At 42.4% G+C, this 144,179-nt stretch overlaps 1 protein-coding gene across 1 annotated transcript; it reads left to right on the top strand.

Moving 5' to 3' along the window:
- The first annotated feature begins 33,238 nt into the window (after positions 1-33,238).
- LOC128740086 (allatostatin-A receptor-like) lies at positions 33,239-104,277 on the top strand. The gene is made up of 5 exons (XM_053835598.1): positions 33,239-33,242; positions 38,837-39,009; positions 39,069-39,199; positions 39,257-39,404; positions 104,155-104,277. The coding sequence occupies exons 1-5, from the start codon at positions 33,239-33,241 to the stop codon at positions 104,275-104,277; spliced, it is 579 nt and encodes a 192-aa protein (XP_053691573.1).
- Positions 104,278-144,179: the final 39,902 nt, after the last annotated feature.

Below are 144,179 nucleotides of genomic sequence, written 5' to 3'. Positions count from 1 at the left end.
CGAATTATAACAACAACAATAACTACAATAATAGAAATAATTTTTACGAATATGAGGCGCAACAGCCACAACAAAGAAGTTGCGGATTTAACAGTTGGCAGACAAACCGTGCTATATGTTTAGCCGGTGTCAAACACCAAGAGACGATTACAGAAGGAAACAGGTTAGAAATCCTCAATTCATAGCCCAAAGAAGGTATGAGCAGTAGCCATATAACAAATTCAATCGAGGGCGAAACAATTATAATAATAATAATAATCAAAGTAATTACACTCGTAACAATAATTATAATGAAGATAGATACTATACGGAAAATAACAATAGAAGATATGACAATGATTTCAAGAATAATCAATACCAGGGGTACCACGAAGAAAACTGCCGTCAGCAGCAGCGACAGCACGGTGGACGATTTAGTAATTGGCGTGATCAACCAGATCAATACGCACAATATAATCAAGGGCTGCGCCCTCAACAGCTGCAGGCTATATGAGAAATAACCCAAAAAACTAGACCAGCGGGTGTTCACCAGTAGAGTGGCGAGCACCACAAGATAACAACAGCAATGCAATAACCACGCAATAATTTAATAGACCCACAATAGGGCGAAATATCTGCCAGTACACAGTGGTGCACAACAATGAAACCAGCAACATTAATCATGATCGACGGGTACATTTTGCTCAGATCATAGTTCACAAGACGAAAAGGGCTTAGGGAGCCTGCCAGCGTGTTTTCAAAATAGAAAATGGAGCAATAGCGAGTTTCAACGCCACAGCTACGAATGTATACACTGTGGAAAATTATATAAAAAACCTATCGAATATGATCAATGGCACCCAACGGGAGTTTTTTTTTTTTTTTGTATTGTTTATGCAGGGAGAAAATCTTCATAGACAGCACCTTCGCGGTGCCGAATAGGATTCACATGGTGCCAACATGCGCCTACCTACTAAAAACTCTCCTGCTGCCCGTTCCTGAACCCCTCCCGGAACTACCGTTAGGTTTTACTTCAGGAGGGAGGACGTGCCGAAGCACTCCGACTTGTCCGTTGCGTGTGTGGGTCCACACAACACCCTTGCCATTTCATACCGCCACTACCCTTCACCTAGGGCCTGGGCTGCCCAATCAGCCCGTTACTGACCCTAGCAAGCTATGTCGGCCCTGTCGTTGCAAACGTTCTAGCCGTTGCAACTCCGTTATCACCGCGGTTACCGCCCTATCGACGGCACCCCATGCACGCTGCTCAGCGCACATTCTCTGCACGATGTTGTCGGCGTTGGTGTCTTCTCCAACGACCGCAAGCATCACCTGCCGAGTGGACGTAAACCGCGGGCAGTGAAAGATCACATGCTCCGCCGTTTCCTCGGCTACCGTGCAAACGGGGCAAAAGGGTGAATCTGCCCGCCCGCGCGTATGTAGATACTTCTTAAAGCATCCATGACCCGACAGGAACTGGGTAAGGAAAAAGTTTACCTCACCATGACCTCTGCCGATCCAGGACGATATGTTCTGGATCAGCCTATGGGTCCACCTACCATGGTCGGTGCGATCCCATTCCGCCTGCCAACGCCTAATAGAGTCCAGCCTAACTCTGTCCCTAGCGCCCCTGACGTTCCTCTGCCTATGGCACTCGATATCCTCACCTAGGAGTATGCATATTGGAATCATGGCTGCAATAACCCCAATCGCATCCAACGATATGGTACGGTAGCCGCACGCAACGCGCAATGCTAACAGCCTGAACACCTTGTTCAGGCATGCCTGATTGCGCTTACTCTCCAAAGCCGGGGCCCACGCCGGTGCACCGTATCGTAGCACCGACATGGCAACGCTGGCCATCAGGCGTCTCTTACTGCTGCTAGGACCGTAGCCGTTCGGCATGATCTTAGACAGAGCAGTGACCGCCGTTGACGCTTTACCACAAGCATAATCCACATGACTGGTGAAGTTCAGCCTGTTGTCTGTCATGACACCCAGGTACTTCACACTTCGTTTGGAGACAATCACCTGTCCCCCCGCGATTATTTTTGCCTCTATGGCCGACTTTCGGTTGCTGACCATCACAGCTTCCGTCTTATGGTGGGCCAATCGCAGATTGACGCCCGCCATCCAACCCTCTATTATGCTTATGGCGTCTGATGCCAGCATTTCCACCTCTTCTAGAAACTCGCCTACCACCGTAAGGACGATATCATCGGCGAAGCCAGTAATATCGACCCCGGTGGGTAGTTCAAGCCTCAGCACCCCATCGTACATGGCATTCCAAAGCGTGGGGCCGAGAATCGAACCCTGTGGAACACCCGCTGTCACTTTGTACCTCTTCGCCCCATCCGCCGTGTCGTACACTAGCGTCCGGTTCTCGAAGTAACTCTTAAGCAACCTGCATAGATGATCCGGTACCCTCATCCTATGCAGCGCTAACGCAATTGCACCCCAGTTAGCGCTGTTAAAGGCGTTTTTGACATCGATTGTGACTATAGCACAATACCTGTCGCCTCGCCTTTTCCGTTTCATAGGCTTCTCGGCCCTCTCCACTACGGACTTTATGGCATCTACAGTGGACTTCCCCTTACGGAAGCCAAATTGCGTGTTTGCCAGTCCGACATCACTTTCCACTACAGGCGTCAGCCTGTTTAGGATTACCCGCTCTAGCAATTTGCCTAGCGTGTCCAATAGGCAAATTGGCCTGTACGACGAGGGATCACCAGGCGGTTTCCCCGGCTTTGGCAGCAGTACCAATCTTTGGACTTTCCATTTGTCTGGAAATTCGCATACCTCTAGGCAACTCTGAAGCGTCTCTCTAAACATATCGGGATACGCTTGGATCGCCGCTTTGAGTGCCTCGTTCGGAATCCCGTCAGGACCGGGCGCTTTCTTCGATTTCAAACCCCTGGCAATTACGATGAGTTCCTCATTCGTGACCGGAGTGAGGACATCATTCGATTGACCGTACGGGGTCGGAGGCCACCAAACTGGATCGTGTTGCGGAAAGAGCCCTTCCACGATGACTTTCAGCTTTTGGGGGCAGGTTTCCTGCGGCGCAGATGTACCCTTCATCTTTTTCATTACCACCTGGTATGCACCACCCCAGGGGTTTGAATCCGCATCGCGACATAGCTCCTGGAAACAGGATTTCTTGCTACGCCTAACCTCTTTCTTAAGCGCCGACCTTGCCGCTCTAAGATCAACTCCCCGAGCTTCAGCATCTGCATCGGTCCGGGCCCTCTGCGCTAGCCTTCTCGCTCTGTGGCACCTGGAACGGAGCTGGGCAATGGTATCACTCCACCAGTATTCCGAGCGACGACCGTTCATTGGCTGCCCCGTCCTAGGCATAGTGGTATCACATGCCCGTACTAGGACGTTGGTCAGCTCACGAGCACTCAGGTTCGAGCGGGTGCTCTCTGCACTGAGTGCTTCAACGAACAGGTCTTTGTCGAAGGCCTTCACTTTCCACCTCCTCCCTGTCGACTTCGCCCCGCGTGGCCGTAGCGCCCGTCGTTCAATCGTGTACCGTATAGCTTGGTGGTCACTATGCGTGTACTCATCTGACACCCTCCAGCCCATGTTGTCAAGCAACGTTGGGCTGCAGAAGGTGATGTCGATGATCGATTGTTGTACCCCCCTACAAAAGGTACTGACGGATCCCACGTTAGCCAGACTTACATCTAGCTTGGACAGAGCTTCCAACAAGCTTTGTCCCCTCGGAGTAGTGCACCTGCTACCCCATTCGACAGCCCAAGCATTGAAGTCTCCTCCAATGACAACGGGCTTGCGGCCCGTGAGTTCGTCGGTGAGCACGTCCAGCATCCGGTCAAACTGCTCCGGCGACCACCTAGGTGGAGCGTAGCAGCTACAGATGCAGACGCCATCGACCACCGCGATCACGAACCCCTCTTGGTCGGACGACACCACCTCCTGGATCGGGTATCTACCCATCACAGCGATCGCTGCCATCCGACCCTTATCGATAACCCAGTTAGCGCCTCCACGGGGGACCCGGTAGGGATCCGCGATAATGGCAATATCGCACCCCGTCTCGGCTGCCGTTTGCCAAAGCAACTCCTGTGCCGTTTCACAGTGGTTTAGGTTAATCTGTATAACCTGCACCCTTATCGTTGCAATGCCCGCCTATAAGCCGCACACAGTGGACCACCTGTGGCATGCTTATTTCCCGCATCGACTGTGCAGAGCATGCATCTGGGGGGTTTGCTACATCCCCTGGCGAAGTGGCCATCTTCGCCGCACCGCCTGCACAGCTTGGACCGATCGGGGGCCTTACACTTGGCCGCCCGATGGCCAAAGCCCATACACCTGAAACAGCGTTCGATACGCCGTTTCGACACCAGTGTACACACTGACCATCCTACCTTAATTTTGCCAGACGCCAACATCTTGTTGGCGATTGCCTCTGGCACGTTTAAGGTCGCGGTTTGCATATCTCCATATGCCTTCCGCAAGCGGATGTCTGCGGGTGCCACATCAACCTTAAGCTGATCCCGCATAGCCTCACTCAGGTCAACTGTCGTCGTAATCTCGTCGAGGTTTTTACACTCGACCAGAACACGCTGCGACAGCGCCTTGACCTGGCCCGCTTCGCCCAGGGACTGCTCAACCAGTTCCTGGTAATTCGAACTCTGGACCGTTGGGTCCTTTCTAAGTTCGAAAAGCATATCCCCTGCCTGGGTTCGGCGGGTCTTTACAACGTTGGCCCCAAGCTCCTGCAACTTGGGGTCCACACGAACCTTGCGCAGTAGATCAGCATACGACAGCTTGCCTGTCAGCTTCACTACTAAGGCGTCGCCCTTATGGACGCGCCTTGGCTTTGGCTTTGCAGCCGCAGCCTCGCTCGGTTTCGGCCTCGGCGGTTTAGGCGGTTTACGCCTAACCACCTGCCAATCCTCTTCCCCGGTCCCGGAAGCACCATCCGGGACCGCCTCCGCACGTTCGCTGGTAGAGGCGCGAGCCGAAGTCCGCTGCCTCTTGGCTACCAGCGTTGGTCCATGGTCGGGCGTAGCCGCCTTGCGCTTGGCAAGCGGCGTACGCGCCTGACTAGGCATGGCCACAGCCTTAGCGGCTATGGCCTGAGCTTCGGCGATTTCGCATCGCTGCAGAAGCTCTTGCCTCTCCACCTCGGCAGCTATGACGGTAGAGCGGAGGCTCACCGCCAGCTTTTTAATGTCGAGGTGGACATTTGACCTAGAGTTGATGAACGAGTACAACTCGTCCACCAACTTTTTGGCTTCCTCCAGCTTGCTACTGGCTGGAGGAAACCCGACTTCGCCCTCAGGAGGGTGCACCATGCCCTCCGTTGACATTTGCCTACCGCTGTCGCTCGCCTTCTTGGCTGAGCTGGCAGCGATGGCCACCGGCGTTCTAACTGGGGTGTTAGTCCTAGGTGGTGTCAACTTCCTCTTCGGTATCGCTCCCGTTTTCGGGGGGCTTCCCTGTATGGGCTGTGCCCCCGACTTCGGCGGGCTTCCCTTCTTGGGTCGCGCCCCCGATAACGGGGGGCTACCTGTCTTTGCTGTTGGTGACCTAGCCAACTTACTACTTTTGGCAAAGATATCATCTTTGCCACTAGTAGCACCCGTATTCGATCCCTCTTTGAAACTTAAAAATTTGTCCATTCGAAAGGGTCCCAACTCTAGGCCGCTATCTCCACTCGTAATTGTGTAGTCGCCTTAACGATCCCATGGTGATCTATGCAAGCAGGGAGGCCATGGCTAGGGACACTCCCCCCTACCCTTCATGGGGGCAGGGATGTCAGCATCCGATCGGCGTTAGTCAGGAATGTATCATCTGAGCCTACACCACCGCACTTTGACGTGAGTGACGAGCTTTGAACGTACCTAGAGACCAGCCACGGTTTTAACGGGACGGAAGGCAGCTGTACCATTAGCCTACTCGCCGTTTCGGGAAGGTATCACCCTTCCTTACATAAGGTAGTAGAATAGCACAGCCGTCAGCCCTGTAGCGCCAAATCCAAACGTTTATTCCCGCCCGTCCAGTACACCGTAATTAGGATCTTCCTGGAACCGATCCTAATGTGCCCATGGCACTCCTGACCTGGCTTTTTTGCTTAAAGTCCTGAGCTCTAACAGGACGCTACTACGTCCGCAGCTGGCTTATAGGAATTGAGCTCCGCTCGCCTCTTTACACCACTGCGCCACGCTAACCGCAAACACTACGGCGCCCGCAGCTGGCTTATAGGAGTTGAGCCCCGCTCGCCTCTTTACACCACTACGCCACGCTACCCTCAGGCACAAAGTGCCCCCCTTTCCCTGTTAGCACACAACTGAGGGTGCAACCAAAGACTGGTATTTGGTTGACCCTAGGCCCAGTTGCGTCCCGGCCGGTACCGCGTGGAGGTAGGGATAAGAGTTCCCGCTCCCATCGTAATGGCTATTCGGAGTCGCGCAAAGTCGAATGCGACTTTGTTCGGCGCCTTAACCTCGCTGAGTTAGGGCCTTAACCGGCCACCCAACGGGAGTTTTTTTTTTTGTATTGTTTATGCAGGGAGAAAATCTTCATAGACAGCACCTTCGCGGTGCCGAATAGGATTCACATGGTGCCAACATGCGCCTACCTACTAAAAACTCTCCTGCTGCCCGTTCCTGAACCCCTCCCGGAACTACCGTTAGGTTTTACTTCAGGAGGGAGGACGTGCCGAAGCACTCCGACTTAACCGTTGCGTGTGTGGGTCCACACAACACCCTTGCCTTTTCATACCGCCACTACCCTTTACCTAGGGCCTGGGCTGCCCAATCAGCCCGTTACTGACCCTAGCAAGCTATGTCGGCCCTGTCGTTGCAAACGTTCTAGCCGTTGCAACTCCGTTATCACCGCGGTTACCGCCCTATCGACGGCACCCCATGCACGCTGCTCAGCGCACATTCTCTGCACGATGTTGTCGGCGTTGGTGTCTTCTCCAACGACCGCAAGCATCACCTGCCGAGTGGACGTAAACCGCGGGCAGTGAAAGATCACATGCTCCGCCGTTTCCTCGGCTACCGTGCAAACGGGGCAAAAGGGTGAATCTGCCCGCCCGCGCGTATGTAGATACTTCTTAAAGCATCCATGACCCGACAGGAACTGGGTAAGGAAAAAGTTTACCTCACCATGACCTCTGCCGATCCAGGACGATATGTTCTGGATCAGCCTATGGGTCCACCTACCATGGTCGGTGCGATCCCATTCCGCCTGCCAACGCCTAATAGAGTCCAGCCTAACTCTGTCCCTAGCGCCCCTGACGTTCCTCTGCCTATGGCACTCGATATCCTCACCTAGGAGTATGCATATTGGAATCATGGCTGCAATAACCCCAATCGCATCCAACGATATGGTACGGTAGCCGCACGCAACGCGCAATGCTAACAGCCTGAACACCTTGTTCAGGCATGCCTGATTGCGCTTACTCTCCAAAGCCGGGGCCCACGCCGGTGCACCGTATCGTAGCACCGACATGGCAACGCTGGCCATCAGGCGTCTCTTACTGCTGCTAGGACCGTAGCCGTTCGGCATGATCTTAGACAGAGCAGTGACCGCCGTTGACGCTTTACCACAAGCATAATCCACATGACTGGTGAAGTTCAGCCTGTTGTCTGTCATGACACCCAGGTACTTCACACTTCGTTTGGAGACAATCACCTGTCCCCCCACGATTATTTTTGCCTCTATGGCCGACTTTCGGTTGCTGACCATCACAGCTTCCGTCTTATGGTGGGCCAATCGCAGATTGACGCCCGCCATCCAACCCCCTATTATGCTTATGGCGTCTGATGCCAGCATTTCCACCTCTTCTAGAAACTCGCCTACCACCGTAAGGACGATATCATCGGCGAAGCCAGTAATATCGACCCCAGTGGGTAGTTCAAGCCTCAGCACCCCATCGTACATGGCATTCCAAAGCGTGGGGCCGAGAATCGAACCCTGTGGAACACCCGCTGTCACTTTGTACCTCTTCGCCCCATCCGCCGTGTCGTACACTAGCGTCCGGTTCTCGAAGTAACTCTTAAGCAACCTGCATAGATGATCCGGTACCCTCATCCTATGCAGCGCTAACGCAATTGCACCCCAGTTAGCGCTGTTAAAGGCGTTTTTGACATCGATTGTGACTATAGCACAATACCTGTCGCCGCGCCTTTTCCGTTTCATAGGCTTCTCGGCCCTCTCCACTACGGACTTTATGGCATCTACAGTGGACTTCCCCTTACGGAAGCCAAACTGCGTGTTTGCCAGTCCAACATCACTTTCCACTACAGGCGTCAGCCTGTTTAGGATTACCCGCTCTAGCAATTTGCCTAGCGTGTCCAATAGGCAAATTGGCCTGTACGACGAGGGATCCCCAGGCGGTTTCCCCGGCTTTGGCAGCAGTACCAATCTTTGGACTTTCCATTTGTCTGGAAATTCGCATACCTCTAGGCAACTCTGAAGCGTCTCTCTAAACATATCGGGATACGCTTGGATCGCCGCTTTGAGTGCCTCGTTCGGAATCCCGTCAGGACCGGGCGCTTTCTTCGATTTCAAACCCCTGGCAATTACGATGAGTTCCTCATTCGTGACCGGAGTGAGGACATCATTCGATTGACCGTACGGGGTCGGAGGCCACCAAACTGGATCGTGCTGCGGAAAGAGCCCTTCCACGATGACTTTCAGCTTTTGGGGGCAGGTTTCCTGCGGCGCAGATGTACCCTTCATCTTTTTCATTACCACCTGGTATGCACCACCCCAGGGGTTTGAATCCGCATCGCGACATAGCTCCTGGAAACAGGATTTCTTGCTACGCCTAACCTCTTTCTTAAGCGCCGACCTTGCCGCTCTAAGATCAACTCCCCGAGCTTCAGCATCTGCATCGGTCCGGGCCCTCTGCGCTAGCCTTCTCGCTCTGTGGCACCTGGAACGGAGCTGGGCAATGGTATCACTCCACCAGTATACCGAGCGACGACCGTTCATTGGCTGCCCCGTCCTGGGCATAGTGGTATCACATGCCCGTACTAGGACGTTGGTCAGCTCACGAGCACTCAGGTTCGAGCGGGTGCTCTCTGCACTGAGTGCTTCAACGAACAGGTCTTTGTCGAAGGCCTTCACTTTCCACCTCCTCCCTGTCGACTTCGCCCCGCGTGGCCGTAGCGCCCGTCGTTCAATCGTGTACCGTATAGCTTGGTGGTCACTATGCGTGTACTCATCTGACACCCTCCAGCCCATGTTGTCAAGCAACGTTGGGCTGCAGAAGGTGATGTCGATGATCGATTGTTGTACCCCCCTACAAAAGGTACTGACGGATCCCACGTTAGCCAGACTTACATCTAGCTTGGACAGAGCTTCCAACAAGCTTTGTCCCCTCGGAGTAGTGCACCTGCTACCCCATTCGACAGCCCAAGCATTGAAGTCTCCTCCAATGACAACGGGCTTGCGGCCCGTGAGTTCGTCGGTGAGCACGTCCAGCATCCGGTCAAACTGCTCCGGCGACCACCTAGGTGGAGCGTAGCAGCTACAGATGCAGACGCCATCGACCACCGCGATCACGAACCCCTCTTGGTCGGACGACACCACCTCCTGGATCGGGTATCTACCCATCACAGCGATCGCTGCCATCCGACCCTTATCGATAACCCAGTTAGCGCCTCCACGGGGGACCCGGTAGGGATCCGCGATAATGGCAATATCGCACCCCGTCTCGGCTGCCGTTTGCCAAAGCAACTCCTGTGCCGTTTCACAGTGGTTTAGGTTAATCTGTATAACCTGCACCCTTATCGTTGCAATGCCCGCCTATAAGCCGCACACAGTGGACCACCTGTGGCATGCTTATTTCCCGCATCGACTGTGCAGAGCATGCACCTGGGGGGTTTGCTACATCCCCTGGCGAAGTGGCCATCTTCGCCGCACCGCCTGCACAGCTTGGACCGATCGGGGGCCTTACACTTGGCCGCCCGATGGCCAAAGCCCATACACCTGAAACAGCGTTCGATACGCCGTTTCGACACCAGTGTACACACTGACCATCCTACCTTAATTTTGCCAGACGCCAACATCTTGTTGGCGATTGCCTCTGGCACGTTTAAAGTCGCGGTTTGCATATCTCCATATGCCTTCCGCAAGCGGATGTCTGCGGGTGCCACATCAACCTTAAGCTGATCCCGCATAGCCTCACTCAGGTCAACTGTCGTCGTAATCTCGTCGAGGTTTTTACACTCGACCAGAACACGCTGCGACAGCGCCTTGACCTGGCCCGCTTCGCCCAGGGACTGCTCAACCAGTTCCTGGTAATTCGAACTCTGGACCGTTGGGTCCTTTCTAAGTTCGAAAAGCATATCCCCTGCCTGGGTTCGGCGGGTCTTTACAACGTTGGCCCCAAGCTCCTGCAACTTGGGGTCCACACGAACCTTGCGCAGTAGATCAGCATACGACAGCTTGCCTGTCAGCTTCACTACTAAGGCGTCGCCCTTATGGACGCGCCTTGGCTTTGGCTTTGCAGCCGCAGCCTCGCTCGGTTTCGGCCTCGGCGGTTTAGGCGGTTTACGCCTAACCACCTGCCAATCCTCTTCCCCGGTCCCGGAAGCACCATCCGGGACCGCCCCCGCACGTTCGCTGGTAGAGGCGCGAGCCGAAGTCCGCTGCCTCTTGGCCACCAGCGTTGGTCCATGGTCGGGCGTAGCCGCCTTACGCTTGGCAAGCGGCGTACGCGCCTGACTAGGCATGGCCACAGCCTTAGCGGCTATGACCTGAGCTTCGGCGATTTCGCATCGCTGCAGAAGCTCTTGCCTCTCCACCTCGGCAGCTATGACGGTAGAGCGGAGGCTCACCGCCAGCTTTTTAATGTCGAGGTGGACATTTGACCTAGAGTTGATGAACGAGTACAACTCGTCCACCAACTTTTTGGCTTCCTCCAGCTTGCTACTGGCTGGAGGAAGCCCGACTTCGCCCTCAGGAGGGTGCACCATGCCCTCCGTTGACATTTGCCTACCGCTGTCGCTCGCCTTCTTGGCTGAGCTGGCAGCGATGGCCACCGGCGTTCTAACTGGGGTGTTAGTCCTAGGTGGTGTCAACTTCCTCTTCGGTATCGCTCCCGTTTTCGGGGGGCTTCCCTGTATGGGCTGTGCCCCCGACTTCGGCGGGCTTCCCTTCTTGGGTCGCGCCCCCGATAACGGGGGGCTACCTGTCTTTGCTGTTGGTGACCTAGCCAACTTACTACTTTTGGCAAAGATATCATCTTTGCCACTAGTAGCACCCGTATTCGATCCCTCTTTGAAATTTAAAAATTTTTCCATTCGAAAGGGTCCCAACTCTAGGCCGCTATCTCCACTCGTAATTGTGTAGTCGCCTTAACGATCCCATGGTGATCTATGCAAGCAGGGAGGCCATGGCTAGGGACACTCCCCCCTACCCTTCATGGGGGCAGGGATGTCAGCATCCGATCGGCGTTAGTCAGGAATGTATCATCTGAGCCTACACCACCGCACTTTGACGTGAGTGACGAGCTTTGAACGTACCTAGAGACCAGCCACGGTTTTAACGGGACGGAAGGCAGCTGTACCATTAGCCTACTCGCCGTTTCGGGAAGGTATCACCCTTCCTTACATAAGGTAGTAGAATAGCACAGCCGTCAGCCCTGTAGCGCCAAATCCAAACGATTATTCCCGCCCGTCCAGTACACCGTAATTAGGATCTTCCTGGAACCGATCCTAATGTGCCCATGGCACTCCTGACCTGGCTTTTTTGCTTAAAGTCCTGAGCTCTAACAGGACGCTACTACGTCCGCAGCTGGCTTATAGGAATTGAGCTCCGCTCGCCTCTTTACGCCACTGCGCCACGCTAACCGCAAACACTACGGCGCCCGCAGCTGGCTTATAGGAGTTGAGCCCCGCTCGCCTCTTTACACCACTACGCCACGCTACCCTCAGGCACAAAGTGCCCCCCTTTCCCTGTTAGCACACAACTGAGGGTGCAACCAAAGACTGGTATTTGGTTGACCCTAGGCCCAACCCAACGGGAGTTGAACGTTGGGAAAAGTATATGGCATTCGAGACGGTGGATCATCGAGATTATACCGATGAACCAAGCAGAATAAAAGTATTAGATGGAAAATCGGCGCATCATGGCGTAAGAGATACAAGCATGTGCGTCGCAAAACGTCTTTATTATACAATTGATCGTCAACTGATGATGACCTTTCTTGGGGGAGAAAAAGAGCGAGCAATCCTGAACATGATTTTGGACTCGGGAGCTTGCGGTAATGTGATTACCATTGACGCCGCATTGCGGGTAAATAGATTACCGAGGGCGCAGGAAATCACTGTTTTTAACGGAATTGGTGGCGGTAACGTCAGAACACTAGGCACTCTATGGGTTGACCTGATGCTCGGTGAGTTAACCTTATCAACCAAATTTCACGTAGTCAGCAGCCTACCAGGAGAGGCAGATGGTACAATTGGCGCAGGTTTTCTAAGAAAACATACCCTGCATGTAGGCAGCAACTTTGACTATATAGTGCTGCAGAGGGAAGTAAACGAAAGAGAAGACCCGAGTCCTAAGGACATGAAAGAAGCCATGGATCGGTGGGGTTTAACAGATATTGAGGTGGAAGATACCCAACATCTAAACTCATTTACCTAACTACGAGACCGGCGCATTATGACGAGCGCGCCCGCGGGGAGACCTGCAGTACCAGACAGCACGTGTAAATAGAAATACGGACGTAATTTACGATAGCAGTAGTAATAATGATAACAATAGGATTCACAATAATAATACCAACATTGCTGGTGGGAGGATCAATACCCCATTCAGACAAATCTTTAATATAAGTTCGTGCGAGGACGCAAGAAACTCGATGAACAATATTTTTGATAGCAACGAGGAGGCTGAGGCAACCCTCGAAGGTTTAGATCTAGATTCTAGAATGGATTGTGACCTTCTAGAACACAAACAAACTTCGAGAGCAATCGGAAGTGACAGAATTAAGAAGTTACGGGAGGTGATAAACTTAGCGCACCTACCGGACAAAGATTTCACAGAAATAAAATCAATTTTAGAAGATTTTGTGGACCTATTTTTTTCAAGGGAGGTCCTCCTCTTCTGTTGGGTACTCTCACCACTGCGTCCATTATTTTGAACTATTGTGGTATGCCCCATTGTTTCTTTTGCTGTACGCTTCAGGCTTACCCATCACTTATTGAAGAAGTGGTAGGCTGGTAGCTGGAGCGAGACAGGTGCCAATCAGGGATGACTTGGTTTATAAACCTTATAATCCTGATCGGCGACGCATACCAGATCTCCCTAGGCTATAGTAGGGCTTTTTTCTGCGTCCTATTAGTGCTCCACAATTGCAGAGTAAGTGTTTCGAGGTTTCGCTCTCGGTATTACACAGGCGACAAATATCATCTTGCTCGAAACCGAGATTCCGAAGATGATATTTACTCGGGCAATGTCCTGTCACCAGACCGGTAAACGTGCTGAGATCTCTCTTATTGAGACTCAGCAGCTTCTGAGTAACCTTAATACTAGGCATTACAAATTTCTTTGATTGTTTGAGCGACTGTACAGCCATCCAATTGGCCATAATCATTCGTATTTGTTTTTGAAACGATGGTTCTACAATTGATGAAGGGACGGTAGGGGAAAGAAAATGAAAATTTTTGGTAAAGGAGGGGGAAGAGCGGAAAGGAAGGGGGGGGGGGTATTGGTAGCTATGCTTGACAAGTAGTCATTTTGACTCCTACCTTTTGTCCAATGCTGGAAGGTGCATGAGTCGAACCAAGCTGTAATCTGAGATTATAACCGGATTCGAACCCACAACACCCTCCAGGGCATGTGGTTCGCTGGTACTTGTACCTTTGAACCATAGAGGCGCTGGTTTAAGTGTTAGGGCGCTTTTCTTAGCCTCTAACTGAACGTGTTGATTCAGAGGTAGCAGGTGGAGAATAGCTTCTAGAGCCTTCGAAGGTGTGCTTTTCATTGCTCCGGTTATGGCCATGCATGCTAATCGTTGAAGTTTTTTCAACTTTTGACGTAGGACTACGTCTTACGGCAAGTTTTGAGATAGGGTGTCATTCCAAAAAATCGAAAAATGCGAGCGTCACGAAAAATGAAAGATTTTGAGCGCTAATAGCTCAGCGGGTTTCCGATCGATTTTCAATATTCTTACACCAATCGATCGGAAAATCTTCTATGAATTGACTCAAATGAAGAAAAGTATGGATTCTTGATGCTGAACTATTGAAAAATTTAAAATAATGCACCTATGTTTTACCAGAATTCTCGCTTCGTGATTGGTTGGAAGATTCTTTACGATGATCTAAACCTATACCAATTTGATATCTGTGCTTGGGAAGTAAGCCAAAACAAGTGACAAAGGTCCCTCATTTCAACAAGATTTCTTAACACCGTGGTTCAACCTAGACCATTTTGATGTCCTTGCTTGGGAAGTACGCCAGAGAGAGTGGCAAAGCCCCCTCGTGCCAACAGATTTCTTACGAACGCGACTAAACCTAGTCCAATATGATGTCTGTGTTAGGGAAGTGTGCCAGGAAAAATGACACAAGTTCGTTGTCCTAACAGATCGCAAATTCTTTACTGAGAGACGATTAAACGTAGGCGAATTTGATATCTGTGTTGTAAAAATGTGCTACAGCTGTAGTGTTGTGTTATAATACGACTCTGTATGAATATGCATGCTTGCCGTTTCATTAGAAATGTAGTGAAAAGATGTGCTGTTGATAAAATAGGATTGAATTGGTAAAATCTCTTCAACATGGGAAACCATGGATAATAAAAACAATCTTTAATTTCAGTAAGGTAGCAGGAAAGCAATAGTTTGTGTTCTTGATTTTGTTAAACTGTTTTCAAATGCACAATCTTTTGAGAATTGAACGTATGCAATGTTACTACTTCGATAAATGTAACATACAACGTATAGAGCATGCATATATGTTGCATATAGCATGTATACTTGAAGAATCGAATGATTACAAGCATGAATACATGCTACTATCACTACAAAGAGACTTACGTAGTCCTGCGTCACCTATATATGCGGTCGTGTCTTGTACACAACCCCTCTGATTTTTAATAGCCGTGGCTTCTGAAGTTTTTGGCCACCGTACCAACGAAGCATAAGCTATCCTAGGTCTCACAATGGCGGTGTAGACCCACAACACCATTTTTGGTTTGAGGCCCCATGTTTTTCCCACCATTTTTGAACATACCCATAGGGCAGTGTTTGCCTTGCTGATTATTGAATCTAAGTGTGCGTTCCAAGATAATTTAGCGTCTAGGATTACTCCCAGATATTTAACTGAGACGCTACATTTAATTTCTTCTTCCCCAAGGTGCATAGACTGTAACTTCAGTTTCCTCTTCCTAGTGAAAAGAACAATTGTTGTTTTTGAAGGATTAATGCCCAGGCCTTCTTTACTACACCAAGATAGTGTAAGGTTTAAGGCCCTTTGCATTCTATCCGATATCACGTCGTCGAATTTTCCACGAATCATGATGACTAAATCATCAGCAAAACCCACAACTTCGAAACCTTTTGCCTCTAAGCTTCTCAGAAGATCATCAACTACTAATGACCAAAGAAGGGGTGAAAGAACCCCTCCTTGTGGGCAACCTTTGGTTGCAGTCACCGTTGTTGACAGCCCTCCTAGCTCCGAGGTGATTTGCCTATGTGTGAGCATACTGTGGATCCATTCGACTATACAGTTATCAAACTGTCTTTTCTTCATCGCATTTACCATTGATAAATAAGAAGCATTCTGGGGCGAAACAACCAACGGTTGAAAGCCCCATCAAATAGTAAATAAATAAATAAGAAGCATTATCAAACGCCTCTTCGATGTCGAGAAACGCGCCTAATGCTGTTTCTTTCGTTGAAAGAGACTTTTCAATTTTTGTCACGAGTGTGTGTAGTGCTGTGATTGTAGATTTCCCAGCTTGGTAAGCAAACTGGTGTTTCGATAACGGATATCTAATCATGTATTCAGACTTAATGTATTCATATAATACCTTCTCCATAATTTTCAACAATACTGATGATAAACTAATTGGTCTGAAGGCTTTTGGATGTGATTTGTCACGTTTTCCTGGTTTTGGTATAAATACAACTTTTACCAATCTCCATGAAGACGGAACATGATTTAGTATCAGACTTGCCTTAAAAATCTCGATTAGAGATGGAATTAGCGCTGATTCTCCATTTTGAATCTGCGCTGGGAAAATCCCATCTGCACCTGCCGATTTAAAAGGTTGAAAGGATCTCACTGCGTTTTCCATCCTAGTCCTAGTGAACGCCATCCCTGCGACTCTGGTTGCGATCTCTTTTGTTCTCTCAGATCCCGAAGAGTTTCTTTGAGAACATCCTATGTCACAATCAGAGTCCGAGCTGGCAGCAGCATGAACTGAGGAAGATCCCGGAAAGTGAGTCCCCATCATCAAGTCTAGTACTTCAGTCGGAGATTTTGTGAACGAACCGTCATCTTTCTTGAGAGTACCGAGTCCGTTCGAATGATCCTTAGCAAGAGTCTTGTTAAGTCTTGCCACAATTGGAGTACTTTCAATGCTTTCACAATTGTGTACCCAAGATTTCCTTTTTGATCGTCTTAGTTCTTTGCTATATTCGGTTAGAGCTCTCCTATATTGAGTCCAGTCCGAAGTAATCTTTGCTCTATTGAACAGTTTTCGCGCCTTTTTGCGAAGCCGTTCGAGTCTTCTGTTCCACCAGGGAACATTCCTAGTTGAAGCAACCGTTCTTTTAAGTGGACAATTTCTGTTATACGCAGAGACTATTGTTTGGTTTAAGACCTTTGAGGCCGACTCAAGTTGTTGAACCGACCTAATTCTTGTAGTGAGGTTTTTCGTTTCGAGCTCAAGCGCATACTGATCCCAGTTGGTTTTCCTAGGACTCGATATGCGACCTGTGACACTAGGCCACCCACCCATTCGAAAATAATGTGCCTATGATCAGACAGCGATGCTTCGTCCGACACGTGCCAGTTCTGTATTTTCTCCGAAATTACTGGACTGCACAGGGTCAGGTCCAAGACTTCCTCCCTGATAGCATTTATGAATGTTGGTTCATTGCCTCTATTAGCAATATATCGATATTGTTTGACCAGAGAAATTCTAAAAGGCACTCACCTCGATTGTTGATGTCAGTACTTCCCCACAGAGTGTGATGAGCGTTGGCATCACAGCCGATGATAAAGTCTTTGTTGACTTCTCTGCAGTATTTTACAAACGCCGCAACCTCTTGAGTGGGAACCTCAGGACAATCACCAGGAAAATAGGCCGATGCTATGATAATATCGGATTTTCCCCTGGTGGTAGGTACCTCAACTCTGATCGCGACGATGTCTCGTTTAATGAACTCTGTAATGGGAAAACAATTAATATTTGCATTAACCAGGACAGCAGATCTCGGAGAGTCATGCTTGTCATCATAGTATAACTTACATGTTCTTGTTTGAATACCTTGTATTCTTCCTTTGTAGACCCAGGGCTCTTGAATCAAGGCCAGGTCCACAGTATCTTTGATAAACCTCCTGGAAAGTATGCCCGATGCAGCTTTCGCATGATGGAGGCTTATCTGCAGAACCCTAGTGTTCTGCATTTTTGTGAATTTTCCGCTCACTAGCATTTGGGAGAGACGGATTCCCTGGAGGTTTAGACCTCATGGTGGCAGTTTTCTTACTGCCAGTACCCGAACTCGGTTAGAATCGAGGGGGGAGCTGGCTTCGAGTGGTTTCGCTTTTCCAACGGATCTTACAGGAGTTTCCTGGGCCACTTGTGGAGACCACTGTTTTGGTTCCACTCGACCCTGTCACCGCTACACTGTCAAGATCCATGGGCGTGGGAGACACACCTCGATGAGTCTTCTCTTTACCAGAATCACTGTTGGGAGCCATTTGAGCATTCTGTGGAACCTCCTGTTTGGTTCTACAAGCTTCATGGATCCCCTGGTTGTTATGATTCTTGGAGTTTTGAGACTCAGCGCCAGCGGACCCTTGATTCACTTTGACTTCGCTAGTACTGGCCTCAGAGATTTTTGCCTCCATAGGCTGACTTGTGATTTGACGTTGCCTCGGAGTTGTTTTCTTCAGCTGGGTTTCGCCGAACCGAAAATTTATGATGAAGTCCCTATTCACGATTGACGCATAGAAGCTTCATCAATTGTTAGCGACCAATCCGCATGTTTCCCATTGGGATTAGTTCGCTGCAGAATTCGCCATTTGTCAGTAACTAGATTTCATTCTGACTCTCTATGAGTCTTCTGATTCTCTCGTTATCGAATAACGCGCTTTGTGGGAAGAAAGCATGATAGATTTCTGGACGCGGAATGTTCTTTGCATCCAGTGCAACGAGTCTTGATCCTTCCCATAGTGATAAGCCAGGAACCACTTCCTTTAACCACTCCGAAGTTTCCTGGTCTTTATCCGAACTTGTACGAGCAGTTAAAGAACTTTGGTTTAACCTGCTCGTTACGTTGTTGCTCTATGGCTGTTAGTAGAGCATCTTGTATCGAATCCAGTTGTGCCGTACTCAGTTCAGTGCTGGGATAGTCCTCAGAGAGGATCCCAACTGTGATCTGACTTGCGGCCTCCCTGTAGGAGACACCAGTAGTGGAGTCCGAGGAAAGCTTGGGTGCTTCTCTCGTAGACCTCACTCTTGTTCCTCCCCTTCGAGCGGGATGGGTGGTTTGCTTTTGCACGACCTGTCCCACTCGCTCTCTAGGGTTTAGAATTCGCTTCTGTTTTTTGGGGATCGGTTTTTCTCCGCTGCTAGGCAGCTCCGATCCTCGTTGCCTTTTACCTGACACAGAAGCAGATTGTGCTAACACTTGCTCCCGTGCCTCCTTTGCAGGAAGCCCAGAGGCAAGCAAACTTTTTAACTTCTTTTTCTGAGCGTTTGTCAGGTTCCGTTTCCACGGAATGTCATTCTCAGCTAGACCTTCCACTTTAGGTCCAAATCTGATTGTGACGGTTATTCTGTCGCTTTCGTCATCCGTCGACTCACAACGAGTCGGCGTGTTGAGAATAGACGAGGAACAAGACGGAACCTCTGCTAACGCATCATTCAATTCCTGATCCTCCCCTATGATCATCTCTTCTTCCTTCGTTTCCGGCAGAGAGAGGCTGCCGGAGCCTTGTGTTTTATTTATATTCAGACTCCATATGAATCCCGGCTGGTAAACGGCTGAATAATGCGTACCGTCGGTGCCTTGTGCACGTGTAGGCATAAAATAGACCCTACAGTGGTTCATAGCCTCTTATTCAGCAACTCCTATTCCTACCGCCTCGTGGTACCAGCCGGGTTACGAGCAACTTTGGTGGAGATCGGGTAACCAACCCCGGTGGAAGCCAAGGTCGTATGCTGACAGGAAAGGAGGGTTCTTTCGAGCTTCGCTGGCCCTCCGGCGAAACAGGGGGTTGGTGTAGCAGGCTTTGCAAGCCGTCACCACCAAAAATACTAAAGCATGGAACGAAGAACAAATATATTCTTACTGGAACAATCGGAATAGACCCACGCGACGAAAAAGGACTATGGATTGGAAACTCGGGACGTGGAACTGCCGATCTCTCAACTTCCAAGGGAGCACTCGAGTGCTCTCCGACGTATTGAAGAGCCGCAAGTTCGACGTCGTAGCGCTGCAGGAGGTGTGCTGGAAGAGCTCAACGGTACGTACGTTCAGAGATGGACATACCATCTACCAGAGCTGCGGCAACACACACGAGCTGGGTACAGCTTTCATAGGGCGAGATGCGGAAACGAGTGATTGGGTGGTGGCCAATCAATCCTCGAATGTGCAGGTTGAGAATCAAGGGCCGATTCTTCAACATAAGCATCATCAACGTGAACAGCCCTCACCTCAGAAGTACCGATGACGACAAGGATGAATTCTACGCGCAGTTGGAGAGTGAATACGACCGCTGCCCAAAACATGATATCAAGATCGTCATTGGGGATTTCAATGCTCAGGTCGGCCAGGAGGAGGAATACAAACCGGTGATTGGAAGGTTCAGTGCACACCCACGGACCAATGAAATGGGCCTAAGATTTATCGACTTTGCCGCCTCCAAGAATATGGCCGTACGTAGTACCTTTTTTCAGCACAGAATCCACCATAAGTACACCTGGAGGTCACCAAATCAGACAGAATCACAGATCGACCACGTTTTGATCGACAGTCGGCACTTCTCAGACTTTATCGACGTCAGATCCTATCGAAGCGCTAACGTTGACTCGGACCACTACCTAGTGATGGTTAAGATGCGCCCAAGACTCTCCGTTGTGAACAACATTCGGTACCGACGCCAGCCTCGGTTTGATCTCGCGCGGCTGAAGCAGCCAGACGTCGCCGCAAACTACGCGCATTCACTCGAAGCTGCGCTGCCGGAAGAGGACGAGCTGGACGAAGCCCCTCTCGAGGACTGTTGGAACACTATCAACACAGCCATCAGCAGTGTAGCGGAGAGCTCCATCGGGCATGTGGCCCGGAATCAGCGGAACGATTGGTTTGACGATGAATGTAGGAGGGTGATGGATGAGGAGAACGCTGCGCGGGCGGCCAAGATGCGCAGTGCCACACGTCAGAACGTGGAAAGACACAAACAGAAGAAGATGCAGCGAAACCAAATCTTTCGGGAGAAAAAGCGCAACCTGGAAGAGCAGGAATATGCAGAGTTGGAGCGGCTGCATCGTTCTCAGGAAAGGCGGAAGTTCTACCAGAAACTGAACGGATCCCGCAAAGGCTTTATGCCGCGAGCCAAAATGTGTCGGGATAAGACTGGCAGTATTCTGACGGACGATCGTGAGGTGACCGATAGGTGGAAGCAGCACTTCGACGAACATCTGAATGGCGCCCAGGCGGAAAACCATGGCGGCGGGGAAAGCGATTTCGAGGGTACAGCAAACGGGGAAGAGGTGCCAGCCCCAACGATAGGCGAAGTTAAGGAGGCCATCATGCAGCTAAAGAACAACAAGTCAGCTGGAAAAGATGGCATCGGAGCGGAGCTTATTAAAATGGGACCAGAAAAGCTGGTCGTTTGTCTGCACCGACTAATTGTTAGAATTTGGGATACCGAACAGCTACCGGAGGAGTGGAAAGATGGGATTATCTGCCCGATCTACAAAAAGGGCGACAAGTTGGACTGTGAGAACTATCGAGCGATCACCGTTCTCAATGCCGCTTATAAAGTGCTGTCCCAAATCATTTTCCGCCATCTATCACCAATTGCGAATAGATTTGTGGGAACTTATCAAGCCGGCTTCGTCGAAGGTCGGTCTACAATGGATCAAATATTTACTCTGCGGCAAATCCTCCAAAAGGGCCGAGAATACAGAGTTCCCACGCATCATTTATTCGTTGACTTCAAAGCCGCATATGATACCATCGACCGGAAAGAGCTATGGAAAATCATGGACGAGAACAGCTTCCCCAGGAAGCTCATCAAACTGATTAAATCTACGATGGATGGTACACAGTGCTGTGTTCGGATTTCGGGTGGATTGTCAAGTTCATTAGAATCACACAGAGGGCTTCGTCAAGGTGATGGTCTTTTATGCCTGCTGTTCAACATAGCGCTACAAGGTGTTATGAACCGAGCGGATATCAACACGCGGGGCACGATATTCAACAAATCTAGTCAATTCGTCTGCTTTGCCGATGACATGGATATTATCGGCAGAACATCTGTGGCGGTGGCTGAACAGTACACCAGACTAAAGCGCGAAGCAGAAAAGATTGGGTTAAAGGTAAATACGTCTAAAACAAAGTACATGCTGACCAGCGGAACCGAGGCCGAACGACACCGCTTGGGCAGTAGTATATTGATCGACGGCGATGAGTTTGAGGTAGTCGATGAATTTGTCTACCTTGGCTCACTGGTAACGGCGGACAATGATACCAGCCGTGAGATTCGGAGGCGTATTATCAGCGGAAGTCGTGCTTACTATGGGCTCCACAAGCAATTGCGGTCGAGCAGACTAAGTCCCCGTACAAAGTGCACCCTGTACAAGACGCTTATTAGACCGGTTGTTCTCTACGGGCATGAAACATGGACAATGCTCGAGGAGGACCTGCGAGTGCTCAGAGTCTTCGAACGACGAGTGCTAAGAACGATCTTCGGCGGCGTACAGGAGAACGGAGTATGGAGGCGGAGGATGAACCATGAACTCGCACAGCTCTATGGCGAACCCAGTATCCAGAAGGTAGCTAAAGCTGGATGGATGCGATGGGCAGGGCATGTTGCAAGAATGCCGGACAACTACCCTGCAAAGATGGTGTTCGCCTCAAATCCGGTAGGAACAAGACGACCAGGTGCGCAGCGAGCAAGATGGTTAGACCAGGTGGAGCGAGATCTGGCGGAGAGTACTCGGTGTCCGAGGAATTGGAGAGCGGTAGCCCTCAACCGAGTTACATGGAGAAATTTTGTTCAACAGGCTTTGTCTTAGGACGGCAAGCCACCTAAGTAAGTAAGTAATATGAATCCCACGAGTAGCTCGGTAAAAGATGGTCCGCTGCATCAGTGACCGGCTTAATGCAGTAAGGGCAAAAATACTGTGGAGGGTGCCCTGGTACTCCACAGGCTCCGTTAGCGGCTGAGTATTTCTAGAACCCCCTCCACCATTCATCCCTCGGCACGGGTCGCATGACACCTTGGATTAGGGGTTTATCCATTTAGATTTTTACGTGATAGCCATGGATAACAGCTATTAAAACCATCCTTCTTAGGGGCTTTGGACCCTCTGCTCAGGTTCTTAGTATTTCCAGGTTCATTGAACATGTTACTACCAAGATCCGTCATTTGCAGGCGAAGGGAGATAGGCTGACCATCACTGATATAGCAGTGCATGAGATAGAGACCTCTTCCAATATCCCTATTAACAAAAGATAATACCGATTTCCAGAAGCCACAAAGAGGCACATTAACAAAGAAATCGAAGAAATGAGGGCGCAAGGCATTATCAAGCCAAGCACAAGCCCATGGAATGCACCAGTGCTGTGTGTACCAAAGAAACCAGATGCGGATGGTAACAAAAAGTACCGCATTGTGGTAGACTTCAGAGCCTTGAATGAGGTTATAAAACCATTTGTTTACCCCATTCCGCTAATAAACGAAATACTAGACAATGTAGGTGACGCCTACTATTTTTCTTCTATAGATTTGAAATCGGGTTTCTACCAAGTCCCGATTCATCCTAGAGACGCTGCGAAAATAGCATTTTCAACTCCGATGGGGCATTTCGAATTTACAAGAATGCCTATGGGTTTGAAAAATAGTCCATCAACATTCCAAAGGTTGTTTTGTTTTTGTCGGAAGATTTGACCACTGCTCATCCAAAGGTTGATGAACACAGTTTTATTTGAGATCGGACAGGTTAAAGCGTTCGTTTACCTCGACGATATAATCATATTTGATGGTAGTGTACAGGAACACAACCAAAGTTTATACAAAGTACTGGAAGCCTTACGTAGGCATAATTTAAAAATAGAGCCGGGAAAATGCCATTTTTTACAAACCGAGCTCGAGTATCGAGTATCGAGTATCACTGATGCAAATGTTAAGGCAATTCAACGTCTAACACCACCTACTACCGTGAAAGGCGTTAGATCCTTTCTTGGCACGATAAATTTTTATGAAAAATTTATACCCAACATTGCTGAGATTCGTAAACCTTTAAACGATCTACTTAAAAAGAATGTAAAATTTGTGTGGAGCGAAGAACGTCATCAGGCATTCGAAGAATTGAAAAAAGCACTAATTTCGGAGCCTCTTTTAGTAAGGCCGAACTATGAAGACACGTTTGTGCTCACTACGGATGCTAGCAAATATGCTATTGGAGCCGTACTATCAAACGAGAAATCAACAAACCAACCAATTGCTTCTGCGAGTCGTGCACTTATAGGTCCCGAAACTCGATATCATATAATAGAAAAGGAACTACTTGCCATTGTATGGGCAGTAGATTATTTTAAACATATTTACAATCAGCGATTTATAGTGTATACTGATCATAGACCGCTGGTGTGAATCTGGAGATTGAAAGAAACCTCTCCAACACTCACGCGATTACGCCTTAAACTTCAAGGGTTTGAATGCGACATACGCTACAAGCAAGGCCGCGAAAATATTGTTGCCGATTTTTTATCTCGCCCGTATGCAAACGAGCTTGAGGCAACAGAACAAAATAAAGTGAATAAATTTGCAGCCGTAACCAGGCTACAGCGCCGGCAGCAAGCCGCGCAAAGTGCGCACGTTAGGATTGGGCAAAATTCTCGAAAGTATCGATAATTGAATATCAATATCAAATCCGCCGCTTTATCGATACCGTCGATATATCATTCGTGAAGCATCGATATTAGATTTATCGATACTATTTAAGGCGGCATTCTGGGATTAGGAAATGCTGCACAAAAACAGGGATTCATAAAAATTAATCAATAATAAAACATGTTGAGCAAAGAGAGTGCCCCCAAAACACGCACGTAACACATCACTCGCTCCATGGCAGCTCTATTTCGGACACGTCGCTTTGTACGGAAAACCGCACCACCTACCAGAGCTGTTCGCATCCGACTGAATTGTATGTTGCCCCAGAATCCACAAAAATATGATGGGTTGTACTTTCGACACATCTGGATGACCTGCCGAAGAGTAAAAATTTGATCCGTAGTAGCACGGGCCTCCATAAAGCCCACATGGTACTACCCTACGAACTTTCCTGCCACTGGGGACAGACGACGCAACAAAATCTGATGATGGCTTTGACCAGCGTTATGCTACGGTAATTACAGCAATCTATTCGATCGCCTTTTCTGTAGATAGGACAAACTACACCCTTAATCCACTCGTCCGGCAACCCTCTCCCAAACCCCTGAAACCATCCAGTGATGTGTCGTTGCTGGCGGTTCTTGGCTATTCCTGTAGAGTTCCGCTGGGAGTTGCTTCTTCCCAGTTCTAGTTCTTCTCGATCTCTGTCCCACCTCTGCCACTTTCACTACTATTATGGCGCGTAAAAAGCTGGAAAGTCTTTGTTAATGCCGCCAACGCCCAATACTACTCTCTGTGCTCTCTGGTCAGTTCTAAATTGCTGAAAATCGCGTATCGTACACTGAAACAAGGATCATGGTAATTGTTACCATATTAGAGGGTAAAATTAAGAGGACACACCAGTGAATTTTTGCAGAAAAGAATTCTGTTTAGCTTAAGCTGTGTTCTGGTCAAAATTACTATGTGTTACCTTCGGCGTTACCCCGAACACAAAAAATAACAGAATCGTAGTCAAAATTACTAGACATTACCAGGAAATGTGGTAAAATTATCTGAGAACATGTTACTTGTACAAGAATCATGGTAAATTTCAATACTTTTTCATGGTACTTACAAAAAGCAAGCGTTTTCTGCAAAATGGTGCGAAATACCATGGTTCTTGTTTCAGTGTATGCACTTACCGTTCAATAAGCGTTAAACATGTAGGTGACATTGTTCAAGGTTTTGCATAAGAGTCAATTCCAATAAAGTAAATTTGAGAATTAAGCTTAGTAGATACCTGAAAAGAAAACAGCGCGAAAAAAAATGCTTAAAATATTGCTTTCTTGAGCATTTCCTGGCCTAGTTTTAGTCTATATTTTTTCAGCATGCATATCCCGCTTTATCAAAACAGTATCGGGATTAAATTATCGATTTAGCATAATATCGACGCCGTAAGTATCGATGAAATTTATGGAAATATCGGCCTTCGAGTATCGATATCGCGGGTATCGATACGGTATCGCCCAATCCTAGCGCACGTATGCGGCAACGCCGGGGGCATACAAGACTTGGCAAATATCGATATTTCAGATAGCCAGAACATAGATACTGCGATCAACGACGTATAGGTATTACATTTGAGGAGTATAAGGAAATTTTGACGCAAAAACCATTTTGTGAAGATAAAATAGAATTTACGCGCACAATTGTAGGGAAAAACGCAAACAATCCCAATTTCGTAATTTTAAACAGCCGTACAGCCCATAGTGAGCTGTCAAAGCTTTGTGATCTACCGCACGGCATGAAAGACTACATAAAAGACGATGTAGTGCTTATCTCAGATAAGAAAATATGGGGCATGATTTTAGAGGGAAAAAGCAACTCCATGACAGAGTGCAACAAATTTTTCGAAAAATTTGCACGAAGTATCCAAGTAGGGGAAAAATTGTATGATCAATGTATGTATCAGTATCACCTCGTTTAGAAAAATTAGACAACAAAATATTATAGATGTAATAACGTTCTTCGCTGGGCTGTTTGAAAAAAAATTTGTACTATTCAACGCCGATAGTGAACGAATTAATGTATCAGCAGACCAGATCGAAACGGTACTGCATGATTTTCATGATAGTCCACTTGGAAAACATGTAGGCGCTAAGCGGATGCGTTAGAAAATTGGATCCTTGTATACCTGGGCGAATATGCGCCGGAATATTGAGAATTACGTAAGGCAGTGTGATTCCTGCCAGAAAAATAAAATTTGTAAATCAAATAAAATTCCAATGAAAATAACAACTACGGCCGCAGAACCGTTTGAGAAATTATTCATGGATATTGTAATATTACCCGAGTCAGATTGGGGTAACAAATATGGCCTAGTCATGCAAGATGACCTGACTAGATTTTTAACAATTGCGCCGATGGCTAATCAAGAAAGCATAACGATTGCACAAACTTTCGTAGAAAATTTGATTTGTAAATTTGGAGCTCCGGTGGAAGTAGTCACCGATAATGGAACAAATTTTGTTAGCGCGCTAATGAAAGACGTGTGCAAAATTTTGAAAATTAAGAAAATAATCCCAAGTCCGTACCACCCACAGGCAAACTTAGTGGAGCGATCAAATCGCGAGTTAAAAACCTATTTAACCTTCCGTTACTCGCGCCAACTTTTGTAACACGGATACTCGCGCGTTGTATTTTGTACAACACTTTTTATCTCGGAATATCTCGGAATTCTGGCTATATAGAAAACTACTGTCTTCAGCAAAGTTAATCGGTAGGTCAATACCTTTCATTTGGGTGATAATATTTTATAAGTTTGTCACCAGACGGCGCCCAAATGCACTGTAAATTGTACATCCTACAATTGCAGCCATATACAGGTTGTTGCATTAGGAAAGATCATTTTATCATTCCTAAATGATGTAATATTCTATTGAATAGAGTTTTTTCTAGTAGTTATCATGTTTTCTTAGATGTTTTGCCTTTCTACTATATAAATATATAGTATAAAGGTATAGAAATCACTTGGAAAACCGGAAATGGAAAGAAGGTCCTGCGGGCCGAATGTTATATACCATTCGACTCAGTTTCGAAAACTGAGCATTTTCTGTGTGTGTGTATGTATGTGTGTGTGTGTGTGTGTGTGTGTGTGTGTATGTAACGCTTTTAATCTCACTCACTTTTCTCGGAGATGGCTGGACCGATTTTTATGTTCTTAGTGTCAAATGAAAGGTCTAGGTTTCCCATTGGTCGCTATTGAATTTCATACTGATCGGACTTTTAGTTCAAAAGTTATGTATAAAAATACGAAAAATATGGGACTTCATTATCTCATAGATCCCTTAACCGATTTGAACAAAATTGATTGCATATGAAAGAGGAGCCTTACAAACCCTTAACTTCCAAATTTCATGATGATTGGACTTGTAGTTTGAAAGTTACATAAAGAAATGTGAAAAAATAGTATTTAAAACATATTTTTGTAACATTTAAGAATTAATTCAATGAAAAACATCACACATTTTATTATTATTTGAAAATTACTGCTGAGATCTATCAAACGAAACCGAGTTATTTAAAATCGGACGGTTCATTCAAAAGTTATTCAATCTTTAACACTTAAGCACCGTATATTAAACCGTTAAAACGTTTGAAATCAAAACATATCAATCAAATGTTGATTGTATTCAATGTGTGCGATGTATGTATGTATGTATGTATGTATGTATGTATGTATGTATGTATGTACGTATGTATGTATGTATGTATGTATGTATGTATGTATGTATGTATGTATGTATGTATGTATGTATGTATGTATGTATGTATGTATGTATGTATGTATGTATGTATTTATGTATGTATGTATGTATTTATGTATGTATGTATGTATTTATGTATGTATGTATGTATGTATTTATGTATGTATGTATGTATTTATTTATGTATGTATTTATGTATGTATGTATGTATGTGTATGTGATGACAATTTGCAATGAAATTCAAGAAAAGTGAGAAACATGTCAAAAGTCAGAAGTTTTTGAAGCCTCTTAGTGGAATACGAACTCTGAAATAAAAGAAAAGAAAATCACTTTTACCGACTAAATTCCACTATTTAATATTTATTCGCGACAGATACGTATACGCTTTGAAATAAGACACTGATGAAGCCTGCACGTCGTAGACGAACTACGTATCTGTCGCAAATAAATATTAAATAGCGGGATTCAATTGCAAAGTTTTTTCTTTTCTTTGATTTTAGATTTCAATTGTCATTTTCTTCACTTGCTGTTACTCACAATTGTACACGAAAAGCAAAAAGCGGAGAAAAGCAGTTAATTTAAGTATATAAGTATAGTGGTGTATAGGATCAAAATACTAGTGAGTTGATTTTTCAAAATAAATTTATACAAATTTCATACAAATTTTGCGCATTAATAGATGCTCTTTTCAATCCATAGATACTAGAGCTTAGAAATGTTATATGAAAAATAGGAAGTAAACGTTGCACGCTAGTAACTTTGTAAGATTTGTTTTCGTTAGTGACATTTTAAAGGACAGATGTCTTATGTCATGTATCATGTTTTAATAAATAAATCAAAAATAACAAGCACTGGAAATCATATCGATCATATTTCTCATTCTCAAGCATGCTTATGGCGCAGTTTTTGCAATATTTTTCGACCTCATCTTATTTTCCTAACCCTCTAACATTGGAAAAACGATGTGATCAAGTTAATGACTATCTTTTCATGAAAGTACTTTCAAAAGAAGCTTAAGTTTTGATTTTCATGCAAAAATAATTATCTGAAGGAGCGCCAGCTAAGAAAAAGTTCAATTTCTCTTTTTCATATCTAATGCTCTATTCAGTTATTTTTTCTAATTCAGATATATTGCAAAATTGAAGCCAAGCAAACTAATAGTAAAATTTTGAGATTAATTATTTTGTTGTAGATATCCTTTTTCTTCAAAAGCGAAATATAATAATTTTTCTGAACTCTTGTTTTTCAAAGATGCTAACTTTAGAACGCATGGTATTAATATCAAAATATCAAAAAAATCTACCCTTTGGGTTACAACCACTCAAAAAAAATATCAAAAAATATGCTATGAACACATATTTCATATTGTCAGTTCAAAAAAAGTTTCGTATGTGGCTCTGAAACCCAAAAGTTAAGGCCGACCGATTATAAAACTAAATAAGGTGTTCATCAAATAACATAAATGACGCTTACAAGTATTTACGCAGCCAAGGAAAGAAAATATAATTATTCTACGCAATACGTTGTGAATTTTACTGGCAAATAAGGATTTTGAGGAATACGGAACGGATATTTAAAAATATAGTCAAGTTAATTATAGATGTTCCTGAGAAATTAAATAATGATTATTGTGGCAGTAGAAAGGCTAGGTCACGCCGCTAGGTGGATTAATTCGGGTTTTTCACATAAAACATAGTATGATATCATTTCTGCTGTTGGCAGCTTAGAAAGTAGGGCTGATGGGGTGTTTTGATTCGCTTGGGCAAGAATGTTTAGAAAGTTTTTGGCACAGTAACAATACATAGTAGTTATTTAAAAGTGAAAATTTAAAATTTCCGTTCATCTGCCGAGCGTTTTTGGTCCACTAAAACATTTTCTGAAAGTAAGACCTTGCGAATAAACAGCTTCCGTAGATACAACACATTCAAAAAGCTGACCCATACACTAGCGCCGTGCAGTAACGAAATTGCGAACTTTTGCACACCTTCGGAATGATCATTAAATACTGAATAATTTGGCTGCATACACAAATTATTTTCCCTTATGAAGAAACGAGAGAAAATTCCAATAGAGACCATTTGCGGTACACGTCGCTTGCATCGTTTCTGCGATTTCGGTTTATGCTGATCTGTTTTTCCGAATATTTATAGCATTAATGTATTGAATAATTATGTCATTTTGTTCATAATAAGTTTATTGAAGAATACACATTGGTTTGACATCGATCCGTTACTTTGAAACAAAATGGCATCCAAAAATCTACAAGTGTTGTACGAAATACAACAGTGCGAGTAACGGAAGGTTAAGGCAGTATGTTGGAGGAAAGCCTCACACATGGGACCAGCATCTGCCTTTTTTTACTTTTGAATATAACACTACGGTGAATTCATCAACAGGATACACGCCGTTTGAACTAATGTATGGTCGGAAAGCTAACATTCCCTCATCGATTTATAAACGTCAAAATGAAGACGAGTTAAATTATAACACGTATATACAGGAAATGAGGAGCATATTTTTTGTGATGCACCACACTGCGAAACGAAATTTAATATTATCCAAAGAAAGACGGAAAGAACTCTATGACAGAAACGCAAATAATTGGCAGTCCATGTGGGGCGATTTAGTTTTGGTTAGGGCTGTTCCGACAGGAACAGGACAAAAATTACATAATAACTGGCTAGCACACTTAAAAAAAAGTACCGAGTTCGGTAAATTATCGTAAATTTTACCGAACTCTGAGCAGCAGAACGTTCGGTAAAAATTTTTTATGATGCCAAACATTACTAATGATCCGTAAACGTCGATTGGCGCCATCGAATTTTACCGAACGTTCGGCTGCTTAGAGTTCGGTAAAAAAAATTTAAGTGTGAGGACCATATGAGGTGGTCGAATTACCGAGTGAAATGACGACGGTAATTAAAAATGGGAACAGATTGGAAAAAGTACACAACAATCGTCTAAAACGATATTATGATTAGCAAAGTAAATAACTGTATAAAGTAATTATAAAAGAATTAAGAATAATCAATGTACATATGTATATATATGAAAAAAAAATACTCTTAATTTTCGTTCTAACTACATTTTATACACATTTTTATTGTAAATTTGCACTAACCATTTTTTTTACGTGATACGAACCTTGTAATTTGCCTCTAGAGTTAAAACGATTTTTTTAAATTATTTTTTACTCATTAGAATTACGAAAAGACTCGTATAGTACAAAATACAGGTCTACATACATAAGTTTGCATGAAAACAATGGGTTCTCTTTAGAGGACATTTAGAAGAATGGAGATATGGTAGTCCTTTTCATTTTTCTGAAAACAAAAAAGAAAAAAAAATCTAATAACACTCGCATTTACCGAAAATTTAACAAGCAAAATGTTTTAATATTAAATTTTTAATTTTAGGCAAAATGAAGTAATGACGGATAAGATGGGTACCAGTTTTTTTAGATGGTTCAGAAGTGTTGTCAGCAGGGGTGCTGATTGCCATTTTTTTAAAGTTTACATAACAGGACAACATTACATTACAAATAAGAGGAGGATGAGGAGAAATATCACAAGGAAGACATTGGACATTTTTTTTGTTTGTTGTTTTTTTTCTTATTACAGCCAAGATAAAGAGTAGAGAAGAGTCTGGAAAAGACCTCTTTAAATAAGGGTAAAGAAAATAGTAAGTATTCATGGGATTTGAAAGGAATAAACAAGAAAAAGATATAAGAAAGAACGGCGCCTGGAATTGAGAATTATGGGCTATTTTAAGGAATATTAGTAAAAAGAAATAATACGACGACGAACAGCATGAAATATAGGGACAATGGACAGAGTATTTAAAAGAAAAGAAAAAGCGTTTTTTTAAACTAAAATAGGGTAGATGTACCAAATATGGTGGAGATATGTCATCTATTACGACAAATTTACGTATAAATATCCAATTATGACTCAAAATGTATAATACCTATATGTTTTCTATTAATCTGAGCTCAGTAGAAAAGGAATCAGGCTTTAGTTTTATAGATTTTTCGCTTAAAAGTCTCTAAAATCTGATTTTAAAATATCATTGCAATGTACCAAACATAGTAGTAGAGTTTCTGGCATTTCGTTATATGTGTGCCAATTATAGATGTGTACTGGAACACCAAAGACTAATTTGTAAAAATCAAATCATTATTTAAAATATATTCAAAATGAGCAACGAAATATACACCACGAGGTTTATTTATTTGAATTTTATTGTTAAAAATAATTAGAAACGGTTAGTATATTGCATAATGCGTCTAAGAAGAAAGTAAAGGTACCTATCAACAACTCCCGGAGGTAGCATTTCCAAGGACAGGAAGAAGTCAGAGATATTAAAATTGTATTTTTTTATTTATTTAATTATTATGACAAATAAGATGTAATCCTAATGACAACTGAACTAACAAAAATATCTTTAAAAAAGGTAAAAACGCTTATTATTTTCACAAGACACATTAAAATCAAACACGTTATGGTAGCTATTAAAAACCAGGCACATACTAAGCACTGGTTCCTGTAATCCATAGTTGGTTCTTGATTGCCGAGGAAAGTGTATCAAGTACGTAATTAATGCACGCTGCTTCACATGGGATTCCAATATGACCTCTGGTGTGATAGAAAATCCGAGATTGCGAAGCATAAAACCATGAAACGTCCTGAAAATGAATAACATACTTATTATGCTTGGATAATGTTAAGGAATTTTTTGGGATCAGAAGAATGAACATGAAAGAATATTGATTAATCAGAAGTACGACCGCAATTTTGCAACGTGTTCTCTCGTGATCTCTGCTAGTCCCAAATAAAATTCGTTACTTACAAGTGTATTTACCTGACTGACTATTCCGGAACGGCGTGATCCACTCATTTGATGTCAGGTACTCACTAACTTTAAGCAGAAGTGCATATCGGGAAACAGGAAAACCCAGATACTGCATACCTTTCAACCAGTCGATAATTTGCTACTCCTCTTTTTAGATAGCCCGATTGTAGTCCAGATTATGTTTTTTCTTCAACTTCTCCTGTAGACAATAGTGAATATCGAAATCCAAAACTGTTTACAGCTTACGTAAACCGTTGCACCGGTATTGACGGCCTCGGTGTAACGTGAAACATCTTCCTTGAAGCAATATTTACGGGAAATTTGCATTCGCTGTGTATCCATTCTGTAGAACATAAATAAAATATTGTAATTATGTGTAAGTAATATGCGACTAATTTTTGTACATACCTGATAGTTTAGTAACAGCAAAAGCTAATAAAGCTAAATTAATTTTCGATCACACCCGGAAAACAACGCGCTATGACCAAAACTGACAGCGATGAGAAATGGCACATTCGTGTGCTACGATGATAGGGCATCGGCTACTACGATGTTTGGCGCACCGCTGTGAAATTTTACCAATTTTGCTAATACAGAATAGCAATCATTCTTGATAAAAGTTGTGTTTTTTATTAATTTACAATGTTAAGAAGGTTGTGCATAATTCCCCCAGGTGGGTTTCTTTTCAAAAAATGTAGTTTACACATCAAAAATTTCTTAGTTACGATTACGTATACCTTAGTGAATTGCTAAGAAACAAGTCTCACAGAGACACGAAATTTTCAAATTATATTTTTTCACAAAAAGAGCAAGTTAATTCTAAAACTAATTCAACAAGTCGGCACAGGAGAGTTAGTTCTTTTTTAAATATATACTTTTGAATTAGAAATAGCATGTCATACATGTTAAAAGATTAAAAAACTCTCTCGTATTACCATGATTGCTATAACGATGTTTGGCACTTCTACCCTATGAATAAAAAGGGCGAAAACGGCACTACATAGGAAGCTAGAACACTATGTAGGTACCAAAATCCGGAACAAGGAAATATGAAGTAATGAAACTACACGTATTTGGTACATAGAGAACATGAGACACTATGTGCTGGTAAAGGGGCAATAAAGATACCTTTTTGTTACTGTTGGAGAAAGGAACATTATAGAGGACGACATTAGACTGGGGGAAAAGGATGTTAGGACCAAAACTCGAAAAGATGGTAGAATCTCCTGAAGAGGACTTTTGAGCAAAACGGCCAGTAAGACTGTTGAAAAATAAACAAGGTAAGCCCAAAAACTAGAGTGAGTGAGTGAGTGTGAATGCGTTAAGCGAATGGACAAGGGCAAGGGCACCCGGAATAAATGAAAGCATGACTGACAGTTCTACCAAGGCCCATTGCCGGAGTCTTCAGGCTAGGTGGACGCACCCACAGAGGGGAGGAGATGCAGATACTGCATAACTAAAGTGGGGGTAGTTGGAACAAAATAAAAAGATTTACATGATCGAGAAGATTTGAGAGGAACAGATAAAAATAATATGGATTGGAAATCCCGCATACACGTTAGAGTATGAGAGAAAAGCTAAAAGCACGATGTTAGTAGAAAAAAAATGTTCTCATTGACGTACTTGACGAATTTATACATCAAGGCATTATTAAATAAAAAAACGACCACCCGGAAGGAAAGTCGTTGAAATGGGAGAAAAAGCTCTTTTATATCGCAAACTATTGGAAGTCGCTAAAATGGGGCGAGGGATAAAAGCTTCGCAATACATTAAATAATGAAGGTAATAGAAAATAATGACAGTTGAACAAAACGACAGAGTTGAAAAAAAGGTACCGGCTAGGAGAGTAATTTAAAAGAAAACAAATATGATTTTTTTGATAGGCAGGTGACAAACAGTTAGTCTCTCTCTTTGTACCTTAGAGCGAGAAATAGAAAGGGTATAATAAAAACTTACCAAGCTAAATAAACGAAATCAATTATGAAGAAAATAAATAAATCAAATAAGCAATTAAATCAAATATTCTTCTTAAAGTAGCTGTAAGTATCAGCATTGGTCAAAAAAGAGAACTGGGTCTTTTAGTAATTATGAAAAGTATTCAAAACTAGGAGCAGACAAAAAAAAACTAAAAATGAAAATGATGAAAACGAATGAAAATTACTAATGAAGACGAAGACGATTTAGTTCCATTTATAAATAACATGACCCATCGCGAATTTATGTGAGGCAGTCCGCGGCAGCCACTTGCAACTTGCGAAGTTGCAAGTAAAATTCAAAATATTTTTCTTATTTTTGTGAGTTGCGCGCCGACTGATAATTTAGGAAGTGACTATAAAGATGTATCAATATATACAGTGAGGAAAATTCGTTTAAACGCATGGTAATATTTTAATGTTTTAACCTAACAAAATATTATAAACAAACCATAATAATATCAAATCGTGGTTGCCTAAATTTGTAATATGCAGCAATACCGATTTCAATTTTAAGTCCTTCGAGAGTTGAGAAAAGGACAAAAATGGGTTTTAATAAAGGAAATTCGTTTAAACGCATTTTAACTTTTATTGGTTCCAACAAGGATGTGAGCAATATTTTAACAGTTAACAATACTTAACATTTCGTTAGCTTTACGCTATTTTGAATTGTTTCGAAAATCCTGTCCGCAATCTAATCGACGAGCTTTTGCAGTATTGCGACATGAATGGATCTCCAAAGATTCTTTAACTGCAGTTTCGAGCTCCCGTACTGTTCCAAACTGTCATCCATCTTGGTTAACAAGCTGCACTAGAATACTCCAAAGGGTTTCAATTGGGTTTAACTCTGGGATACGTGTAGGCCATTTCAAAACATTGATTTCTCGCTCGCAATGTTCTCTTACTAACGTGGAAGGCTGCGTTATCTTACTGGAAAATGAAATCTTCTGCCATAATATTCTCGGTAAAGGGAGCCAAGACCTCTTGCAACAATTCTACGTACTTTTCGGACTCCATCGTGGTTGAAATCGTCACACTAGGTGTTATTCAGTTACGCGAAATGCAGCTCAAACCACAAGCATTCCGCCATCAAAGTTTCTGTTCAGTTTGACTTCTGGTTCCTTCCTCAAATCACTCCAGTAATAAGCCCAGTAGTCGGGGCAAGCGAGATTGAATTTCTTCTCGACCGAAAAATTTACACTGCTCCATTCTTTTTTCCACAACATGTGCTTTTGGGCGAATTCCATCCTAGCTTGGATATGAGATGGAGTAAGATTAGGTTTTTTGGACTTTTATGTGTACTTTAAGTGTCCACATCCTCGCAATATTTGTGCAATTCGCTTCTTTGTAATCGAGAGCCTAAGTTCCTCCTCTATTTCTGCAGAAGAATACCATCCTGTTTCGCCCAGCTGCACTATTCGATGACGGATAGTTTTTTATTTGGGCATTCCTCTTGGTATACTTCTTTATACCAATATTTTTCACCTTTCTTGACTAGATTTCGTATTATTAGTTCGAATCGGTTTATTCTGCTTGCTATTTCACGGTTGCTTGATTCAACATCCTTCAATTTACGGGCCACTTTTGCTCTGAGTCACTTAAATACTTTCCTTTCACTATTTTGCCTTCTGACCAACAACATAAAAGTACCAGTCTATGTCTTGCTTACCTATGCAATCATAGTATACTAAAATGACAGCTAGCTAAGGATTTGTCCTCTCAGGAACGACCAAAAGCGGTTTTTGTTAGTATGCGCTTAAACGAATTTCCCAAACCATTATTAAATATGTTGGTTTATCGGAGTCATGAGTAGCATTCAAACCAAATCAATATATACACAAAATCTACTCTCAATTACCAGTCGCATAAAGTTGTATTGACATATTCTTTTTTGGTTGTTGAATCATATCAGCCAAAATTGACCATGCGTTTAAACGAATTTTCCCCACTGTATACCCGATGGAGCCAGGAAACCGGAGGAGGTGAACGCACGCCGCGCAAGGCGGTAGCCATCATAGCCCATAGCAAGGCGGGCTTCTTATCCGAAAGAAGCTGTAGTGAGTGGTCGAAGGGCAAACCAACGAGTCAGGGAACGATTCGCAGGCATAGAAGACAAGGACGAAAAACCAAACACATGAGATGAAGCATCCCATGGAATCAACAGTAGACGTAGCGGCGACGGAAGTTAAGCGGCAGAAATTAAAATCATTTTTCGAGAATCCGTGGCAGCCACAGTCTAAAGGCGAGTCGACGGCGAAAATCCAAATACAAAATGAAAGGTTAAAATCGCGACGATCCAAAGCACCATAGAATCGTTTCGCGTTGAGAAATACAAGCGAAGCATTTTTCATGCTATAACACTTGCATGGCGGGAAACATAAACCTGCTCATGCCATCCTTCGTACATACGAATATGCGGCGAGGCGACTCCATGAACGCAACAGCTGACGACGACGTACGGTACATAAACCAGTCCAAATAAACAGCTGATAGAACCGAAATACCGTTAAACATTATTGGAGTAGGTTCTGGACACCACCGACCAAGTTATTTGCGCTGATGCAACAAGAAAACGTATACCATATGACTGCACAGTGGAGCAGTAGGTCAGGGTTGCACAGCCAAGGCAACCTGACTCCCTGATGAGGACCCGAAGCAATTGACGAAGTACGACGAGGGGCATGAGAGGTGAGGAAGCACGACGACCACGGCGAGGCAGAATTGTTTTGACTCCGCGATTTGCCCTGACACCACTATACTGCGGTACGAGCATTTACACGGAAGAGAAACTTAACCAGGAACAATTTAATGAATCGAAAGATGAGGCGAGGAAGACAGCTGAAGCCGTCCAATATGTTTTCGAATATAATACTACACAATTATAACAAACACACAACACTACATTGTCCAAAACACACATGAACACTGCATATGTATTTTATAACACTTGCCAACACTCGTATACTTAGAAATCACAACTTGCCACTTGAGGCAAAAAAAAGGAAAAAAAATTACAGTACGTAAAACATTAAACGAGAGTTAATCTCCGATATTCAGTTTTTCTAAAACAGTATAACATTATGAGGTAGGAACCCGGTACCATTATTAGATTATGGTTGAGGAGTTTGAGGTTTGAGGAATTGAGGAATGGTGTTAAATTGGCCATAAGAGGCTTTAGCACTTATCAAAGAGAAAACAATCAAGGACAAGATTAATATATACACATAATCGAAAACCACAGCATACTGTTTCCACCTGACGTTGAGCTCCTCCATCGCGCCGAATTTAATCTTATCTAAACATTCCATCTTACTTACCGCATTGCTGCGCCTCTCCTGCAGAGACGCACAGCAAGCTTGTGAGGGTGGGGAAGTGAAGCGACCCTCATTCCCTATAACGTTGCATGCACGCAATTTATCTGGCTGAACCCGGATGACTCAACCCCGGTCAGATCAGAACATAGATTTAGTATTCAATTTGATCACCCGTGCCGGTCAGTCGGTCGATCGAGCGGCAGTGTTTTCTTTAACCGGCAGCAACGAACAGTTTCCAAAACAAATGCGCTGTTGCGTTTTGCCGACGAAAGTAAACAACGAAGCGCGGAACTGTTCGAGTTGACAAAACAAAGTCCCCGCGCGAGGGGCCAAAATGTATGCGCGAGAGGGAAGCTCGACGGACAGCGTGAGGTCTGCCGCTAGGCAGAATAGGACGGAGCTACCTCAAGAAGGAGGAGTTTCCTTAGGGCAAAGAACCTTTTCTAGCAAGTAAGAAATAACTTTGTAAAAGAAGTTGAATAAATTAAGTGATTCGGTTTTGACACGCCGACCCGTCTGGTCGGTAGTGAAATTAATTACGTTCTTTTATTCCTTTTATTATTCTTCCCATACACGCATTCCACACCGGTAGCTGTATAGGTAAACCCTACTGCGCATCCTCATTCTTTATCTGTACTTTGCTCAATCAACATCTTGAATAAATGTGTTAAAGTTAAATTGAGTATTATTTGTAATTTCAGTTGTTGCTACCAATTCTTACATACAATCAACTAATAATTTGCTAATTATAAGTTTGGCGGCAGCCGACCTATTATTTGTTATATTTTGTATACCGTTCACTGCTACCGACTATGTACTCTCTAAATGGCCATTCGGTTTACTGTGGTGTAAAATAGTAAGTACTGAAGACATCTCAACAATCAGTTTTAGATCTGAATATACGCTACTTTTTAGGTTAAGTATATGATTGCAGTTACTCTTCATGCCAGTGCATACACTTTAGTTTTAATGTCTTTGGATCGTTTTCTGGCTGTTGTGCATCCAATTACAAGTATGTCTGTAAGAACAGAAAAGAATGCAATACTGTAGGTGGTTTTGAATTATGTTCACAATATATATTTAGTTTGAATAATTCATTTTAGCATAATTGGAGCTGTATGGATTTCAATTGCAATTTCAGCTGTTCCAGTAGCCACTTCACATGGAGTTCTGTATTTTTCTAGCACAGGAAGTGACCTTACTGCATGCTTGTTTCTTTATACAAATGGATACAAATTGGTAGTGTATCATGTAAGTAATTCTTTGCAGATTTTAATAGACGTAGGGCACCTAAAAATCTGACATGTTTTGATACTATTAAACAATGATGAGGTGAAAGGTGAAAGTCGCTATAAACAACAGATCCTGTTTATAAAACCAATTTTGAGAGGCAACGCAGACTAAATTTCACTCTACTGTGTTACCTGACTAACTGCGAATACGCGTTGTGTTCGCGGGAGAGGCAACGCAGACTAAATTTCACTCTACTGTGTTACCTGACTAACTGCGAATACGCGTTGTGTTCGCGGGATCGTGTTGGTTCGAAAGGTTTCGAAAAATATCGCCCTTATATCGTAAATATCGTTAATTTTGATCACTAAAAATAACGTACTTAAACGTTATATTTCAAGTGCCGGTAGTACGCAATAATTGTATTGTGAAACTGAATTGTTTTACAAATTAAATGCAATAACAAAAGCACAACTCTACAAACATCGTTTGTTATCGATATTAACTGCATAGGCGTTATAAACGAATAAAACGTATGGTTACGTTTTACCTTTGTTATACTATAACAAAGGTTTAAAAATTGGTCGAAAAACACGAAATTGATCCGAGGCCCGGAGGGCCAAGTCACATATACCAATCGATAGGGTTCGACGATTTGAGCAATGTCTGTGTGTGTGTGTGTGTGTGTGTGTGTGTGTGTGTGTGTGTGTGTGTGTGTGTGTGTGTGTGTGTGTGTGTGTGTGTGTGTGTGTGTGTGTGTGTGTGTGTGTGTGTGTGTGTGTGTGTGTGTGTGTGTGTGTGTGTGTGTGTGTGTGTGTGTGTGTGTGTGTGTGTGTGTGTGTGTGTGTGTGTGTGTGTGTGTGTGTGTGTGTGTGTGTGTGTGTGTGTGTGTGTGTGTGTGTGTGTGTGTGTGTGTGTGTGTGTGTGTGTGTGTGTGTGTGTGTGTGTGTGTGTGTGTGTGTGTGTGTGTGTGTGTGTGTGTGTGTGTGTGTGTGTGTGTGTGTGTGTGTGTGTGTGTGTGTGTGTGTGTGTGTGTGTGTGTGTGTGTGTGTGTGTGTGTGTGTGTGTGTGTGTGTGTGTGTGTGTGTGTGTGTGTGTGTGTGTGTGTGTGTGTGTGTGTGTGTGTGTGTGTGTGTGTGTGTGTGTGTGTGTGTGTGTGTGTGTGTGTGTGTGTGTGTGTGTGTGTGTGTGTGTGTGTGTGTGTGTGTGTGTGTGTGTGTGTGTGTGTGTGTGTGTAATGATTTTTTCTATCGCCTGTTTCTCAGAGATGGCTGAACCGAATCGTTCGCTATTACTTTTGTTTGAAAGGTGTTATTGTCTAGTAGATCACTATTGAGTTGTTTCGTGATACGACGTTTCGTTTAAAAGTTATAAGCAAAAATGTGAAAAATACGTGACACGGGTTTCTTCGGAACTACATGACCGATTTCAACGATCTTAGTATCAAATAAAAGCCCTTATTAAAGCTAAATTGTTCAGGAATTTGTTATTGAAAACTAACAAGTAGTTTAAAAGTTAGCCTTAAAAAACCTGTTTTGACAAGGTAATAATTATCGCCTGTTTCTTAGAGATGGCCAAACCGATTTCTGCTCTATTAGTCTCATTTGAAAGATAATATATCCTAATAGATCACTATTGAATGATTTTTTGATTGGACGTTTAATTTGAAAGTTATGAGCAACCGTATACACCACACCAAAAAACAATAATTTATAATGATTTTAACCAAGAAAATATACCTACTTTCAATTATTTTAATATCAATCGAGAGGTTTTGACACTACGAATATATATGCAAAATTTCAGAAGAATTGGTTTTACCGGTCAAAAGATATTAACCCTCGAACACTCGCGCTAACTTTTGTAACACAGCTACTCGCGCGCAAAATAGTCCCAAACCAAAGAAAACGTGTGCAAGGGAGTTTTGACTGGGAAAACTTGGTTTTAAGTTTATCAAACCTTTGGAAGAGTTTCTTGAAATTGAAAGCTCTATCGTCTGGTGAAATTTAAATTTTGATTAATCCCCCTAAAAGTGAAATAAAAAATTTATTTTTCTTCAGTGTCCATATAACACATTGATGTGTTCTGCAAAGTTATAGAGCATATTAATACAAGAAATTTTGCTGAAGACAGTAACCTTCTATCTCTGCAGCAAAGATAGAAAAATCTTATTTATTGTATACTAGCTGACCCGACAAACTTCGTATTGCCACAAATTAACCTGTGTTGTACATAAATATGAAATCTCGGATGATCTTTGTCACAATCTCGAGTTTTGCAAGCCCCCCAGTGGGCGGCGCTTCCGACGGCGGGTCACCGGCAACACTTGCGACCGTCTCGTCCTGAATGATCTAGTGTTACTATAGATAGTTTTTGTGGTCTTGTATTGACCAATGTTTTATGGAAGTGTCCCGAATTTCTCGAATTTGATTAGTTTTTGAGTTTCGCAAAAATATCTGTTTTATTTGTATGAGAGCCTCTATCCCCCTACCACAGGGGTGAGAGGTCTCTAACTATCGTAAAATAAATTCAAGACTCCAAAATCTCCCACATGCCAAATTTGGTTCCATTTGCTTGATTAGTTCTCAAGTTATAAGGAAATTTGTATTTCATTTGTATGGGAGTTCCCCTCTTAAAAGGGGAAGGGGTCGTAATTCACCATAGAAAAAATTTCTGCCATCTAAAACTCCCACATGCCAAATTTGGTTCCATTTGATTGATTAGTTCTCGAGATAAGAGGAAATTTGTATTTCATTTGTATGGAAGCCCACCCTCTTAAAGGGGAGATGGGCCATAACTCACTTTCTAAAGAAGAGAGGGGTCTCAATTCACCATAGCAAAAAATCTTGCGTCCAAAACCACTTGCATGTCAAATTTGGTTCCATTTGCTTGATTAGTTTTCGAGTTATGAGGAAATTTGTTTTTCATTTGTATGGGAGACCCCCCCCCCTCCCTCTTAAAGTGGGGAAATCCATAGAAAATATACCATAGAAAATATTCTTGCCTACAAAAACACCCACATGATAAATTTGGTTCCATTTGCTTGATTAGTTCTAGAGTTATGAGGAAATTTGTATTTCGTTTGTATGAGAGCCCCCCCCCTCTTAAAAAGGTAAGGGGTCCTAATTCATCATAGAAAAAATGGTTGCCTCCAAAAACACCCACATGCCAAATATGGTTCCATTTGCTTGATTAGTTCTCGAATTATGTGGAAATTTGTATTTCATTTGTGTAGAAGCACCCCCTCTTAAAGTTGGGAGGGGTCCTAATTCACCATAGAAAATATTTTTGCCTCCAGAAACCTCCACATGCCAAATTTTGTTCCATTTGCTTGATTAGTTCTTCAGTTATGAGGAAATTTGTATTTCATGTGTATAGGATCCCCCCCTCCTAAAACGGGGAGGGGTCCCAATTCATCATAGAAAAAATTTTTGTCTCCAAAAACACCCACATGCCAAATTTGGTTCCATTTGCTTAATTACTTCTCGAGTTATGAGGAAAATTGTGTTTCTTTGGTACAGGAGACAGACAGACAGACAGACAGACAGACAGACAGACAGACAGACAGACAGACAGACAGACAGACAGACAGACAGACAGACAGACAGACAGACAGACAGACAGACAGACAGACAGACAGACAGACAGACAGACAGACAGACAGACAGACAGACAGACAGACAGACAGACAGACAGACAGACAGACAGACAGACAGACAGACAGACAGACAGACAGACAGACAGACAGACAGACAGACAGACAGACAGACAGACAGACAGACAGACAGACAGACAGACAGACAGACAGACAGACAGACAGACAGACAGACAGACAGACAGACAGACAGACAGACAGACAGACAGACAGACAGACAGACAGACAGACAGACAGACAGACAGACAGACAGACAGACAGACAGACAGACAGACAGACAGACAGACAGACAGACAGACAGACAGACAGACAGACAGACAGACAGACAGACAGACAGACAGACAGACAGACAGACAGACAGACAGACAGACAGACAGACAGACAGACAGACAGACAGACAGACAGACAGACAGACAGACAGACAGACAGACAGACAGACAGACAGACAGACAGACAGACAGACAGACAGACAGACAGACAGACAGACAGACAGACAGACAGACAGACAGACAGACAGACAGACAGACAGACAGACAGACAGACAGACAGACAGACAGACAGACAGACAGACAGACAGACAGACAGACAGACAGACAGACAGACAGACAGACAGACAGACAGACAGACAGACAGACAGACAGACAGACAGACAGACAGACAGACAGACAGACAGACAGACAGACAGACAGACAGACAGACAGACAGACAGACAGACAGACAGACAGACAGACAGACAGACAGACAGACAGACAGACAGACAGACAGACAGACAGACAGACAGACAGACAGACAGACAGACAGACAGACAGACAGACAGACAGACAGACAGACAGACAGACAGACAGACAGACAGACAGACAGACAGACAGACAGACAGACAGACAGACAGACAGACAGACAGACAGACAGACAGACAGACAGACAGACAGACAGACAGACAGACAGACAGACAGACAGACAGACAGACAGACAGACAGACAGACAGACAGACAGACAGACAGACAGACAGACAGACAGACAGACAGACAGACAGACAGACAGACAGACAGACAGACAGACAGACAGACAGACAGACAGACAGACAGACAGACAGACAGACAGACAGACAGACAGACAGACAGACAGACAGACAGACAGACAGACAGACAGACAGACAGACAGACAGACAGACAGACAGACAGACAGACAGACAGACAGACAGACAGACAGACAGACAGACAGACAGACAGACAGACAGACAGACAGACAGACAGACAGACAGACAGACAGACAGACAGACAGACAGACAGACAGACAGACAGACAGACAGACAGACAGACAGACAGACAGACAGACAGACAGACAGACAGACAGACAGACAGACAGACAGACAGACAGACAGACAGACAGACAGACAGACAGACAGACAGACAGACAGACAGACAGACAGACAGACAGACAGACAGACAGACAGACAGACAGACAGACAGACAGACAGACAGACAGACAGACAGACAGACAGACAGACAGACAGACAGACAGACAGACAGACAGACAGACAGACAGACAGACAGACAGACAGACAGACAGACAGACAGACAGACAGACAGACAGACAGACAGACAGACAGACAGACAGACAGACAGACAGACAGACAGACAGACAGACAGACAGACAGACAGACAGACAGACAGACAGACAGACAGACAGACAGACAGACAGACAGACAGACAGACAGACAGACAGACAGACAGACAGACAGACAGACAGACAGACAGACAGACAGACAGACAGACAGACAGACAGACAGACAGACAGACAGACAGACAGACAGACAGACAGACAGACAGACAGACAGACAGCGTATTTATTCTGTTTCACATTACGTTTTCCCAACGATTATGGTAGAAATCTGATCGGAGAATGAATATTCGCTGCTTGCAACTGCCAACTGAATCAAACCACCAAAACAATAACAAATAGCAGGGCAGGCAGTTCACACAAGTTCCACCGTATTTAGGGTTACCAGTAGTTTAAATTAAAAACTAACCCCGTTAGTTTGTACGAGGAATCGTTCAAACGAAAGGGGGTCCACTGTAACATGTGAAATCTACACCTATAAAAAAGGATTTCTGTCTGTCTGTCTGTCTGTCTGTCTGTCTGTCTGTCTGTCTGTCTGTCTGTCTGTCTGTCTGTCTGTCTGTCTGTCTGTCTGTCTGTCTGTCTGTCTGTCTGTCTGTCTGTCTGTCTGTCTGTCTGTCTGTCTGTCTGTCTGTCTGTCTGTCTGTCTGTCTGTCTGTCTGTCTGTCTGTCTGTCTGTCTGTCTGTCTGTCTGTCTGTCTGTCTGTCTGTCTGTCTGTCTGTCTGTCTGTCTGTCTGTCTGTCTGTCTGTCTGTCTGTCTGTCTGTCTGTCTGTCTGTCTGTCTGTCTGTCTGTCTGTCTGTCTGTCTGTCTGTCTGTCTGTCTGTCTGTCTGTCTGTCTGTCTGTCTGTCTGTCTGTCTGTCTGTCTGTCTGTCTGTCTGTCTGTCTGTCTGTCTGTCTGTCTGTCTGTCTGTCTGTCTGTCTGTCTGTCTGTCTGTCTGTCTGTCTGTCTGTCTGTCTGTCTGTCTGTCTGTCTGTCTGTCTGTCTGTCTGTCTGTCTGTCTGTCTGTCTGTCTGTCTGTCTGTCTGTCTGTCTGTCTGTCTGTCTGTCTGTCTGTCTGTCTGTCTGTCTGTCTGTCTGTCTGTCTGTCTGTCTGTCTGTCTGTCTGTCTGTCTGTCTGTCTGTCTGTCTGTCTGTCTGTCTGTCTGTCTGTCTGTCTGTCTGTCTGTCTGTCTGTCTGTCTGTCTGTCTGTCTGTCTGTCTGTCTGTCTGTCTGTCTGTCTGTCTGTCTGTCTGTCTGTCTGTCTGTCTGTCTGTCTGTCTGTCTGTCTGTCTGTCTGTCTGTCTGTCTGTCTGTCTGTCTGTCTGTCTGTCTGTCTGTCTGTCTGTCTGTCTGTCTGTCTGTCTGTCTGTCTGTCTGTCTGTCTGTCTGTCTGTCTGTCTGTCTGTCTGTCTGTCTGTCTGTCTGTCTGTCTGTCTGTCTGTCTGTCTGTCTGTCTGTCTGTCTGTCTGTCTGTCTGTCTGTCTGTCTGTCTGTCTGTCTGTCTGTCTGTCTGTCTGTCTGTCTGTCTGTCTGTCTGTCTGTCTGTCTGTCTGTCTGTCTGTCTGTCTGTCTGTCTGTCTGTCTGTCTGTCTGTCTGTCTGTCTGTCTGTCTGTCTGTCTGTCTGTCTGTCTGTCTGTCTGTCTGTCTGTCTGTCTGTCTGTCTGTCTGTCTGTCTGTCTGTCTGTCTGTCTGTCTGTCTGTCTGTCTGTCTGTCTGTCTGTCTGTCTGTCTGTCTGTCTGTCTGTCTGTCTGTCTGTCTGTCTGTCTGTCTGTCTGTCTGTCTGTCTGTCTGTCTGTCTGTCTGTCTGTCTGTCTGTCTGTCTGTCTGTCTGTCTGTCTGTCTGTCTGTCTGTCTGTCTGTCTGTCTGTCTGTCTGTCTGTCTGTCTGTCTGTCTGTCTGTCTGTCTGTCTGTCTGTCTGTCTGTCTGTCTGTCTGTCTGTCTGTCTGTCTGTCTGTCTGTCTGTCTGTCTGTCTGTCTGTCTGTCTGTCTGTCTGTCTGTCTGTCTGTCTGTCTGTCTGTCTGTCTGTCTGTCTGTCTGTCTGTCTGTCTGTCTGTCTGTCTGTCTGTCTGTCTGTCTGTCTGTCTGTCTGTCTGTCTGTCTGTCTGTCTGTCTGTCTGTCTGTCTGTCTGTCTGTCTGTCTGTCTGTCTGTCTGTCTGTCTGTCTGTCTGTCTGTCTGTCTGTCTGTCTGTCTGTCTGTCTGTCTGTCTGTCTGTCTGTCTGTCTGTCTGTCTGTCTGTCTGTCTGTCTGTCTGTCTGTCTGTCTGTCTGTCTGTCTGTCTGTCTGTCTGTCTGTCTGTCTGTCTGTCTGTCTGTCTGTCTGTCTGTCTGTCTGTCTGTCTGTCTGTCTGTCTGTCTGTCTGTCTGTCTGTCTGTCTGTCTGTCTGTCTGTCTGTCTGTCTGTCTGTCTGTCTGTCTGTCTGTCTGTCTGTCTGTCTGTCTGTCTGTCTGTCTGTCTGTCTGTCTGTCTGTCTGTCTGTCTGTCTGTCTGTCTGTCTGTCTGTCTGTCTGTCTGTCTGTCTGTCTGTCTGTCTGTCTGTCTGTCTGTCTGTCTGTCTGTCTGTCTGTCTGTCTGTCTGTCTGTCTGTCTGTCTGTCTGTCTGTCTGTCTGTCTGTCTGTCTGTCTGTCTGTCTGTCTGTCTGTCTGTCTGTCTGTCTGTCTGTCTGTCTGTCTGTCTGTCTGTCTGTCTGTCTGTCTGTCTGTCTGTCTGTCTGTCTGTCTGTCTGTCTGTCTGTCTGTCTGTCTGTCTGTCTGTCTGTCTGTCTGTCTGTCTGTCTGTCTGTCTGTCTGTCTGTCTGTCTGTCTGTCTGTCTGTCTGTCTGTCTGTCTGTCTGTCTGTCTGTCTGTCTGTCTGTCTGTCTGTCTGTCTGTCTGTCTGTCTGTCTGTCTGTCTGTCTGTCTGTCTGTCTGTCTGTCTGTCTGTCTGTCTGTCTGTCTGTCTGTCTGTCTGTCTGTCTGTCTGTCTGTCTGTCTGTCTGTCTGTCTGTCTGTCTGTCTGTCTGTCTGTCTGTCTGTCTGTCTGTCTGTCTGTCTGTCTGTCTGTCTGTCTGTCTGTCTGTCTGTCTGTCTGTCTGTCTGTCTGTCTGTCTGTCTGTCTGTCTGTCTGTCTGTCTGTCTGTCTGTCTGTCTGTCTGTCTGTCTGTCTGTCTGTCTGTCTGTCTGTCTGTCTGTCTGTCTGTCTGTCTGTCTGTCTGTCTGTCTGTCTGTCTGTCTGTCTGTCTGTCTGTCTGTCTGTCTGTCTGTCTGTCTGTCTGTCTGTCTGTCTGTCTGTCTGTCTGTCTGTCTGTCTGTCTGTCTGTCTGTCTGTCTGTCTGTCTGTCTGTCTGTCTGTCTGTCTGTCTGTCTGTCTGTCTGTCTGTCTGTCTGTCTGTCTGTCTGTCTGTCTGTCTGTCTGTCTGTCTGTCTGTCTGTCTGTCTGTCTGTCTGTCTGTCTGTCTGTCTGTCTGTCTGTCTGTCTGTCTGTCTGTCTGTCTGTCTGTCTGTCTGTCTGTCTGTCTGTCTGTCTGTCTGTCTGTCTGTCTGTCTGTCTGTCTGTCTGTCTGTCTGTCTGTCTGTCTGTCTGTCTGTCTGTCTGTCTGTCTGTCTGTCTGTCTGTCTGTCTGTCTGTCTGTCTGTCTGTCTGTCTGTCTGTCTGTCTGTCTGTCTGTCTGTCTGTCTGTCTGTCTGTCTGTCTGTCTGTCTGTCTGTCTGTCTGTCTGTCTGTCTGTCTGTCTGTCTGTCTGTCTGTCTGTCTGTCTGTCTGTCTGTCTGTCTGTCTGTCTGTCTGTCTGTCTGTCTGTCTGTCTGTCTGTCTGTCTGTCTGTCTGTCTGTCTGTCTGTCTGTCTGTCTGTCTGTCTGTCTGTCTGTCTGTCTGTCTGTCTGTCTGTCTGTCTGTCTGTCTGTCTGTCTGTCTGTCTGTCTGTCTGTCTGTCTGTCTGTCTGTCTGTCTGTCTGTCTGTCTGTCTGTCTGTCTGTCTGTCTGTCTGTCTGTCTGTCTGAGAGGGGGCTTCCATACAAATGAAACACAAATTTCTGAATAACTCGAGAATTAATCAAGCAAATGGAACCATATTTGGCATGTGGGTGTTTTTGGAGGCAACAATTTTTTCCATTATGAATTAGGACTTCTTACCTGTTTAGGAATGGGGGGGGGGCTCCCATGCAAACGAAATACAAATTTCCTCATAACTCTAGAACTAATCAAGTAAATGGAACCAAATTAACCCTCTAACGGGTAAGACCGTCTGTAGACGGCCTTCGCCTTTCGTGCTCCAGAGCCGCATACGAAATTTGTTTTTAATTGGCAACACGCAAAATGTGTTCAGAACAAATTTCTTGACATTTTGATACTAATATCATAACATTCTGACCATGCATTCAAAAGTTATCATCTTTCAAAAACCAAAGTTCCGAAAAATTCCGAAAATAATTAATGCGCGAATATTCCCTTTTTTACTTTTGAAGCAAAAGGACATCTAGAACAAAATGATTGACCAAAAAATGTTTCTATGAGTAAATTTCATGCATTATTTTAATTTTGTAATATATCTGAATTGAAAAAAGATCTGGGCAGAGCGTTAGGCATGAAAAAAGAAAAAGAGAAATTAGGCTTTTTCTTGCCTGGCGCTCCTCCAGATAATTATTTTTGCATGAAAATCAGAACTTAAGGATTTTTTATGGGTACTTTCATGATACAATAGTCATTAGCTTGATTGCATCGTTTTTACGGTATTGCCCGTTAGAGGGTTAAGCATGTGGGTGTTTTTGTAGGCAAGAATATTTTCTATGGTGAATTAGGACCCCTCGCCACTTTAGGAGGAGGGGCTCCTATACAAATGAAAAACAAGTTTCCTCATAACTCGAGAGCTAAACAAGCAAATGGAACCAAATTTGACATGTAAGTGGTATTGGAGGCAAGTTTTTTTCTATGGTGAATTGAGACCCCTCTCCTCTTTAGAAAGCGAGTTATGACCCATCTCCCCTTTAAGAGGGTGAGCTTCCATACAAATGAAATGCAAATTTCCTCTTACCTCGAGAACTAATCAAGCAAATGGAACCTAATTTGGCATGTGGGAGTTTTAGATGGCAGAAATTTTTTCTATGGTGAATTACGACCCCTTCCCCTTTTAAGAGGGGGGGCTCCCATACAAATAAAATACAAATTTCCTCATAAGGCCATTGCAAATCATTTTCAAAGTTTTTGTCCCCCCCCCCTTGGAAATTGGCTTGAAAAATCGGGGGGCAAATAAATAATTTGTAGGATTTGAGATAATTTTTTTTATAAAACCAATTGTCTGTGGGCTCTACAGCCAGAAAAACTTGAAAAATGAGTGTACGAGTTGAGTTAACGCTTCTAGCACGAAATAGAAATGGAAGTTCAAACAGTGGAATTTCCGAAACTCGGCCAAAAAAAATTTCTTTCGTTTTTGTCTTTTTGTTCGTAGAGTTTTGCATGAAAAATAACAACGTATATATTAAAAGCAAGAATAGATTTGGTTTTCACGTTTAAACTTTAAGTAAAAATGCCTAAAATCCATATTTTTTTTGCTCGATTAAAAAATTCTCTTTGGTTTTTTTTTCGCCCGCTCCCCCCTTCAGTGGCCCAACACCGGAGGGACGAAAACTTTTTTAAATATTTATAATGGCCTAATTTGAGTACTAATCAAGCCAATGGAACCAAATTTGGCATGTGGGAGTTTTAGATGGCAGATTTTTTTTCTGTGGTGTATTATAACCCTTTCCCCTTTTAAGAGGGGAGGCTCCCATACTAATGAAATATAAATTTCCTTATAATTTGAGTACTAATCAAGCCAATGGAACCAAATTTAGCATGTAGGAGATTTTGGAGTCTTGAATTTATTTTATGATAGTTAGAGACCTCTCACCCCTGTGGTAGGGGGATATGGACTCTCATACAAATAAAACAGAAATTTTTGCGAAACTCAAAAACTAATCGAACTCGAGAAATTCGAGACTCTCCCATAAAACATTAATCAATAACAAGACCACAAAAACTATCTATAGTAACACTAGATCATTCAGAACAAGACGGCCGCGAGTGTTGCCGGCGACCCGCCGTCGGAAGCGCCGCCCACTGTGGGGAGGCGACTCCCCGCAGAAATCACTACTGTCTAGGTTTATTTATTTTCCTAGGTCTACCTGGGTTTCCTGAAACGAGCGACAGCGAGTAAGGAGAGGATCGCGAAATGGTACTTTCCACAAAAAAGTTTTCCGTGAAATGGTAAATTCCGTTAAGGTTTTTCGTAAAATGATATTCGGCGAAATGTTGTACAATCATGGTGAATATTACTATCCGCTTTCTGGCTATGCAATGGGGGGACAGGGGAGTTGTTTTCTACTTTACTGTGAGGGAAAATGGCAAATTTAAATATTAAACTACCCATTCCAGGTAACTAATAAGCTTTAACATAAGCAGCAAATCAGCGTATCTGGCATTTTATACTGCACGTTATTGTATGTTAGCTTTTTGACTACATAGGTGTTGTAAATTGGCATCCAAAATTGTATTCTAATTCTTCGTGTCGGTAATTAGCTGTAAATTAGCATTGTCAGCACTGTAAGAAGGTTATCAGTAAAGTTGCTGTATATTTTGCCAAAATAGCATTTCAGTAGCACTTAAATGCTTATTGGCCTATATTTGAATAGCATTGGTGATGCTGATTGGTTACCTGGGATGCTTTCATAGTTACGTAACTGCCAAAATGAATCATCTAAGGTTGAACTCCTCAGAAACTTGCAAAACTCGAGATTGTGACAAAGACCATCCGAGATTCATGATTTATGTACAACACAGGTTAATTTGTGGCAATACGAAGTTTGTCGGGTCATTTAGTCTTATATATAAAAATGGATTTCTGTCTGTCGGGATGTTCCTTATAGAATCAAAAACTACTGAACCAATCGGCGTGAAAATTTGCATGTAGAGATTTTTGGGGCGAGAAAAGGTTTTAGTGATGGCTAGAGACCCCTCCCCCCACTAAGAGGGTGGGCTCCCATACAAATGAAACAAAAATTTCTGCATAACTCGAGTACTAATCAAGCAAATAGAACAAAATTTGGCATGTGGGTGTTTTTGGTGACAAGAATTTATTCTATGGTAAATTGAGACCCCTTCCCTCTTTAGGAGGGGAAATATGACTCCTCTCCCCTTTAAGAGGGGGGGCTTCCATACAAATGAAATACAAATTTCCGCATAACTCGAGAACTAATCAAACAAATGGAACCAAATTTGGCATGTGAAGGTTTTCGAGGGCAAGAATATTTTCTATGGTGAATTAGGACCCCTCCCCACTTTAAGAGGGGGGCTCCTGTACAAATGAAAAACAAATTTCCTCATAACTCTTGAACTAATCAAGCAAATGGAACTAAATTTAGCATGTAGGTGTTTTTGTAGGCAAGAATATTTTCTATGGTGAATTAGGACCCCTCCCCACTTTAGGAGGGGGGGGGGGCTCCTATACAAAGGAAAAACAAATATCCTCATAACTCGTGTTGCACCAGATTTTGAGGGAGTTCCTTCAGCAATTTCACAGACCCAGGTTTGGGTGGTAATTAGCTCAAAGCTAGAAAATCAATTTATTTAGAATAAAAATATACTCTTTCCTCTCCTACTCCAATTTAGTCTCCCGTACTGTAAGTTAATATAAGTGCATGATATAAATATTCTAGCTTAGTTTTATAAATAGTTTTAATTTACCCGTATTTATTTGCATGTAACAATTATAATTGGGAAATCCGAAAAATGTAACAATCTTATATCAAAGATCCAAGTAAAACTCGCTATATATGTCTTAGTTCTGTCACTCAATTTCGCCCGTCATCTCTAATGACGGTTGAGATGTTTGTATCAACTGTCGGGTCGCGTCGGTTACCGTTTGTTGCAAACGCTACAAGGGGCTGTTGCGGCGAACATCCTCCCCCCCGTGTCGCCACAACTTCCGATTTGGCGGCACCAGAGCTTACGACGTCCAGCAATGCCAACTTTGTACCCACCAGAAGTCCGCACTTCTGCACGGCGAATCACTCCATCCTTTCCCGGAAATGCTCGGACTACCCGTCCTCGCAACCACCTATTCCGCACGTTTTCGTCAACCACGAGAACTAGATCTACTTTTATTGGTGCTACGTCCTGGAACCATTTCGTCCGCCGAGTTATCGTTGGTAGATACTCCCTCACCCAAAGACGCCAAATGTTATCCAAAGTGTGTTTTACTAGGTTCCAGCTACTCCGCAGGGCCATTCCAGAATCCGTAGGGAACTTCTCCGGTTCTCGTACTCCGTTTGAACTCAGAAGTAGGAAGTCATTGGGAGTCAGAGATGCACGATTGGCTGTATCTAGAGGAACGAAGGTGAGCGGTCGAGAGTTCACCATACTTTCGGCTTCTACAAGTGCTGTAGCGAACGACTCGTCATCGAGCTTTCGCACTACCGGAACAAACGCTAAGGCTGCTTTCACTGCCCGGACCATTCTTTCCCAACAACCCCCCATGTGAGGGGCGGCAGGTGGGTTGAACCTCCACTGGGTGTGGGCGTTTGTAAAAGTACTACCCAACTCCTCGTTGATCGTACAATGAATCGCCTTATCGCCTTCTTGCACGCATCCGTAGATAGACTAGCCACTACCTCTAGATGGATAGCCCGTATTGTCAGGCACGTAAACAAGCAGACCCACCGTTTTGCAACACCTCTTCCAATTTTCACCAAGTAGGGACCGAAGAGTTCAACACCCACATACGAGAAGGGGCGTACGAAGGGTTCCAACCGGACCGACGGAAGTGGGTCCATTTTTGGAGCTACCGGCATCGCTTTATAAACACGGCACCATATGCAGCGTTTCCTGGACATACGTACTTCAACTCGCAGCCGTGAAACGGAAAACCTTTGACGCAGCTCGTTAACGACGGTTTCGTCGTTTGCATGACGGTATTTTCGGTGATAATAGTCCAGCAGCAGTTCCGTAATTCGGTGTTTTCTAGGTAAGATTATGGGAAACTTCTGATCATACGACAGGATCTCCGCCTCTGCGGCTCGAGTTGCTTCACGTAATACTCCATGCTCGTCCAAGAATGAAGATAGCTTAAGCAGTTTACTTGACGATCCTAATTGCTTCCCACCAGTTCGTCCTTCTTCACGATACTTCTTCAAGATGAACACTTCGTCTGGGAACGCCTCAGCTTGCGCAGTCATCCACAGTGTACGTTCGGCCTTCTGTATTTCTTCACTCGTCAGTCCGACAGTATCCGTGGATCCACCCAACGAACGTACTCTATCGGCGAAGCGATGAACATACGCTGTAGAACGCAGCAGTCGTTCGAACTTCGAAAACCTATCCACATCGATCACTGGGTGTCTGACCAGATGACTGTACACGTGCGCCTCACGCAATTCCTTGTCGCTTTCATCGATGGCTTCTTCCGCAATCGTTGTCGATGCTGTCTCGTTTTCGTACAGGATGTCCTGTCCTCGAAACCAGCGACTATCCACATTGCAAACGGGTCCCTTCCCCCACTTGGTTGCCTCGTCCACGACGTTGACCTTGGTCCAGATCCATTGCCATTCGTCGATACTTGACAGGCTCAGAATTTCGTTCACTCTGAAGGCTACAAACTGCCGATACCTTCGAACGTCTGATTTAATCCAGGAACAAACTGTCGATGAATTACTCCAGAAATAGGTTTTGCGTATCGTCAATGAATGACTCTCCTCAATAGTCTTCCGCAATCGAGCTCCCAGCAATGCTGCCATCAATTCCATTCGTGGTATCGATAATCCTCGTAACGGTGCCACCTTCGTCTTTGACGAGACTAGAGCGACCCTGACCTGTCCATTATCCACGATGCGGAAATATGCAACCGCTGCATAAGCTTGCTCAATCGCGTCTACAAACACGTGAAGTTCAAGCGATTTGAAACTATCCGGATGGTAGTTGGGAAAGTAACAACGAGAAATACGTATGCCTTCTATCTGCTTGAGTGCTGCTGTCCACTCCATTCAACGCGTCGCGATATTCATTGGAATCCTGCTATCCCATTCCGTATTCGAGCGCCAGACCTCTTGAATGAGGATTTTACCGTGGATGACAAACGATCCCACCAATCCCAAAGGGTAAAAAATACCCATGACGAGTCGAAGCATCTCTCGCTTTGTAGGAATCGTAGTACCGTCCATTAGGTTTTGTACTCTCTCAGAAAACTGTAGCGAAAACGTGAAGATGTCCTCGTCTTGCTGCCACGCCATTCCCAGTACTCGTTCGAATGCGGTTTCTTTGTCCGGTAGCATGGCCTTCGATTGTTTCAGATTCGCCTCGCCCAAGCTGTCCAACACGAATCGGTTACTAGACATCCAGTTGCGAATATGGAACCCGCTCGTCTGTGAATCTCGATTACTTCCTTGGCTACCTCAATCGCTTCTTCCGCAGTATCGATACTGTCCACATTATCACTGCCGCTGCTCCTCGTGGAAACTCCAACTCGTGTTCCGAAGCGTTCAAGTTCTTAAAGTATTGAGACTGCGTTGGTGAGCAGGCCGCACCGAAGATTGCTACGTCGGAGACCATGATACTCATCGGTAACTCGGGGGAATCCTTGTACGGGAACAGTAGTGCGCTGCGATCCTGTGCTCTAACCATGATTTGCAGGAACATCTCCTTGACGTCTGCGGAGACTGCAACTTATCGTTCCCGTTACTGGAACAATGCGGACAGTAACGGTGTTAAGAGATCTGGACCTTTCAACAGCATCGAATTAAGCGACACGCCATCCACCATCGCTGCTGCGTCCCAGATTACTCTGATTTTACCGGGCTTCTTCTCGTTGACCACCACTCCAATCGGCAAGTACCAAGTGCGCCGCAGATCGTAGCCACCCAACTCCTCCTTCTTTGCTTCGTGGATGTATCCCTTGGATTTTAAGTCCACAATTTGCTGACGAACGCTGTCATACAGGGCTGGGTTCCGTGCCAATCGTTTTTCAAGACATTTGAAGCGTCGCTCCGCCATAGGCCTGCTGTCCGGGAACTCGACATAATCGTGATTCCAGAGTAGCCCTGTTTCAAACTTGCCGTTCTCCTGTCGCCGCGTGGTTTCTGCTAGTATCTTATAAGCACGTTGTTCCTCTACTCCTTTGACGGTTGCTGCAGCCGCAACCCCCAGACTTTCGATGTCGAAGAAGTGTTTGACGTATTCGTGCAGCTCAGCGTTAGACGGTTCAGTATTCATATGTAGTTGTCGATGCACGGTAGGCTTTCGCAGACTGCCACATATCGACCACCCAATCCTGGTCTTCGTGGCTATCGGCTCGTCCGATCTGCCTTGTCGAAGTTTAAGCGTAGCTAACAGATGCGCGTTACTGAGACCAATGAGAAGTCCCGGTACCGCCGAATCAAAGCCCTTCACCGGAAGATTCTTGAGATGGTCGAACCGTGTTGTAAGTTCTGTGAAATTTAAAGTTTGTTGAGGGAGCCCAAGGTTTCCGACGGTGTATACATCGGTAAGCTTGAACCGTTTACTCCCACCCATTTCAGCTATGTCCATTGTGACGACTTTTGCCCCAGTTATCTTCTTGTTGATTCCTCCGGTCCACTGAAGGTGCAATGTTTCCACATCGCCGCGGGCTCCAAGCGCGTCTGCGATGGATCGTTCTACCAACGTCACAGATGATCCGTCGTCTAGGAAGGCATACGTGTTGAGCTGACCGTTTTGCCCAAACAAGGTTACCGGAAGGATGCGGAAAAGCGTTGAAGACGAGGGCTGGCGATGTACGCTAACTACTGCACCGGTAGATTTCGATTCTATTGGGGGCTCAAAATGCAATGACCGGTGATGCCGTTTCGGACACCCATTGACCCCACAAATTTCTCCTTTACAGGGCCAACGTGGGTGTGGCATGAGGCATCGCGAGCACAGTCTATGTGTCTTTACTGCTTTCCACTTTCTATCGATGTCCAAAGCTTTGAAAGCCACACAATTCTTCAGCCCATGACAGTCACGATTACAGACTACACACGATTTGTTACGTGTACCACCGTCTCTCGGCTTCTGTACTCTGTCGCTGGGAACACCATTCTCGGCTTCCTCGCGGCGCTTGCCTATCTGCTGATCTGTCGGAATATGCGTGTTCACGAACGATTTCTCCTTCGGCTTACTCTTCACAAACTCCTCTTTCACAAACATTTGAGGGACGCCCACATGTTGCGTTACACCGCTCGCTGCCGATAATACCTTACCCATGTAGTCGCTGAACACTTGCAGATCTGCTAGTGGAACTTGATCTTGGTAAAGCGCCCAGCTAAACTTCACCGTTGCTGGTAGCTTGTCAACCAGCTCTTGCAGCAGAATTGGATTCGACAGGTGTTTTTCCAACCCAACAGCCTTTACATGCCCGCAAAGATTCTGTACAACAAGCTCGAAACTTACCAACGTTTCCAATTTGTCCGCCTTCGGTGGTGGAACTGATCGAACTTTCGCAATCATGTTGTTGACGATCTGCTCCGGACGACCGACCGGATCTGCATCGGAGTAACCACATAGGGGGGCTCTGTAGCCGTAAGGTTACCGAGTCTGCTTTGACAAGCGAATGGTCATGGGTTCGAATCTTAGTAGAATCAGGCCATTCGATGTCAAAGTGACTTTAGCATGGGTTTATTCTCTGGCCCCTCATCACCCTTCCTTCATGCTGAGTTCTACATTATCCCGAAGACGCTTCTTATGGTTAGTATACTGGTATGAGCACCTAATGAGGAAATGGTTTTGAACCTCAGGAGGACTCACCAGTGCTAACTATAACGAGGCGAAACAGGTTTGGTATAGTAGGACATGCATCGAAGCATGGGTAAAACCCTCAACACATAAGCACGCATAAAAAAAATATAAGCTTATCGTTTAACGATAAAGCACAGAAATGCAGTGCAGAATATAGCATACACCCGGGCAACATTACAATAGATCAATAATGTTGTGGTCAAAGTGATAAGCCCATACAAAAAAAAAACCACATAGTTCCGTGGAATTCTGGTAACTACTTATAAAAAGCGGCCAGTCGACTGGATCTCCGGAGAAAACTGGTAGCTCTTTGGTGACTACCTGTCTAGCCGCTAGCTGCTGAGGAGACGGCCCCAAGTTCCCGAGAGTGTTGTGGGGAACCAACCCCGGATTTGGACCCAACACCGATTGCCTGTCGTTACCGGCACTATTTCGGGGCCGCATTACTTCAACCTCTCGTTCGTTGGCCGCATCCCGCGCAACTTGCGATGTCTTTTCTGCTTCCCGTAAAAGGCGAATTTCATTTTCCAGGTCTACCACCTGGTGTTGAAGCTCTGCGCAGTACTGGTTACGCTGGTCAAACTGCTTGCGTAAATCTACCGCCGACATACGCTGCAGTTCGATTTCTTTCTCCAGGTGTTTTATCGTATCCCGGAGTGCCGCTTGCTGAGGACCGTGACGACTGTTAAGTTTGTCGATTTCCTCGCCATACTGTTTCTTAAGCAGCTCGATTTGTTCGCCGTGTCGCTTTTTTAGAAGATTGATATCTGACCGCAAAGCCGCTTGTTGCTGAGTGCGCTGTTCGAGCTGATCTCGCAAACCTTCCTCCGATTCACGAATTCGATTCCGCTCACTGGCATTTTGCGATTCCAGCGACCTAATTTTATTTATTAGATCCACCTCTCGCCTACGCCCCTCGTCCACCTCCAGTTGATGTTTCGCGTTGAATTCCTGGATCATTCGAGCATCAGTTTCTGCTTGTCTTTGTAGAGCATTTTGCTTGCGTAGCTCCCCGGTTTCCACACTCCACCGTTTGTAGCAAGGCCGATTCAATTTCGGAAGCATTCCACTATTCGTCGCAGAAACTACTTCCATTTTCAGCATATCCATGCTTGGGAACGGCTGAAGATTGACGTGGGACAAATCGGGTAGTTTCCCGCCGTCGCCATTTCCTACAGTGCCAGCTGTTGAATCTTCGGGATTATGAAATGTGAGACTTTGAACGGTACCCGGAATCGATTTGTCCTCTAATTCCGTAGCATCATGAACGGCTTGAGGAACAACAGCTAACGGGGTAGAACAGGGGTGTACTTCCTGCGCATTACTCGAATTTGCATTCTCTAGTTGATCGTCGTTTAGAGTCGGGGGCGTAGATGTCTTCCCAACGACATCCTCACCGGAAATCTCTGCGATCCCAGTTCGCTTCACCCAATCTGCAGTTCGTTGCGTACTTCGTTGGCTACTGCGCATGCTCCGTACACTTTTCACCTCATCAACGTCTTGTCGACTCAACAATTCATGCTTCCTCGCGATGAACTGTTTCCCGCGCTCCAGCTTTTCACGTAGTTCTCGCTCGACCAAAGCTCTTTCCTTTTCAATCCTTTCCTTCTCTAGGTCCTCCAAAAGTTTTTGTTCTTCCTGCAAACGCTGAAGATCTCGTTCCAGTCTAGCTTTTCGAACACTGGAGGTCTCCGAAATGCCACTAATTACACGTTCGGTACTCGTCCGGCAACGTTTGTCACACATCCACACACGAAACTAGATGACCGTACCGAGTCTGTGTTTACATTGGCGCATGTAAAGTGGCACCAGCCGTTGCAGTTCGAGCACTGCACCATGTATCGTTCTGCGTTGTTTGGTCGATTGCATCGGGTGCATTCCTGTCCTTCTCCGCCGTCGATATCAATCATCGATGGAATAAACGAGCTTTTGGAAGAACAACTCGATACCTTATCAGCATCGTCCAAAGTGAGGTTATTATTTTGCATGGCCTTTGTTCGGGACCGAGTTTGCCGCACGTGTGATTGATTCGTCTTAGGATGAATTCTTTGTCAATCTGTTGCACCAGATTTTGAGGGAGTTCCTTCAGCAATATCACAGACCCAGGTTTGGGTGGTAATTAGCTCAAAGCTAGAAAATCAATTTATTTAGAATAAAAATATACTCTTTCCTCTCCTACTCACAATTTAGTCTCCCGTACTATTATTCACTTATCTAGTCACAACAGAGTGTAGATTTCTAGTCTGTAAGTTATTATAAGTGCATGATATAAATATTCTAGCTTAGTTTTATAAATAGTTTTAATTTACCCGTATTTATTTGCATGTAACAATTATAATTGAGAAATCCGAAAAATGTAACAATCTTATATCAAAGATCCAAGTAAAACTCACTATATATGTCTTAGTTCTGTCACTCAATTTCACCCGTCATCTCTAATGACGGTTGAGATGTTTGTATCAACTGTCGGGATCAACGTGTCGCGTCGGTTAACGTTTGTTGCAAACGCTACAAGGGGCTGTTGCGGCGAACAACTCGAGAATTTATCAATCAAATGGAACCAAATTTGACATGTAACTGTTTTTGGAGGCAAGATTTTTTTTCTATGGTGAATTGAGACCCCTCTCCTCTTTAGAAAGCGAGTTATGACCCATCTCCCCTTTAAGAGGGTGGGCTTCCATACAAATGAAATGCAAATTTCCTCTTATCTCGAGAACTAATCAAGCAAATGGAACCTAATTTGGCATGTGGGAGTTTCAGATGGCAGAAATTTTTTCTATGGTGAATTAAGACCCCTCCCCTGTTTAGGAGGGGGAGCTCCCATACGAATGAAATTAAAATTTCCTTATAACTTGAGAACTAATCAAGCAAATGGAACCAAATTTGGCATGTGGGAGATTTTGGAGTCTTGAATTTATTTTATGATAGTTAGAGACCTCTCACCCCTGTGGTAGGGGGATATGGACTCTCATACAAATAAAACAGATTTTTTTGCGAAACTCAAAAGCTAATCGAACTCGAGAAATTCGAGGCTCTTTCATAAAACATTAGTCAATAACAAGACCACAAAAACTATCTATTGTAACACTAGATCATTCAGGACGAGACGGTCGCGAGCGTTGCCGGTGACCCGCTGTCGGAAGCGCCGCCCACTGGGGGGAGGCAACTCCCCGCAGAAATCACTACTGTCTAGGTTTATTTGTTTTCCTAGGTCTACCTGGGTTTCCTGGAACGAGGGACAGCGAGTAAGGAAAGAATCGCGAAATGATACTTTCCACAAAAAAGTTTTCCGTGAAACGGTACATTCCGCTTAAGGTTTTTCGCAAAATGATATTCGGCGAAATGTTGTACAATCATCCGCTTTGTGGTTATGCAATGAGGGGACAGGGGAGTTGTTTTCTACTTTACTGTGAGGAAAAATTGCAAATTTGTGTATTAAACTACCCATTCCTAGTAACTAATAAGCATTAACATAAGCAGCAAATCAGCGTATCTGGCATTTTATACTACACGTTGTTGTATATTAGCTTTTTGACTGCATAGGTGTTGTAAATTGGCATGCAAAAGTGTATTCAAATTCTGTCGGTAATTAGCTGTAAATTAGGATTGTCAGCACTATAAGAAGGTTATCAGTAAAGTTGCAGTAAATAGCATTTAAGTAGCATTTAAGGCGACTTAAATGCTTATTGGCCTACATTTGAATAGCATTGGTGATGCTTGTTGGTTACCTGGGATGCTTTCATAGTTAGGTAACTGCCAAAATGAATCATCTAAGGTTGAACTCCTCAGAAACTTGCAAAACTCGAGATTGTGACAAAGATCATCCGAGATTCATGATTTATGTACAACACAGGTTAATTTGTGGCAATACGAAGTTTGTCGGGTCAGCTAGTAATACTATAAAGCTGCTTAACAGAGTGCGCAAAAGTTATCCATTTCATTTGTGGTCAATAAGAATGAATCTACATTATCCTGTAGAGCGCAAGTTCATGTCCCACACTCCGGAACATCCGGTATCGGTTCTACCGGAACTGAAAATTGGCCGTGTTGAATTCTCAACAGTAATATGGCAAATGGGGTATCAAAACAAAGGATTTTTCAACGCAAGTCCTTGCGCTCATAAACTGAATGACAACATCTGTAGACAAATTTCTGCTAATATTTTGCATGAAACGCCAACCTTACTCGATAACAAGCTGGAAGTCTTCGAACGCAGATTTAGTAACCAATTGACCGACAAACTGACTGCTATTCTAAAAGATGAAACCGTTGCAACTGACGATGTAACCGATAAACCATCTCAACGTTCCTACGCGGCTGTTACCCGCTCGAATCTAAACATTCCGTCGACGTCATCGAAGCGAAAAGCAGACAGCACGCCTACATTTGACCAGCCAAGCAAGAAAAGATCAAATCATGGCCCTTCAGCTCTTATCGAAGGAGGTTTGCTTCGTTCAGGCAAACGCCGCATCGCTAGTGCCCCCGACCACGATAAACACTGTGATTCGGAAAACAATGAAACTGACGTGCAAGAGCGCCCAGCTGTATCTATCCCTTCTGCCAAGTCTAAACGAGTCACAAAAATTGAACAGTCAGTGCGTATTAAACCGAAAACCGCTTAGAATGCAAAGGTGACACGTCGTGATATTTGTGACAAGCTCGATCCGGTTTCTCTTTCTATAAAAAAGGTTTACTTCACGCCAAATGGTGAAGCTGTGCTGACATGCGATTCACCAGCTTCATCAGCAAAGCTTTTAGGAACTGCAAGCAAGTCGCTCGGTGAATGCTATCACACCGAAATGCAAAAGGCATTAAAGCCCCGAGTGAAAATTTTTGGCTACACTGAAGAAGTTGATGAAAATAGCTTGATAGTCAAACTGCGTAAACAGAACGATATTCCCGATGCGGCCGAATTGAATTGCGTTATTGCAAAAAATTTGCATAACGTACCGCTCTCCCAGCACTGCTCGTCAGGCAACCAGAATGCTGTAATCATCGGAGTAAATGAGCCAGATGAATTCCCTGCTCTGTCAGGTAATGAATTGCACAGTATATTCCTGTCGAGGCTAGGTCGGATTCTGCACCTCTTCTCAGTGATGTAAATTTTCAGTCCAACAACACCGGAGTGCTGCCAGCCGAGCCCGATCGCGTTATCAGTGTGATGCACTAAGATCGACGATTTTTTTGTCGCGGTTTCAGATGCTCAATATGACGTCATTGTGCTCACTGAAACTTGGCTCAATGAGTGTTTTCATTCCGCTCAACTATTCCGAGACGCTTACAATGTATACAGGAATGATCGAAACCCGTTCAGCACAGGAAAGAAACGAGGAGGTGGTATTTTGATAGCAGTTTCTAATCGATTGAATTCGCAAATTTCTTCCACTCATGCTTCTGACGCTGTGGAACAGCTATGGACGAAAATAGTCGGCTTAGACAGAAATATTTGCCTAGGTGTTGTTTACATAAGTCCTGATAATTCTACCAGTGTCTCTTCTGTCGAAGCTCACATTGACTCCGTTTTACAGCAAACAAATGCATTGCAAGCCAACGATATCCTTATTATCTTTGGTGATTGCAATCAGCCAAACTTGTCGTGGATAAGATGCTCAAATGGAACGGCATATCCCGAGCCCAGTGCACAGTGCACAGTGGTCCAGGAGACCATTTTAGGCGGAAATTAAGGTTTCTAGCCTAAAATTGACTTTCCAGACAAAACTTGTGTTCGATAAAGTTGTTGCATGTAAAAAGGCGCTCATTTGGGTGCTATCAAATTTTAGGGTGGTTCTTATTTTCAAACAAATCGAAAATCTAACTTTTTTATTTTGAAAATTAGAAGTAAACATTGTTCGTCAAAGTTGTAGATCTGTTAATTTCAAGCAATTTGAAAAAAAATTTTTTGTTGTATCTCTTCAATTGACTGATTTGGAGCCATTTTTCTGAATCGATTTAGGGTGACCCTTAAAAAAACGGTTTTTTGTTTGTAACTTTTTAATAGCGAAGTTCTCGTGAATGTTGTCTTCAGATGACTTTTAGAACTCTTGAAGACAAAAGTTTTGCAGTATAGAGCGTGCTTATACATTAAGCCAATCATGAGTAATTAGCGTTTTTATTTATAAAATACGCCCTTTTCAAACGTTGATATTTTTAATGGGGGCAAACCAAAAAAATATTTTTTGATGGAATTTTGAAGGGCTTACTTTGCTGTTTACTATATACACGACTTGAAGATATGTTATTTTTTTATCTCGAATAAATTAAATTTGAAAACATCAAGTTTTACATATAACTGAACGCTTTTGAATCTAAATTTGGATACAAGCATGAACTAGCAGGTACTAAATTGCATAAAGATGGGTTTTTGGTTCAAACATTATTCCAGTGTAACAAAAAAATACCTTTCTTCAATATTTCTTTTATTGAAAGCATCTGCAATGCTTCGTTTTTTGGCAACTAGTCAAGGCGTATATGTTTCGTGACTTTTTTGAACAGCGTGATTTTTTACAGAATTACCCATAAAAATTACAAGATTTTCAGAGTTATCAAACACTTTTATTGATTTATTTATTTGCTTCAATTGTGGCCTGACTATTGTATGCGGTTGTTTATGTACTAATGTTTGAAACTATTGATTTTCAGTATTTCAATTAACTTGAGATACTGAATTCGCCTCCCATGTGCCCTCGATGTAAGACGCTGGTTTAAAAAGCCAGTCATCGTACGCTTGAATCTTGGCTGGGAGAGGTTGTTCGAGTCAATAGGATCGTAGCTCTAGCCCCGCAATTCTATACTCTAACAACTGGCTGCGAAGTCTGTTGTAAAAAACTGGAAGGTCAAGTTTCGATAACGGAATGTAGCACCTGGGCTTTGCTTTATTTTGTCAATTAATATAAAAGGCAAGAACTGACATTATAATCAAAATTAATTTTTTACATATTTCAAGCATTTCTGAATTTTAGTTAATAAAGAGATAAAATATTATACACGTATAATAAATTACAGGATTAAATGTCGAACATATTCCTTGAGAGCAAGTTCCGAATGTTTTGGAGAGCGTTTGCTTGTCAAGGGTATGACCGGGTCAGCAATCACGAGAAGTCTTTTGAAGATATTTTCCAAATTTTTTGACGTAGGACTACGTCTTATGGCAAGTTTTGAAATAGGGTGTCATTCCAAAAAATCGAAAAATGCGAGCGTCACGAAAAATGAAAGGTTTTGAGCGCTAATAGCTCAGCGGTTTTCCGATCGATTTCAATATTCTTACACCAATCGATCGAAAAATCTTCTAAGAATTGACCCAAAAGAAGAAAAGTATGGATTCTTGATGTTGAACTATTGAAAAATTGAAAATAATGAACCTATGTTTCACCAGAATTCTCGCTTCGTGATTGGTTGGAAGGTTCTTTACGATGATTTAAACCTATACCAATTTGACATCTGTGCTTGGGAAGTAAGCCAAAGCAAGTGACCAAGTTTCCTTATTTCAACAAGATTTCTTAACACCGCGGTTCAACCTAGACCATTTTGATGTCCTTGCTTGGGAAGTACGCCAGAGAGAGTATCAAAGCCCCCTCGTGCCAACAGGTTTCTTACGAACGCGATTAAACCTAGTCCAATTTGATGGCTGTGTTAGTGAAGTGTGCCAGTAAAAATAACACAAGTTCGTTGTCCCAACAGATCGCAAATTCTTTACTGCGAGACGATTAAACCTCGGCGAACTTGATATCTGTGTTGGAAAAATGTGCCACAGCTGTAGTGTTCGGTTATAATACGACTCTGTATGAATACGCATGCTTGCCGTTTCATTAGAAGTGTAGTGAAAAGATGTGCTGTTGATAAAATAGGATTGAATTGGTAAAATCCCTTCAACGTGGGAAACCATGGATAATAAAAACAATCTTTAATTTCAGTAAGGTAGCAGGAGAGCAATAGTTTGTGTTCTTGATTTTGTTAAATTGTTTTCAAATGCACAATCTTTTGAGAATTGAACGTATGCAATGTTACTACTTTAATTAAATGTTACATACAACGCATGTAGCATGTATATATGTTGCATATAGCATGTATCGTGTACCCCCGTTGGTCTTGGTATGACCTTCTTTAATCTGAACATTTTTAATCTGTACCCCGGTGGTATGAATACGTTCACATTAAAAACCGATCAAGCGTCATACACAATTGACGTTAAAGTTGACCGGGTAAATTAGAAAAAGGCAAAAAACCTAATGTGTTTCCTCTTGCTCTAGAGCTTTGGCAATATAACTCATATGGAACTTACCTCTCTCCAACACTCAAAATAGACCGTTTTAGTCGAAACTGCCGAGCCAATTACCTATTATACAAACCGGACGTTTAGAATTCGCGCATGTTTGAGATGTTTACAAAACATTTGTTTTCGTCAAATCAAAACAACAAGTTCATAGGATGTGCGTCTTGCGCGTATGTGAAAATGAATAGAGTTACCAAATGTTCAGATTGAAAATGAACTCGCCCAATCTGAACGAGGTGTTTTTCATATTAGCGGGGGTTGAGAAGAATCGAATGATTACAAGCATGAATACATGCCACTATCACTACAAAGAGACTTACGTAGTCCTGCGTCACCTATATATGCGGTCGTGTCTTGTACACAACCCCTCTGATTTTTTCTCTTAAGGTAGAAAACATAGAAAATACAATGAACAAAAAGTGTGTAAAAAGGCTTTAATGAAGCAACGCGTAATGCCTCGACACCCCTCGAGCAATAAGTGGCAATCTGAAACATGATGTCACTGCCATCGCTAATATGTAACTACAGCACGATGTAATATTGGAAATGGTGAATGCATATTATTATGCGTTTGGCAAATTAGTAATGGAGGGCGCCACCGACAAATTTTACACACAAAAAATCAACTACTTTCTTCGAGCCTGTTAGTCTGTTCTCTGTGATTGAAATTCCTTGCGTGACCCTCTCCCCACTTCCAAATGCTCTTGTTTCTACACTCACTAGCTTCTTCGGAAAACATCCCGATTGGAACTAACGAATGCCTTATTATTTTGCCTTATGCCGCGGTATTTGACTTCAACGTTTTTCTTTGACACTTTTCAGGTAAATAAGTGTCTTCATGCCCAAGTGGTAAGCGTTCTTTAGTAGTATTTTAGTGTTAACCATGGTGAAGAACATTTTTCTTGTGACCAACATTTTATCAATTTTGGTTGGCATCAAATCTAACATCGTCTCCAGCGTCTTACATCGAGGGCACATGGGAGGCGCATGCAGTATCTCAAGTTAATTGAAATACTGAAAATCAATAGTTTCAAACATTAGTACATAAACAACCGCATACAATAGTCAGGCCACAATTGAAGCAAATAAATAAATCAATAAAAGTGTTTGATAACTCTGAAAATCTTGTAATTTTTATGGGTAACTAGCTGACCCGACAAACTTCGTATTGCCACAAAATAACCTGTGTTGTACATAAATCATGAATCTTGAATGATCTTTGTCATAATCTCGAGTTTTGCAAGTTTCTGAGGAGTTCAACCTTAGATGATTCATTTTGGCGGTTACGTAACTATGAAAGCATCCTAAGTAATTAATAAGCATCACCAATGCTATTTAAATGTAGGCCAATAAGCATTAAAGTCGCCTTAAATGCTAATTAAATGCTATTTTGGCAAAATATACAGCTACTTTACTGATAACCTTCTTATAGTGCTGACAATGCTAATTTACAGCTAATTACCGACACGAAGAATTTGAATACAATTTTAGATGCCAATTTACAACACCTATGCAGTCAAAAACATAATATACAACAACGTGCAGTATAAAATGCCAGATACGCTGATTTGCTGCTTATGTTAATGCTTATTAGTTACCAGGAATGGGTAGTTTAATATACAAATTATACAGTAAAGTAGAAAACAACTCCCCTGTCCCCTCATTGCGTAGCCAGAAAGCGGATAGTAATATTCGCCATGATTGTACAACATTTCGCCGAATATCATTTTGCGAAAAACGTAAAGTGGAATGTACCATTTCACGGAAAACTTTTTTGTGGAAAGTCCCATTTCGCGATCCTCTCCTTACTCGCTGTCGTTCGTTACAGGAAACCCAGGTAGACCTAGGAAAACAAATAAACCTAGACAGTAGTGATTTCTGCGGGGAGTTGCCTCCCCCCAGTGGGCGGCGCTTCCGACGACGGGTCACCGGCAACACTCGCGGCCGTCTCGTCCTGAATGATCTAGTGTTACTATAGATAGCTTTTGTGGTCATGTTATTGACTAATGTTTTATGGAAGAGTCTCAAATTTCTAGAGTTCGATTAGTTTTTGAGTTTCGCAAAAAAATCTGTTCTATTTGTATGAGAGTCCATATCCCCCTATCACAGGGGTGAGAGGTCTCTAACTATCATAAAATAAATTCAAGACTCCAAAATCTCCCACATGCCAAATTTGGTTCCATTTGCTTGATTAGTTCTCAAGTTATAAGGAAATTTGAATATCATTTGTATGGGACCCCTTCGCCCCCCTCCTAAACAGGGGAGGGGTCTTAATTCATCATAGAAAAAATTTCTGCCCCCTAAAAGCCCCACATGCCAAATTTGGTTCCATTTGCTTGATTAGTACTCAAATTATAAGGAAATTTGTATTTCATTTGTATAGGAGCCCCCTCTTAAAAGGGGAAGGGGTCGTAATTCACCATAGAAAAAAATCTTGCCTCCAAAACCGCTTATATGTCAAATTTGGTTTCATTTGCTTGATTAGTTCTTGAGTTATGAGGAAATTTGTTTTTCATTTGCATAGGAGCCTCCCCTCCTAAAGTGGGGAGGGGTCCTAATTCATCATAGAAAAAAATTTTGTCTCCAAAAACACCCACATGCCAAATTTGGTTCCATTTGCTTAATTAGTACTCGAGTTATGAGGAAAGTTGTATTTCATTTGTATAGGAGCCCCCCCTCTTAAAGTGAAGAGGGGTCCTAATTCACCATAGAAAATATTCTTGCCCTCGAAAACACCCACATGCCAAATTTTGTTCCATTTGCTTGATTAGTTCTCGAGTTATGAGGAAATTTGTATTTCATTTGTATAGGACCCCCCCTCCTAAAGTGGGGAGGGGTCCCAATTCATCATAGAAAAAATTTTTGTCTCCAAAAACACCCACATGCCCAATTTGGTTCCATTTGCTTAATTAGTACTCGAGTTATGAGGAAAGTTGTATTTCATTTGTATAGGAGCCCCCCCCCCCCCTCTTAAAGTGGAGAGGGGTCCTAATTCACCATAGAAAATATTCTTGCCCTCGAAAACACTCAAATGCCAAATTTTGTTCCATTTGCTTGATTAGTTCTCGAGTTATGAGGAAATTTGTATTTCATTTGTATAGGACCCCCCTCCTAAAGTGGGGAAGGGTCCCAATTCATCATAGAAAAAATTTTTGTCTCCAAAAACACCCACATGCTAAATTTGGTTCCATTTGCTTAATTAGTACTCGAGTTATGAGGAAATTTGTATTTTATTGGTACAGGAGCCCCCCCTCTTAAAGTGGGGAGGGGTCCTAATTCACCATGAAAAATATTCTTGCCCTCGAAAACACCCACATGCCAAATTTTGTTCCATTTGCTTGATTAGATATCGAGTTACAAGAAAATTTGTATTTCGTTTGTATAGGAGCCCCCCCTCCTAAATTGGGGAGGGGTCCCAATTCATCATAGAAAAAATTTTTGTCTCCAAAAACACCCACATGCCAAATTTGGTTCCATTTGCTTGATTAGTTCTCGAGTTATAAGGAAATTTGTATTTCATTTGTATAGGAGTCCCCCTCCTAAAGTGGGGAGGGGTCCCAATTCATCATAGAAAAAAATTTTGTCTCCAAAAACACCCACATGCCAAATTTGGTTCCATTTGCTTGATTAGTTCTCGAGTTATGAGGAAATTTGTATTTCATTTGTATGGAAGCCCCCCCTCGTAAAGGGGAGAGGAGTCCTAATTCCCCTTCTAAAGAGGGGAGGTGTCTCAATTTACCATAGAATAATTTCTTGTCACCAAACACACCCACATGCCAAATTTTGTTCTATTTGATTGATTTGTTCTCGAGTTATGCAGAAATTTGTGTTTCATTTGTATGGGAGCTCCCCCTCTTAGTAGGGGCAGGGGTCTCTAACCATCACTAAAACCTTTCCTGGCCCCAAAAACCTCTACATGCAAATTTTCACGCCAATTGGTTCAGTAGTTTTTGATTCTATAAAGAACACCCCGACAGACAGACAGACAGAAATCCATTTTTATATAGTAGACTAGCTGACCCGACAAACTTCGTATTGCCACAAATTAACCTGTGTTGTACATAAATCATGAATCTCGGATGATCTTTGTCACTATCTCGAGTTTTGCAAGCCCCCCAGTGGGCGGCGCTTCCGACGGCGGGTCACCGGCAACACTCGCGACCGGCTCGTCCTGAATGATCTAGTGTTACTATAGATAGTTTTTGTGGTCTTGTTATTGATTAATGTTTTATGGAAGAGTCTCGAATTTCTCGAGTTGGATTAGTTTTTGAGTTTCGCAAAAATTTCTGTTTTATTTGTATGAGAGTCCATATCCCCCTATCACAGGGGTGAGAGGTCTCTAACTATCATAAAATAAATTCAAGACTCAAAAATCTCCTACATGCTAAATTTGGTTCCATTTGCTTGATTAGTACTCAAATTATAAGGAAATTTGTATTTCATTTGTATGGGAGCCCACCCTCTTAAAAGGGAAAGGGGTCGTAATACACCACAGAAAAAAAATTCCGCCATCTAAAACTCTCACATGCCAAATTTGGTTCCATTTGCTTGATTAGTTCTAAAGTTATGAGCAAATTTGTATTTCGTTTGAATGGGAGCCCCCCCCCCCCTCCTAAAAAGGTAAGAAGTCCTAATTCATAATGGGAAAAATGGTTGCCTCCAAAAACACCCACATGCCAAATATGGTTCCATTTGCTTGATTAGTTCTCGAATTATGAGGAAATTTGTATTTCATTTGTGTAGAAGCCCCCCCTCTTGAAGTGTGGAAGGATCCTAATTCACCGTAGAAAATATTTTTGCCTCCAAAAACCTCCACATGCCGAATTTGGTTCTATTTGCTTGATTAGTTCTCGAGTTATGGGGAAATTTGTATTTCATTTGTATTGGAGCCCCCCCTCCTAATGTGGGAAGAGGTCCTAATTCATCACAGAAAAAATTCTTGCCTCCAAAAACACCTACACGCCAAATTTGGTTCCATTTGCTGGATTAGTTCTCGAGTTATGAGGAAATTTGTATTTCGTTTGTATAGGACCCTCCCTCCTAAAGTGGGGAGGGGTCCCAATTCATCATTGAAAAAAAATTGTCTCCAAAAACACACATATGCCAAATTTGGTTCAATTCGCTTGATTAGTTCTCGAGTTATGAGGAAATTTGTATTTCATTTGTACAGGAGCCCCTCCTCTTAAAGTGGGGAGGGGTCCTAATTCACCATAGAAAATTTTCTTGCTCTCGAAAACCTTCACATGCCAAATTTGGTTGCATTTGCTTGATTAGTTCTCGAGTTATGAGGAAATTTGTATAGAAGCCCCCCCTCTTAAAGGGGAGAGGAGTTATAATTCCTCTTATAAAGAGGGGAGGGGTCTCAATTCACCATAGAATAAATTCTTGTCACCAAAAAAAACACCCACATGCCAAATGTTGTTCTATTTGCTTGATTAGTTCTCGAGTTAGGAGGAAATTTGTATTTCATTTGTACAGGAGCCCCCCCTCTTAGAGTGGGGAGGGGTCCTAATTAACCGTAGAAAATTTTCCTGCCCTCGAAAACCTTCACATGCCAAATTTGGTTCCATTTGCTTGATTAGTTCTCGAGTTATGAGGAAATTTGTATGGAAGCCCCCCCTCTTAAAGGGGAGAGGAGTTACAATTCCCCTTATAAAGAGGGAGGGGTCTCAATTTACCATAGAATAAATTCTTGTCACCGAAAACACCCACATGCCAAATTTGGTTCTATTTGCTTGATTAGTTCTCGAGTTATGAGGAAATTTGTATTTCATTTGTATAGGAGCCCCCCCTCCTAAAGTGGGGAGAGGTTCTTATTCATCATAGAAAAAATTCTTGCCTCCAAAAACACCTACACGCCAAATTTGGTTCCATTTGCTGGATTAGTTCTCGAGTTATGAGGAAATTTGTATTTCGTTTGTATAGGACCCTCCCTCCTAAAGTGGGGAGGGGTCCCAATTCATCATTGAAAAAAAATTGTCTCCAAAAACACACATATGCCAAATTTGGTTCAATTCGCTTGATTAGTTCTCGAGTTATGAGGAAATTTGTATTTCATTTGTACAGGAGCCCCTCCTCTTAAAGTGGGGAGGGGTCCTAATTCACCATAGAAAATTTTCTTGCTCTCGAAAACCTTCACATGCCAAATTTGGTTGCATTTGCTTGATTAGTTCTCGAGTTATGAGGAAATTTGTATAGAAGCCCCCCCTCTTAAAGGGGAGAGGAGTTATAATTCCTCTTATAAAGAGGGGAGGGGTCTCAATTCACCATAGAATAAATTCTTGTCACCAAAAAAAACACCCACATGCCAAATGTTGTTCTATTTGCTTGATTAGTTCTCGAGTTAGGAGGAAATTTGTATTTCATTTGTACAGGAGCCCCCCCTCTTAGAGTGGGGAGGGGTCCTAATTAACCGTAGAAAATTTTCCTGCCCTCGAAAACCTTCACATGCCAAATTTGGTTCCATTTGCTTGATTAGTTCTCGAGTTATGAGGAAATTTGTATGGAAGCCCCCCCTCTTAAAGGGGAGAGGAGTTACAATTCCCCTTATAAAGAGGGAGGGGTCTCAATTTACCATAGAATAAATTCTTGTCACCGAAAACACCCACATGCCAAATTTGGTTCTATTTGCTTGATTAGTTCTCGAGTTATGAGGAAATTTGTATTTCATTTGTATAGGAGCCCCCCCTCCTAAAGTGGGGAGAGGTTCTTATTCATCATAGAAAAAATTCTTGCCTCCAAAAACACCTACATACCAAATTTGGTTCCATTTGCTGGATTAGCTCTCGAGTTATAAGGAAATTTGTATTTCTTTTGTATAGGGCCCCCCCCCACTTAAAGTAGGGAGGGGTCCCAATTCATCATAGAAAAAAATTTTGTCTTCAAAAACACACACATGCCAAATTTGGTTCCATTTGCTTGATTAGTTCTAGAGTTATGAGGAAATTGGTATTTCATTTGTACAGGAGCCCCCCCTCTTAAAGTGAGGAGGGGTCCTAATTCAACATAGAAAATTTTCTTGCCCTCGAAAACTTTCACATGCCAAATTTGGTTCTATTTGCTTGATTAGTTCTCGAGTTATGAGGAAATTTGTATGAAAACCCCCCCTCTTAAAGGGGAGAGGAGTTATAATCTATACCTATAAAGAAGGATTTCTGTCTGTCTGTCTGTCTGTCTGTCTGTCTGTCTGTCTGTCTGTCCTGTGTTCCTTATAGAATCAAAAACTACTGAACCAATCGGCGTGAAAATTTGCATGTAGAGGTTTTTGGGGCCAGGAAAGGTTTTAGTGATGGTTAGAGACCCCTCCCCCCACTAAGAGGGGGGGCTCCCATACAAATGAAACAAATTTCTGCATAACTCGAGAACTAATCAAGCAAATAGAACCAAATTTGGCATGTGGGTGTTTTCGGTGACAAGAATTTATTCTAGGGTAATTTGAGACCCCTCCTCTCTTTATAAGGGGAATTATAACTCCTCTCCCCTTTAAGAGGGGGGGTTTCCATACAAATTTCCTCATAACTCGAGAACTAATCAAGCAAATGGAACCAAATTTGGCATGTGAAAGTTTTCGAGGGCAAGAAAATTTTCTATGTTGAATTAGGACCCCTCCTCACTTTAAGAGGGGGGGCTCCTGTACAAATGAAATACCAATTTCCTCATAACTCGAGAACTAATCAAGCAAATGGAACCAAATTTGGCATGTGTGTGTTTTTGGAGACAAAATTTTTTTCTATGATGAATTGGGACCCCTCCCCACTTTAAGTGGGGGGGGGCTCCTATACAAACGAAATGCAAATTTTCTTATAACTCGAGAGCTAATCCAGCAAATGGAACCAAATTTGGCATGTAGGTGTTTTTGGAGGCAAGAATTTTTTCTATGATGAATAAGAACCTCTCCCCACTTTAGGAGGGGGGGCTCCCATACAAATGAAATACAAATTTCCTCATAACTCGAGAACTAATCAAGCAAATAGAACCAAATTTGGCATGTGGGTGTTTTCGGTGACAAGAATTTATTCTATGGTAAATTGAGACCCCTCCCTCTTTATAAGGGGAATTGTAACTCCTCTCCCCTTTAAGAGGGGAGGCTTCCATACAAATTTCCTCATAACTCGAGAACTAATCAAGCAAATGGAACCAAATTTGGCATGTGAAGGTTTTCGAGGGCAGGAAAATTTTCTACGGTGAATTAGGACCCCTCCCCACTCTAAGAGGGGGGGCTCCTGTACAAATGAAATACAAATTTCCTCCTAACTCGAGAACTAATCAAGCAAATAGAACAACATTTGGCATGTGGGTGTTTTTTTTGGTGACAAGAATTTATTCTATGGTGAATTGAGACCCCTCCCCTCTTTATAAGAGGAATTATAACTCCTCTCCCCTTTAAGAGGGGGGCTTCCATACAAATTTCCTCATAACTCGAGAACTAATCAAGCAAATGCAACCAAATTTGGCATGTGAAGGTTTTCGAGAGCAAGAAAATTTTCTACGGTGAATTAGGACCCCTCCCCACTTTAAAAGGAGGGGCTCCTGTACAAATGAAATACAAATTTCCTCATAACTCGAGAACTAATCAAGCGAATTGCACCAAATTTGGCATATGTGTGTTTTTGGAGACAATTTTTTTTTCAATGATGAATTGGGACCCCTCCCCACTTTAGGAGGGGGGGTCCTATACAAACGAAATACAAATTTCCTCATAACTCGAGAACTAATCCAGCAAATGGAACCAAATTTGGCGTGTAGGTGTTTTTGGAGGCAAGAATTTTTTCTGTGATGAATTAGGACCTCTTCCCACATTAGGAGGGGGGGCTCCAATACAAATGAAATACAAATTTCCCCATAACTCGAGAACTAATCAAGCAAATAGAACCAAATTCGGCATGTGGAGGTTTTTGGAGGCAAAAATATTTTCGACGGTGAATTAGGATCCTTCCACACTTCAAGAGGGGGGGCTTCTACACAAATGAAATACAAATTTCCTCATAATTCGAGAACTAATCAAGTAAATGGAACCATATTTGGCATGTGGGTGTTTTTGGAGGCAACCATTTTTCCCATTATGAATTAGGACTTCTTACCTTTTTAGGAGGGGGGGGGGGGCTCCCATTCAAACGAAATACAAATTTGCTCATAACTTTAGAACTAATCAAGCAAATGGAACCAAATTTGGCATGTGAGAGTTTTAGATGGCAGAATTTTTTTTCTGTGGTGTATTACGACCCCTTTCCCTTTTAAGAGAGTGGGCTCCCATACAAATGAAATACAAATTTCCTTATAATTTGAGTACTAATCAAGCAAATGGAGCCAAATTTAGCATGTAGGAGATTTTTGAGTCTTGAATTTATTTTATGATAGTTAGAGACCTCTCACCCCTGTGGTAGGGGGATATGGACTCTCATACAAATAAAACAGAAATTTTTGCGAAACTCAAAAACTAATCCAACTCGAGAAATTCGAGACTCTTCCATAAAACATTAATCAATAACAAGACCACAAAAACTATCTATAGTAACACTAGATCATTCAGGACGAGCCGGTCGCGAGTGTTGCCGGTGACCCGCCGTCGGAAGCGCCGCCCACTGGGGGGCTTGCAAAACTCGAGATAGTGACAAAGATCATCCGAGATTCATGATTTATGTACAACACAGGTTAATTTGTGGCAATACGAAGTTTGTCGGGTCAGCTAGTCTACTATATAAAAATGGATTTCTGTCTGTCTGTCTGTCGGGGTGTTCTTTATAGAATCAAAAACTACTGAACCAATCGGCGTGAAAATTTGCATGTAGAGGTTTTTGGGGCCAGGAAAGGTTTTAGTGATGGTTAGAGACCCCTGCCCCCACTAAGGGGGGGGGCTCCCATACAAATGAAACACAAATTTCTGCATAACTCGAGAACAAATCAATCAAATAGAACAAAATTTGGCATGTGGGTGTGTTTGGTGACAAGAAATTATTCTATGGTAAATTGAGACACCTCCCCTCTTTAGAAGGGGAATTAGGACTCCTCTCCCCTTTACGAGGGGGGGCTTCCATACAAATGAAATACAAATTTCCTCATAACTCGAGAACTAATCAAGCAAATGGAACCAAATTTGGCATGTGGGTGTTTTTGGAGACAAAATTTTTTTCTATGATGAATTGGGACCCCTCCCCACTTTAGGAGGGGGACTCCTATACAAATGAAATACAAATTTCCTTATAACTCGAGAACTAATCAAGCAAATGGAACCAAATTTGGCATGTGGGTGTTTTTGGAGACAAAAATTTTTTCTATGATGAATTGGGACCCCTCCCCAATTTAGGAGGGGGGGCTCCTATACAAACGAAATACAAATTTTCTTGTAACTCGATATCTAATCAAGCAAATGGAACAAAATTTGGCATGTGGGTGTTTTCGAGGGCAAGAATATTTTTCATGGTGAATTAGGACCCCTCCCCACTTTAAGAGGGGGGGCTCCTGTACCAATAAAATACAAATTTCCTCATAACTCGAGTACTAATTAAGCAAATGGAACCAAATTTAGCATGTGGGTGTTTTTGGAGACAAAAATTTTTTCTATGATGAATTGGGACCCTTCCCCACTTTAGGAGGGGGGTCCTATACAAATGAAATACAAATTTCCTCATAACTCGAGAACTAATCAAGCAAATGGAACAAAATTTGGCATTTGAGTGTTTTCGAGGGCAAGAATATTTTCTATGGTGAATTAGGACCCCTCTCCACTTTAAGAGGGGGGGGGGCTCCTATACAAATGAAATACAACTTTCCTCATAACTCGAGTACTAATTAAGCAAATGGAACCAAATTGGGCATGTGGGTGTTTTTGGAGACAAAAATTTTTTCTATGATGAATTGGGACCCTTCCCCACTTTAGGAGGGGGGTCCTATACAAATGAAATACAAATTTCCTCATAACTCGAGAACTAATCAAGCAAATGGAACAAAATTTGGCATGTGGGTGTTTTCGAGGGCAAGAATATTTTCTATGGTGAATTAGGACCCCTCTTCACTTTAAGAGGGGGGGCTCCTATACAAATGAAATACAACTTTCCTCATAACTCGAGTACTAATTAAGCAAATGGAACCAAATTTGGCATGTGGGTGTTTTTGGAGACAAAATTTTTTTCTATGATGAATTAGGACCCCTCCCCACTTTAGGAGGGGAGGCTCCTATGCAAATGAAAAACAAATTTCCTCATAACTCAAGAACTAATCAAGCAAATGAAACCAAATTTGACATATAAGCGGTTTTGGAGGCAAGATTTTTTTCTATGGTGAATTACGACCCCTTCCCCTTTTAAGAGGGGGCTCCTATACAAATGAAATACAAATTTCCTTATAATTTGAGTACTAATCAAGCAAATGGAACCAAATTTGGCATGTGGGGCTTTTAGGGGGCAGAAATTTTTTCTATGATGAATTAAGACCCCTCCCCTGTTTAGGAGGGGGGCGAAGGGGTCCCATACAAATGATATTCAAATTTCCTTATAACTTGAGAACTAATCAAGCAAATGGAACCAAATTTGGCATGTGGGAGATTTTGGAGTCTTGAATTTATTTTATGATAGTTAGAGACCTCTCACCCCTGTGATAGGGGGATATGGACTCTCATACAAATAAAACAGATTTTTTTGCGAAACTCAAAAACTAATCGAACTCTAGAAATTTGAGACTCTTCCATAAAACATTAGTCAATAACATGACCACAAAAGCTATCTATAGTAACACTAGATCATTCAGGACGAGACGGCCGCGAGTGTTGCCGGTGACCCGTCGTCGGAAGCGCCGCCCACTGTGGGGAGGCAACTCCCCGCAGAAATCACTACTGTCTAGGTTTATTTGTTTTCCTAGGTCTACCTGGGTTTCCTGTAACGAACGACAGCGAGTAAGGAGAGGATCGCGAAATGGGACTTTCCACAAAAAAGTTTTCCGTGAAATGGTACATTCCACTTTACGTTTTTCGCAAAATGATATTCGGCGAAATGTTGTACAATCATGGCGAATATTACTATCCGCTTTCTGGCTACGCAATGAGGGGACAGGGGAGTTGTTTTCTACTTTACTGTATAATTTGTATATTAAACTACCCATTCCTGGTAACTAATAAGCATTAACATAAGCAGCAAATCAGCGTATCTGGCATTTTATACTGCACGTTGTTGTATATTATGTTTTTGACTGCATAGGTGTTGTAAATTGGCATCTAAAATTGTATTCAAATTCTTCGTGTCGGTAATTAGCTGTAAATTAGCATTGTCAGCACTATAAGAAGGTTATCAGTAAAGTAGCTGTATATTTTGCCAAAATAGCATTTAATTAGCATTTAAGGCGACTTTAATGCTTATTGGCCTACATTTAAATAGCATTGGTGATGCTTATTAATTACTTAGGATGCTTTCATAGTTACGTAACCGCCAAAATGAATCATCTAAGGTTGAACTCCTCAGAAACTTGCAAAACTCGAGATTATGACAAAGATCATTCAAGATTCATGATTTATGTACAACACAGGTTATTTTGTGGCAATACGAAGTTTGTCGGGTCAGCTAGTTCCCCTTATAAAGAGGGGAGGGGTCTCAAATTACCCTAGAATAAATTCTTGTCACCGAAAACACCCACATGCCAAATTTGGTTCTATTTGCTTGATTAGTTCTCGAGTTATGCAGAAATTTGTGTTTCATTTGTATGGGAGCCCCCCCTCTTAGTGGGGGGAGGGGTCTCTAACCATCACTAAAACCTTTCCTGGCCCCAAAAACCTCTACATGCAAATTTTCACGCCGATTGGTTCAGTACTTTTTGATTCTATAAGGAACACAGGACAGACAGACAGACAGACAGACAGACAGACAGACAGACAGACAGACAGACAGAAATCCTTCTTTATAGGTATAGATTCTGTAAAAAGTCACGCTGTTCAAAAAAGTCACGAAACATATACGCCTTGACTAGTTGCCAAAAAACGAAGCATAAAAGAAATATTGAAAAAAGGTATTTTTTTGTTACACTGGAATAATGTTTGAACCAAAAAACCCATCTTTATGCAATTTAGTACCTGCTAGTTCATGCTTGTATCCAAATTTAGATTCAAAAGCGTTCAGTTATATGTAAAACTTGATGTTTTCATATTTAATTTATTCGAGATAAAAAAATAACATATCTTCAAGTCGTGTAAACAGCAAAGTAAGCCCTTCAAAATGCCATCAAAAAATATTTTTTTGGTTTGGCCCCATTAAAAATATCAACATTTGAAAAGGGCGTATTTTATAAATAAAAACGCTAATTACTCATGACTGGCTTAATGTATAAGCACGCTCTATGCTGCAAAACTTTTGTCTTCAAGAGTTCTAAAAGTCATCTATTTATTTATTTCGTCAACCGATGTAGACTAGTATAATGCATATACAGTTTCTTATATAGAAGTCTTATAATTAGATGGTGATTAAAAAGTGTTCTTATTCCTTTGTTTCGTTATCTACGCGTTATGATTACGTATTGAATTAAAGTGATGTTTAAGTCTATGCCGAGACATTGTAAAGTCAATGGTTTCGCAGTATTGATTGTACGCTGCCATCATACGATTTAGTGGACCGAATTTTGCATAATTAGTACGATAATGGCTTATGGCAAATAGATTTCGATTACGAAGTTGCCGGGTAGGTGTATAAAAGTTCAGTTTTAATAAAAGTGTTGCTGAGTCAATACGGTGCGAAACGATATCGTTTACCAATGAGACCATTGCATAAATACGACGCTCTTTTAATGATTGTATATTTATAAGCATGCAGCGTGCTTCGTATGATGGAAGAGGAAATGCTGTCCAACCTAATTTACGAAGAGCATATAAGAGAAATTGTTTTTGTACTGATTCTATTCTTTCTTCGCGCGTTATTGAAAAAGGAGACCTTACAATACTGCAGTATTCCAGTATTGACCTCACATAAGCAATATACAGTCGATATTTGTATAACGCGGGTAATTGGGACCGCGTTATGTGAAGCGCGTTATACAAATACACATAGCATATGGAAATTGAGTTAATTGGGGCTATACCCGAATTTTACGAAATTTTGAATCAACACGACCATGGTTCCTTTGGGAAAGATGTCAAGTATATATTTTTCCATCTTACAGATGCTTGGTGAGACAGAAAAAATCCCCTGTTAGTCTTCCAGAGCTTCCGGAACATCCGCTAAATTTTCATTTTTGTGAAGTCTTCTCATAGCTTCAAAATTCTTTTTAAAGTCCCTATGGCTTATTATTTGGCGTAATATAAGTAAAGCAAACAGTCCGTGCTATTGAGAATCCATCATAGGATTCTCCGACAAATCCGGAACATCCGTAAAACTGGTCAACGAGCGAAAATTGTTCTTTGAGTTCGACATTATGTTCATTCAACCTCGTAGTGAACAATGTGAAATAGGAATATAAATTCAGCGGTTTGTGACTCAACCTGGCCACTATGAAATGCATCGAAAGACCCGATATTAAATGATTAAAATTGATGATCAAGGGCATCGAACTGCTTATCGCGTTGACGAAAGCAGCAAAGTTTTCGTAGCCTGTTCGCTCTTACAAGAAGCCCCATTCTGAATTGTCCAGGAAAAGGTGAAAACAACAGCAATTATACTTCTCTCTCACTTTTTCTCAGGCAAAACCCATACAAATATTAGATACCGCCAACGCGGATTACGGAATGGCCATGGGTAACTATGATGGTTAGATTTCTGTTAAAATTTTCCCAGAAGAGCACAATACCTGGTGAAGAGCTTATACAAAAGTTGATATATTTGCTATTAGATTTGTAAGTATAGTAAATATTACCGGTAGTTCAGTTTACTATATCAGTGACCAATTTCAGGTAAGCTTTGAATTTTCTCCAGGTAAACCATTCTATGGCCAAATTGAGTCACAAATGGTCAAAATATACTTCTAGTGTAGTCAAATTACACTCAAAACATTCACGATATATTTTGAATTTTCCGGAAGACCACTCAACCGCTTCGTAAGGTCATTTATTTATTACTTTTTTTACCAATTACCCGACCTTAGTTACTTCAAAAATATTTTACCAATTTTAACCAACTTTACCAATACGAAAATTTCAACAGATATTCCGGGACCTCCAGCAGGCCAACCCTTAACTTTGTGGTTTCCGTATATCACTTAGAGAGTCAACTGTTATATGCCCTACAACTTCTTAAAAGACACCACGGTCGTATCTTTTCAAAATCGCTCAAAATTCGAGTTTAGCCCCAATTAACTCAATATCCATATGCTACGTGTATTTGTTATACGCGGAAAACCGCGTTATAGAAATATCGTGGTACCCGCGCTATAGAAATCCGCGTTCTACAAATCCGCGTTATACAAATCTCTACTGTATAGTGTTTTGATGGTGTATGGATCTGAAAAATTATAGCTAAAGCGTTTAATAAAACCTAGCATGTTGTTTGCTCTGTGTATTATTGTGTTATAATGGTCGATGAAAGTTAGTTTGGAGTCTAAGATAATTCCTAAATCCCTAACTTTTTCACATTTTTCTACTATTTCATTTCCTAATATGATTGATATTTCCGGTGTAATTCTTTTTCTGCTAAATGATATAAGGGTGCACTTTTTTACATTAAGTTCTAATAAGCTTTTTTTACACCATATGTAGAATATGTGTATTTCGTTTGTAAGTGTTAGAAAGCTCACACTGCCCTGCTAGCTCACTCTATCTACTCAGGGTCGTAGCGTGTTCGGGGGACTCAGCACATTCGTCTACTTACCGTCTCAATCAGCAAAGCGGAACAACGAAAGAGTATTCAGAGGAAAAGGGATCGGCTCTTTAAGCTTAAAAATAGAATTCCATTTTAACTATTTATTCTGGATTTTTAACATTTTCGTTGCGGTACCGATCACGACGCGTTGGGGCCCACCGACGACATGCAGAATGATGATAGGAGAGAGAGAGGGTACGTACCACGACCGCTTCACGGTCGAATCTCCAAGCGTTGACCCGATGACATACTACCACGAGGCTGCGGTTTACCTTGGTTCTTACGATCTCCGGGAATAACGGCCAAGGTGAGTAGCGCTGCCTTCCGTTTTCCGGATCGTCCAGAATTGTCTTACGTTCTCGTCGTCCGGAATCGGTGGCGTCTTCTTTCGTTGGTTGTCGTCCACAACAGTCACATTGACTCACGATACTCCTCGTGGCACCCGTTAATTCGATAGCCGATTTCGCCGTAGCGCCAGCGATGTTCTGCTACGACCGCTTTTGTGTGCGATCACCAACGGATTGCCAGGTATAAAAGTCAAACTTTTGACGGTTGGCTTAAAAACTTTCTTGGCAATATTCAGCACTTTTGCTGTCCGAAAAATTGCACTTTCGGAAACTACTACAGCGTTTTAACTTTTTAGCTGTCTGACGCTGGACGTAGTCCATCCCATGGTTCGAGCTCGACTGTCTTCTCTTTTTTTGGCTTTTCCTTCTTCGACCTTTCTTCATCCTCTATCTCCCTCTCGTCGACTATCTCCCTTCTCACTCCTCTAACCGGATACAGTGGGTTCGCTATCAAAATTTCTTTGCGTTTCAGATAGCCGAACCGGTTGAGAGCTCCCAGGGTTGTGTCTGGATCAAACGGTTTTTATTTGTTAGTAATTTCTTAAAACTATGTTAAACAAAAAATGACAAATATTATAATAGCAAAACATTTAATAAACTAACAACAATGATTTAGAGCCGATGATACAAAAAACAATAATTTACAACTTAAGAACTAAACGCTAAACTGAAAAACTCCTTCATTGTACCGATCTATTTGAAAGTGATCGGTAACACGTTCTGGAATACATTGATGTCTTCTTCATTTCTTATTTCCAAAAAGAGCTTCATATCGTCGGCATATATTAGCACTTTAAGTTCCTTGAGAATGAAGGAAATGTCGTTTACATACAAGATAAAAAGAAGAGGTCCCAAATGAGAGCCTTGAGGAACACCAGAAGTGACTTGAATTGGATTCGAGGTCTTTCCGTTAAATTTAATTATTTGTTGGCGATTAGTTAAATACGATTCAAGCCATTTCAGGAGCCCTGGCTCAATTCCAATTTTTTGCAATTTGAAAAGCAGCATTGGTATGTCAATGCGATCAAATGCCTTGCTAAAGTCCGTATAGAGTGCTTCTACATGGTTTCCATTATCCATTGCATTCAGTGAGTGGTCTATGAATTCCAGTAAATTTGTCGTAGTCGAACGTCCTTTGAAGAAACCGTGTTGCATTTCTGTAATTCTGTTTTTAATTTGAAGGAATAGTTTTTCATTGATAATAGCTTCGAAAAGTTTTGGAATGCAAGAGATAATGGCAATACCACGATAATTACGTACGTCAGATTTCCGGCCCGATTTAAAGATAGGCACCAGAAATGAGCTTTTCCATATTTTTGGAAAGATTCCGGATTTTAGTGATAAGTTAAAAAGCCAAAACAGAGGAGCAGTGAGCTCTATTGCAAGATTTTTTACGAATACTGGAGGGATTCCGTCAGGCCCAGGACCTTTTGAGGCATCCACATTTTTCAAAGCCTGCAAAATATCCTGAGTCTGAAGTTGGTTAACGCCAATATCCATTGAAGAATCCGAAAAAAATGCAAAATAGTCGCGATCGCGATCTTCTTCAGAAAATGTTGTATAGATTTCTTGAAAAAATTTTGCAAAAAGCTTACAAATATTTTCCGGGCTATCCCCAACATTTTCATCAAGACGCATTATGGATGGAAAATTGTCAGATTTTAGTTTAGTTTTCACGTAATTAAAGAAGTTTTTAGGACTGGACTTTATTTCAAGTTCAATTTTTGAATTGTACTCTTCAAACGCATTGCTGATTGCAAAATTTAGCTGGTTGCATACGTCCAAATACCTTGCTAAATTTTCAGTACTGGCATGTTTTTTATAATTTTTATGGGCCTTTTGTTTGCGATTTTTCAAGTTCTTAATCTTACTGTTATACCAGACTGGACTTTTTGTATTTTTGTGACGTCTTCTTTTCTTTAACGGTATGTTCTGTATCATTACTTCTAATAAAATTTTATAGAATGTGTCTACAGCAACTTCGACATTTTCTTCATTCTTGAGAATAAGTTGCCAATTAACACAGTTTAATCTACGTCTAATGTTTTCATAGTTTGCCTTTTCGTATTCAAAAACTTCTTCGAACTCGCAATCGTTGGGTCTATGGTATTTGTGTATAAATAAAGAATATTCAATTGCTGTGTGAAACGCCTCATTTTTCCATAGTGGATTTAATGATTCAGTCACACAGAAGTCTTCATAAATGTTCGTAAGCAAAAAATCTAGATAGCAATTTTGTTGGTTTCTAATATGGTTAATTTGGTTCAGCCCCAAATTGGCAGTTTTGTCGAAAATAAACTGCAGTGTTTCATTCTCCCCAACGATTGGGAGTAAGATGCATTCATTTTCAGAGTCTGGAATGAAGTCAGCATGGCGTTGATTGAAGTCTCCATAAATGTGAACTTTAACCTCGGGAGGCAGTTGTGATAGAATGTGTTCGGCAATTTGGAAAAATGCTTCGTAAGTTGTTTTATGAGCTTGGTCTGGAGGAAAATACACCGAGGCGAATACATGTGTTTCTCCTGCTAAATGTGATTTTACCCAGACATGCTCGAATTCTTTAAATTTTGTTGTCGTTATAATTTCGGAATTGAAATTAGACGACAAAGCTATGAGGACTCCGCCACCCGACTTCTTTTGAGACTCAAGAAAATTTCTGTCGTCTCTGAATACGTTAAAGGCACTTCTAAAAATTTCTTCACTTTTTACGCTTTCATTCCAGCTTGTCTCAGTTGCCAGAATAACAGAAAAGGATGAGCTATGTAAATTTTTATAAATTTCCTTCATTTTGGCTGGACTTTTCATGCGATTGAAATTTTGACAATAAATCAAAATTTCAGTCACATTCTGTTTTAGTGAAGAAATTGACGGAAGAGGGTCGGTTGAAGAAATACTTAAATTAGTTACCTCTTTCTCATCGAAAGGAGTCGTTACTTCCGAAAATTCTGGTTGGTGCTTCGGACCGGATGGCTAAATTTACCGGCGCTTTCCCTCGCACGTTGCAGGTACTGGATTCTCTGATTGTTGAGATGCCGTCGATAACCTTCCAAGTCGTCAGATGCTGCCTGTTTCGGTACACCAAATTCCTCATGTACCTCGAAAAAGATTTTCTGCAGGTCCTGCGCAGAGACCGGTAGTCCTTCTGAAGCCAAATTCATTTTTATGCTGGTGTTCGTCATACCTTCGTAGCAGAACGTCGGTTCCTTGTCGTGCATGTATGCCAGGTAAAGACGAACGAGATACATAATTTTCGGATCTCGCAGTCGCGCTTTCAGGAAACGTCCGTCTCCGCCAGCTGATTGCTGCGTTAAGCTGACGATAGGTGGACGCATCGGGTCGGGTGTCCAGGTAGATGTTGAGTGCGATGATGACGTTGACGGTGTTGACACAGTGCTATTTCCCGCTGGTGGTGATTCAATTCTATTGTGTTTTGTCTGGTGGCCCGTGTGGTAGGGGTTTAGAATTTCACCCTTTTGAAAGTCAATAAACTTTGGCACTGAAAGTCCTGCAATTGGGTGGTCCGTATTTGATGGTGGACCAGCAAATTGTACTTTCGTTGTGGCCAGTAGCTGTTTGTCCGAAGCATTCGTACGGGTTTGTTTACCGATTCTATGATTGCTATTTATATTGTTCTTAGTTTTGATGCGCTGTTGTTTTCTGCGTTTTCTGCTACGTCTGGCTTTTTCCGCTGCTCTTTCCTGAAGCCTACGAGTCCGTTGTTTGGCGTCATACATCGACCAGTTCTGCACCCAGCACCATTTATTGCCCAAAAATCGCCATCCTGGAGATGAATGGTCATTCTTAGGTTGTAGATTTTCATTATTTGCTGATGAAGTTTCTGCTAATTCTTCCTGTAATGACTTCTGTGGCGGCGAAACAGCTGTTGCATTCGTTTCAACAGCAGACACAGCTGTTGAGACCAATTTTACCTCGTCCAGAATTTCGCGAAGGGTTGACTCGCAATTATATTGAGGTAATGATGTGTCGGCTCTTTCCATCGATAGAGCCATGTCGGTTGTCAGGCTTGATAGCCGTTCGTCCAAATATTTTTTTATTTTTTGTGACATCATTGAATTTGCTTCGTTGATGCCAGTTATGGTCGTGTGCGCTTGTGAGTCACACGACTGAATGTGCTGACTGACCGCGTTGCACATTTTGTTGTTATTTGTGTTTATTGTTGCCAATGTTACTTTAACGTCGCTGAGCAGGTGTTCGATGCTATCGAAAAGTTCCGATACCAGGCAGAATTTCTTTAAGTCAGCAGCAACACGATGGTTAGCGTCGGTCTGTGAGGTAATGGCTTCTATGAGTTGTTCCTGTTGATGAAGCATCTTCCTCACGTCGGCTTCCTTCCGTAGTATTTCCTGGCAATCGGCGCACATAGGCACCATGAAAGCCGTGATAAAATGCTCACGCTGCCGTTGCACTCCGATGCATGCTGCATGATATTGTTTGTTACAATATTCGCACTTCCATAGGAAGCGGTCATCACTGATATCACACGATTTAATTCCGCACGGCATGATTGATGATAAAAAACGCGCGATTAAAACACAAAATTATTCACTATGTTATTGTTAAAAACGCTTACGCGACGGTTTAAGCGGTAAAATAAAAATTTAAAATTATGAAGAGCGCGCGCAGCAGCGATTCGAAAACGCGTGCGTCCGGTGTGACTGCCACTCGGCGAAAAAAGACTCTGAAGACAACATTCACGAGAACTTCGCTATTAAAAAGTTACAAAGAAAAAACCGTTTTTTTAAGAGTCACCCTAAATCGATTCAGAAAAATGGCTCCAAATCAGTCAATTGAAGAGATACAACAAAAATTTTTTTTTCAAATTGCATGAAATTAACAGATCTACAACTTTGACGAACAATGTTTACTTCTAATTTTCAAAATAAAAAAGTTAGATTTTCGATTTGTTTGAAAATAAGAACCACCCTAAAATTTGATAGCACCCAAATGAGCGCCTTTTTACATGCAACAACTTTATCGAACACAAGTTTTGTCTGGAAAGTCAATTTTAGGCTAGAAACCTTAATTTCCGCCTAAAATGGTCTCCTGGACCACTGTGCAGTGCGTCAGCCTTTTCTCTCGCCAGTGCTGCTCTGATCCATGGATTTGCTCTCTTGAGCATGAGACAAATGAGTACGGTTATTAACAGTATACGTCGCACGTTGGATCTAGTTTTTGTGAATGACGAAGCTATTGATGCCTGTACTGTAACCGAGGCATATGAGCCAATTATTGAAGCTGATCCTCTTCATCCTCCGCTTCTGCTAAAACTTCGCATTTCACTGCCAGCATTGTATGAACCTTTCGCAGTGTCGAATGAATTCAATTTCAGTAAAGCTGACTTTTCTGCGTTAAATCAATCGCTGTGCACTGTAGACTGGACTGTACTTGAGAGCTTTTCAGTTGATCACTTTAATATGATGCTTAAGAGTTTTTTTGATCTACACGTACCAATTTCGTGGCCGCGCATGAAGCCGCCATGGTCTGACTCTAGACTTCGGATTTTAAAGCGTAAAAGATCGGCTGCCTTGCGAAAATATACAAATAGGCGTAATCCTGTGACAAACCATGATTTCTCTCATGCAAGCAACGAGTATCGTACGTACAATCGTTATCTTTATTCCCGCTACGTTAAGCGCGTGCAAGACGGACTGAGAAAAAACTCGAAACGTTTTTGGTCGTTCGTGAATGAAAAGCGTTAACATATAGGACTGCCGTCAAGTATGTTTCTTGGAAAGTGTGAATCTGACAACCAACAGACTACCTGTGACCTGTTTGCGAGGCACTTTTCAAGCGTGTTTAGTTCAACCACGGCCACGCCTTCCCAAATCGATGAAGCGATGCGTAATGTTCCAGAAAATATATTTTACATTGGCTCTATTGAATGCTGTGAATCAGACATCATGACTGCTCTTACGAAGCTAAAAACATCATCTAGCGTAGGTCCTGATGGAATACCATCAGTAGTTTTGAAGAAATGTGTTGACGCGCTCTATAGACCTCTGCTACTAATTTGCAACATGTCTGTTCAACAAAATAAGTTCCCAGAGTGCTGGAAAAAATCTTTTATTTTTCCAGTATTTAAAAAAGGAGAAAAACGCAACGTTGAAAATTACAGGGGAATTACATCTCTATGTGCCGGCTCTAAATTACTGGAGATTCTTGTGTATGAGCTTCTTCTATTCAGCAAAGTGAAGTCATACATTTCGATGGAACAACATGGCTTTTTCCCAAAACGCTCTATTAACACAAACCTGTTGCAGTTTAGCTCATTCTGTCTTCGTCATATGGAGAGTGCTGCTCAAATTGATACAGTATATACTGATCTTAAGGCTGCCTTCGATCGCATCGACCACCAATTACTGTTACGGAAACTCAACAGGCTAGGGGCTTCCAACGTCTGCTGGCTCCAGACATATCTGACGATCCGCAGCCTATCAGTGAAGCTAGGTTCTACCGAATCGTTCAATTTCAATTCAACAAGTCCGGCGTCCCACAGGGAAGCAATTTGGGACCATTACTTTTCATAATTTACTTCAATGCCGTTTGTGTCGTTATTCCACCGGGATGCAAACTACTATATGCGGATGATCTGAAAATTTTCCTTGTTGTACGATCTGTAGAGGACTGCAAACAACTACAAGACTTAGTTGACCGATTTGCGGACTGGTGTCGCTTGAACAACCTTACTATAAGCGTTAACAAATGTTCAGTGATGAAGGTGATCACTAGAAGTAAAACCCCAATCATGTATGATTATAGGATCGACGAATCTCTTCTTCAGCGTGTCGCTAACGTAAAAGACCTGGGAGTGGAAATGGATTCCAAGCTCACCTTTCAAAACCACTATTCCAGTATTATATCCAAAGCAAACCGAAACTTGGGGTTTATCATGCGCTTAGCTAAGGATTTCTGTGACCCGTACTATCTACGCGCCCTCTATTTTTCCTTAGGGATCATTCAATAATGACGTCCACTGCTTATGGGGGGGAGGGGGGTGTTAATTTTGTGACAGGTTGTGACAGAGGCGGGAAGGGGGTCTAGGCAAATGTGACATCCGTCGAAGAAAATTTATTCTCAGAAAAAGGCTACAAAAACTCATCGATTTATTTCGATTTTCGAACTTATCTTACTTCAGAAGATCGCAAGAGACCCGACATCGTCGAAACAAATAAATGAAGCTGAATCTCTCTTACCTTCTCTTCACTCAAAAAGCGACTTGTTTCATTTGTTGAACAGAATCTTTCAAGCTGGTACTTGTTTCAGCTGACGGCGCCGAAAGTCGGGCACGATTTGCCTATTTTACGCTATATTAATTATACCATGCGTTACATTAAAGGATATATGTAAATCATATTCAGTTCATTTGCAATCAAAGTTTCTAGCCTTTTCCTAAATATTTGATAGACAAGTACAAAATAAACTTTAAAAGCTGTCGTCACGATGTAGTGAAACCTGCCTCGCCGATGCAGATTGAAGCTGTTTTAAAGCGGAGTGGTGCTCTTCAGTTGACACTAAAACTTCATTTCTTCATTGATTTGTGACGATTTGCAATTGAAGCTTGTTAGAGTCTTTGTTCGCAATTCATTAATCGTGCCTATTTAAATATTTTTTACTAATAAAATTACATACAGCAATTCGATAAAAAAAATCTGTAAAAAAATCAGTAAAAGTCTACTCTCTGGATGGAGAAAGTTAGCAAAACGTGGAATCTTTTTATAATTTCGTTAAAAAAATAACTTTAAAATCAGTTTATCCGGAAAAATCAAGAAAATTTAAATTTCTTTTTTTCGAGAAAATACGCGACTGTTATTTTCTATGATTTTTTAATCTTACACTACTTCTCAAAAGATTAAGCTATTTTATTTATATTTTAGGTTTGTGTGACGTCCAAAGGGGGGGGAGGTTGAGTTTTGTGACACAATCGGACAGAGGGGGGAGGGGGGGTCTAAAAAAGCAGAAATTTGGTGAACGTCATATTTGAATCGTCCCTTAGTGCGATCCATTCTGGACACGGCCTCAGTTGTATGGAGCCCATACACACGTCTCTGGATTTCAAGAATTGAAGCTGTGCAACGAAGATTTGTTAGGCATGCATTATGATTCCTTCCATGGTCTGATCCATCAAATCTTCCACCGTACGAAAATAGGTGTAAACTGATAAATATCGACACCTTGCTTAAAAAGAGGGATATATCGAGAGCTGTTTTCGCTGCCAAGCTGCTAAAAAGTGAAATTGACGCGCCAGAAATTTTATCAATGCTGAACGTAAATATTGCATCAAGACCTCTGAGAAACCCGAGAATTTTTCCTTCTAGTATTCCACCGCACTATGTACGGAAAGCATGAGCCAGTTCAGGAAATATGTAGAATATTTAATAGTGTTTACCACCTGTTCGATTTTCATCAGTCATCAGACCACTTCAAATAAAAAATACTTCAGTGTGATATTCTAGGTTAAGTTTGTGAAATTTATAGTTGACAATGTATGTTTGTAATTGTATATGACGATGACTATCTTTTTAATCTATGTTTATAAATCTGGGTTTTTATGCCGATTTGAGAATGATGTTAAAGTTGTCAACTCAAATCGGCTTTTCCCACAGATACACTTCAAGAAGACTCAGTCCGTTGAAGTTGAATAAAATAAAATAAAATAAAATAAAATAAAATAAAATAAAATAAACCAGCAGTCAGAGCATGGCTGGGCCTAAGCATAGTGTTATACTGCTGCTGGAAGCATATCTGTCCCATGTTACAAAACACGAAAATGAGAAAATCGCACTCAAAGTTGAAAAACTGATTTTTCTAAAATTATTTAGTTTTGATGTTATTATTTGTCCCCTTTGAGATAATGTTGAAAAACTTCACTCAATTTTGTATACAACTTGAAAACATTTTATATGAAAAGGTATATGCAGTGAGACATATATGCGTCCATTTTTTCAGTGGGACAAATTGTCTTCAAATTTTTACGAGTTTTTCTAGTATAAACACCTTGTTTTCGATTCATATTATAAAAATACATATATAATTATAACGTTTGACAACAAAATGTCGAAAATGACAAAATGTAACATGGGACAGTTATGCTTCCACCGGCAGTATAGATTGTTACTATTTATAGCAAATTGAACTCCAAACATCCGGCAGTAGGGAGTGTTGCTATATAGTGCAAAGCGTGATTATTTATTGTAAACATTGCATTAATTCGAAATCAATGTGTGTAATAGTACAGTCTGCGAATCAAAAGATTTGTATCCGTATATTTCGATTGGTAAATAATATACATGTAATGCACTTATAGTATTCATTTTAACAGTGGGTATGATCCTGTGATGATCTTTTCGAAATGATCAAATACAATAAAGCGTCGTAATATTAAAGTTTTTTAATTAAGATAACAATAAAGTCAAAATGAATCATATCGAAAATGAATAGTTCTATGAAAATAAAATATGTTTAAGATTGCTCCATCATTTTGAATTTTGAAACACGATTGGCTCCGCTTTTGACTTTAAAATTGGCTCACGATTTCTATCCGCAAGGCTATACACATAGTAACGCTAACATGTTGGCATCGAAAACATGGCTGCCTACCAGCACAGACAAACAGACGAGACACTCGCGTTAATTCCATCGTCTATTCAAAAACCACTTATTTTTCAAAAAAGCATATTTCGCAACATGGTCACACTGCGGCGCTCGAGTGTTGCTTCGAGTTTCCAGTATAAAACCATGCAAATGTAAAAAAAAAATCAGAGGGGTTGTGTACAGGACACGACCGCATATATAGGTGACGCAGGACTACATAAGTCTCTTTGTAATGATAGTAGCATGTATTCATGCTTGTAATAGGGTGTTTGCAGAGTGCATATGTATTGAAGAGCTGTTGGGCAGGCAAAAGTGACAGCTCCATATAAACTGTAAGGGTTGGAAAGGGCGTGATTTTTTAAATAATTTAATTTTTTCATTGAAAACAGAAATTACTATTTGCGTTATATGTATAGCAAGGTAACATATCTGTTTACTAAATAACAAATCTATTTTCAACAAACAAGCTAAAACGCGGTAGAATTTATCAAAAATTTAACTATTAACTATGTTAGCGGGATAAACCTGACCAAATATCTATAACCAGCGATTGCTTTCGGCCAAGAAAACAATAAATTATACCAAAATCAATGCTACATTCAATTGTTTCGAACTTGGCCTATGCGGCATGCTACACCCGAAAATCGTATTTTTGGGTCACCGATTTATTGTGCATTTACTTGATCGATGGATTCCGAGGGGAGTTCAGGTACTGTTTCAAACGTTCCAAAGGTAAAAAAATGACTAAATTGGCAACACAGTTCGTAATGTTTTATCGCCATAACTGGCAACACAGGCTCATTGCGTTTCTGTCGCAACCTTAATCGTGACTTCGTGTTAATCATACAAAAGCATTAAACAAATTGTTTTCGAATACGAACGTTATTGCTTGTTTGGATAATGAAGGATAAACAACGCTTTATTCACTATGAAATTTCGGCAAACCGGCGTTGAAAATACAAATTCATTTCATGCTGAATTTCATTCCGTTTCTTCTAATAGAACGGTAATTCCTAGGTTTATTTACTTTGCTCGATTGGTTCCAATAATGAAACAGCGATGATGATACAATTTGACATTTTATCTGTCAAAAGCTAAAAACGACCCTTTTTACGACCGTTCAGAAACACGACTGTATCAACCGTCGTGTCCAGTAAGGGAATGCGCGCACAATAATGCTAATTCACTGAAATATTAGTTGCTAAATGTGAACATATATATCGGGATACATTTCTTGGTTGACTTAAACATTAATTGTTTCGAATGTATAAATAATTTTAGAAAAAATGATCATTTTATTCAACGCGTTTTAGCTGCATCGAATAGGAAAAGACGCAATGTGTGCCTAACAGACGTCTTGCATGTGTGTGTAGCAAAAGTCCTATCATTCGATTCTTCATGTATACATACTATATGCAACATATATACATGCTGCATGCGTTGTATGTAACATTTATCATAGTAGTAACATTGCATACGTTCAATTCTCAAAAGATTGTGCATTTCAATACAATTTAACAAAATCAAGAACACAAACTATTGATTTCCTGCTACCTTACTGAAATTAAAGATTGTTTTTATTATCCATGGTTCCCCCACGTTGAAGGGATTTTACCAGTTCAATTCTATTTTATCAACAGCACATCTTTTCACTACACTTCTAACGAAACGGCAAGCATGCGTATTCATACAGAGTCGTATTATAACCGAACACTACAGCTGTAGCACATTTTTCCAACACAGATATCAAATTCGCCGAGGTTTAATCGTCTCGCAGTAAAGAATTTGCGATCTGTTGGGACAACGAACTAGTGTCATTTTTTCTGGCACACTTCCCTAACACAGACATCAAATTGGACTAGGTTTAATCGCGTTCGTAAGAAATCTGTTGGCACGAGGGGGCTTTGTCACTCTTTCTGGCGTACTTCCCAAGCAAGGACATCAAAATGGTCTAGTTTCAACCGCCGTGTTAAGAAATATTGCTGAAATAAGGAAACTTCGTCACTTGTTTTGGCTTACTTCCCAAGCACAGATATCAAATTGGTATAGGTTTAGATCATCGTAAAGAATCTTCCAACCAATCACGAAGCGAGAATTCTGGTAAAATATAGGTTCTTTATTTTCAATTTTTCAATAGTTCAACATCAAGAATCCATACTTTTCTTCATTTGGATCAATTCTTAGAAGATTTTCCGATCGATTGGTGTAAGAATGTTGAAAATCGATCGGAAAACCGCTGAGCTATTAGCGCTCAAAACCTTTCATTTTTCGTGACGCTCGCATTTTTCGATTTTTTGGAATGACACCCTATCTCAAAACTTGCCGTAAGACGTAGTCCTACGTCAAAACCTGCAGTACAAAATCCTGCAAATGTAAAAAACCTACAATATAAAGCCCTGCAAATGCAAGCTACTCCGCAACATGCATAACAGAGAGCGCTAGTGTGCAAGCAAAATGTGTAGGACGATGGTTTTTAAAGGATTTTCTTCTATGTGTCATGTCAGTTCGTCAGTGCTACCAGCTACTTGGCTTAATTACTCAGTTTATAATTGTCGACCAACATTTGAAAGGGGCGGACAAGCCAACTGTCAAACAGAACGAGTGAGAGTTAATTTTCCTATGCTGCTCCAGCAAAAAATAACTCTCGCTCGTTCTGTCTGACAGTTGGCCCATCCGCCTCTTTCAAATGTTGGTCGTCAATTAGCGAATTCTGAGCAATAAAATTAAAAGTCACGAGCTTTTGTAATCATGTTTTCAATTCGCTTAAATAAACTTGCATTGACTGATACGTGAATATTACGTTAATCTTATGTGAATTATTTGCAACGAAAGAACTCACATTCGTAAAAAAGTTAGAATAAAATAAATTTATGTCAGTTTACTGATAATTATCAGTCAAAAAATTATGATTATCGCCGGGCCAGTTTAGAAAAACAGATCATTTAATAAAACTGGTGTAATTTCCTTTGCTTAATTATTTTAGTAACAACATCAAATAGGAACCCGATATCTCGCACAAAAATTATTGAAAAAAAAAACAGTAATAAAAATATAAACTGTCTGTACTATCATGTAGGTTCAAAATTCCAGCTGACCAAAATTGCTATTGTTTTACCTGACTCACTGCGAATATGCGTATTATTGAAATAAAACGTAACTATACGTTTTATTCGTTTATAACGCATATGCTGTTGTGCTTTTATTATTGCATTTAATTTGTAAAAAGTTGCATAAATAACAATTCAGTTTCACAATACAATTATTGCGTAAGTACTACTGGTACTTGAAATATAACGTTTAAGTACGTTATTTTTAGTGATCAAAATTAACGATATTTACGATACAAGGGCGATATTTTTCGAAACCTTTCGAACCAACACGATCCCGCGAACACAATGCATATTCGCAGTGAGTCAGGTATTGTGCTTCCCGAGAAAATATTTCGTTTTTCAGCTTTATATAGTTGTGCGCAAAGGTAAATCATGTATTATTGACAGAGTAAGCACGTGTAAGTTTTCTATGTTTTGCTCTTATTCTTTGCTTAGATAACATTTGTTTTGTTCAATTACGTACAGACTTACAAACAACACAGTTACAATGTCTTACGTTAACCGAAAATGATAAAATTTAAATGCTGATTGCGTTTGTAAAAAATTGGTCCATGTTTGAACGGACAAACACGAAGCAAGCTACCCTAGCATTCAGCTGATGAGCGAGAGAGAAATATTGTTGCTTTTCTCATCACTCTTGCGTTGACAGTTTCTTACGAGATTTCGTGTGAGTGTAAAAGAGATACTTTGACTGCGAGCAACCAGAACAAAGCTGCGCGCAACTGTTAGGCGCACAACTTAACCTACGAAAGAAAAATTTTAGATAATAATCGCAATAACACAATAGAAATGTGGATCAACCATCAATAGAAATTACAATTACAATATGTATGCGTTAATATTGAACGGCCCCCCGTAAATAAAAAGAGTATACCACAGACAAACAGACGAGACACTCGCGTTAATTCCATCGTCCATTCAAAAACAACTTATTTTTCAAAAAAGCATGTTTCGCAACATGTCCACACAGCGGCGCTCGAGTGTTGCTTTGAGTTTCCAGTATAAAACCATACAAATGCAAAAAACCTACAGTATAAAACCCTGCAAATGTAAAAAACCTACAGTATAAAACCCTTCAAATGCAAGCTACTCCGCAACATGCATAATAGAGGGCGCTAGCGTGCAAGCAAAATGTATAGGACGATAATATTGAAGAATTTTCTTCTATGAGTCATGTCAGTTCGTCAGTGAGTATACTCAGCTTATGATTGAATGCAGCGTTCAAATGATTTTAATAATTGGCAATAACAGCATCCATGGGCCAATCCTTCACCATCCTGGGATAGTAGCAGCGATACACGATTGACACACACTTTTTCACAATTAATCCGGTGGAAGATTTGCTAATTTTTCACTTTTTTCGCGAGACGAACCAAACGGGTTGTTTATCGAGTAAGGGGTCCATACCCAATCCCGTAAATAAAACACAGCTTGAGAAAAACGAAAAAGAAGAAAACGTGGCTGAAAAAATAAAATTTGGTCTTCTTTTTATTTTTTCTCTGGCTGTATTTCGTTTACAAACCTCAAAAGTTATAAAAGTCTTTGCCAAGCTATTACCAACAAAACAAAAAAAAGTTTGTTCAAATATGTTGTGTAGTTTCTGAGAAAAAGGTACATAAAGTTTGAAAATCGTGGTTTTCCAGCAGCGGTGTTTTATTCCGCCGAAGTTGTTCCACGCTGCACTGGAATGCTTATGTGTATGATCGTTTTCAAGCCACTTCCCGTGGTCGGATCATTACAAATTTAGTATCAAAATAAGGAAAAGACTGCAGAATCAAAATCTGGAATAAGAAATAATGATTTTTTTCAAAAATTTTTAGTTGTTCAAGTCCCTTTAAGCAGATTTCTAGTTTTATTTCGCATGTTACTTTTATGACGTCAAAAAAAAAAAGAAAATGAAACCATAATTTAGGAACTTATTTTTGCATTAAAGGCCAATCTAATGTGGTTCTTCTAAGACTAATTGCATAAAAATCGAATGAAAATAAGTGCAGATAGAGCTAAAAGCGTAACTGCAAGTACCATCATTTTTGATGTTGGGGACTTAAAGGTTAATACTAGGCTTATCTACTACACCGTGCATACATGTGTAGGTATGCACCGTTTGGCTCCGAGCGGTGTTTATTACAAGTCTACGAAAATCATCAAATCATTCCATCTATAAATGGAAACTTTTCAATTGAAATTGTTTGTCAAATTGTTTTAGTTGATTCTGCTAAAAAAATTATTGAGGCTGAACGAAATTTGAAAATGTTTATTTTTACTCTCGAGAATGGCTTTTCTAGTACTTAGCAAGTAGTATTTAGTATTTAGCAAGTCTACTTCGTATTTAGCAAGCGTCCAAGAAAATTGGCATGAAAGAGACCTTTATTATTCAAGTCACTTTAAATGCCTCTGTGATACTACCTTTATTTTTTAATTTATTCTTAAAGTACCTCGAAAATATGCTCTCCAGAACAAGGGTTGCAAGGGTGGGCCTACTAGGTAGATTTTGCTCTTAATGACGTTTCTGTGGAAACAATGAAGACGGTAATGCTTTGACTATGGTTTTATGTAAATTGTTTTACAGCGCTCTTGAAGGCATTCATAAAGCTTAGAATGTTACTTGGGCAGTTACATAACGCTAAGTTTTACGTATTGAATATATATTTAAGTTGTAGTTTTAAGTCTGTAACCAGTAAGTGCCAAAGTACTGAAAACTGTAAAGCAAGAATCCAGAACAAATGCAATTTTGACGCAGGACTACGTCTTTGTTTACTATACTGGGACTGGGTAGCACTTTGTGAAAACGAAAATAGAAGTGTAACGTTTGAATGAAAGATTTCAAATGGTAATAACTACTAAACTACTAAGCGAAACTAAACAATTTATACGTCGTTGAATAGACAAAGTGACCAGCAATTTTATAGAGGGTGTTAGAGAGCAATTTCACGGAGGGCGTAAGAGGGGGAGCTCCTATACTAATGATACACAAATTTCCTCAAAACTCGAGAACTAATCAAGCAAATGGAACCAAATTTGGCATGTGAGGGTTTCAGAAGGCAAGAATTTTTTTCTATGCTGAATTGAAATCCCTCTACTCTATAGGAGGGGGGCTCCCATACAAATGAAATACAAATTTCCGCATACCTCGAGAACTAATCAAGCAAATGGAACCAAATTCGGCACGTGGGTGTTTTTGGAGCCATGAATTTATTTTATGACGGTTTTAGACCCCTCATCCCTGTGGAAGGAGGATAGGGATTCTCATACCAATAAAAAAGAAAATTTTGCGTATGTGCCATATTTTCTGCTATGTAACAAGCGGTAAGCTGTGAAAGTAAACTAGTAAAACCTTTTCGGAGCAAGAAACAGTGAATCGACCCCGCTAACTGACGTGCCTGTTGTTGTTTTGATTCATATCAAAAGAGAAGGACATTCGAATGGCAAGCCATAATTGCGATGAACGTGCTTTGGTGCTTTGGCTTTAATATTATTTGTAACCAATGGCCCTTTTAAAGGCCACAAGCGAGTTAAAGTAAGATTATTGAAACATGTCAAGCTACGCATAATCATATTCAATACAATAATCGGTGGACTGGTCATTAATTACTATTTCAACCTCTTATCCACAATCCCGAAGCTTTTTGAAGCGCTAGTTTATAACAAGTTATATTCAGCAGTTGAAAATTGGATATCATCAGCACAACATGGATACTTCAAGCGCCGGTCAGTGGTAACAAACTTGTGTGAGTTCACAACGCGTGTGATCGGATGGATGAAAATGGGGTATCAAGTTGATTGTGTGTACACAGATATGACGAAAGCCTTCAACGTTGTTGGAATTCTAGAGGTGCTGCGGCACGTGCCGGCATTGGTGGCTCGTTGATAGCATGGATTCATGGATACTTGACCGGTAGAAAGCAAAACGTTACTGTAGATGGTGCAAACTCAGAACTTTACGATGTAACATCAGGAGTTCCGCAAGGCAGTCATTTGGGACCACTTCTATTCATTCTACTAATGAATGAATTGCCTACCACAATTGACAATGCCCTCGTATTAATTTATGCTGATGGTGTGAAACTCTTTTATCCAGTGGGAAAGCAGGAAGATTGCTTAAAGCTTCAAAGAGATGTGCAAACTTTTGGGCGTTTCTGTTCAGCATGCAAGTTGCAAATCAACAACGAAAAATGTGCTACCATAACATTTACACGCTGCTCAAATCCATTAATATTCGACTACAGCTTGGATGGAAAAAGCATCAAACGAGTGAGCAGGATTAAGGACTTGGGAGTCAATCTAGACGCAGGGTTGACTTTCAACGATCACGTGAATACGCTGGTTTCCGAGTAAAAAGCAAAGCCTGGGTGCTAATTCCGTTATCGAAATTTGTACTTCTGTTTTTTATACGACAGACTTCGCAACCAGCTGTTAGAATACAGGACAGCGCGAGGTCAGTGCTACGATCCTATTGACTCTAACAGCCTCTCCCAGCCGAGATTCGAACATACGACGACTGGCTTGTTAGACCAGCGTCTTACCTCGAGGCCAACTAGGAGGCCTTCCGGTTTCCGAGTGTCTTGCACTATTTGCTGTAGTAAGAAGATTCGCAACAGAACTGGATGACCCGTATACAATCAAATTTATATATGTGAGCCTGGTACGATCAAAATTAGAATTCACAAGTGTGGTGTGGAGGCCAATGTATGCAACATAAATGAACAAATTGGAAACGGTACAGAAAAAATTCGTTGAATTTGCCGTGGGAAATTAGGGGTGGAGAGGAAATCTTCCGGAATATAAAGATTTGTGCTGTCTGCTGGATATGGATACTCTGGAAAATAGGTACCAGATTGTGGACGTTAGCTTTTTCTCAATTTGCAGAGAGGACGATACGACAGCGATTATTTGAAATCCAGGATAACTGCTAACCAACTGCTTTGAATATACCGTTGGAAAAAGAAGAGTTTAATGCGGAAAGGGAGAAAATACACAAAATCGCCGAACAGAATGGATATGACAGCAACTTTGTGAACAAAATCCTGCGGAAACATGAACGGAAAAGACACCGACAGAATGCAACAACTCTTCAACCAGACAGCGATGAGAAAGTTAGGATCAGCCTACCGTTTTATCCAATTATTACAAACTCGATCAAAAACATCCTTCACCAACATGGATTTGCGACAGCCTTCAAAAGCAGCTGCACTCTACGGGAAATGTTGTGCAACCTCAAAGACAAAATCCCGCTTGAGGAACAATCTGGAATATATCAAATTCCATGCCAAGATTGCCCCGCTATCTACATTGGACAAACACGTCGCAAATTCAAAATTAGACTGAGGGAACATAGGAAGACCGTGGAGCACAGCCGATCATGTGACTCTAGTGTAGCAGCGCACAGTGAAGAATTACGGCATACAATAGATTGGGAGAGTGCGAAATTAATCAAAACCATTAAGAAGGTTTCACTGCTAAATGCATGGGAATCAATGTATATCGCCAATGCAGAGAAACCTCTTATGAATGGAGATGATCCACCAATAATTTCCTCTCTCTTTGGATTGGCAAAAAAGTGAGATCAAGTTAACAATTTCTCCCGCTCTTCGACGTGGATACAACCAGATAAACAATACGTAATCAGTTGGACATCGGCATCGTCCTGATGATAGGCTTAGAATGCCTGAAACCGGTCGACTCGTAGGTAAAAATAATTTTTATTAATATTGTTTTTATCCTTAAATGTTGTAAGAGTGATACGTGTTTGTGTCTTGTCCACCAATTTTATTATTGTGGTGCTCTTACGGTGGCAACGAAAGCAAGAAAAAGTGCTAACCAGAGTACAATAGTTCTAAGGAGACCAAGGCCATTCACTCTAGACCACCGTCGAGTTAACTACGCGCGCAATGAACCAGCCTATCGCTATTATTTAAATAACAACGGAATACGACGGTTTACTTTACCAGCAAACTCGTCTCTGAATTCTAACTACGAACCGAAAACTGTTCGTTCAATTTACCTACTGAACCAAATTCAAGAATAACCACCTTACTGCGATGCGCGCACAACCCCACACCATACGCACCACGAGCAATATGCGTAAGTTGTTCAATGCTAAAGATGAGCGAGTTAATGAGAAAATTTTGTGAATAATGCATGCCAACCGCGCTCTTTTTTCAAATCCCCTTCGTACCAACACATTTTTCCTGGTGCTAATTCAGTATCAAGAATCAACACCAGGAATAATGTGCTTGTGCATTGAGATCTCTAAAGCAATGTTCAAACGTCATGTTGAACGGTTTGCTCATTAGCTTCGTAAACTAAACTAATAATTTACCGAATTATTCGTATTGCATATGCGTCGGTGCAAACGAAATCATGAACGAGTGATGAAAACAATTTTGTCGGTCTGTATTTTGTTGCCTGTCCTATGAACAGGTTGAACACGCGGACGAGTCGCCACTGTTCTGAGAGGTCGATTACATGTACACTAAAACCTCTGCATTTTATATTATTTTGTATTTGGTATTATATTTCATATTTGTATCCTATATTAGAAGACGGGCAAAGCCTATATATCTTGATAATATTTACTTATTCAGCCGAGAGCCGGAGTGGCTCTTGCCGTATCAAGAATTTCTCTCCATTGTACTCAGTCCTGGGCTACTCGTCGCCAATTCGTTGTGCGTCTCGACACACGCAAGTCGGCTTCAACCTGGCACGCCATCTAGCACGTTGAGCCCCTCTATTCCTGGTGCCGGTGGGGTTCTTGAAGAGAACGGATTTCACTACACAGTCGTCCGGCATCCTTGTGACGTGGCCGGCCCACCGTAGTCTCCCAACTTTCGCCAGGTGTACGATGGGAATCTCTCCAAGCAGTGCCTGTAGCTTGTGATTCATACGTCTCCGCCACTCTCCGCTTTCCATCTGTACTCCGCCAAAAATAGTCCGCAACACCTTTCGTTCAAAAACAGCAAGTGCACGTATGTCTTCCGTAAGTAAAATTACTGTCTCAAGTCCGTAGAGGACTACCGGTCTGATTAGCGTTTTGTACATCGTCAGCTTTGTGCGGCGGCGTATGCTCCTTGATCGAAACGTCTTGTGAAGGGAAAAGTAGGCTCGATTTCCAGCTTGAATGCGTCGTTGGATCTCCTTACTCGTATTATTGTCGGCGGTGACCAGAGATCCCAAATATACGAACTCATCAACCACTTCCAGCTCATCGCCGTCAATAGTCACTGTCCGTGGGAGGAAAACGTTACTATCTCGGGAGCCTCTTCCTACCATATATTTGGTTTTCAACGCATTAATTTGTAACCCTATCCTCCTAGCCTCCGATTTTAGTCTGGCGTAGATTACCTCCGCTGTCCCACGGTTTCTAGTAATGATGTCGAGGTCGTCTGCAAAGGCTAGGAGTTGGCTACTCTTACTGAAGATCGTTCCCCTCGTTTCAATGCCCGCTCGCCGGATCGCACCTTCAATAGCGATATTGAATAACATACAGGACATACAGTCCATTCCCTACCGTAATCCTCTGCGCGATTCGAAAGGGCTTGAGAGTGTCCCCGAAACGCGCACGTAGCACATCACTCGTTCCAGAGTAGCTTTGATCAGCCGCGTCAGTTTGTCCGGAAAACCGTACCCGTGCATTATCTGCCATAGCTGTTCGCGTTCAACGGTATCGTATGCTGCTCTGAAATCCACGAAAATATGATGCGTGGGCACGTTGTACTCCCTCGCATCCCCTCCCTCGTTCCTACACATGTCAGGATTTGGTGTGTGGGCCTTGCGAGTTCACCTTGGTTCACCTTCTCGTAAAACTTGCGGGTATCATTAGCCCGGAATAGTTGTTTAAGCTCCTCACGATCTCTGTCCTCCTTCTGGCGCGTTTTCCTTCTCAGGATCGTGGTCAACTCATTCCTCGCTCGTCGATACTTGGCCAAATTCTCTCTCGTGGGTATGCTCAGATAGTTTTCCCAAGCTCTTTTTCCTCTCTATCGCTTCTTGGCATTCCCTGCCAAACCAATCATTTCGTGCACTCGAGGTTTCCACACCTAGCACCGCGGTTGCGGCCTCGTTGATGGCCGAGCGTTTTTGAGGGTCGAAGCATCTATCTCCACCGAAGAAGGCAGAGCTTCATCCAGTACGCGCGCGTAGTTTTCGGCAGTTCGCGGGTTGTCTAGTTGCCGAATGTTTAACCGAGGAGGGCGACTTTGTCGCGAGGTATAAACCGTCGATAGTTTTGAGTGCACATGTACTGCTACTAGGTAGTGGTCCGAGTCAATATCCGCACTCCGTAGAGAGCGTACGTTGGTGATGTTCGAGAAAAACCGGCCCGCGATGAGAATATGGTCGATTTGGTTCGAGGTTCGTGGGTCAGGTGATCTCCAGGTGGCCTTGTGGATATCTTTGTGAGGAAAGAAGGTGCTTTTGATTACCAAGCCTCGGGAAGCCGCCAAATTGATGCATCGCTGGTCGTTATCATTCGTGTCGGTGTGCAGGCTATGGGGCCCGATCACCGGTCTATAAATTGCTTCCCTGCCGATTTGGGCATTCATATCCCCGATGACGATCTTGATGTCCCGTGCTGAGCAGCTGTTGTACGTTGCCTCCAGCTGCGCATAGAACCCTTCCTTCTCGTCGTCGGGTCTACCTTCGTGTGGGCAATGCACGTTTATGATGGTGTAGTTGAAGAAACGGCCTTTTATCCTCAACATGCACATCCTCTCGTTGATCGCTTTCCAATCCATTACGCGATCCTGCATTTTGCCCAACACTACAAAGCCCGTTCACAGCTCGTTGGTCGCTCCACCACTCTGGAAAAATCAGGCTCTGCCGCCACGGATCCTCCACACCTCCTCGCCCTTGCGACAGATCTCCTGCAGCGCCACGATGTCAAACTTTCGGGTTCTAGCTGATCGAGGAGCACCCTGTCGCCACCAACAAAATTTAGCGATCTGCAGTTCCAGGTACCAAGTCTCCATTCCATGTCCTTATTTCGTCGCCTTGGTCCATGCCGAATATTCCGAGAAGATATTTCTTGACTCTTGTTGTAAGTATTTTGTTGTTTAGATAGGTATCCGTGCTAGGGCTTACGCTACCGAGTCTCGTGATAGGGCTGCCATCTTACAGTGTCGAGACACACTGTGCCTCTTCTCCTGTTGGTATACGACCTTAATTTCCACCGGGGTTGGTTTCCCGATCTACGCTAAAGTTGCTCGTATTCCAGCTGGTATCACGTGGAGGTAGGTATAGGAGTTGCTAGATAAGAGGCTAGGGACCACATTGGGGTCTGTTTTACGCGTTATCTAATCATTTACCAACCTAGATAATAAATTAAACCTTTATGATGCACAGAAGTGATTTTTAAAAGAAATCTCTTTGTCTCAATCGTTGCAGGCGTTGTACTTATGAACCCCCGTGCACGTATTTTCAAATCCACCATTGCATTCAAAGACGAATTGAATTTGAATATTTCGCCCGTCTCTTTTAAACATTCACTTAAACAATGGCATTCACAGATTCTTATAAACATACATATGCCAGTAATGCAGTTTACATTGGTCTTTGATCTAATGATCTGATATAGTCCTACGTCATCCTTTCGTCAACCCTTAAGGCTGTATACCTTGTTTCTCATCTTAACTCTTGCCCTTAATATTTCAGACATCTTTTTTTGTATCCTCATATGCTGTACCATTAACGCTTATAACACTACTTTATGTTGGTATGTTGGCGCGTCTATGGAGGGGAACACCTATAGGACGAACTTCAGCAGAATCGAGGTAAGCCAATTAATCCATATCCAGTTTCGAATATCCATCCAGGTTGTTTTCATGTAGCTGGTGCTTACATACTGAGTATTGTTTTGAATGGCAATTTAGCATCGTTTGCTTTCGTTCCTCCCTCGTTATTTTTGAAGGTCATTTTGAATTCTATATGTAGTGAACGGGACACAACACTAATAGTTTTTACAAAACGGATAGTTTACCTATTAAACTGACCGGTTTCGGGAAATATGTTTTCAATCGCGATGTCGAATTAATTATCTTGAAGAGTGTACTGCACGTACTTATAGTTTTAGGAATTCCCACGTACATATAATTTTTGGAAAGGATCTGGCAATTAAACAGCATGCAATGCCTTTATTTACGACCGTCGTGACTGGGAAAGTTTGGTCAACACGTGCTTGAACGTGTTTGAAAAAAACGCAAACACACATTGCTGACCTGCGCATCAGCCATAGATTTAAATAGGAGATAAATGAATAAATGTTCAGTCAGATGAGAACACACGTCGTCTCCATACTCTATAACGAAGTCTGATAAACCCTATAGCTTGTTACCGGTCATTTTAAAATTTTAAAATGCCATGGCGTCAAAGTTTTTTTGTTGTAGTGTTTAAGTGTAGTTTGTAAACGTAGTTCGTAAGATTAAATCCGTAATTCAATTTTGATTATTTATGTGGCTCTTCTAATTATTGTTAGTTTGCTTTTGTTTTGAATATTGATCATTGTATTTTTGTTTAACCTTCCTAGTGCATTGGGGTCGTTTTCGACCCAACGGCATACTTACAAAGCTTGATACTCAGTAACGGAACAAGCTAGAGACTTGAAATTTTCTGACTTTTCCTAACATTCGAGAACTAGCATTGTGGGGGAGTTTCAGCTTTCAGCGACATCTAGAAGAGCCACAGCAAAAAAAGCCGGAATATCCGGTACACTCAAGTACTTTTTTTACACGGTTTGTTTTTTCGATTATTAAGAATAGGGCAACTTAGGGACCATACACTCATTTCTCAATACATTTGGGACCGGCCCGACATTCGTCACGTAGTTTGTAAATGGTCCCTCAGTTGTACCGTTCTTGAGTAATCGAAAAAAATAAACCGTGTAAAAAAAGACTTGAGTGTATCTGATTGCGGGGGACATTTTTGGATTTTGAAATAATTCATCTTGCGGCACATCAAATCACATCGCATTGATAACATAACAATAATGGAAATACAATGTGGCGTCAGTCGCGTATAATCCGGTACCCTGTATTTATAACGAACCGTAAAACGTGGTAATTCGGGCTGATGAATTACCCTGCTATCCGGAGGTGTTGAGAGAGGGAGAAGGATTGGGAGAGAAGATACCGGAAGAAAAGAGGAGAATTATTTGGGGATGATCGCAGGATAGAGAGATAAGCAGGGGACAGTTGATCGATAGTTGCTGTCGAGTACGGAGCGAAAAGTTAAAATTCCCGACAGTACAGTTCGAAAAACCGCGTGTTTGGCGTCGCCAAGTAATTCCGGACAAAAAGTGAAGTCCGAAGAGCCGAAAAATATATCAGGTTGAGTGGTTAGTGAAGCCGATACGGAGTTCCGGCTTCCGAAGAACCCTGTGATACCCACTACGATCTGCAATTCCTCGGCTGTCAAGCGTTACGGCAACGAGCGGTGATTCCCCAAAATTCCCGGGGTGGATCATTCTGTAAGCTGCAGGAATTTGCCGATCAACGGACGTGACGCCGAACGCTGCACCTATAGAACGGTAATAAAGTTTTCATGCATGGAATTTACTATTCTTTTATATAAGTAAGAGCCACTAGTCCTTTCGATTTCTTCCTTCGACCCTTCTGGTGGTTCCGCTTCGTTTCGAGTAAGTTTCGGGTTTCATGAATGCTCCGGATGTTGGCTGCCGAACCTGAGATAAAAATGAATTGAGCTAGCTGGGTTGAGTGTGAGATCCAACACTTACAAGCTGACAACACATGGCTGACCGCGACAGTTAGACACGAAAACCACAAAAAGTGAAATGGTGACAGCGAATTAACCAAGCGGAGTGAAAAGTAACAGTACGCAATGGGCTGGTTTGTAGCAGACAATATTGTCCGTAATAATTCAAAGCTATCACAGACAGAACTTCAAGTGATTGCCGGAATGCCAATAGTGACTTTAATCCTGGCCATCTTGTATCGTATGGAGCTTTACGAGTTTATAATAAACTAACGCGCGCAAAAACTGAGCGAACCGCGCGTCGCAAGGCACAGTATTCCAGTATTTGAATAATTTTCATCAATTTTTATTAACTCACGCTGTTGTATTTTATACAACACGTGTAGGTTTTTCAACGCCATATTGTTATAAAGTTACAAATCGTTGTTTAACTAACGTATATTCTTCAACAAACTTATTGTGAGCAAAATATCATAATAATTCAATGCATTAATAATTTAAATTGTTGGGAAAATTTATGGAGCAAAACTATCAGCAAATGTAAAATACTTAAAATGTATCCGTCTGCTGGTAGTCGAGTAATTCGGTGTCAAAATTAGGGTATTCTTTATAATCTAAGTTCTACAGTTCCTAAACAAGCAAACATACAGGTATACTATTCTCAGCAAAGTTGTGTATTTATACTATTTGTACAATTTTGTAGTACATGAAAAAGTCATACAACAATTACAAAAAGAGTAAAAATAGAAAAACTGATTTTACAAATTCATATACAATAAATAAGATATTTCTATCTTCGCTGCAGAGATAGAAGGTTACTGTCTTCAGCAAAATTTCTTGTAATAATATGCTCTATAACTTTGCAGAACACATCAATGTGTTATATTGACACTGAAAAAAAAAATATTTTTCTATTTCACTTTTAGGGGGATTAATATAACGATAGAGCTTTCAATTTCAAGAAACTCTTCCAAAGGTTCGATAAACCTAAAACCAAGTTTTCCTGGTCAAAACTCTAGCGCACACGTTTTCTTTGGTTTGGGGCTATTTTGCGCGCGAGTAACTGTGTTACAAAAGTTGGCGCGAGTGTTCGATGGTTAATATATTTTAACCGGTAAAACCAATTCTTATGAAATTTTGCATATATATTCGTAGTGTCAAAACATCTCGTTTGATATTAAAATAATTGAAATAATCTTGGTTAAAATCATTATAAATTATTGCTAATTTTGGTGTGGTGTATACGGTTGCTCATAACTTTCAAATTAAACGTCCAATCAAAAAACCATTCAATAGTGATCTATTAAAATATATTATTTTTCGAATGAGACTAATAGCGCATAAATCGGTTTGGCCATCTCTAAGAAACAGGCGATAATTATTACCTTGTCAAAACAGGTTTTTACCTTTGTTATACTATAACAAAGGTTTAGGAATTGGTCGAAAAACACGAAATTGATCCGAGGCTCGGAGGGCCGAGCCACATATACCAATCGACAAGGTTCGACGAACTGAGCAATGTCTGTGTGTGTGTGTGTGTGTGTGTGTGTGTGTGTGTGTGTGTGTGTGTGTGTGTATGTGTGTATGTATGTGCGGGGCGCAAGTTTTCTATCGCCTGTTTCTCTGAGATGGCTGAACCGATTTGTTCGCTATTACTTTTGTTTGAAAGGTATTAATGCCTAGTATATCACTATTGTATTGTTTCGAGGTCCGACATTTCGTTTAAAAGTTATAAGTAAAAAAGTGAAAATTACGTGACACGATTTTCTCCGGAACCAAATGATTGATTTCAACGATCTTGGTATCGAATGAAAGCTCTTGTTAACACTAAATTTTTCGGATAAATTTTATTGAAAACAAATAAGTAGTTTAAAAGTTATGCTTAAAAAACCTGTTTTGACAAGGTAATTATCGCCTGTTTCTTAGAGATGACTTAACCGATTTAGGCGTTATTAGTCTCATTCGATAGGTAACATAACCTAATAGATCACTATTGATTTGTTTTTTGATTGGACGTTTAATTTGAAAGTTATGAGCAATTGAATACAACTCATTAAAATTTACTATAATTTATAACGATTTCATCTAAGATGATTTATCTAGTTTGAATTATTTTGGCATCAAATTAGAGATTTTAATGCTGCAAATATATCTGCAAAATTTCAGAAGAATCGGTTTTGTCGATCAAAAGATATTAACCCTCCAACACTCGCGCCAACTTTTGTAATATGGTTACTCGCGCGCAATGGCCCAAAGCCAAAAAGACATGCGCGCTAGAATTTTGACTGGGAAAACTTGGTTTTAGGTTTATGGAACCTTCGGAAGAATTTCTTGAAATTGAAAGTTCTATCATCTGGCGCAATTTAAATTTTGATTAATCCCCCTAAAAGTGAAATAAAAAAAAATATTTTTCTTCAGTTTCAATATAACACATTGATGTGTTCTGCAAAGGTTTAGAACATATTATTACAAGAAATTTTGTTGAATACAGTAACCTTCTATCTATTCAGCGAAGATAGAAAAATCTTGTTCATTGTATATGAATTTGTAAAATCAGTTTTTTCTCTTTCAGCTCTTTTTGTAATTGTTGTATGACTTTTTCATGTATTACAAAATTGTATAAATAGTAAAAATACACAACTTTGATGAATATAGAGTATCTCTATGTTTGTTTGTTTAGGTACTGTAGAACTTTGATTAAAAAAATGCCTTGATTTTGACCCCGAATGACTCGACTACCAACAGATACATTTACATTTTTTATTTGCTGATAGTTTTGCTGCATACAGATACCATTTTTCCATATGAAGAAACGAGAGAAAATTCCAGGGCCAATCGCGGTACACCTTACATGTCGATTGCTTCGTTTCTGTGATGTCAGTTTATGCTGATCTATTTTCTCAACAATTTAAAGTATTAATGCATTGAATAATTATGACGTTTTGCTCATAACAAGTTAATTGAAGAATATACATTAGTTGAACAGCGATTTGTAACTTTATGACAATATGGCATTCAAAGAATAATATGTTAAAGAATAATATGTTAAAGAATAATATGTTAAAGAATAATATTTCCTCTTACAACTTGCTTTTACTTGCACTTACTCAAATTAGTAACAACCAACTTACCCTTACTCAGTAATTTCATGAAAAAAAGGATCTATCAGAATTTATAGGTGCTGCTATTTTGTTCAAATTTTGTAAACTTATTCAATTTCCAAAAACTTTATGAAAACCTACGCACTATGCAACGTTAACCAATGAATGAATTATGTTCCGAAGACGTGTTGATTTCTATCTCAAAGAGCAAGTAAAACCATATAACAAAGGTTCCTTTCACCACTAGGTGGATTAAATCGGGTTTTTAAGGCTAACTTTTAAACTACTTATTTGTTTTCAATTAAAAATTCCTGAACAATTTACCTTTAATAAGGGCTTTCATTTGATACTAAGATCGATGAAATCTGTTATGTAGTTTCGAAGAAACCAGTGTCACGTATTTTTCACATTTTTGCTTATAACTTTTAAACGAAACGTCGTATCACGAAGCAACTCAATAGTGATCTACTAGACAATAACACCAATAACAGCATTCGGTTCAGCCATCTCTGAGAACAAGGCGATAGACAAAATCATTACATACACACACACACACACACATACACACACACACACACACACACACACACACACACACACACACACACACACACACACACACACACACACACACACACACACACACACACACACACACACACACACACACACACACACACACACACGGATGGATGGTAAATGGTTGAATAATGCGCTCCAGAACTATCACGAAGTTCCACAGCCTCTTATTTAGCAACTCCTATCTCTACCTCCTCGTGGTACCAGCCGGGCTACGCTCCTTAGTGGAAATCGGACAACCGGTGGAAACTAGGGTCGTATGCGGACAGAGAAGGGGGCACTCATGCGAAGGCTGAGTGTAAACTCTCCGCCTGCAAATGACGGATCTCGGTAGAAGCATGTTCGATGAACCTGAAAATACCGAGAACCTGAGCAGAGGGTTTTTTTTTTTTTACGAGTTGGGAAATCTGCTGAGCGCCTTAGAAGATACGGTACTATCAGACACCTGAGAAGATACCTCAGGGAGTGGGGTTTAGGTATCCCGACCCCCCTAATGGGGCGTGAGGATCCCGACCCACTAAAACCCTACTCGAGTCTCCAGCCTCAATCCCCCCTGGCACCACCTTATCGGTATTACTTCAGGGAGGGGCTATTGTGCTTAATGCACTCGCTTAGATAACTACTGGACTATGGTAGTTAGGCTGTTTATTCGCCGTTGATCGGCTCTCCAGTGGTTTTGTAGCTCGAGTACAATCTGGGTAGCAGCCGCATTGACCGCTCCCCAGACGTCCGAGCTGGAACACATCTTTTGGACTAAGTTATCCGGGGTAGTGTCCTGTCCGCTCACTGCCATCATGCTGCTTCTCGCGCCCGCGAAACGAGGGCATATGAAGAAAGCATGTTCTGCCGTTTCCTCAATATCCACGCATTCGGGACACGCGGGGGACTCCGCATGCCCGAACTTATGCAGATACTGTCTGAAGCAACCATGCCCTGACAGAATCTGTGTCAGATGGAAGTTGACTTCGCCGTGGCGCCTGTTGACCCACCCAGATAGTTCCGGGATAAGTCGGTGTGTCCACCGACCTTTTGTGGAATTAGACCATGCCCGCTGCCATGTGGTCATCGAGGCCGATCTTGTGGTACTCCGTATGCCTCTAGTTCCTCGTTGGTTGAAGCACTCTACGTCTTTGCTGATGATAATGCCAATAGGCATCATACCTGCTAGGACGCAGATTGCGTCATGTGAAACTGTGCGATACGCACTCGCCACTCTCAAGCACATGAGACGATAGGTGCTTTCCAGCTTGGCTAGATAGCTTTTGGTACCTAACGCCGATGACCACACCGGTCCGCCATACCTAAGTATGGACTGGACCACGTTGGCTAATAGCCTTCGTTTGCTGCCATATACCGCAGAGCTATTAGACATCATACGAGACAATGCCGAAATAGCTGTGGAAGCCTTCTTGCAGGCATAGTCGACGTGGCTGCCGAACTTGAGCTTGTCGTCGACCATGACTCCCAGAAGTTTTAAGGACCACGTTGACGAAATAGTGCAGTCCCCGACGCTGATCTTTGCTTGCTGTACCGACTTGCGGTTGTTCACCACGATAACCTCCGTTTTATGATGCGCTAGGTCCAGTTTCCTGGATCGCATCCAATCTTCAACAATGCTTATAGAGTGGGCAGCCGTCAACTCAACCTCTCTGATAGATTCACCATAGACTTCCAGGGTGATGTCATCCGCAAAGCCGACAATCACCACCCCTACCGGGAACTTTAGCTTCAACACCTCGTCATGCATGACGTTCCACAACACCGGGCCCAGTATGGAACCTTGCGGAACCCCTGCGGTGATTGGAACGCATTTCTGACCCTCCTCCATGTTTTAGCATAGCACACGATTCTGGAAATAATTTTCCAGGATCCTGTACAGCGACACCGGCACTTGGACGTTCCGAAGCGAGCTGGCTATGGAGTCCCAGCTAGCGCTATTAAACGCATTTCTCACGTCGAGCGTGACAACTGCGCAATAACGAATACCTATCCTCTTGGGCTGGATTGCCACCTCGGCTGTCTTAGTGACAGACAAGATGGCATCCACCGTAGATTTGCCTTTTCGGAAGCCGAATTGGTTCCTTGACAGACCGTTTGTACCCTCAGTGTACTGTACGAGTCTGTTAAGGATAACCCTTTCCAGCACCTTGCCGGCAGTATCGAGCAGACAGATCGGCCTATATGACGAGGGGATACCCGGAGGTTTTCCCGGCTTCGGCAATAGGACCAGATTCTGTCGTTTCCATCTGTCCGGGAAGTTGCCAGCTTCCAGGCATCTACTCATTACTGCCCCGAATAATTCGGGAGCCTCCAGAATAGCCGCTTTAAGGGCCATATTCGGGATTCCGTCTGGTCTGGTTGCTCACCTTTAGGGATTTAGCGATCTCAATGAGTTCCTCGTTCGTAACCGTTACTTCCACCCCGACCTCTAAACCACCGTCGCCCACGTTACTTTAGATGTTCGGCCCGGAGACCGACCATCCTACGCTATGGTCTGAGATACTGGAACGTCGGCCGTGGGACGACTCAGCGGCCTGAGGCCAGGGCCTTGGCTCGTGGCGCGGAAAGAGGCCCTCAATGATCCGCTCCAGCATCTCTGGCGATCTCTCTGCGGGTGCCATCACGCCCTTGGCCTTTGCCATTACGATCCTGTAGGCATCACCCCACGGGTTCGCATTGGCACTGGCACATAACCTTTTAAAGCAGGCTCGCTTGCTAGCTATTATCCCACTCTTAAGCGCTGCGCGTGCAGCAACTAGTGCTACTCGACATTCTGCTCTGCCCTCGTCCGAACGAGCTCTTTACATAATTCTCCTTGCACGAAAGCAGGCTCCGCGGAGTTCCGCAATTTCTTCTGTCCACCAGTAAACCAGTGACCTACCATACCTAGGTCGGCTTTTCCTAGGCATGGTGGCGTCACAAGCTCGCGACAGCACCTCAACCAAATGATCAGCGTTCGGATCAGGCATATCGCGATCACCGCACTCTCTCCGGATCGCTTCCACAAATACTTCGGGATCGAAGTGTGATGTCTTCCACCCCCCCCCCCCAGTGTAGCCATTGTCTACCCTCCAGTCTCCTATCAGACCAGGGCTGCCGAATGTCACGTCGATAATAGACTCTGCACCATTCCTGCTGAAGGTACTTGTGGTGCCGACGTTGGCCAGGTCTACGTTGAGCTTTGCCAGAGCCTCAAGCAGAATCCGACCCCTATGGTTCGTGCGACGACTTCCCCACTCAACCGCCCAAGCGTTGAAGTCGCCCGCCACAACCACCGGCCTTAGACCAGTCAGCGCAACTGATACTTGGTCTACCATCCGCGTAAACTGCTCGATCGACCAACTCGGCGGAGCATAACAGCTGCAGTAGAACACTCCACCCATTTTGGCAACCGCAAATCCCTCGTCTGCAGTTGACACAACCTCTTGAACCGGGAACCTGCTTGTCGTCCATATAGCCGCCAACCCGGACCTATCCGAGACCCAGTTACCGTTTCCGGCAGGGATGCGGTATGGGTCCGAGATGATGGCAATGTCCGTCAACGACTCTGTAACTGCTTGGTATAACAGCTGCTGGGCCGCATGGCAGTGGTTCAAGTTTAGTTGCGTTACCTGCACTACGCCCGTGTTTTAGTCGCAGGCGCGCCTGCCGGGCACTTTGAGCCTCCTGTTGTGTGCTTAGCGTCCCGTTGGCCTGTACATATCAGGCACTTGGGCGGCGCCGAACAGTCCCTCGCTATATGGCCCGCACCGCCACATCTTCTACACAGGTGTCTTCTGTCGGGCCCCTTACAGCTCCAGGACTTGTGCCCTCGCTCAAAGCACCGGAAGCAAGCCTCCGGCTGCTGGAACACGCTCAGTGGGCATACGGACCATCCCACCTTCAGCTTGGCCGCCTTCAGGGCTGTATTCCCGTCTACCAGTGGAAGTCTTATTGTAGCTACCTGGGTTCCCGCCGGTCCCTTGCGCAGACGAACTGCTTCGGTAGTCACCACCACGTTACATTGCTCCTTGAGAGCTCGTGTCAGTTCGACCGCTTCAGTGATCTCGTCCAGGGTTTTAAGCTGGAGAGTCAGCTCAGGCGTCAGTGCGCGGATCTGTATGCCATCACCAAGGACCTTTTCTGCCAGCACTTTGTAGGCAGAACCCTTCTCAGTGGCATCCTTTTTGAGCTCAAGGATCATGTCGCCGGTGCGGGAGCGGCGGATACTCCGCACATCCGCGCCAAGACCCTTCAGCTGCTCATCCCCTCTCATGGCCTTCAAAACTTCTGCATAGCTCAGCCCCTCAGTTTTGAGGATAAGGGCATCGCCTTGGCTCCTCTTTTTTCTGGCCACTTTCGGTGGAGTTCGATCCTCCTCTGTCTTCCTGGCCTTCTTCTTTTTCACTGTTTCCCACTGATTGTCGGGAGCTAACTGCGTCTTATTACCCTCGGAGGGTTTCACAGTTTGCTTACGATCCTCAGCGATAAAGCGCTTCTTCGGGCCCGTGGGGGTTTGTTCCCCTGGGGACTGCCTTGCATGTTTAGTCGATATCTTGTCACTGGACTGCTCCGTAGTCACAAGGGCTACGGTGTGGTCAGTCGTAGTGATGGGCAAAACGGATCATTAGACTGAACGGATCAGAGCCGGTTCATTTAGTCAAGGATCCGGATCTTCGGAACGGTTCATCGGATCTTTAGTTACACTAAATATATATTTGGGTTTTTCCCTATTTTTTGTGCAAAATTTGAGAAAAGAGCCAAGATTACTTCATGCAGAGAAAGAAAAACTCTGAAGAAGATTTTACGGAGAATATCGTCACGCATGCTTTACGTGTTTCTCGTAAAAACTAGTACTTTAAAACGGGTTTCCCTCATTTTGTTAAAATGCGTTATGGCTACGGAGACATTTCCATTCAAACCCAAATTTGAAAATATTGTTAAGGTGTACGAAGAATAGGACCATTAGGTTGGGAGAGTTTGGCTTATGGGAGAGTTTGCTCTAACTCTTTTATGCATACGGCCTATTGTCTATGATATCATGTTATCCTATACCTCGTCATTAGTCTACCTTCATGACAACAACCTGAAATAGAGTGAAGAGAACGAAGAGCTAGGTGCTAGATAAGACATCAAATGAAATTCTAGATAGAACTGTCAGTGGCGATATAAAACCTAATGAAATTCGCAGCAGACTAAAAGTCGCGCGGGCAAAGATCCGTGTCTTAAAAGAAAAGATCCGCGGATCAGTCATTCTTTTTACAGATCCGGATCTTTTCAATGGATCAGGAGCAGATTGCCCATCTCTAGTCAGTCGTTGACAGGCAGGCATCCGTTTGTACAGACCTCGATACAAACGCCTTTTCTATCACTTTTACTCGCGCTTCGAGTTCGCCGTGTTCCTTCGTCGCAGCACGAATGGTGCCCCGAAGCATGAGCAGGCTTTGTTTCAGGTCCTTCGCTAGGGTGCTGCGGCCTGCCACAAACTCGATAATGGCATCGAGCTGATGAGACGCCGCTACCACTCTCGGTAGCATGTCTCTCTTCCCTTCCACTGCTTTTATTAGCGACGGGCCATTCATCGCTGCGTCCGGCGTAGATGCAGTTGGAGCGACAGGTATGCCGCTTCCCTTTCCGCTTACGCTGGCGCTTCTGCTCGTATCCATCGGCGGAGATCGCTGGATACCACCTCTTGCGAACGGATTATCTAATCCGTCCGCGCTCACTGAAGTAAAGGTTTTTTGATTTTGATTATTCATATAGAATCCCACGAGTTGAGGGGAAAGAAGAGTCCGCCGCATCAGAGCCCCTCATGATGCGGTAAGGGCTGATTACTGTGGAGGGCGCTCTGGTACTCCACAGGCTCCGTTTGAGGCTGGGTATTTATAGAACCCCCCCCCCCACCATTCATCCCTCGGCACGGGTCGCATGACACCTTGGATTAGGGGTTTATCCATTCTTGTTTTTACTTTTAGCCATGGATAACAGCTATTCAACCATCCTCCTTTAGGGGCTTTGGACCCTCTGCTCAGGTTCTCAGTATTTTCAGGTTCATCGAACATGCTTCTACCGAGATCCGTCATTTGCAGGCGGAGTTAATCCTGCAAAATATCCTGAGCCTGAAGTTGGTTAACGTCAATATCCATTGAAGAATCCGGAAAAAATGCAAAATAGTCGCGATCGCGATCTTCTTCAGAAAATGTTGTATAGATTTCTTGAAAAAATTTTGCAAAAAGCTTACAAATATTTTCCGGGCTATCCCCAACATTTTCATCAAGATGCATTATGGATGGAAAATTGTCAGATTTTAGTTTAGTTTTCACGTAATTAAAGAAGTTTTTAGGACTGGACTTTATTTCAAGTTCAATTTTTGAATTGTACTCTTCAAACGCATTACTGATTGCAAAATTTAGCTGGTTGCATACGTCCAAATATCTTGCTAAATTTTCAGTACTGGCATGTTTTTTATAATTTTTATGGGCCTTTTGTTTGCGATTTTTCAAGTTCTTAATCTTACTGTTATACCAGACTGGACTTTTTGTATTTTTGTGACGTCTTCTTTTCTTTAACGGTATGTTCTGTATCATTACTTCTAATAAAATTTTATAGAATGTGTCTACAGCAACTTCGACATTTTCTTCATTCTTGAGAATAAGTTGCCAATTAACACAGTTTAATCTACGTCTAATGTTTTCATAGTTTGCCTTTTCGTATTCAAAAACTTCTTCGAACTCGCAATCGTTGGGTCTATGGTATTTGTGTATAAATAAAGAATATTCAATTGCTGTGTGAAACGCCTCATTTTTCCATAGTGGATTTAATGATTCAGTCACACAGAAGTCTTCATAAATGTTCGTAAGCAAAAAATCTAGATAGCAATTTTGTTGGTTTTTAATATGGTTAATTTGGTTCAGCCCCAAATTGGCAGTTTTGTCGAAAATAAACTGCAGTGTTTCATTCTCCCCAACGATTGGGAGTAAGATGCATTCATTTTCAGAGTCTGGAATGAAGTCAGCATGGCGTTGATTGAAGTCTCCATAAATGTGAACTTTAACCTCGGGAGGCAGTTGTGATAGAATGTGTTCGGCAATTCGGAAAAATGCTTCGTAAGTTGTTTTATGAGCTTGGTCTGGAGGAAAATACACCGAGGCGAATACATGTGTTTCTCCTGCTAAATGTGATTTTACCCAGACATGCTCGAATTCTTTAAATTTTGTTGTTATAATTTCGGAATTGAGATTAGACGACAAAGCTATGAGGACTCCGCCACCCGACTTCTTTTGAGACTCAAGAAAATTTCTGTCGTCTCTGAATACGTTAAAGGCACTTCCAAAAATTTCTTCACTTTTTACGCTTTCATTCCAGTTTGTCTCAGTTGCCAGAATAACAGAAAAGGATGAGCTATGTAAATTTTTATAAATTTCCTCCATTTTGGCTGGACTTTTCATGCGATTGAAATTTTGACAATAAATCAAAATTTCAGTCACATTCTGTTTTAGTGAAGAAATTGACGGAAGAGGGTCGGTTGAAGAAATACTTAAATTAGTTACCTCTTTCTCATCGAAAGGAGTCGTTACTTCCGAAAATTCTGGTTGGTGCTTCGGACCGGATGGCTAAATTTACCGGTGCTTTCCCTCGCACGTTGCAGGTACTGGATTCTCTGATTGTTGAGATGCCGTCGATAACCTTCCAAGTCGTCAGATGCTGTCTGTTTCGGTACACCAAATTCCTCATGTACCTCGAAAAAGATTTTCTGCAGGTCCTGCGCAGAGACCGGTAGTCCTTCTGAAGCCAAATTCATTTTTATGCTGGTGTTCGTCATACCTTCGTAGCAGAACGTCGGTTCCTTGTCGTGCATGTATGCCAGGTAAAGACGAATGAGATACATAATTTTCGGATCTCGCAGTCGCGCTTTCAGGAAACGTCCGTCTCCGCCAGCTGATTGCTGCGTTAAGCTGACGATAGGTGGACGCATCGGGTCGGGTGTCCAGGTAGATGTTGAGTGCGATGATGACGTTGACGGTGTTGACGCAGTGCTATTTCCCGCTGGTGGTGATTCAATTCTATTGTGTTTTGTCTGGTGGCCCGTGTGGTAGGGGTTTAGAATTTCACCCTTTTGAAAGTCAATAAACTTTGGCACTGAAAGTCCTGCAATTAGGTGGTCCGTATTTGATGGTGGACCAGCAAATTGTACTTTCGCTGTGGCCAGTACCTGTTTGTCCGAAGCATTCGTACGGGTTTGTTTACCAATTCTATGATTGCTATTTATATTGTTCTTAGTTTTGATGCGCTGTTGTTTTCTGCGTTTTCTGCTACGTCTGGCTTTTTCCGCTGCTCTTTCCTGAAGCCTACGAGTCCGTTGTTTGGCGTCATACATCGACCAGTTCTGCATCCAGCGCCATTTATTGCCCAAAAATCGCCATCCTGGAGATGAATGGTCATTCTTAGGTTGTAGATTTTCATTATTTGCTGATGAAGTTTCTGCTAATTCTTCCTGTAATGACTTCTGTGGCGGCGAAACAGCTGTTGCATTCGTTTCAACAGCAGACACAGCTGTTGAGACCAATTTTACCTCGTCCAGAATTTCGCGAAGGGTTGACTCGCAATTATATTGAGGTAATGATGTGTCGGCTCTTTCCATCGATAGAGCCATGTCGGTTGTCAGGCTTGATAGCCGTTCGTCCAAATATTTTTTTATTTTTTGTGACATCATTGAATTTGCTTCGTTGATGCCAGTTATGGTCGTGTGCGCTTGTGAGTCACACGACTGAATGTGCTGACTGACCGCGTTGCACATTTTGTTGTTATTTGTGTTTATTGTTGCCAATATTACTTTAACGTCGCTGAGCAGGTGTTCGATGCTATCGAAAAGTTCCGATACCAGGCAGAATTTCTTTAAGTCAGCAGCAACACGATGGTTAGCGTCGGTCTGTGAGGTAATGGCTTCTATGAGTTGTTCCTGTTGATGAAGCATCTTCCTCACGTCGGCTTCCTTCCGTAGTATTTCCTGGCAATCGGCGCACATAGGCACCATGAAAGCCGTGATAAAATGCTCACGCTGCCGTTGCACTCCGATGCATGCTGCATGATATTGTTTGTTACAATATTCGCACTTCCATAGGAAGCGGTCGTCACTGATACCACACGATTTAACTCCGCACGGCATGATTGATGATAAAAACGCGCGATTAAAACACAAAATTATTCACTATGTTATTGTTAAAAACGCTTACGCGATGGTTTAAGCGGTAAAATAAAAATTTAAAATTACGAAGAGCGCGCGCAGCAGCGATTCGAAAACGCGTGCGTCCGGTGTGACTGCCACTTGGCGAATCCTTGGCGATCCTGTAGGCATCACCCCACGGGTTCGCATTGGCACTGGCACATAACCTTTTAAAGCAGGCTCGCTTGCTAGCTATTATCCCACTCTTAAGCGCTGCGCGTGCAGCAACTAGTGCTACTCGACATTTTGCTCTGCCCTCGTCCGAACGAGCTCTTTTCATAATTCTCCTTGCACGAAAGCAGGCTCCGCGGAGTTCCGCAATTTCTTCTGTCCACCAGTAAACCGGTGACCTACCATACCTAGGTCGGCTTTTCCTAGGCATCGTGGCGTCACAAGCTCGCGACAGCACCTCAACCAAATGATCAGTGTTCGGATCGGGCATATCGCGATCACCGCTCTCTCTTCGGATCGCTTCCACAAATACTTCAGGATCGAAGTATGATGTCTTCCACCCACGGGTGGTTGGAGTGTTGGCTCTACCCGCCGCCTGCCGCCTCGTTATCTGACCAACACCATAGCGGACCGCCTGATGGTCACTGTGAGTGTAACCATTGTCTACCCTCCAGTCTCCTATCAGACCAGGACTGCCGATTGTCACGTCGATAATAGACTCTGCACCATTCCTGCTGAAGGTACTTGTGGTGCCGACGTTGGCCAGGTCTACGTTGAGCTTTGCCAGAGCCTCAAGCAGAATCCGACCCCTATGGTTCGTGCGATGACTTCCCCACTCAACCGCCCAAGCGTTAAAGTCTCCCGCCACAACCACCGGCCTTAAACCAGTCAGCTCAACTGATACTCGGTCTACCATCCGCGTAAACTGCTCGACCGACCAACTCGGCGGAGCATAACAGCTGCAGTAGAACACTCCACCCACTTTGGCAACCGCAAATCCCTCGTCTACAGTTGACACAACCTCTTGAACCGGGAACCTGCTTGTCGTCCATATAGCCGCCATCCCGGACCTGTCCGAGACCCAGTTACCGTTTCCGGCAGGGATGCGGTATGGGTCCGAGATGATGGCCATGTCCGTCAACGACTCAGTAACTGCTTGGTATAACAGCTGCTGGGCCGCATGGCAGTGGTTCAAGTTTAGTTGCGTTACCTGCACTACGCCCGTGTTTTAGTCGCCGGCGCGCCTGCCGGGCACTTTGAGCCTCCTGTTGTGTGCTTAGCGTCCCGTTGGCCTGTACATATCAGGCACTTGGGCGGCGCCGAACAGTCCCTCGCTATATGGCCCGCACCGCCACATCTTCTACACAGGTGTCTTCTGTCAGGCCCCTCACAGCGGCCGGTTAAGGCCCTAACCCAGCGAGGTTAAGGCGCCGAACAAAGTCGCACTCGACTTTGCGCGACTCCGTATAGCCACTAAGATGGGAGCGGGAACTCTTATCCCTACCTCCACGCGGTACCGGCCGGGACGCAACTGGGTCTAGGGTCGACCAAATACCAGTCTTTGGTTGCACCCTCAGTTGTGTGCTAACAGGGAAAGGGGGGCACGTTGTGCCTGAGGGTAGCGTGGCGTAGTGGTGTAAAGAGGCAAGCGGGGCTCAACTCCTATAAGCCAGCTGCGGGCGCCGTAGTGTTTGCGGCTAGCGTGGCGCAGTGGTGTAAAGAGGCGAGCGGGGCTCAATTCCTATAAGCCTGCTGCGGACGTAGTAGCGTCCTGTTAGAGCTCAGGACTTTAAGCAAAAAAGCCGGGTCAGGAGTGCCATGGGCACATTAGGATCGGTTCCAGGAAGATCCTAATTATGGTGTACTGGACGGGCGGGAATAAACGTTTGGATTCGGCGCTACAGGGCTGATGGCTGTGCTATTCTACTACCTTAGGTAAGGAAGGGTGGTACCTGCCTGAAACGACGAGTAGGCTAATGGTACAGCTGCCTTCCGTCCCGTTAAAACCGTGGCTGGTCTCTAGGTACGTTCAAAGCTCGTCACTCACGTCAAAGTGCGGTGGTGTAGGCTCAGATGATACATTCCTGACTAACGCTGATCGGATGCTGACATCCCTGCCCCCATGAAGGGTAGGGGGGAGTGTCCCTAGCCATGGTCTCCCTGCTTGCATAGATCACCATGGGATCGTTAAGGCGACTACACAATTACGAGTGGAGATAGCGGCCTAGAGTTGGGACCCTTTCGAATGGAAAAGTATTTAAATTTTAATGAGGGATCGAATACGGGTGCTACTAGTGGCAAAGATGATATCTTTGCCAAAAGTAGTAAGTTGGCCAGGTCACCTACAGCAAAGACAGGTAGCCCCCCGTTATCGGGGGCGCGACCCAAGAAGGGAAGCCCGCCGAAATCGGGGGCACAGCCCATACAGGAAAGCCCCCCGAAAACGGGGGCAATACCGAAGAGGAAGTTGACTCCACCAAAGTCTAACACCCCAGTTAGAACGCAGGTGGCCACCGCTGCTAGCTCAGCCAAGAGGGCGAGCGACAGCGGTAGGCAAATGTCAATGGAGGGCGTGGTGCTCCCTCTTGAGGGCGAAGTTGGGCTTCCTCCAGCCAGTAGCAAGCTGCAGGAAGCCAAAAGGTTGGTGGACGAGTTGTACTCGTTCATCAACTCTAGGTCAAATGTCCACCTCGACATTAAAAAGCTGGCGGTGAGCCTCCGCTCTACCGTCATAGCTGCCGAGGTGGAGAGGCAAGAGCTTCTGCAGCGATGCGAAATCGCCGAAGCTCTGGTCATAGCCGCTAAGGCTGTAGCCATGCCTAGTCAGGCGCGTACGCCGCTTGCCAAGCGCAAGGCGGCTACGCCCGACCATGGACCAACGCTGGTAGCTAAGAGGCAGCGGACTTCGGCTCGCGCCTCTACCAGCGAACGCGCAGGGGCGGTCCCGGATGGTGCTGCCGGGACCGTGAAGGATGAATGGCGGGTGGTTAGGCGTAAACCGCCTAAACCGCCGAGGCCGAAACCGAGCGGGGCTGCGGCTGCAAAGCCAAGGCGCGTCCATAAGGGCGACGCCTTAGTAGTGAAGCTGACAGGTAAGCTGTCGTACGCTGAACTACTGCGCAAGGTTCGGGTGGACCCCAAGTTGCAGGCGCTTGGGGCCAACGTAGTAAAGACCCGCCGAACCCAGGCAGGGGATATGCTCTTCGAGCTAAAAAAGGACCCCACGGTCCAGAGTTCGAATTACCAGAAACTGGTTGAGCAGTCCCTGGGCGAAGCGGGCCAGGTAAAGGCGCTGTCGCAGCGTGTTCTGGTCGAGTGTAAAAACCTCGAAGAGATTACGACGACAGTTGACCTGAGTGATGCTCTGCGGGATCAGCTTAAGGTTGATGTGGCACCCGCAGACATCCGCTTGCGGAAGGCATACGGAGATATGCAAACCGCGACCTTTAACGTGCCGGAGGAAATCGCTAACAAGATGTTGGCGTCCGGCAAAATTAAGGTAGGGTGGTCAGTGTGTACACTGGTGTCGAAACGGCGTATCGAACGCTGTTTCAGGTGTATGGGCTTTGGCCATCGGGCGGCCAAGTGTAAGGCCCCCGATCGGTCTGAGCTGTGCAGGCGGTGTGGCGAAGATGGCCACTTCGCCAGGGGATGTAGCAAACCCCCCAGGTGCCTGCTCTGCACAGTCGAAGCGGGAAATAAGCATGCTACAGGTGGCCCACTGTGTGCGGCTTATAGGCGGGCATTGCATTGATAATGGTGCAGGTTATACAGATTAACCTAAACCACTGTGAACCACCTAAACAACGGCACAGGAGTTGCTTTGGCGAACGGCAGCCGAAACGGGGGGCGATATTGCCATTATCGCGGATCCCAACCGGGTCCCCCGTGGAGGCACTAACTGGGTAATCGACAAGGGTCGGATGGCAGCGATCGCCGTGATGGGTAGATACCCGATCCAGGAGGTGGTGTCGTCCGACCAAGAGGGGTTCGTGATCGCGGTGGTCGATGGCGTCTGCATCTGTAGCTGCTACGCTCCACCTAGGTGGTCGCCGGAGCAGTTTGACCGGATGCTAGACGTGCTCACCGACGAACTCACGGGCCGCAAGCCCATTGTCATTGGAGGAGACTTCAATGCTTGGGCTGTCGAATGGAGTAGCAGGTGCACTACTCCGAGGGGACAAAGCTTGCTGGAAGCTCTGTCCAAGCTGGATGTAAGTCTGGCTAACGTGGGATCCGTCAGTACCTTTTGTAGGGGGGTACAACAATCGATCATCGACATCACCTTCTGCAGCCCAACGTTGCTTGCCAACATGGGCTGGAGGGTGTCAGATGAGTACACGCATAGCGATCACCAAGCTATACGGTACACGATTGAACGACGGACGCTACGGCCACGCGGGGTGAAGTCGACAGGGAGGAGGTGGAAAGTGAAGTCCTTCGACAAAAACCTGTTCGTTGAAGCACTCAGTGCAGAGAGCACCCGCTCGAACCTGAGTGCTCGTGAGCTGACCAACGTCCTAGTACGGGCATGTGATACCACTATGCCTAGGACGGGGCAGCCAATGAACGGTCGTCGCTCGGTATACTGGTGGAGTGATACCATTGCCTAGCTCCGTTCCAGGTGCCACAGAGCGAGAAGGCTAGCGCAGAGGGCCCGGACCGATGCAGATGCTGAAGCTCGGGGAGTCGAACTTAGAGCGGCAAGGTCGGCGCTTAAGAAGGAGGTTAGGCGTAGCAAGAAATCCTGTTTCCAGGAGCTATGTCGCGATGCGGACTCAAACCCCTGGGGAGGTGCATACCAGGTGGTAATGAAAAAGATGAAGGGTACATCTGCGCCGCAGGAAACCTGCCCCCAAAAGCTGAAAGTCATCGTGGAAGGGCTCTTTCCGCAACACGATCCAGTTTGGTGGCCTCCGACCCCGTACGGTCAATCGAATGATGTCCTCAATCCGGTCACGAATGAGGAACTCATCGTAATTGCCAGGGGTTTAAAAACGAAGAAAGCGCCCGGTCCTGACGGGATTCCGAACGAGGCACTCAAAGCGGCGATCCAAGCATATCCCGATATGTTTAGAGAGACGCTTCAGAGTTGCCTAGAGGTAAGCGAATTTCCAGACAAATGGAAAGTCCAAAGATTGGTACTGCTGCCAAAGCCGGGGAAACCGCTTGGTGATCCCTCGTCGTACAGGCCAATTTGCCTATTGGACACGCTAGGCAAATTGCTAGAGCGGGTAATCCTAAACAGGCTAACGCCTGTGACGGAAAGTGATGTCGGACTGGCAAACACGCAATTTGGCTTCCGTAAGGGGAAGTCCACTGTAGATGCCATAAAGTCCGTGGTGGAGAGGGCCGAGAAGCCTATGAAACGGAAAAGGCGAGGCGACAGGTATTGTGCCATAGTCACAATCGATGTCAAAAACGCCTTTAACAGCGCTAACTGGGGTGCAATTGCGTTAGCGCTGCATAGAATGTGGGTACCGGATCATCTATGCATGTTGCTTAAGAGTTACTTCGGGAACCGGACGCTTGTGTACGACGCGGCGGATGGGGCGAAGAGGTTCAAAGTGACAGCGAGTGTTCCACAGGGCTCGATTCTCGGCCCCACGCTTTGGAATGCCATGTACGATGGGGTGCTGAAGCTCGAACTACCCACTGGGGTCGATATCACTGGCTTCGCCGATGATATCGTCCTTACAGTGGTAGGCGAGTTTCTGGAGGAGGTGGAAATGCTGGCATCAGACGCCATAAGCATAATAGAGGGTTGGATGGCGGGCGTCAATCTGCGATTGGCCCACCATAAGACGGAAGCTGTGATGGTCAGCAACCGAAAGTCGGCCCTAGAGGCAAAAATAATCGTGGGGGGACAGGTGATTGTCTCCAAACGAAGTGTGAAGTACCTGGGTGTCATGACAGACAACAGGCTGAACTTCACCAGCCATGTGGATTATGCTTGTGGTAAAGCGTCAACGGCGGTCACTGCGCTGTCTAAGATCATGCCGAACGGCTACGGTCCTAGCAGCAGTAAGAGACGCCTGATGGCCAGCGTTGCCATGTCGGTGCTACGATACGGTGCACCGGCGTGGGCCCCGGCTTTGGAGAGTAAGCGCAATCAGGCATGTCTGAACAAGGTGTTCAGGCTGTTAGCATTGCGCGTTGCGTGCGGCTACCGTACCATATCGTTGGACGCGATCGGGGTTATTGCAGCCATGATTCCAATATGCATACTCCTAGGTGAGGATATCGAGTGCCATAGGCAGAGGAACGTCAGGGGCGCTAGGGACAGAGTTAGGCTGGGCTCTATCAGGCGTTGGCAGGCGGAATGGGATCGCACCGACCATGGTAGGTGGACCCATAGGCTGATCCAGAACATATCGTCCTGGATCGGCAGAGGTCATGGTGAGGTAAACTTTTTCCTTACCCAGTTTCTGTCGGGTCATGGATGCTTCAAGAAGTATCTACATACACGCGGGCGGGTAGATTCACCCTTTTGCCCCGTTTGCACGGTAGCCGAGGAAACGGCGGAGCATGTGATTTTTCACTGCCCGCGGTTTACGTTCACTCGGCGGGTGATGCTTGCGGCCGTTGGGGAAGACACCAACGCCGACAACATTGTTCAGAGAATGTGCGCTGAGCAGCGCGCATGGGGTGCCGTCAATAGGGCGGCAACGTCGGTGCTAACAGAATTGCAACGGCTAGAACGTTTGCAACGTTTGTCAGTAATGGGCTGATTGAGCAGCCCAGGCCCTAGGTGAAGGGTAGTGGCGGTATGTAATGGCAAGGGTGTTGTGTGAACCCACACACGCAACGGACAAGTCGGAGTGCTACGGCACGTCCTCCCTCCTGAAGTAAAACCTAACGGTAGTTCCGGGAGGGCTTCAGGAACGGGCAGCAGGATAGTTTTTAGTAGGTAGGCGCATGTTGGCACCATGTGAATCCTATTCGGCACCGTGAAGGTGCTGTCTATGAAGATTTTCTCCCTGCATAAACAATACAAAAAAAGGCCCCTTACAGCTCCAGGACTTGTGCCCTCGCTCAAAGCACCGGAAGCAAGCCTCCGGCTGCTGGAACACGCTCAGTGGGCATACGGACCATCCCACCTTCAGCTTGGCCGCCTTCAGGGCTGTATTCCCGTCTACCAGTGGAAGTCTTATTGTAGCTACCTGGGTTCCCGCCGGTCCCTTGCGCAGACGAACTGCTTCGGTAGTCACCACCACCAGGGATGGTTCGATCACTTTGACTTAATTTTGATTCATTTGAGAGTACCGTCTCAGCCGAGCAAAATTTGACAAAGATATGTATGAGATATTTATAGAACAAGTTATTATCTACAATTTTGCTGAATAAAGTTTTGCTGTATCTTTTGTAGTTACGGCGCTACAATGCTAGTAACTCTTTAGTGACTAAATGAACGTTCATTTAGTTACTAAAGAGGTACTAGCATTGTAGCACCGTAAATACAAAAGATACAGCAAAACTTGATTCAGTAAAAATGTAGGTAAAAACTAGTTCTACAAATGTCCCATACATCACATTGTCAAATTTTGCTCAGCTGAGACGGTACTGTTAAATGAATCAAAATTGAGTCAAAGTGATCGAACCATCCTTGACCACCACGTTACATTGCTCTTTGAAAGCTCGTATCAGTTCGACCGCTTCAGTGATCTCGTCCAGGTTTTTAAGCTGGAGAGTCATCTCAGGTGTCAGTGCGCGGATCTGTATGCCATCACCAAGGACCTTTTCTGCCAGCACTTTGTAGGCAGAACCCTTCTCAGTGGCATTCTGTTTGAGCTCAAGGATCATGTCGCCGGTGCGGGAGCGGCGGATACTCCGCACATCCGCGCCAAGACCCTTCAGCTGCTCATCCCCTCTCATGGCCTTCAAAACTTCTGCATAACTCAGCTCCTCAGTTTTGAGGATAAGCTCCTCTTTTTTCTGGCCACTTTCGGTGGAGTTCGATCCTCCTCTTTCTTCCTGGCCTTCTTCTTTTTCACTGTTTCCCACTGATTGTCAGGAGCTAACTGCGTCTTATTACCCTCGGAGGGTTTCACAGTTTGCTTACGATCCTCAGCGATCAAGCGCTTCTTCGGGCCCGTGGGGGTTTGTTCCCCTGGGGACTGCCTTGCATGTTTAGTCGATATCTTGTTGTCACTGGACTGCTCCGTAGTCGCAAGGGCTACGGTGTGGTCAGTCGTTGACAGGCAGGCATCCGTTTGTACAGTCCTCGATACAAACGCCTTTTAAACCACTTTTACTCGCGCTTCGAGTTCGCCCTGTTCCTTCGTCGCAGCACGGATGGTGCCCGAAGCATGAGCAGACTTTGTGTCAGGTCCTTCGCTAGGGTGCTGCGGCCTGCCACGAACTCGATAATGGCATCGAGCTGATGAGACGCCGCTATCACTCTTGGTAGCATGTCTCTCTTTCCTTATTCCTTCCACTGCTTTTATTAGCGACGGGCCATTCATCGCTGCGTCCGGCGTAGATGCAGTTGGAGCGACAGGTATGCCGCTTCCCTGGAACTTGCTTGAAATATCAATAAAAGTGAGAAATATTTCATTTATCGTTTTATTCACCTGCTGTTACTCGCAATCGGACTAGACAAGCAGAAGCAAAGAAAATCAGTTGATTTAAGCATATAGGAATAGTGGTGTATAGGGTTAAAAATGTTAATGAGTTGATTTTCCCAAATAAATTCATACAAATTTCAAACAAATTTTGCGCACGTGAGATCGACTATCGAGAAAGGCAAGCGCTGAAAAACGATAATGTTTCCCAACCTCAAGCATGCTTATGGCGCTGCTTTCGCACTATTTCTTTTATCTCATCTCGTTTCATTAACCCTCTAATAGGCAACAACGTAGAAACGATGAGATCAAGTTCATGAAAATACATACAAAAGAAGCTCAAGTTTTGCGCAAAACTAATCATCTAAAAAAGTGCCAGCTAAGGAAAAGCCCAATTTCTCTGTTTCGTTTTTAATATTTAATGCTCTACCTAATTATGTTTTCATCTAAGATTACATAATTGAAGTCAAGCATTTAAATCACTTATAGAAAAATTTTGAGGTCAAACTTTTTGTTCTAGATATCCTTTTTTTCAAACATGAAAAAAGAAATATTCGCGCAATAATTATTTTTGTAATTATGCAGAATTCTTGTTTTTGATAGATGATAATTTTTCAGCGCATGGTCAGAAAGCTGTGGTGAAAATATCAAGATATTTGTACACACAGTTTTCACATGAACATTTCACATTTTATATGAACACATTTTTCATATTGTAAATTCAAAACAAACTTCTTATGTGGCTCTGAAGCTCCAAAAGTTATGGCTATCTACAGATCTTTTGTGTTTACATAAATGTTTAAATCACTTAAATATAAAAAAGAAGGTGTTGATAAAGTAAATTAAATGACGCTTACAAATATTTCACAACCTAAGAATGAAAATATAATTATTGCACGCAGTACGTTCTTGTGAATTTTACTATTAAATAAGGCTTTTGTTTAAAAATAGAGTCAACTTAATTATAGATGTTCCTGAGAAAATAAAAAATAATTATTGTTACAGTAGAAAGGCTAGGTCACACCGCTAGGTGGATTAATTCGGGTTTTTTAGATTTTTCGAAAGCTTTCGATACAATTTCCTATAGTAAACTGTGCCAAAAACTTTCCTTGCAATTAAATTTTAGTAGGTCTGCGGTAAGACTTATTCAATCTTACTTACATAATCGTAAACAATCAGTTTTCTTAAATCGAACGTTGTCAAATTTTTTACCAGTCACGTCAGGAGTGCCACAGGGATCGGTTCTCGGCCCAATTTTGTTTAGTCTGTATAACAATGAACTACCAGGAATCTTAAAACATTGTTCTGTGCATATATTTGCTGATGACGTGCAGCTATATATAAACTGCAATAGTTCGGATATTGACTCAGCGTGTAGGTCTGTAGGATTTAAGGTCTATAAAAAATTGGGCGGACTCAAATTCTTTAAAGCTTAATGCACAAAAATGCACTGTTGATTACACGTGGTAGTAATATTGAGCTTTTAAACTTAAATATCGGAGCCGACACTATACGTTCGGTCAGCAAAGCCACTAGTCTTGGTTTCATTATTCAAAATGATTTCCAATGGGATAGATACGTATTGTCCCAATGTGGAAAGATTTATCAAACTCTAAGGTGCTTCCAATTGAAAGGGTCGTTCCTAAACGAAGAAACCAAGCTGAAAATTTTTAAGAGCTACATTTTACCATATTTCATATCGTGTGACTTTCTTTTGCTTTCCGTTAATATGCAAACTTTAGATAGACTAAGGATAGCTCTTCATGCTTGCGTTCGCTTTGTGTTCACTCTTGGCCGCTTAGATAGTCATTTTTTACATTTAAGAAGCAATGCAAAGAGCACTTTAATTTGTTAGTTTAGTTTTTGATTATTTTTTTTTTTTTTTTCTTAATTAAATTATATATTTTTGAATGTTCTTTAAAACATAATTTCCAAAGATGCACTCCATATGCTATGTAGCAATTTAAAAGATTTAAATCTTATGCTATTTTGTTGTAAATAAAAATAAAAATATGAAAAGCCGGAACAACTCACAGAAAGCATCAGAGATCGTGATTGGACGAAAAAAGTTACCACCGCAGATTTAGAAAATAAACGACGACTAGCAAAACCAAATGAACTAAAGAAAGCAGACATTGTGGTGGCTAAGAGGATGTTGAGAGAAAATAAGTTAGCCAGTAACTTTGGATCAGAAAAGTTTCAAGCGATCGGGTACGGATGTGGAACTTCAGTCGTTAGAGACAGGAAAGAACTATCATAGAAACCTATCTCACCTTAAACCGTTGGCCTTAACACATGTAAGTTATGTGTTATGTTGGTTACAGTTAAGATTTCAGCTTGGCCAAAATTATAAGGTTGTCCAGAGTTGCGCAGTTTATTCCTACTTCCTAAGTCCACCTCTGAGCAAACTGTCGGCAGTTGGAGTGATAGCTTTCCATGTCTTTGGACGGAGAGATGGTTCCGAGAGGAAAGTTTGCTCCGATGTGGATTGCGAGTATCCATCGCTGGGCCCAAAATGATCTGTATCTGTGTGGGTGATAACGCTCCACGTCTTATAGGCGGAGCGGTAACTCAGGTGAGACGGCTCAACCAAATGGAACACAATAATCGTATGGGTTATAACACTCCATGTCTGCGGACGGAGCGGTAACTCACGGTGGTAACCTTCCTTAATACAACCACGAAGACTCGCAACAGTATGGGTGATAACCATCTAAGCCTGCGGGTGGACGGATCACTCATAAATAGCCGCGTACAGATAAGGCGAAGATGTAACCAAGGTATTCAATACCACAGGGTGACATTACCTTTTGGAAAGCTTTTGAAAGCCCGATTCCAAACTGACAGAAGCTTTAAAAAGGCTCTACTCAAATAATTAGAAATGATTCGATCTCGGAAGCTTCCGAAGTTAGAAGAGCGCGGTGTTCGATACGAGAAGTTTTGTTTAAATTTGTATTATCTGTATAATGTATTGTGTAAATTGTAAAAGAGGTAATTGTTAATAGATAAAATGGCCTGTATAGTTAATATGTGATATTAAAGACTGATTGTAAAACTTATAGGCAAGGTGTGAAGAAGAAAATCAACTATACAAAGTTATCAAAGCTAATCAAGTAAGTGAAAGTAATAGGGGAGGGATGTTTCAGTCATTTTGGTTATAAGCTAAATTAGTTACAGCCACAAATGTGAAGGTGTCTTGTCTCACTGTTCCCTAATAGGTGGGAAGAGTGAGACAACGAGTGATGAATGCTGAATACATATTTGAATTCAGTTCAAACCATATTTTTTGGATATAAAGAATAGTTTAAAGCCCGTGCTACTTTTTCTGTGTATAAAGAATACATTATTGTTGGGTATGATTGAAAATTCCGACTATTTTCACATCTACATATATATTCATATAAAGGACTAATCCTAGTTAATCTGACTTTTAACTTACACTTCAGAATCATTTTAAAGTCAATTCATATGTATTGATTAACAATTTAATTGAAAAAAAAATCGCATGATGTGAGCATTGTCTGTGTGTCTCACTGTTTCCAATAGGAATGTTTTATGAAAAATAGTGAAATAGTAGTGTTAGCAAACAATTCAATTGTCATATTTTTTGTATTTTTATTTCACATTACTATGTGATGCCATGTAGTTAATTCAATTTGGATTTAATATGTGGCTTGCTGTTGAAAATTACCTGAAAATGATTGCATTAAAATTTACTTTGACCCCCCAAAAATGACTTTTGTGGAAAATATAGTAAAAATAAAAAAAAAAATCTCAAACTACATCATGTAATATAGGCTCACAAACTTCACTTTCCAGGAAAATATCATATGACACATTCCGCGGGCCGGTATACCAACCAGACATTTTATAAAAGTTGCTTTTAGCAGTATTGAATATTTTTTCATAATTGGGCAATGTTTGAACCTTTCAAAACTGCCATGACTGATATTCTAGCATTTTCGGAAGTTATATAAAACGTGTATCGAAAATAAATGAAATTTACAAGAAATAAATGATTTTTCGTGATACTTTTAAAAATACTGCTACAGTGCGCTAAAACATTTCATAATATCATTTGTTTTCGACCAAACTACAAAGGAATATATGCAGAATCTATTCCAAAAATAGTTTGGATGTAATTTTGCAGTTATTTTGTATTTCAAGTGGATGAAATAGCGCCATTTTTTTGCGTTTGTAGACAGCTATCATTTCTGACTTAAAATAGAGAAAATATTTTTTGTATCTGCTTGAGGACACCCTAATGTCCGAATATTTTTTCACCACTAGAAAGTGCTTTTTAAATGAAGAAACTTTTCTGAAGCAACTATTATGCTATGTCTTAAGGTTTCGATGCTATTACTTATGTCTCACTTTCTTAGCATCCCTCCCACAGCGCGACGTAATTTGTGAACAACCCCACAATTACGTAGGCGAAATAGTGAAAGACAAATTAACAACACATTTTTGGATTATCCCTTATGTACAGAGGGCAGCAACAGTGATAATTAACGCATATTAAATGAACAGATTTTTCGTGACGTTACAACGGAGCTACGACCCTCTCTGTGCAAAGCAGAGCGTTGTAACGTCACGAAAAGTAAAAGCTGTTTAAAAATTAACTTCACTAACTATCGGAATTCTGGAAACGGCAAGTTGTTCAGTATTCATCTCTTATCAAATCATAGAAGAAAATCTTTAGATAAAATTAGAAAGAGAGCAGAATTTTCATGTTTTGCCTTTCTACTATATAAATATATAGTATAAAGGTATAGAAATCACTTGGAAAACCGGAAATGGAAAGAAGGTCCTGCGGGCCGAATGTTATATACCATTCGACTCAGTTTCGAAAACTGAGCATTTTCTGTGTGTGTGTGTGTGTGTGTGTGTGTGTGTGTGTGTGTGTGTGTGTGTGTGTGTGTGTGTGTGTGTGTGTGTGTGTGTGTGTGTGTGTGTGTGTGTGTGTGTGTGTGTGTGTGTGTGTGTGTGTGTGTGTGTGTGTGTGTGTGTGTGTGTGTATGTAACGCTTTTAATCTCACTCACTTTTCTCGGAGATAGCTGGACCGATTTTAATGTTCTTAGTGTCAAATGAAAGGTCTAGGTGTCCCATTGGTCGCTATTGAATTTCATACTGATCGGACTTTTAGTTCAAAAGTTATGTATAAAAATACGAAAAATATGGGACTTCATTATCTCATAGATCCCTTAACCGATTTGAACAAAATTGATTGCATATGAAAGAGAAGCCTTACAAACCCTTAACTTCCAAATTTCATGATGATTGGACTTGTAGTTTGAAAGTTACATAAAGAAATGTGAAAAAATAGTATTTAAAACATATTTTTGTAACATTTAAGAATTAATTCAATGAAAAACATCACACATTTTATTATTATTTGAAAATTACTGCTGAGATCTATCAAACGAAACCGAGTTATTTAACATCGGACGGTTCATTCAAAAGTTATTCAAACTTTAACACTTAAGCACCGTATATTAAACCGTTAAAACGTGTGAAATCAAAACGTATCAATCAAATGTTGATTGTATTCAATGTGTGCGATGTATGTATGTATGTATGTATGTATGTATGTATGTATGTATGTATGTATGTATGTATGTATGTATGTATGTATGTATGTATGTATGTATGTATGTATGTATGTATGTATGTATGTATGTATGTATGTATGTATGTATGTATGTATGTATGTATGTATGTATGTATGTATGTATGTATGTATGTATGTATATATGTATGTATGTATGTATGTATGTATGTATGTATGTATGTATGTATGTATGTATGTATGTATGTATGTATGTATGTATGTATGTATGTATGTATGTATGTATGTATGTATGTATGTATGTATGTATGTATGTATGTATGTATGTATGTATGTATGTATGTATGTATGTATGTATGTATGTATGTATGAATGTATGTATGTGTATGTAATGACAATTTGCAATGAAATTCAAGATAAGTGAGAAACATGTCAAAAGTCAGAAGTTTTTGAAGCCTCTTAGTGGAATACAAACTCTGAAATAAAAGAAAATAAAAAAACTTTTACCGACTAAATTCCACTATTTAATATTTATTCGCGACAGATACGTATACGCTTTGAAAAAAGACACTGATGACACTGCATGTTGTAGGCGAACTACGTATCTGTCGCAAATAAATATTAAATAGCGGGATTCAATTGCAAAGTTTTTTCTTTTCTTTGATTTTAGATTTCAATTGTCATTTTCTTCACTTGCTGTTACTCACAATTGCACGCAAAGCAAAAAGCGGAGAAAAGCAGTTAATTTAAGTATATAAGTATAGTGGTGTATAGGATCAAAATACTAGTGAGTTGATTTTTCCAAATAAATTTATACAAATTTCATACAAATTTTGCGCATCAATATATGCTCTTTTCAATCCATAGATACTAGAGCTTAGAAATGTTATATGAAAAATAGGAAGTAAACGTTGCACGGTAGTAACTTTGTAAGATTTGTTTTCGTTAGTGACATTTTAAAGGACAGATGCCTTATGTCAGGTATCATGTTTTAATAAATAAATCAAAAATGACAAGCACTGGAAATCATATCGATCATATTTCTCATTCTCAAGCATGTTTATGGTGCTGTTTTTGCACTATTTTTCGACCTCATCTTGTTTTCCTAACCCTCTAACATTGTAAAAACGATGCGATCAAGCTAATGACTATCTTTTCATGAAAGTACATTCAAAAGAAGCTCAAGTTTTGATTTTCATGCAAAAATAATTATCTGAAGAAGCACCAGCTAAGAAAAAGTTCAATTTCTCTTTTTCATATCTAATGCTCTATTCAGTTATTTTTTCTAATTCAGATATATTGCAAAATTGAAGCCAAGCAAACTAACAGTAAAATTTTGAGATTAATAATTTTGTTGTAGATATCCTTTTTCTTCAAAAGCGAAGTATAATAATAATTTTTCTGAACTGAACTTGTTTTTCAAAGACTTTTGAACGCATGGTATTAATATCAAAATATCAAAAAAATCTACCCTTTCGGCTAAAACCACTCAAAAAAAAAACTATCAAAAAATCTGCTATGAACACATATTTCATATTGTCAATTCAAAACAAGTTTCGTATGTGGCTCTGAAACCCGAAAGTTAAAGCCGACCGATTATAAAACTAAATAAGGTGTTCATCAAATAACATAAATGACGCTTACAAGTATTTACGCACCCAAGGAAAGAAAATATAATTATTCTACGCAATACGTTGTGAATTTTACTGGCAAATAAGGATTTTGAGGAATACGGAACGGATATTTAAAAATATAGTCAAGTTAATTATAGATGTTCCTGAGAAATAAAATGATTATTGTGGCAGTAGAAAGGCTAGGTCACGTCGCTAGGTGTATTAATTCGGGTTTTTTAACAGAAGAACCAAAAGTCGTATTTCTGGCGCGTTGTAACGTCACGCTACATATTTGCTTTCCAAAACAATCTGGGCAAAGCAAATGCTATTAATTTATCCACTTTTAATAGGAAATTTTATGCTCTTTCCAAATATATAATAATATTTGGGGGTTTCTCAACGATTTTCCCAGCTAAAACATAAATACTGTGCAAAGAAAAGTCAAAACGTTGTAACGTCACGGCGGAATGTGTCCATAGGTCTTGAATGCTTTATGGCGAAGTTATTCTCGTTGTCTCACTGTTCCTGCTGTCTCACTGTTGACTACTCTCCCCTAGTGCCAAAAATACTAGAAACAAAAAGGTAATTTAAATTAGGAATTAAGTTCACAAAAAAACGTTGCTGGTGGTATGGAAGGCTAAATTTAAGGCTGTTAAAGTTAGATTATTGAAATATGTCAAGCTACGCATAATCATATTTAATACAATAATCTGTAGGCTAGTTATTCATTACTATTTCACCCAATATAATGCACGCAAGTGATTTTTTAAAGAAATCTCTATGTCTCAAAGGTTGTAGGCATTGTACTCGTACTTATGAACCCACGTCCACATATTTTAGCCACCATTGCATTCAATGAAGAATTGAATATAAATATTTAGCTCTTCTCTTTTAAACATTCACTCAATTAATGGCACTCACAGATTCCTATAAATATACATTTGCTAGAAATGCAGTTTACCTTAGCCTTTTATATAATGACCTGCTATAGTCCTACGTCACCCTTTCGTACAACCCTTAGGGCTGTATACCTTATAGTTTTTGTATTTTTATTTCACATTACTATGTGATGCCATGTAGTTAATTCAATGTGGATTTAATATGTGGCTTGCTGTTGAAAATTACCTGAAAATGATTGCATTAAAATTTACTTTGACCCCCTCAAAAATGACTTTTGTGGAAAATATAGTAAAAATGAAAAAAAAATTCTCAAGCTACATCATGTAATATAGGCTCACAAACTTCACTTTCTAGGAAAATATCATAGATCTTGAATGCTTTATGGCGAAGTTATTCTCGTTGTCTCACTGTTTCTGCTGTCTGACTGTTGACTACTCTCCCCCAGTGCCAAAAATACTAGAAACAAAAAGGTAATTTAAATTAGGAATTAAGTTCACAAAAAAAACGTTGCTGGTGGTACGGAAAGCTAAATTTATGGCTGAAGTTATATGATAGCTAATCCCCTCGAATAGGTCCTTGAGAGGCCTTTTATTCTCAATTCTGGTCTTCACAGATATCGGATCGTTTAAATTACCTTCACTGCCTTCATCCGTGGCGGTAACGATCGACTTCGTCCACCATCAGCACATACCGGTTGCTTTCAAAAGCCAACAATACCGAAGATCGACACTACGTTGCGGGGCGGTTGAAGCCAGTCCACGCCAGAATCATCCCATTAGCCAAGGCGAGGCTAACCATACCGGCACGCTCTATGCCGAGGAAGGTGAAACGTCTAGTTTAACAACAGACCGAAGGAGAGAGGAAAACCTTGATAGTATACACCAGCAACATGAAAAGCGCGCAAGTAGTCTAGGCTAAATGTAGCGGATCGATTAGTTAATTTGAATAAGTTTTAATATTTAATTTAAATCTCGTTAGGAAAAACCAGAATAAAGTGGGATGTAATTTTCATTAAACAGATCAGACAAAAAATGGAATTACCCAAGAAATTCTTAGTATCTAGACAGGAACAAAGATCATTTTATGAATCATACAGGCCAGTCAGAATAAAAGTATTAACTGAACGTTCACAGAATATTAGAACAAAAGGGAAATAGACAATCACTTATGAACCAGTCTGCAACGGCACAGGTAGCCCGCTTTTATAACTTGGAACGGTTGACGAATAAGAATAGGTTCGAATGCGTTAATCAGCCTACATAGAGAGTTAGAGTCTAGGGCGTAAATGAAAGTGAAATTAAACATAATTTAGGTAACCATTCTTGGAAGATAGCTTGGAGCTTTCACAGACGAGTTTTATTACCCGCCAAAGAAGCAGGTAAAGAGAATTGATGAGACTAATCCTAAGCAAACCTATAATAATTGAGTCCTTCATTTCGCTTGGGAAATACTTGTCTGCTGCCTTTGTTGTAATAGGCGTGGTTGCTGCGACCCTTTGAAAGGTTCAGTCACGGCTACCCGATCGTCTCGGGCATTAGAAAACCAGTAAATGTTGTTTTCTCGTTCACCCTTTCTGGCAAGTCCGAATTTATGATTCCTCTAGGAAATTCAGGTTACCTAAAATTAAAAAAGAAGAAAACTTATCCAATTTAATTCTACTATGTGTATTTTATTCACGACAGATACGTATTTCGCCTACGACTTGCAGGCTTCCTCAGTGTCTGTTTTCGAACTCTGAGAACACTGTTTTCTGAACAGACACTGAGGAAGCCTGCAAGTCGTAGGCGAAATACGTATCTGTCGTGAATAAAATACACATAGTAGAATTACATTGGATAAGTTTTCTTCTTTTTTAATTTTAGGCTTCATATTCTGCTAAGACGCTCCAAAAACTTCAGTCAATTCGGGTTAGGTAAATTTTGTATATAAACCCCAGTTTCGTATTAATAAAGTTAGTCTTAATCGTAAACTCACGACCAACGTTTCACTTATTTCTCTCTCTCTCTCATCAATTTCATACCTATAGCTTGTGCTGATAATCCGAAAGCTTAGTCCGTCGTTAAAGACACTTCTAATTAGGTCTCTACGAAACAGCGCTAGAGAACCATTAGCAGTTAATTTCTTTAACGACGGACTAAACCCTAATCAATCAGCCAGCCACTTCATAACATTTTGGTGACCTCCAGAGAGGAATGTGTAAAAAGACTCATAGTCAGGGCGTAAGATCGGCAGGATTGGAATCAAAACAGGAATTCCCCTCCGACAGCCAAATTAAAAAGTGTTATTAGCACAATAAAGGACCAACCAATCCGCTTGTGAGAGGATAGCGGATTGCAAGAAGTTGAACTAGTTTAAAATTATTAATGAGGTTTGTCATTAACGGCCAAGGACTTAACCTGTAGCGATCAAATGGATCGGAACCATCATCGTTAGAATTGGAATACGATTAGAGAGGAGAGTGCCTACATTTCTAAAAGACCAGGAAGGACGAAAGATATTACCCTGGCAAGATCAGCACGATTTTAAAGGAGCGCATACGTTTCTAAAGACCAGGTAGGACGAACAAACCGCTAACCAAGGAAACCACTAAAGGCCTGCAGGACTTGGAATCGATTTTGGGTATTTCACTGCAGTGGCCACATTTGGACATGAATCGGAACTAAAAGGAGGACCGACATGTAAATTATAAAGTCAAGCCAAGAGAACATGGACCACTAAGTATGGAAACAGTATCAAGGCTCGCGAACGACGACTAAACTTTTTACCAGCAGGATTTTGGAATAAAGGCGAATTCCCCTGTTTGAGCAACATACGTAAAGAAACACGTTAAAAAAAGTCATGGATTTCTTCATGAAAAACCCCAACGGCAGGTGTCGTTTATGTACTGGGGAGGACATCACGGACAGGATGGTCCAGTGTGACGAGTGTGACAGGTATTTCCACCTGGTTTGCGCACAATTAATAAATATGCCAACCGATACAGGACGCTGGATCTGTATCAAATGTGCATTAATTGAAGGCCTACGTGCCAAGTTGCCAGAAGAAGCAACGCAGCTGAAATCTAACGATTGCAAATCGAGGATTCCTGAAGACCATAGAGATAGTATGGGGGAATTAATGAGTTCATCTAAGGAAAACAAAGTTGAACCAACGTACGATATGAGTTTCAAGAGCGAAACGCAAGCACCTGTTGTAAGCTGGACAGCCAATGCACGACAAAGGCTGATACAAAATAACATAGAAACGACCGAGGAAAATTCGTTCAATTCTAGAAGTATGGAACAATCCTTTAATGGCCTTCGAACCAGCCATTACGAAACAATTAAAGCAGGTAACCGATTCAGTGAAGCGGCAGTTTTTGAGAAAAAGCAGATTCTAATGGACCTGTCTACATGTAGTGCACCAATCTTAACGGATTGTTCGAATGCTTTAGATGATCTAGTTTCGGATATCAATGCATCAAAGAACTATTGCTATTTAGACGATCCTCAATTGGTAGAGGAAATTAGCAGCAAATTATCCCTTAGTTTACAAATCACGTGGGCTAAGGAAACTAAAGAAAACGAAGTCAAGAACTTGAGCGAATTAAACAAATGGTTGAAACCACAAATTGAAATGCAAAGTATGCGGCGCACAAGACAACCGCCAAAACATTTTCTTCCTCGCCTAGGAATGAACACCGAAGATAGAGCGACAGTAATATGCTCGAATAATAAAGAAACCATAGATGGTCTCAGTTTTAATAAAAGATAGAGACAAAGACATTTTTGGAATTGTAAGGGATAAACTTGAAATTAAGCAGCAGATCGAAGTTGGTGAGAAGACAACTATCTGTAAAGACTCACAAGGAGTTCTCACTCTTACTAAGGAAAGTGTGGTAAATAATAAAACGAAGAGCATGGTAATAAAACAAGTTGTTTGCCTAAATAAACGTAAAATCGTTGATAGCTTGTCTACGAACTCTCAAAAGACATGCACTGGAATTTGGAACTTTGAAAAGGGAAACAAAATTAAAAGACACTTTGTTAAAGTTGATAATAATAAACATTCTGGTTTTGCTTCAGAAAAAGTTCACGAGGAAAAAGTCTCAAAAACTTTGGTTTTTAAAAAAGAGAAAGAATTTTCAAAGAATTCAGCTGAATGTAACACATCTAGTTCATTCTCGGTTTTATTGAAACGCCAAAAGGCAGAAACAACATTAATTTCAGCGGATACTGAGTGTTCGCTTAATTTAATTGAAGGACTGGCCCGTCCACCAGAAGTCAGCAACAATAATATTGATTCCATCATGAAAATCAGAAAGGTTGCGGAACATGCCGTAGACCAGGATAACAAACAAAAGATCAATTCTCCAAAATCAACACTGAGCTCTCAGAAGAGAGATGAACGTATTTATGATCCTAAGACTGAACAGGATGAAGTCGACAAGAAATGTTAGGTGGATCGAAAATCTACTTATGATGTTAAGAAGACAGCCATAGTTTCTTGGGAAAATAAAATAACTTTGCCTCCAGATAAGTCAACGTCATTGCATGATTTATCATCGGAAAACAATATTAATATTTCACTTTTAACATCACAGTTGACGAACCCAAAGTTGCAGAATAGAAATGGCAAGTTGTCGCCAGGATTACTGGAAGAAACGGATTCGATTCGATTATTTCTGTGGTGGAAAGTAACCCGACTAAATTTGGCTACGAAACGATGTTGGATGTATACAGGGAAACATCAATCATTCCCTTGGATCCTGAAGACGAACACAACGATATAAGCATTGGAATAATCAAAAGCACCGAATTGCCAGTTAAGAGGTATTTGTTATCATCGGAAGGCCAGAATAAACAAGAACATGTAATGCAACGATCGAAATTTACTGAGAAAGTAAAACGTGCAGAGATTCTAAGAATACCTAGATCTATTGAAGGTTCAACAAAGACTTTTACGGCTCATCAGTATGTCAAAGAAGCACTACTTCGAAGAATAAAAACGCAGCAAACAACAGTAGATACTAGAGACGATTTGGTTAAGATAGATTCATCATCACAAGCGGAAGTTATCAATTCAACCGTGTTAGAATTAATTGAGTCACCATTACACGAAGACATTCAAGTACCATCAAATGTTAATGATAAACGAATAATCTATGAAAACATTATGGCTAGTAAAAACTTAGACGTTGCAATTAGAGGTAAATTGCGTCAGAAACCACCAAAGAGTTTTGTTTATAAAAGTACTAGCTGACCCGACAAACTTCGTATTGCCACAACTTAACCTGTGTTGTACATAAATCATGAATCTCGGATGATCTTTGCAAGCCCCCCAGTGGGCGGCGCTTCCGACGGCGGGTCACCGGCAACACTCGCGACCGTCTCGTCCTGCATGATCTAGTGTTACTATACATAGTTTTTGTGGTCTTGTATTAACTAATGTTTTATGGAAGAGTCTCGAATTTCTCGAGTTCGATTAGTTTTTGAGTTTCGCAAAAATTTCTCTTTTATTTGTATGAGAGTCCATATCCCCCTACCACAGGGGTGAGAGGTCTCAAACTATCGTAAAATAAATTCAAGACCACAAAATCTCCCACATGCCAAATTTGGTTCCATTTGCTTGATTAGTTCTCAAGTTATAAGGAAATTTGAATTTCATTTGTATGGGAGCTCCCCTCTTAAAAGGGAAGGGGTCGTAATTCACCATAGAAAAAATTTCTGCCATCTAAAACTCCCACATGCCAAATTTGGTTCCATTTGCTTGATTAGTTCTCGAGTTATGAGGAAATTTGTTTTTCATTTGTATAGGAGCCCCCCTCTTAAAGTGGGGAAATCCATAGAAAATATACCGTAGAAAATATTCTTGCCTACAAAAACACCCACATGATAAGTTTGGTTCCATTTGCTTGATTAGTTCTAGAGTTATGAGGAAATTTGTATTTCGTTTGTATGAGAGCCCCCCCTCTTAAAAAGGTAAGGGGTCCTAATTCATCATAGAAAAAATGGTTGCCTCCAAAAACACCCACATGCCAAATATGGTACCATTTGCTTGATTGGTTCTCGAATTATGAGGAAATTTGTATTTCATTTGTGTAGAAGCACCCCCTCTTAAAGGTGGGAGGGGTCCTAATTCACCATAGAAAATATTTTTGCCTCCAAAAACCTCCACATGCCAAATTTGGTTCCATTTGCTTGATTAATTCTCGAGTTATGAGGAAATTAGTATTTCGTTTGTATAGGAGCCCCCCTCTTAAAGTTGGGAGGGGTCCTAATTCACCATAGAATATATTCTTGCCCTCGAAAACTTTCACATGCCAAATTTGGTTCCATTTGCTTGATTAGTTCTCGAGTTATGAGGAAATTTGTATTTCGTTTGTATAGGAGCCCCCCCTCTTCAAATGGGGAGGGGTTCTAATTCACCATAGAAAATATTCATGCCCTAGAAAACTTTCACATGCCAAATTTGGTTCCATTTGCTTGATTAGTTCTCGAGTTATGAGGAAATTTGTTTTTCATTTGTATAGGAGCCCCCCTCTTAAAGTGGGGAAATCCATAGAAAATATACCGTAGAAAATATTCTTGCCTACAAAAACACCCACATGATAAATTTGGTTCCATTTGCTTGATTAGTTCTAGAGTTATGAGGAAATTTGTATTTCGTTTGTATGAGAGCCCCCCCCTCTTAAAAAGGTAAGGGGTCCTAATTCATCATAGAAAAAATGGTTGCCTCCAAAAACACCCACATGCCAAATATGGTACCATTTGCTTGATTAGTTCTCGAATTATGAGGAAATTTGTATTTCATTTGTGTAGAAGCACCCTCTCTTAAAGTTGGGAGGGGTCCTAATTCACCATAGAAAATATTTTTGCCTCCAAAAACCTCCACATGCCAAATTTGGTTCCATTTGCTTGATTAATTCTCGAGTTATGAGGAAATTTGTATTTCGTTTGTATAGGAGCCCCCCTCTTAAAGTTGGGAGGGGTCCTAATTCACCATAGAACATATTCTTGCCCTCGAAAACTTTCACATGCCAAATTTGGTTCCATTTGCTTGATTAATTCTCGAGTTATGAGGAAATTTGCATTTCATTTGTATAGGAGCCCCCCTTCCTAAAGTGGGTAGGGGTCCCAATTCATCATAGAAAAAAAATTTGTCTCCAAAAACACCCACGTGCCAAATTTTGTTCCATTTGCTTGATTAGTTCTCGAGTTATGAGGAAATTTGAATTTCGTTTGTATAGGAGCCCCCCCTCTTAAAGTTGGTAGGGGTCCTAATTCACCATAGAAAATATTCTTGCCCTCGAAAACTTTTACATGCCAAATTTTGCTCCATTTGCTTGATTAGTTCTTCAGTTATGAAGAAATTTGTGTTTCATGTGTATAGGATCCCCCTCTCCTAAACGGGTATCGGTCTCAATTCATCATAGAAAAAAAATTTGTCTCCAAAAACACCCACATGCCAAATTTGGTTCCATTTGCTTAATTACTTCTCAAGTTATGAGGAAAATTGTGTTTCTTTGGTACAGGAGCCCCCCCTCTTAAAGTGGGGAGGGGTCCTAATTTACTATAGAAAATATTCTTGCCCTCGAAAACCTTCACATGCCAAATTTGGTTCCATTTGCTTGATTAGTTCTCGAGTTATGAGGAAATTTGTATGGAAGCCCCCCCTTTTAAAGAGGAGAGGAGTTATAATTCCCCTTATAAAGAGGGGAGGGGTCTCAATTTACCATAGAATAAATTCTTGTCACCGAAAACACCCACATGCCAAATTTTGTTCTATTTGCTTGATGTTATGCATCAGAGTTATGCAGAAATTTGTGTTTCATTTGTATGGGAGCCCCCCCTCTTAATGGGGGTAGGGGTTTCTAACCATCACTAAAACCTTTCCTGGCCCCAAAAAACCTCTACATGCATATTTTCATGCCGATTGGTTCAGTAGTTTTCGATTCTATAAGGAACATACGGACAGACAGACAGACAGACAGAAATCCTTCTTTATAGTTATAGATGAAGAACTTCATCACAAAACTCAAATATTGCTCTGGCTCGAAATCTTCCCAAACGCGGCCGGAGAAATGGCCAGACGAAATACAGCTTATAACAAAGAATGTCAGTTTACAGCATGAGATTGGTCCATCGGGCAAACAAAGGGACATCAGCAAGTTATTTTCAAATTGTGACAAACTCCAAAGATCGGTCGAGATGAATGACATAGAATTGCTTGGAATCAAAAATGGTTTAAGCATGAACGGCAATAAAATACCATTTTCTCACAAAACTGAAGAACTCGAAGGAAAACATTGTTAGAAGCACAACATTTTGGAGTCGTTTTAAAAAGAAATACATTCCAAGTTGTGTTACCAAAAATAAATCGAACAAGATACGAAAACCATTTCGGATGAACAACCTAAAGAATAATGTTACAATTGACTCACGTGACAGTATAATTGTGGTAGTCGACAACACAAAGGATAGGCAATTTCATAGTGTTGAAATTAAAAC

The sequence above is a fragment of the Sabethes cyaneus genome, chromosome 3 (assembly GCF_943734655.1).
Source record: "Sabethes cyaneus chromosome 3, idSabCyanKW18_F2, whole genome shotgun sequence".
NCBI classification, from domain to species: domain Eukaryota; kingdom Metazoa; phylum Arthropoda; class Insecta; order Diptera; family Culicidae; genus Sabethes; species Sabethes cyaneus.
The sequence above is the reverse complement of the archived record's forward strand: the minus strand, read 5'-3'. Positions and strand labels throughout refer to the sequence as shown.

Excerpts from the sequence above, each read along its gene's own strand:
- LOC128740086 (XM_053835598.1), top strand. Across the intron at positions 39,200-39,256 it reads ACAGAAAAGAATGCAATACT|CATAATTGGAGCTGTATGGA; the intron begins GTAGGTGGTTTT and ends AATTCATTTTAG. Across the intron at positions 39,405-104,154 it reads ACAAATTGGTAGTGTATCAT|ACATCTTTTTTTGTATCCTC; the intron begins GTAAGTAATTCT and ends TTAATATTTCAG.